The 125,234-nt window shown below is 38.6% G+C and overlaps 1 protein-coding gene across 1 annotated transcript; it reads left to right on the forward strand.

Annotated features, from left to right (window-relative positions):
* The first annotated feature begins 26,627 nt into the window (after positions 1-26,627).
* DARS (aspartyl-tRNA synthetase) lies at positions 26,628-93,820 on the forward strand. The gene is made up of 16 exons (XM_027561772.1): positions 26,628-26,934; positions 28,929-28,986; positions 31,825-31,917; positions 45,069-45,171; positions 67,683-67,785; positions 70,293-70,373; positions 71,359-71,418; positions 72,531-72,642; positions 73,520-73,654; positions 75,767-75,914; positions 85,201-85,347; positions 86,461-86,503; positions 87,633-87,713; positions 89,387-89,498; positions 89,678-89,749; positions 91,086-93,820. The coding sequence occupies exons 1-16, from the start codon at positions 26,869-26,871 to the stop codon at positions 91,175-91,177; spliced, it is 1,506 nt and encodes a 501-aa protein (XP_027417573.1). The 5' UTR covers positions 26,628-26,868; the 3' UTR covers positions 91,178-93,820.
* Positions 93,821-125,234: the final 31,414 nt, after the last annotated feature.

The raw sequence follows: 125,234 nt of genomic DNA on the forward strand, positions 1-125,234 counted from the left end.
CTCTCCATCTGACTCCTGTTTGGGAACCGCCACAATAGAGAAATATGTTGAACTAAAAATGACAATGTTATGGATGTCTTAGGGAAATTGATTTCAAGACTATTCAACTCAAAGCTTCAGATTATGCTTTATGAAACAACTCTCTGGTCGATAGTTTTTCTTAGTATTAGCCTTCTGGCACCTGAAAGAAAGTAAATTTTGGCATATATGGAAAACATTCTGTAAGGTTTGACAGTGGCAATGACTGCAGTTGACATCCCATACACAGTAACACTTGACCAAGAGGAGGGAAGCAATTACATCTCAATCACCTCCCGTCCCGTTGTTCTATGCTGTGTGGTGGCCCTCAGCGCTTGGGCAAGAGATGTGTTACTCAACTTTAGGTTCTACTCAGTTGTAAAATCAAGACAGCAGGAAATTCAAACCACAGGCACAACTTGCCTACCAGGTTACAGAGGTCCTTAAGCAGCCAGGGTCAGAAGCAAGTGTTCTTTTGCTCCCAGACATGGGATTGTGAATGCAGATTGAGAACGACCTCAGCCTGCCTTCCACAGCATGCTTCCCTGTATGCTTCCTCAAGTGCTCCACAATGGATCTGACTCAGCCTCAGAGGAGGAGGGGCCTGAGGGGTGGTGACGGTTGGTGGTGCCTGGGGGAAGTGACAAAGGGAAATTTGACAGTGAGCGGCAACAGCAAAAGTTGTGACTGGCAGCACATGATGTGGTGGGGTCTGATGCCTTGACTGTCACACCCTACCTTGACAGACACCTCCTCTGCCATACCTTTATCTGGGACCCATCAGAGAGACAAGGCAGACTTGGGTTACTGGTTTTAAAAAATGATTAAAGGCCCAACATCAGGTAAGGTTGGTGATCTAGACTTGTGAGCAGATTTCTCCAAGTGCAATTCCACATTGAAATCATTCAGGGGACACTTGTTAAAGTTGTAGCTTCCTGGATCCCAGAACCTACTGAATTGGCATTTCTGAAGGTGGGAGGTTCAGAAATCTTCACATTAAACAAGCCCCTCAGGTGGCTCAAGATCTGACTTTCACAACGCTGCCTGAATATAATTTTGTTGATTCGAAATTTGAAGTCACTTAACATTCATTGATGACTCTGTGCAAGAAAATGCAGGAGATATAAAGATAAGTCTTAAGATACAGTCCCTTACAAAGGAGAGTTAACCACAAAAAGTAGTAGTGGTGATAGTGGTTGCAGTAGCAGTGGCAACAGCAGTGATAAACAAATATGTGCTAAACTGTAACCAGGTAGAATGAGGTAGGAAAAAAGTGAAAAGGAAGACCTGTGAACATTCAAAGTAGATTAAAACTCAGGGTTCAGGAAAGGCATTGGTAAGGAGGTGGCATTTCAGATTTTAATAACTTTTTTCCTAAAACAGGAATATATATCTAATAGTAGTGTTACTTATAGACATCTCAGATCATTCTTGGGGGAATGGGGAAGATTTCAACAGGAAGGGGAAGGACAGGGATTCCAGGTGAAGGGAACAGTGTAAGTGCTGTGTACTGACCAGTATTTCTGCCTTCTCTGAATTTCCTCTTAGTAAGAGTCCTCAAGGTCCTTGGAGTTAGTTAGGAAACTGAATTTCCTTTCTGGCTTACTGATGCTAATCTACATTTATTGCATCCAATGATATTTTTCGGTAATTATTTCTGGTTCCATAATGTATACATTTGGGGTATCAAATAATTAGACAAATAATGATAAATAATAATTAGATAAATAATGGCAAAGCATAATGCTGATTTAAGGGAAGAGTGTAGATGTCTGCAGTTCACTTTAAAATGCATCCAAAGGACTTCCCTGGTAGTGCAGTGGATAAGAATCTGCCCACCAATGTAGGGGACATAGAATTGTTCCCTAGTCCCAGAAGATTCCACGTGCTGTGGGGCAGCTAAGCCAGTGCGCCACAACTACTGAATCCTGTGTGTCTCGAGCCTGTGCTCCGTAATAAGAAAAGCCACCACAATGAGAAGCCCTTGCACAACAATGCAGAGTAACCCCCACTCACCTCAATGAAGACTGAGCACAACCAAAAATAAATAATAAAATAATTTTTTTTTTTAAGTAAAATACATCCAAGAAACTTCCCTGATGGTCCAGTGGTTAAAACTCCTCACTCCCAATGCAAAGAGTACAGGTTCAATCCCTGATGGGGGAACTAAGATCTCACATGCTGCAGGGCTCAGCCGAAAAAATAAAATCCATCCAAATAATAAGGTAGGATGATAGGGAGATGGATAGATGAAAAGATACATGATGAAAGAGATTAATAAAATGGTAACAGTAGAATCTAGGTAATGGGTATATGGATATTCCCTGTAAAAATCATTCTAACTTTACTATGTGTTTGAAATTTTTCACATCAAAACTGGGGGCAGGGAGGATGGGCTGCTTCCATAGGTCACGTGACCTTGAGCAAGTTTCTACTTAACTGTCTTGGCTTTACTTTGTTCAGTTATCCAGGGGGTTAACTAGTAAATCTCTAAGTTCCCTTCTGGTTCCCAAATTCTCTCGTTCCTTTTGCCTTTCTGACAGGGAACGAAGGGTTACTACCACAGACAGGCGGTCATCTAACCTACCATGACTTAGCTCAACTAATAAAGGTAGATAACCTTCCTCCTAGCATGGCAGAGATGACTTAACTCAGACCCAGACAGAGTTACGCTGTTGTCTGTGGTCCCAGAGCAGGTGCTGTAAGAGTCAGACCTTGAAATTTGTTTTGAAACCTACCACCTGTTACTGTGATTGTGTGGCTGTTTTCCTGGCTTATGGGATTTTACTTCAGCTGTTGTTCTCAGGCGAGAGTTTATTTCCTCTAGGAATCACCTTGTTCACTGGCCCTAAACTTAGCATTTGTGTGCAGGGATCTTCCGGAGACTGATTCAACTTTGCAGCACTGAATATTTTGCCAAAAGTCCTGAAGTCACTCACAGACTTGAGTAACAGATTTTCAAGCTGGGGAAGTGGGGGGGTCGGTGGAAGGGTGTTAGGAATTCTCTTTCAAGTCTTTTGTTATAGACAATCATCTTTTTGAATTTTGATTTGGGGAGAAGGATTGAAAGAATCAGATTAATAGCTCCTTTTTTTTTCCCTGCTAACAATCAGCATTGTGCTGAGTCAGCACTTCCCTGGCCTTCATTGCTTCTCTTAAAATTCTTGTGCCTGTAAAATTTTACTGCAAGTTAAAAACTTGGCAGATGAAAATTCAATTGTTCCCTGACAGTTTGAAGGGAATGATACAGTTTTGGAACTAGAATGGATTTTAGTGATTAACTAGTTTCAATCCTTCATTTTGACACTGAGGTACATGAAGCTCAGTGACATTATTATAAAGAGACTCGCTCAAGGTCATAAACCTCATTAAGAAATGAGCTAGAAATCTACTTATATTACAGTGTGTGCTCTGTAAAGCAACAATAAAAAGCTTAAAAAGATACACTTACAAATATTGTTATTTTCTTATAAAAAAAACGCCATGGTGTTCTAGTTTCCTATTGCTGCCTAACAAACCACTGCAAAACTGAGTGACTTCAAAGAACAACATATCTGTCATGGTTCCATGAGAGAGAACAACGCTTGGCTCCGCTAGGCAGTTCTCAATTGGAGTGTTTGGTGCTGTTGCCATCAGATGGTAGCTGAGGCCCGACATCTAAGAAGGCTCCTTGATTACCATGTCTGGTACCTCAACTGGGATAGCAGGGAAAGCTGGGGGCTGGTCAGACATCTCTCCCTCCATGAGGATAAGCTGGGCTTCTCACAACCTGGTGGTTCCAGGAAGGCAGATCTCTTACATGGCAGCTGGCTCCCTCCAGCACAAGTATTTCAGAAGGACATTGTGAGGCTTCTTATGACCCAACTTCTGCTACATTTAATTGGTAATACAGGACCAACCTAGATACATGGAATGTGGATTATAAAAAGGCATAAGGGACTTTCCTGGCAGTCCTGTGATTAAAATGCCACACTTCCACTGCAAGGGCACAGGTTTGATCCCTAGTGGGGGAATCAAGATCCCACATGCCACGTGGTGGGAGTCAAAGAAAGCAGGGGGCGGGGAAGGCATAAATACCAGGAGGCAGAGTTCATTAGGGACCATCTTTAGAGACTGCCTAATATACATGATTTCACCACTACTCTTTAGAAATAAATATTTTAATATTCTAAAAACAAAGAGAAGTAATTCTAAAATCTATGGCTGTGCTCAGGTAATATCAAGGACTGCATGAGATGGTAAGAATTTGGAGTTAGAAAAGCCTGAATTCAATTCCAACTGTTATCATTTACGGAGACCTCAAGCAAGCAATTAATTGCTTAGAGTCTTGAGTTTCAACATTACATAATTAGAATGACATTTACTTCAAAGGATTATCTTTAAAAACTAGATAAATGATGGGTGTTAAGCTCTTTACACATAATAGTTGCTCAATACATTTCAGTTCCTCTTACCCTAAGCCATCTTGGAATCCAGAAATCTAGCCAGGTATTCACTGAACTTATGTTTGTCTGATTGACCAGGTTCTGTCATTGAATTGTTATTGGATCATTGAATGCCTTATTCAAACATTACTAAGACACATTCCCTTCCTTCAAGGAGCTCATACTTTGATGAAGGAGAAGAAAATATAAACACAGCTGTAACCTCGTGAGAGGGGTACTATAATGAAGACTCCAATGGGATTACAAAGGAGGGAAGAGTCCACACCCAAGAGGAGTCCTCAGGGAAAGCTTCACAGAGAAGGGAATACAGAGCAGTATCATAAAAATCGGGTAGGAATTTGCCATACACAGGGGGTTGGAAGGGAAAATCCATAGAGCATAAGTTGCATGTGCAAAGGCACAGATGGGCAAGACAGCATGAAGAGTGAAAGCAGCTGGGTTACACTGAAGCAAAGAACAGTGGGAAATGAAGTCAGGTAGAAGTCTAGGTAAGGGGGCCACCTTGAAAGCCATCATGGTGGCCTAAGGAAGAGACAATGGAGGCCGGAGGTGGAGCTACAGTGGAGATGAAGAGGAGAGGGATCAGAGAGAGGGAAGACTGGCTATCCACTGGGAGGGAGAAAAGAATCCAGAGGCAATGTCTATATTTCTGGCTGGGATGATGCAAAGAATGGTATAGTCATCAGCTTATAGAGTGTATCCAGGAAGAACAATGGGCAGAGTGGTAATGAATTTGGATTGGGACTCTCCAAGTCTGAGAAGTCTGTAGGACATTCAGAACAGAATTGTTCCACACACAGTTGAATTTAGGATTCTAGAGCTTATGGAGTGGGTTGGGAAGGAGAGAGAGATTTGGGAGTTACCTGACAACTTGGAGAAGTCTTCTTAAAAGTTAATCTTTTCTTACTAGCCAGGTAAATAAATGATGTCTGAGGTTTAAAGATTGCTTAAACAGCTGTAGCTTTGGGCTTTTTTTCTTATTCTATGGTTTTCTTCTTAGTTAGAAGATGTATGCAAAGGGAAGGAAGCATAGCGGTTGGTAAAGGACTGCAGGTCTACACTATCTTACAACTCCCATAGCAGGAAAAAAAATGTTTAATTCCTGTATCACAAACTAACAAGATACATCAAACTTAAATTGATGGTCCTTTTAGCTAATTCCATAATGCTGCTGCTGCTGCTGCTAAGTCGCTTCAGTCGTGTCTGACTGTGTGCGACCTCATGGACTGCAGCCCACCAGGCTCCTCCATCCATGGGATTTTCCAGGCAACAGTACTGGAGTGGGGTGCCATTGCCTTCATAGTGATGATTATGATGATCATGAATTCCATAATAATCACAACTAAATCATATACCAAAAATAGCCCATTTTCATTGGACTTGATTCTCCCTAGCTTTCAAGGGTAGCAAACAGAGTTAGGGTCTAATGAAACTGACAGAATTATTGAGACATTGGCTTAACTATTTTCACTAAAGGCTAACCATTTGTACCTATTCTTCTCAAGACCCTATAGCAGCAGCACATTAAACATGAGAGGCTACATATTCTAATTCCCATTCTTCTGTGTTCCAGCATAATCTGTTACCAAACTTTTTGGAGCTTCAGATTCTCCCAGGAAGTTTTTTTTCTTTTTTAAATCCATGTTTCAGAGCCTCAGCCACAGTGATTCTCATTCAGTAGATCTGGGGGTAGAGCCAAGGTATCTGCAATTTTAACAAGTTTCCCAGATGATTCTGATAAAAATGTATGACCAGAGGCAAACTGAATCATTTCTTAGGGCCCAGTTTCCTAATCTATAAAAGGACAATGACACCTGCCTTAGTGGTATGGATCATGAATTGGGTGAGCCCTGGTGGCTTGGATGGTAAAGAATCTGCCAGCAATGTGGAAAACCTGGGCTCGAACCATGGGTTGGAAAGATCCCCTGGAGAAAAGAAGGGCAGCCCATTCCAGTATTCTTGCCTGGAGAATTCCATGGACAGAGGAGGCTGGGGAGCTACAGTTCATGGAGTCGCAAAGAACTGGACAATATAGTCTAGCCCTTCCCAAATTTTAATTTGCATGCAAATCACTGGAGATCCCCTTAAATGTAGAGTCTGATTCAATCATCATAGAATAGGGCCTGAGGCATTTCTACCAACCAAGCTGTTGCTGCTACTGCAACTGATATCCAGACCACACTTTACATCGCAAAAGTATAGAAAATATTAGAAAGTAAAGAGAGAATGTTTTGTCATCCTTCACTGAGAGAGAAGTGATATTTTTCTTGAAAATACAGATGAAAGTTAAAGGGAATGGTAGAAGATGGGGGACTTAGGATAAATAATGATATTGAGGAATTCCAGATGTTAAATATTATTCAGAAGAATCTATTATGTTCCTTTTAGCATACAGATTTAAAAGTTAAAATATTGTCATCAAAATAATCTAGATAAAATAAGAATTCCTTTTGTAGTTTATTTAGAAGCAACTTTAACAGATTTTACAGAACAAGTTTTTCTGCTCACAGCTAAGTGCTACTGCTCTGCCCTAGGCCCCCACCAGCCCTGCTTTCCCCCGCTTGCAAACATGAAGCTGTTTCCACTACCTCTGGCTCCCTGGAATTACTGCCCACAGCCAGAGCTCAGAGCTGCCTACCATGGCCTCTCTCGAGCTTTCTCTTCATCCTTGCTAACCGATGTTGCCAGCGTTCTCCATTCCCTTGAAAAGGACCCAGGACTTGGCTAGATTGAGAGGGGAAGCAGATGACTAAGGACAGCAGGGAGAAGGGGTATGGAAGATGCCTGTTGCCTCTATGGTGCTGCCTGCTTTGTAGCCTTGGAAGTAACAGACAAAATCTGCTTCCCCTCCTCCCCACCACTCCCGGCTCTAGAGGCAGGGATGGGAACTGAGTCGTTTTATGTTATAAACCATATGGCTTTTTGTTTTAAGGAATAATCTTCCTAGAATGCATCCAGAGTACAGCAGAGTTAAAAAAAAATAAAATCTGAAAATCGGATGCCTCTTTGCGTAAACTGCTATACCACACGATAGATCCCTTGTTTGTTATCATAAGCACGTGTTTCCCCCAAATTTCCTGTTTTTTAGATGATTTGTGAATTGAAAATTTTGTGCATGGAAGGAAAGCCACATTATTGAAGCTGTAAACAATAGAATGACTATGGCTTTAATCCTTTGAATACGACTTTGTTTCCCATTGACCAAAAACTTCCTAAAGGAAGGAAAGCTAGAAACATTCAGGAAGGATTTGTATTTTATTTCATAACAGCTTTGTGAAGAGGGAAAATCGTTTGGAAACCTTAGATTCCCTTTCCTGGTTGATGGGCATCAGAACACACAGCCGTGCTGGGCTCTGTTTGCAGACGGTAGCTTCCCGCCCACCAAAGACTTCCTGACCTCAGTGCCAGCTTTGTTTTATTATTGTCACACTGACACCAACAGACATTCATCCTGTGCCAGAGTTTCACATATTCCCTGGACACACTAGGAACAGGTGCACCCACCATTCATCTCAGTTTATTTACACAGATCAAAAAATGTTTCCCTAACATAGTCTATTGCATATTCCATAATTCATGGATTATCTGTTAATTAAAGGGATGTAATAACAACAATTGCAAAATAAGTCATCATCCACTGAAATCTTAATAAATCACTTTAAATCCTCTCCCCTGAGGACTGTATTTTCATTTACTTTATGCACCAAGAAACATGCTATTTAAAAATAAGGTACAAACAGAGAACTGTACTCAGTATCTTATAATAACCTATAATGGAAAGAATCTGAATATATATATATTTAGTTTTAATATGTATGCATATGTATATACATATATATATAACTGAATCACTTTCTGTACACCCAAAACTAACATTGTAAATCAATTATACTCCAATAAAATTTTTGAAAATGAGTATATATTACAAGAAACTAGAAAACATTAAACTTGGTAGTGAAATGTTGAAACTTTCCATATTTTAAAAAAAGTTATTAATTAGCTGGATTATCCTTATAATTTTGGAGACAGGGGTCTGTGGATAAGAGAAACTAGCCTTAAATCCCTAAATGCTGATGTGACCATCCCTGCTTTGTGTATATTCTGTGCCGGAGGCATAAATTACAGACTCTAGTGCTCGGGCTGTCAGTCCCCACTGCAGAAGCCAAAAGGGCCCCTTGGACACCTGCCCCTTCCAAGATTCTAAGTGATATCAGCCTCATTTAATAAGCTCCACTGAATGAAGAACACCACACACACTTCTTGTGGCCATCAGCCTTTAGGGCTTTGGCTCAGGTATGCGTCTAGAGATGTAATTTAGATATTTGTCATCCTGAGAATTATGTTTCAGGTAGCAAATCCTCATTATCGACCTGCTCCATCAATGACTTCCCAGAGACAGAAGGTGCAGCTGAGGTTAGGCTTTGGTCTTGTCAGTGGTAATTAGGGAAGGCAACACCTCTTCATCCACAAGGTCCTGTCTTTACAGCATTACCTGTGCCAGCAGGAACAGCCAGCCTCCCACTCTGTTAGGGACACACTGGGGGAAAAAGACTGGCTGAAAGACAGGATTCATTTCCACTGCTTTCCAGAGCAGTGTTTGCTTTGTCTTAAGTCAGGGAAGGCCTCCAAGTTACTTTCAGTAGCAGATTTAAGCGACTGTTTCTGTATTAGAGTTTTTAGTCTTTTGTCTAAGCACGGACCCTTCTGAGTGTCTGTTGCTAATTATGAACCATTTCCCCACACCAAAAGTGCACGTACATGTAAACATACGAAGTGTCGCATACCATTTCAAAAAGGTCAGGGACGCTTGGAGACCAGGAACCTCAGATTAAGGACATGTGACTGAGACTGAGATACTTTTTAAACTTATAGAAGTCAGTTTCATAACACATATCTCCAAAACCTTTAGGGGATGAAATTAAAATGAAAGCGTCAAAAAAGATCGTACTTTTCTAAAGTAGTTGTGACAGTTGTCTTTTTTCCTGAGCAAACATTGTATCAGATCAGATCAGTCACTCAGTCGTGTCCGACTCTTTGCGACCCCATGAATCGCAGCACGCCAGGCCTCCCTGTCCATCACCAGCTCCCGGAGTTCACTCAGACTCATGTCCATCGAGTCAGTGATGCCATCCAGCCATCTCATCCTCTGTCATCCCCTTCTCCTCCAGCCCCCAATCCCTCCCAGCATCAGAGTGTTTTCCAATGAGTCAACTCTTCACATGAGGTGGCCAAAGTACTGGAGTTTCAGCTTTAGCATCATTCCTTCCAAAGAAATCCCAGGGCTGATCTCCTTCAGAATGCACTGGTTGGATCTCCTTGCAGTCCAAGGGACTCTCAAGAGTCTTCTCCAACACCACAGTTCAAAAGCATCAATTCTTCAGCGCTCAGCTTTCTTCACAGTCCAACTCTCACATCCATACATGACCACTGGAAAAACCATAGCCTTGACTAGATGGACCTTTGTTGGCAAAGTAATGTCTCTGCTTTTCAATATGCTATCTAGGTTGGTCATAACTTTCTTTCCAAGGAGTAAGCGTCTTTTAATTTCATGGCTGCAGTCACCATCTGTAGTGATTTTCGAGCCCAGAAAAATAAAGTCTGACACTGTTTCCACTGTTTCCCCATCTATTTCCCATGAAGTGGTAGGACCGGATGCCATGATCTTCGTTTTCTGAACGTTGAACTTTAAGCCAACTTTTTCACTCTCCACTTTCACTTTCACCAAGAGGCTTTTGAGTTCCTCTTCACTTTCTGCCATAAGGGTGGTGTCATCTGCATATCTGAGGTTATTGATATTTCTCCCGGCAATCTTGATTCCAGTTTGTGTTTCTTCCAGTCCAGCGTTTCTCATGATGTACTCTGCATATAAGTTAAATAAACTGTTAAATAAACATTGTATAGTTGAGCATGAAACACCAGCTCCAACCTTTGCATCTTACACTCTAAGGCAGCATGGTAATTCATGGTTATCTAGATGTCCATATATACTGTGGACAGAAGTAATAGGTACCCTGACTGTAGCTTAGTTTACATGAAACCAAGAAGTTTGCCTATAGGATTTATTTAGTCCTCACAACAACCACACAAGGTAAATACCACTAACCTTTTCTACACCTAATGACATTGATGCTCAGAGAAGAAAGCAATTTTTCCAAAGCCACATAATAAGCAGCAGAGACAGGACTCTCCCCAGAACTGTTTATCTCCAAAGACCTTGCTCTAAATACACATGAGAATGCAGATCTATCCAATTTTATAACTAGCTTTTTTTATATCCCCCAGAATTCTTGAGGCAGTTATCAGGCAGATAGGGAGGAGAAGGACTTTTAAGCTACTTGAAGCAAAATCACACCCTGTCTTCACAGTAATATCTCTAGAATGTCTGCCTAAGAGGGACCTGAAGGCAGTCGTCCAGTTTGGAAAGTGGCACTGGGAGCTCATGTTAAGGCTGCAATTGAGTAAGAAACACAGAGGCTACTCCCCACTTTAAGTATGGCTGGCATCACTTTGGCTGCCCCTGGCTTCTGTTATGAGAAGCAGCAGCTGTCCCCTCCACTCTGATGAATGATGAGGGAATCTGTGCTGCACTCTCGCCTGGGTCTCCCTATCTAGCCCACAACGGCGCTGCCTTGGTCCTCCCGCCAGCTCTGTTTCTCTACCCGCTTCTCCAGGTGGCTGCCTGCCTGTCACTCTGCTGCCCTCTCTGGTGGCCACATGGGGATGAGAAACCTGTGAAAACTGAGCAAACACTCCATACTACCCACTGTGAATGTAGAAATAGTCAAGCATTTAGACTCCTCTAACATTATGTTTTTCTAAATGTGAGTGGCAGCATGAGACACAGTCCAGAGCCTAGTATTAATAAAAATGAATGACGCAGTCAAAGCCTGAAAGAACTTTCTTAAAGTGTGAGGATCAAGTAACACAAGTGAAAGAAATTTCACTCGCCTAAGTCACTTTAGGGATAACCTGATGAGCATGAGGCATTTTTTGTGGGAAGCAGTTCGTGGCTGGTGATTCCTTCACTTGCTATTGGACTTCACACAAGTTACTTCATTTCTCTGTGCCTTGGTTTTCCCATCTGTAAAATGGAGATAATAATAGCATCTAGTTCAAAGTTGCTCTGGGGGTTAAATATATTAATAAATATATTACATTTAAAACAGTGTCTGACACATGATAAGTATTCAAAAATTGTTATGACTACTTTGGTTTATCATTTGGCCATTTTCATAAACAAGGAAGGGTGAACTATTTAGTCCATAGAGCCAAAAGAATATTGTGAAGTCTCAGAAAGTATGTTACACTTGTCCAGAAGTCTGGGGGTGGTGAGGTAAGCAGGTGAACTTGATGCAAGGCCTCAAAACAAGGTGAGTAGAGCCCCAGCAGGCCAGTTAGGTATTGGACTGTAGCCCGCCAGGTTCCTCTGTCCATGGGATTCTCCAGGCAAGAATACTAGAGTGGGTTGCCATGCCCTTCTCCAGGGGATCTTCCTGACCCAGGGATGGAACCCATGTCTCTTATGTTTCTTGCATTGGCAGGCGGGTTCTTTACCACCAGCACCACCTGGGAAGCCCTTTACTGCATTACAAACCATCTGAAAACATAGTGGTTTTAACAGCAGCAACTTATTATTTATCATTTTTCTATGAGTTGATCAGGCAGTTCTAGTTCAGAGTGTTGGTTAGGGTCCTGAGATGGCCGGAATGTCCAAAATGACCTCATTCACATCCCAACTGGGAGCTCAGCAACGGTTGCTGATCAATGTCTTTCATTTTCCTCCATGAGGACTCTTCACACGGCTTCTTGGGCTTCCTCACAGCTCACAGCATGGCAAGTGGATCCAAGAAAGATCACTCTAAGACATGAAAGTAGAAGCTGCAGATTTCTTAAGACTCAGCCTTGAAAGTTGCAAGGCATCATTTTTTTGCTGTATCCTATTGATTAGAATAAATCATTGGCCAGCTTAGATTCACAAGTAAAGAAAATAACCTCTTCTTATGTATAAGGGAATAGCACAGTCACACTGCAAAAGAACATATGGGACGGGAGATCTTTTTTCTTGCCATCCTCAAAAACATTCCTAGCTCACAGAATAGGAACTAGATTTTCTTAACTTTTGGATTGAGTGACTCAATTAGGAAGACCTGTCTGAGTTTGGATCATTGAAAAGAGAAATAGATGGAATTAAGTGTTTTAATTTAGCATGACTTGTTTATAAGTGACTTAAAGTTATTCTTCAGAATACAGAAAATAGTTCCTTTGGATCTAAAAGTCATATTTAGAATTATTAATAAGAATAGATAAAGGACATTAGGCTGATGGAGAGAATGGACTTGTGGACACAGAGGAAGGAGAGGGTGGGATGATTGAGAGAGTAGCACTGAAACATGTACATTACCATATGTAAAGTAATTAATAGATAGCTAGTGGGGAAGTTACTGTATGGTACAGGGAGCTCAGCCTGGTGCTCTCTGATGACCTAGAGGAGTTGGATGGGGTGGGATGGTGGGAGGAAGGTTCAAGAGGGAGAGGATATATGTATGTAGTGTTAGCTGCTCAGTCATGTCCCACTGTTTGTGACCCCATGGACTGCCGCCCACCAGGCTCCTCTGTCCAGGGGATTCTCCAGGTAAGAATACTGGAGTGGGTTGCCATGCCCATCTTCCTGATCCACATTGTTGAACTGCAGAAACCAACACAACATTATAAAGTAATTATCTTTCAATTAAAAATATTTTTTTAAAAAAAAGGACACTAGAGAACATAATTATCAGTGAAGAACATTTCTAAAAGTAAAACACTTTTCCTTAAAGAAGAGATAGATGATAAAACTTCACGTGCTCCCTGAATGGTGGCAACAGTGAACTTATAGTGAAAAACTGTATTATGTTAAAGCGAACAAAGCAGAAAACAACAAAAGGGCACCTGAATAATGAATAAGAACAGTCAAACAGCAAGAGGCACATGAGATCCCCATAGCTGCTATTACTATTTGATTGTTTCCCCACTTCCAACCTCATGTACAGTTCTTTTAAAAGTGCGATATACTTTGCATTTGCTTCTTATTTTATATTTCAATTTATTGCAGGGAGGGAGTTTGAGTCCTATTGCAGTATTTCTGGATATGGCTACAGTCAAACATGGAATCACAAAATAAGATTGGACATAATCCAACCAAATGAATTACTACTTACCCTGAACTCTCTAGGTCCCCATGATTGTACAAAGCCTGGTCTTTGAGATAAGTTATAGATGGATAATGTGAAAAAGTCAACAGCAGATAGATTTGGGTAGATTTTTCGATGTTGGGGAGAAGAGAAGGCAATAAGAAATGATACCAAGATTTGGGGCCTGGATGTTATATGAATGGCTATGTTTGCTAGAGTGATTAACAAGGTAAGTAGGAAGGAAAGTGAATTGTGTATTGCAAGGGAAGATTACAAAAACAAGTTTGAGACTGAAAGAATATTTTAAGACAAAGTAGCAGCTTGCCAGCATTTTCATAACATACTGATATCCTCGGCTTACTTCTATTTGGGAAAGGATCCCCACTCATTCTCCTTTTATGAGACTATAACTTTTTATTATTCATTTTACTGTTTGTCATTTATTGAGTTGTTTCTACCCAGTGTGTTTACAACTCACATAAAATACAGAAAACAATCAAATATACAGAAACAAGCCTGGGAAATGCAACTCACCCAGAGAAAATATCATTAGTATCTAGCGGCAGCTGCACACTGTAAAACAATTGGAATCGTCTCAGCTAGAAAGCAAATGAAAAACAAGGGAAATGAGTATCTAGATGCCTCAATGGAAAACTTTTTTTTTTTTTTAATAGAAGGTAGTTTTAAATGGGCCGTCAGGGAAAGAGGATAAGTTGTGTAAGTGAGAAACAAGACAATCCATCAAGGACAGAATGCAAAGAAGAGAAAAAGGTAAAAGTTCTCATGGGAACAGGATATAAAGTTGATGACAATGGGCCTTCATAGAGGATGAACAGCAACATAACAATGTGTGCTATGTGTTATTTGCATAAACTCCAAAGAACTTGGCACCATCTACATCACAAACATAAACCAGGAAGTGGGGGGGGGGGGGGGGGGGGGAGCGTTTCAAGCAGCCAGACTAGGAGTGGGAGTTTTCAACTTTACTCAAGTCCCTAGGCCCTCCCTCTGCAATAATTCCAATAAGCTTCACTACTTTTTTCAAACTCAACCATTTTAAACAAGATTCAAACTCAACATCTACATAGTTTCCACTATAATAATAGTTCACACTTGTTGAGCACTAACTATGCACCAGGCATTGTTCTAAATTCTATCTGGATGGACTCGTTTATCACTTATTGCAACCTTAGAGATAAGGACTAGGATTATCTTCATTTTATAGATGAGGTGATTGAAACACAGAGAAGTTTTTTAAAGTACCCCAAATCACACAACTAATAAGTGGTAGATTTGGGATCTGAACCTAGATTAGTCAGGTTCCTACATCCTAAATAACTGGACTGGCCCCACCCAAACTTGAGTGCTCATCAGAATCATCCAAAAGGCTTTTAAAAACAGAGTGCTGAGTTCCACCCTCAGAATTTCTGACATTAGTAGTTCTGAAATGAAGCCAGAGCCTTTACATTTCTAACAAGTTTCCAAGTATATTAGTTAGCTAAGGCTGCCGTAACAAAGCGCTGAAACCATGCAACTCAGATTTGCAATTTGAACCCTTGTGAGGGGACTCCAACCGGGCCTAAACCCAGACTGGGACTTGAACCCATGGTTTTTTAAATTGAGATCTCACAGCTGGTCTCAGGACTTAATGAAGCTCACGTTCTTAATGCCTCCTCACTGAAAGAATGCAGTGCGAGACAAAGTGATAGGAAAGAAACAGATTTACTTAGAGAGAAACACAGATGGTGAATGCAGCCATGAAATTAAAAGATGCTTGCCCCTTGGAAGAAAAGCTATGACCAACCTAGACAGCATATTAAAAAACAGAGACATTACTTTGTCGACAAAGGTCCATATAGTCAAAGCTATGATTTTTTCCAATAGTCATGTATGGTTGCGAGAGCTGGACCATAAAGAAAACTGAGCACCGAAGAATCGATGCTTTTGAACTGTGGTGTGGGAGAAGACTCTTGAGAGTCCCTTACCCTTCAAAGAGATCAAATCAGTCAATCTTAAAGGAAATTGGTCCTGAATATTCATTGAAAGGACTGATGCTGAAGCTCCAATACTCTGGCCACCTGATGCAAAGAACTGACTCATTGGAAAAGAAGCTGATGCTGGGAAAGATTGAAGGCAGAAGGGGACAACAGAGGATGAGATGGTTGAATGGCATCACTGACTCAATGGACATGAGTTTGAGCAAGCTCCGGGAGTTGATGATGGACAGGAAAGCCTGGCATGCTGCAGTCCACAGGGTCGCAAAGAGTCAGACACCACTAAGCAACTGAACTGAACTGAAGAACTCAAAAATCTTGGCAATTCACAAAAGGACAAATATTTTATTATTCCATTTATATGAAATACCTAAAGCAGTTAAACCATGAAAACAGAAACTAACATGATAGTTTCCAGGGAACTGGGGAGGGGGGAAATGGTGAGTTGTTCTTTGATGAGTATACAGTTTCAGTTTTACAAGATGAAAAAGTTCTACAGATCTATTATATAACAATGTGAATACAGTTAGCACAGCTAAACAGTACCTTTGAAAAAGTTAAGAGCGTAAATTTTATATTATGTGATTTCTTAATCACAATTTGAAAAAAAATTTGTGAAAAAAATTGCATAGCAAATCAGAGTCATTTAGGCCCACACTTCAGAGGCCCTGAAGACATTACTTTGTTGTATAGAATATTTGCATTGTTCCTCTCACCTTAAATCCCATTAGCTGTTCCCTTGCCTGGAATGCTTCTTCCCCAGATATGTTCCTGGCCTTGTCTCTCACTATCTTTAAATTGTGAAATGTCACCTTCTCAATGAAGCGTACCCTGATCATATTTAATATTGCAACTCACCCCATGCTCCTGCCACTCAGCACTCCCCATTTCCCTTATCTTGCTCTACTTTTTTTTCTTTCTTATTATCACTGTCTAACATGTTGTAGAATTTACTCATTATAATTTTTTTTGTCTACCTCCACACCTCTAAAAGGTAAGATCTACAAGAGCTGGTATTTTTATCTTGCTTTGTTCCCTGATGTATCTCAAATGCCCAGACTAATGCCTTTCACATAGTTGGTACTTATTTGTTGAACAAATGGATGAGCATTAGCCATGAGCTAAGTGTCTTATATGCACTACATGTGTGTGTGTGCTAAATTGTTTCAGTCGTGTCCAACTCTTTTTGACCCTATAGACCATAGACTGCCAGGCTCCTCTGTCCATGGGATTTTTCAGGCAAGAACACTGTAGCAGATTGCCATATCTATCTCCAGAGGATCTTCCCAAACCAGGGATCCAACCTGAATCTCTTACATCTCCTGCGTTGGCAGGCAGGTTCTTTACCACTAGCACCATTTGGGAAGCCCCTTACCTGCACTAACATTATAAAATAAAATATGAAAAATGACTTTTGTGTTAGGATGGCAGATCCAGTCTTGCTTCTGGCCCTAGTCCTACAGAAACTAAAATCACACAGATGGGAGAACAGAAAGGGGGAGAATATCCCCAAAATTCAAGGAGCTGGAAAGCAGACAGACCAGTGCTAACCAATTTTGCAGATATGAAAAGCTGAATCCTAAGGCAGTAGTCAGGAAAGCTGAGAATCAACCTAATTTATACCATAGAAACCTCAGAATACTCAGGATAAGCAGCACCAACTACCTCTGCAAATAGAAGTGGGGAGGAGAACTTACAGGGAAAACTGTGGGAAACTACATGAAAAGTCTGATCCTTACATCCCTCCCTACTTCACTGTTTTGTCAAGAGTCCTCTTCTACCCTGACATGATGTATTCTCTGGAGAGGGTAAAAAAGTGGGTCCTTGAACTTTAGAACCTAGGTACTATACCAAGACTAGAATTCAGTGACCACATGCATGTAGAATGCTGAACATTCCTAGAACACTAGAAGACCTTTTATCTTCAGGTAGGAAATTAGAAGCACTTTACACTGAACAGTCTGACTAGCCAAAGGGAAAGTACTAAAGATAAAGACACCTACGGTTGCCCACCAAATGGCCCAACCCGTTTTATCACTGGGTAAAACCTGAAACTGGCAAACTCCAGTCCCACTCCAATAATTTTGCCTAGAAAATCCCATGGACGGAAGGGCCTGGTAGGCTGCAGTCCATGGGGTCGCTAGAGTCGGACACGACTGAGCGACTTCACTTTCACTTTCATGCATTGGAGAAGGAAATGGCAACCCACTCCAGTGTTCTTGCCTGGAGAATCCCAGGGACGGTGGAGCTTGGTGGGCTGCCGTCTATGGGGTTGCACCGAGTCGGACACAACTAACGTGATGCAGCAGCAGCAGCAGCTGCAGCAGCAGTCAAATGCTCAGAGCTTCTAATTAGCTTTTAGTGCCCACTTTTAACATGAGCTGACAATCAAAGAATCACCCATAAACAAATAAGTGAATGAATGAATGTTGAAACATCACAATATACAGGAATTATAAATATAAATTTATTTATGCCAACTTCAGTTCAGTTCAGTTCAGTCTCTGCTTTTCAATATGCTATCTAGGTTGGTCATAACCTTCCTTCCAAGGAGTAAGCATCTTTTAATTTCATGGCTACAGTCACCATCTGCAGTGATTTTGGAGCCCAAAAAAATAAAGTCTGACACTGTTTCCACTGTTTCCCCATCTGTTTCCCATGAAGTGATGGGACCAGATGCCATGATCTTCGTTTTCTGAATGTTGAGCTTTAAGCCAACTTTTTCACTCTCCACTTTCACTTTCACCAAGAGGCTTTTGAGTTCCTCTTCACTTTCTGCCATAAGGGTGGTGTCATCTGCATATCTGAGGTTATTGATATTTCTCCCAGCAATCTTGATTCCAGCTTGTGTTTCTTCCAGTCCAGTGTTTCTCATGATGTACTCAGCATATAAGTTAAATAAACAGGGTGACAATATACAGCCTTGACGTACTCCTTTTCCTATTTGGAACCAGTCTGTTGTTCCATGTCCAGTTCTAACTGTTGCTTCCTGACTTGCATACAAATTTCTCAAGAGGCAGATCAGGTGGTCTGGTATTCCCATCTCTTTCAGAATTTTCCACAGTTTACTGTGATCCACACAGTCAAAGGCTTTGGCATAGTCAATAAAGCAGAAATAGATGTTTTTCTGGAACTCTCTTGCTTTTTCGATGATCCAGCGGATGTTGGCAATTTGATCTCTGGTTCCTCTGCCTCTTCTAAAACCAGCTTGAACATCAGGAAGTTCACGGTTCACATATTGCTGAAGCCTGGCTTGGAGAATTTTGAGCATTACTTTACTAGCATGTGAGATGAGTGCAATTGTGCGGTAGTTTGAGCATTCTTTGGCATTGCCTTTCTTTGGGATTGGAATGAAAACTGACCTTTTGCAGTCCTGTGGCCACTGTTGAGTTTTCCAAATTTGCTGGCATATTGAGTGTAGCACTTTCACAGCATCATCTGCACAGCATAAATAAATAAGGATTCACCAGACAACTGACGTGGGTCTCTAACATGAAAGAGACCAAAAGCTAACAAAAAGCAACTTGTAAGACATGGGCTATTAGAGAGACTACTTTAAAACTCGCCCCCAAAATCACCTTATTAATATGCTCAGAAAGATATTGCATTCATGAAAAAAGATCAGTATTCTATTCTTTTAAACACAATTCAGAGAACAAAATGGTGTATGGGAAATGATAACATATGACAGCAGAAATGAGAAAATCTCACTTGAAAGATTAGAAGATAAAGCTGAAGAAATCTCCCCAAAGGCAGTTTAAAGAGGCAAGGAGATAGAGAACGGAGAGAAATGATAAGGAAATAAGATGACCAGTTTGGAAAGGCCAGTATTTGAATAATAAACATTGAAGCAAGAAAGCAGAGAGGAATTAAAGGGAGAGAATCATTGAAAAAATTTTTAAGAAAATGCCCCAGAATTAAGTGAGTTTCCAGGCTGAAATGCCTGCTGAGTGTCCAGCACAATGTTGAATTTAGACCCATAGGTTGGTACACATTGTGAAATTTCAGAGGGTTAGGAACAAAGAAAAGGACTAGTGGTAACTTACTTACCAGATATCCTGCAAACCTTTTTTACATGGGAAAAAAAAAATCACATACAAAGGATTAGGAATCACAATGATGCTTCAAACCTCTTAACAGCAATACCTATACTGGATCCACGGGCCTCATAGTCATTTTCCCGGTCTCTAAATGCATAGTTTGGAATGAACACATTTGGTAGTTGGCAAACCCCACATTGGTTCCTGGCAAGACAGGAACACACAAAGCAAGGCCAAGGTCAAACCCTGACAGATTTGATCAGTCAAGATATAACAACCACTTTTAGATTTAAACAGTTTGCTACTCACTTACACAGTAAAAAGAATAGCCAAAGGTGTCAGCCCACCTTGATCCTTGCCCTTCATACGAAAAAAGGACAACACAAACAAAAGGGACCAGATGACTGAAGTGTGACTTATGGGACACCCTGTTGCTGAGGAGGCTAGACACTGGCTATGTAATTTTACACTGTTTAGCTTCACTAGTGGGGAGTAGGGGTAGGGAGGATGGCAGAAAGCCTTCATCAGACAGCCTCCCAGAGGAGACAGGGAAGCCAGTGCGAGACGGTTTTCATCCCCTCTGTTACAGGAGGATCACAAGGTGTATCTCCAAGACTCAGATTAGCTGCACTTCAAGCCAGCCGTTGCCAACATGGCTTATATGGATGCCTACAAGGAGGTCAAGAGACAAGGCAGAACTGTTCCCTTACAGTTCTTCGGCCTGTGGGTTAAAGCCATCATATTGCAGAAAGCTAAAAGGAAAACTTTTAAATTTGCTTCCCCAGCCTCCAACTAGGATGATGAATCATAAACAGTATCACATGCTCAGGGGAGAATGGCAGAGATGAGTGCATCTCTTGAAGACCTGAGAGCTGACAGTCCCCATCATATTCCTGTTTTGGCTCCTGCAAAAACCAGAACAATTTGGGAGGTTGGCAGTTGACTACTGCAAATTCAACCAAGTCGAAGCTTTAGTTGCAGCTGTATCTTCATTAAAGCAGATTAACAAGACCTCAGGCACATGGTATCAGTGGCCACTGATCTGGCAAATTCTTCTCTTCCATCACCATCAGGACAGAGAGCCAGAAGCAAAAGTATTCCCCTAGGGCTATGTCCTAAATAAGAATAATCTATCAAGTTAAGGCATCAAAGTAAGGAAGAAGTGCATGTAGAGGCCTCACAGGCAATGGAAAGTTAAGATCCATACCCTAGTTAAGGGACAATATATGGGATTTTTGTTCAGATTTCTGAAGAGAAGTTCATATATTAGGACTATACCTAATTGAGGGAATAAAAGCTTTAAAAAAAAAATCCCAAAATGGAACAGTTTCATAGACTCACTTCTATGCTGAAATTCTCATGAGTATGATAGAATGTTTCATTGATCACAAAAATCCAGTGATGTTCCCTCACAAAAGAGTAAATTATCCTGCCCTGTTGAACTCATGAATAGCCATGTGACTTGTGTGGCCAATGAAATAAGAGTACAACATGAAATGTGTCACCTCCAGGCAGCCATTTTAAGAGCTAGGTTCTCTTTTCCCTGCCTCTGTGATCACGGAAGTGAGGTAATGTTACTGACACACAAGTCTGTATGTCTGACATACAGTGAGGCCAAACAATACCAAAATATTGGAGAAGGAGCAGAGAAACGTTTATTGCAATGCCATGCAATGAGATGGGTGGTTCATGCCGTAAAAACCCCAAATTCCCCAAAAGCTTTCAGTAAAGCCCTTTTCTAGGAAAGGTGAGGGAGGGGCGTGGGTAGTTGTTGCAAACGTCTTGGTGTCAGAACCTCTGTTCTTGAGGTGAGGTCATGGTCAGGTAATGATGTTCCTGTAAACCTCCACCAAGTAAATATTATTCCCTCTTCTGACAAGAACAGGCAAGGTCCCAAGGCATAACTTTCACCCTCCAAGATATAAGTCCCGGCTGAGAGGAGGCAGATTTCAGCTGACAGCTCCCTAAGGCCATGTTCCCAGACTTTGCCCAGCTGTTGTGGCTGAGGGAGCCGGGTGCCCGGGACCCAACTAACCCTCAGGGCTTCTAAGCCACCAAAATGGCAGGGGCCAGTTCCAGAAGACTGCGACCCAGGCAGACTGCCGCTGCCATTAAATCGCAGAGGTGGCAATGGGAGACAGATTCATCAACTCAAGGGCTGTGGGGCCTTGGCGAGTAATCTGGAGCCATGAAGGACACAACCCCCAGCCTGTTCCCTGTGCCTTGCCACCCCCCACCACCACCCAGCTCACCCATCAGCCTGAGGCCAGGTAAGCTGGAGGGCCCACAGAGAAGGCCAGGATTCACCTCTTACCTCACTCTGCCTGAGGACCACCACTCTGAGGACCATGGACTGAATGGTCCCAGTAACAGTTGCTCGTTGACAGTTAGTTGCTCGTTGACAGTTGCTTGAGGGAGGGGCACGCTACAGATTGACCAATGGCTAAGCAGGACCACTAACGGTCACTCATTGACAGTTGGTCGCCAACGGTCCTGTGGCAACCGCTGCCTAGTAAGCAGGGTTCGGGTTAACGGGCGGGTGCCCCAAGAGCCACGCTAAGGGCTGCCCATGGCCAGGCTCTCGTAGGAGATAGTCCCTGGGCTGCACAGCTGGGGTTTGTCAAGTGGAATAAAATCGAAGATTTGCTCTTACCCAGACACTCCAAAGTTAAAACTAGTGGCAGAAACTGAGCTCTCCTGAAGTAAAGAGATAAGGTGACCACTCCTGAAGTCAAGGAAAACTTCCCTGTCTGCACCTGCATAGGGAGGCTCCTTGGGGGTCAACAAGTCAGGGGGTACCACCCCATAATAAGTATGGCCATGCACCCACTTGCAAGACCTCTGCTATGGAATCCATCTTAGCAAAAAGATGTGCACACAGGTTGGGAAGTGTCCTAGAACAGATCAGGTGTAAAGAATAAACAAGGTAATTGGCCAAATGTAAACCAAGTCCCAGAAGGACTATCCTGTATGATTTAAATCACCTCTTTACTATACTCCTCCTCGTTATGGGGGATGCCCATACCCTTTGTCTCTGAGTGTGTATTTCTGCCTTGTTTCAGTCTTAAATAAAATGGTTTCTCTGTGTGCTGTCCCATTTAATGTGTTGTGTCTCTAATAATAAACTTTGTACCTGTTTTTACAAGTTTTGCCTCCCTGAAACATTCTTGTTTTCAATGAGGGTAAGAGCCAGGGAAACTTTGCTTTTGGCTTCTAGCCCCTGGTGGTCTAGCAGCTAGGATTCCTGGTTTTCATTCAGGTTGTGCATGCATGTGTGCTAAGTCGTGTTTCAGTCGTGTCCGACTCTTTGTGACCCTATGGACTACAGCCCGCCAGACTCCTCTGTCCATGCGATCCTCCAGGTGAGAATACTGGAGGGGGTTGCCATGCCCTCCTCCAGGGGATCTTCCTGAAGTAGAAATCAAACCCACGTCTCTTACTCTTTGCTGCATTGGCAGGCGGGTTATCACTGGCACCACCTGGGAAGCCCTTCATCCAAGCTACCCAGATGCAATTCCTAGGCTGGAAATGATCTTTCTTCAGGACTGCTCACTGCCGTCTCTCCGAGATCAGAAGCATGTGTCAAGATGGAACATCTATCATCCTAGATGCCTGAGTAACTATATGAGCACAGCCCCTTTGCTAACCTGCTGCTGCTGCTGCTAAGTCACTTCAGTCGTGTCCGACTCTGTGCGACCCCATAGACGGCAGCCCACTAGGCTCCTCTGTCCCTGGGATTCTCCAGGCAAGAATACAGACCTAATATGAATAAGAAATAGGTGGTGGTGGTGGTGGTGGTGGTGGTGGTTGAAGTTGCTGAGATTTGGGCATTAGTTTGTTACTAACTAACACAGCATATCCAAATAGTCCAGACCAGATAGGAGGAGGCACTCCCCTGGAGTCTGCTTATCTGTGCAAAGCCCAAATCTTCTTGACCTCTACAATGGTTATTTGGAGTTGCCTTTCCAGGGTCCATTTCCCTGTCCCTTAGTTTCTGACAGTGGTTTCCACATGGTTCCAGTAAGCTAACTCTGTTCCCAACTCCAGGGGAAATGCAACCTAGGCTAAACCAATCAGAATATTCTATTTGCCTGACTGTATGGATTGGTCAGTAGTGGACTTGTGTCCTTAACTGGCCCAGTCAAAGTGAATCTTAGGGTTCTCGCTGGAAATGCACGTACTTACCACTACTACGACAAGTTTCACATTTCTTTACCATTAGTTATATGCTATCTTACTAAGTGGATTATGTATTATTGAAAACCAGGATCGTAATTTATCTCTTTATTGCCAGAACCTGGCAATTGTTGGCACAAATTAGTGCCTATAAATAATCATTGATCAATTAAAAGGGGAATAAAATTTATTCCTTTTCTTCAAATTTCACTTCTCAAATTTCAGGGCCATCTATCCATCTATAGAGCCACATTCAGCTATTTGCGTCTCTGTCCTTTCCTTCCCTCCATCCTGATCTAAGAATAAATGATATGCCCAATGTTGGTCTTTCAAAAAAATTACAGGTAAAATTTTCTTTCTTATTTCCCTGGGATGTGTATGGCATTTGCATGAATACTGGGCTCCCTTCCACTGTACAGCATCGGCACCAAAATCTCCACAGTGACTGAAGTAACTGCCTCTTTATGACGGTACCACATCAGCCATGTGCTACTGGAGAAGTCTCAGTTCCAGGACCAAATCATGGGTCCTTATTAAATGGGTCCTAACAATGCCCAGAAATAATACCAAATACCAAATAACCTGAAGAATTATAAATATTTTAACCTTTTCTATTCTCCTCAAATCACCAATCTCCCTTTTCTACCTCCCCTGGAACCTCCAAACTCATCATTCATAACTTAGCCTCCTCTTCTAGAGAAAACAGAAGTCATCACATGGGAGATCTCTCATTGCCCTAAAATCAAACATCTACCACTATCCTAGCATCCTCACCTCCAGCTGAGAGAGAGGAATTGTTCCTCTTCCCCTTGTCCCACCTCCTATCTCTCCCTTATTTAAAAAAAAAACAAAAAAAAAAACCTTATACCATCACTCAATCCTTTTCTGTCTTGTATATCAATCTAGTTTTTCGTGAATCTTTCCCATTAGTTTTTAAATGCACTGAGATATTCTCTTTAAAAAAAGCTTCACTTATTCCTTATTAACTACCACCTGTATTTTTTCCTTCCGCTCCCATCTTATCTTCTCATTGTCTCCAAAAGACAGGAAAGGCAGTGAGGTACAGTGGTTAAGAACATGGATCCTGGCACCACACTACCTGCTTTGAAATACATCATTTAATGACCCTGAGACCATGGGCAGATTACTTCACTTCTCTCTGCCTGAATTTCCCCATAGACAAAAAGATTATAACACTGACACTAGTGCTTAGCACAGAGTAAGCACTATATAAAGGTTGGCTGTAATCACTTTTATTTTTATTTCTTTACTTTCACTCACTTCTCAGCCCATCCTTACCCCATCACTTCACGTGTTTACTAAGAACACCAATGATTTCTATGTTGCTAAATCCAACAACTATTTTTCAGTTATCATCTTACTTGAAGCACAGGCAGCAATTGACAATGTTAACACTGTCTTCTTGGAACATCCTCTTCACTAGTCCAGGGGCATCAATTACCACCTACTCGGCAGTGTCTTCTTCATCTTTATCTGCCCATCTTTATCTAGACCCCACAAAGCTAGAGGTTTCCTGGACATTCTCCCCTTAAATGTCTCAAAGGCATTTTATATGCACTTCGTCCAAAACTGATCCAAGATCTTTCTCTCCCTAACCCCCTACCTTGAATATTCTTTTGTCTCTTCACCTGGCTAACTCCTACTCCTTCCTTAGACTTCAGCTGAAGTATGAGTTTCTCAGAGAAGCCTGAGGTGAATGCCTTCAAAGAAAATTTTAGCACTTGGTACCTCTATTTCACACCTGCAATGAGATGGTAAGTTACACGAGGGTTGGGACCATGTGTCCACTCACTATCCTATCCCAGGACATGAATGCAGTAACCTCCACAACCCGTTCAGTCGTGCTAGGGCCTAACGGCACTCTTGAAAAGTATAAACTGTGCCACTTTGCTCCAGGTTAAGATTACTAGAATAATTAAAACATGGCAGGGTGCAAAGAAGTCTAGCAGAGGAAATAGTATTTTACCAAGCTTCTATATTAGTTTCAATTGCAATAAGAGGTTCGTGGATGAGAAAAAAAAAAAAAAGCTGAAATTGGGAAGATTCATTCATTAGACAACCAACACATACATTGCCTTTAACAATGCAACCAGACCAATTGTGTGGCAATCAGTGCAATTGTGTGGAAGGTTTTGCCATTGGGTTTACACTTCACAGGTCTTACCTTTCCCTGCTGGCTCGGAGGGTAAAGCGTCTGCCTACAGTGGGGGAGACCAAGGTTCGATCCCTGGGTCAGGAAGATCCTCTGGAGAAGGAAATGGCAACCCACTCCAGTACTCTTGCCTGGAAAATCCCATGGACGGTGGAGCATGGTAGGCTACAGTCCACAGGGTCGCAAAGAGTTGGACACGACTGAGCGACTTCACTTCACTTACACCTCACATATGACTTGGACACCAGTATTCATTCCTACCTCAACAAGCCATCTACCTATAACCCAGCACTCCTGTGTCCCACTAGGAAGTGGGAAGTCTGCCGTAAGTCCAGGCAGCTACACTGCCGCTGGGGAGTACTGACGGAGAAGTTCAAGGGAGGAAAAGTCCTGAGCGTGTGTGGATGTTTTACCAAACAGTTTGCTCTCAAAGCGAGGAGGAGTAAATACGGCTGAAAAGAGAACACAGTAGACTTCGCAGGTGGGATATAGTTGAAAAACGAATGCGTGGGAGATCGTGCCAACTGGCATGCCCGGGACCCGTCCCCTCCGAGTCGATCTCGCGAAACTGTAACTAATTCCCGGGGATTCCCTCTAACTCCAGGCAAAGTCCCGTAAGGGCGGGGCAAGAAAAGGAGACGCCGGCGCGCGGCCTTCAGCCTCCGGGATCTCGAGAGAACTGAGGTTATCGCGATCTTTCCGGAGCCTACACTCCACGCGGAGTCCGAGCTCGTGTGCTGTGACCGGAGTGCAGGGAGGGCGGAGACTGTGCGGGAGGGAGAAGCCCCTTTGGCCTGCCCTACGGAAGCCTGCGAGGGAGGGTGGTGATCGCTGCCCAGTCTAGTTGTCCAGATGCCCAGCGCCAACGCCAGCCGCAGGAGTCAGGAGAAGCCGCGGGAGATCATGGACGCGGCGGAAGTGGGTTTCCTCCTTCTCCGGGCCTGAACAGACCCTTGGGCCGGATCGCGCTGGGGGGAGGGGGAGAGCGGGGGGTAGGGTGAGCGGGGGCCCTGGCCTCTGGATCCCTGGCGGCACTTTGCCTGTAGGCCACGGGCCTGGGGTCCGGGCGCCCGGAGCCTTCAACCGGGCCTCCAGGGCCCTTGCCCGAGCACCTTAGCCCGACCCACCCCGGATCGCATTTCTTCCTGGGGCGCCTGGAGGCATGGCTTACAAGAAGCGCGTCTCTGAGCTGGAAGGCGGGGGAGGGGGGCGCGGAGGGCGTGAAGTACCCACTGCCCCGGAAGTAGGAGCGGCCGGGTCAACCTTAAACCTCGCTGGGTTAGGCACGTATTTCACGTACTCCATCTCTTTCCCCGGAAATCTTTAATGTCCACTGATAATCGATTTTTGCTCAGCACTCGTGTACCTAATGTTTTTCAAGTAATGACAGTACTTCGTAAAGCGATCTGCCACTATAATGACCGTTTTCCATGTGACAGCTTTAGAGAAAGCTGTCATTTTTATTTCCTTTCTTTTAAGTAATCCAAGTGAGGTAGGTGGGGAAGTTTGTAGGGAATGCGTTTGAGATGAAGTGACCGCAAATCATCTATGTAATTCATAATACCCTGTAGTCCATCAGTGCTTTTCAGAAATGAATGTTTGAAACCGTTCTACAAGTGATGTGTGCTCTTAGTGAAATTGAGATTTCTACCTAGCTGCTAATTTTTCTATTGAGGAGACATGAATTTGTGATAATCTGCATAAGGAATAGATAATTTTAAAAGGGTTGCTGAAATATGAACAGTAGTAATAAGTGATCCCCTTTTTTCTTTTCACATGCTGTAACCTTTTTATGCTGCCCTACTACATTTTGTGACTGTATAGTAGGACTGGGGTTGTCTTTGTCTTTACGGTGTATTTTTTTTTGTTTCGGAAAAAAATTGTTCAGTAAGCACCTTAACATGTTGTCTGGTTTGTTTTGGTATAAATACAGAATTTAATATCTTCCAAATCTAAAGGAGAGGATTCCAACAGATAACTGTAGTGACAGAAATGAATTGTTTTATTCACATCCTAAATTACCTTGAGGGAAACCATTTTTATGTATTCTTGATCTGATTAAGTATGTAATCTAGCAGTGTGCCTTTGCAAATAGTGTAGGTCTATAGATTATCTAAGGTAGACATTGTGGCAGAGTTATGTCACTTTATAGCTGGAAGGATCTTAAGAGATCATTTTCTCGGTAAAGTGAGATTAAAATAAAAGGCCGCTTAATTTAATAAGTATAGTTTCTTAATAAGTCTGGACTCGAGGCCTCGTTTTTCCTGTTCCTGGCTTAAAATCTGTAATAAGAATTTTGGTGTCATATTGTCAGTGTTGAAGCACTTGCAACCTGATATCCTGAAGACGGTTTTAGAACAGGAAGCTGGGAAATTTTTTGATGATACTTTACAAAAGGAAAGTTGTAGTTAGCTTTTATCCAACATCTCTGATTTCTAAAAACTGGACATCTGGTGCTCAGAAAGCTTATCCCTAACTGTTGGTTCTCTTTGAACATCTCTTCCTGTAATAGGAAGTTAATAAAACTGTGGTATCTCATCCTTCTCCCTTCAAAAAGAGGAAATTTATAACCCTGCTTTGAAGTAGTTTAATCTCCTTTTTGAAGAAAGTAGTTAAGATGTGTTGTACATGTGTGTAAATTTTATTTGAGAATGCTGTTCTGTATGGTATATCAATCCAGGAGTGGTGATCTTCAAAATAAATTATCCAGAAGCTGGGTGCTTATCCTTTTCTATGGAGTGCATATTAAATGATATGACATATTTCCACAGGTTAAAACTACTAGTTTGAATTAATAAAATAGTCCTGAAAGTTAAAATGAATTCATCTTTTTCTGTTGTGTTTCTGTGTTTATTAATACTATGCTATTAGTGTTTAAATAAAAAGTCATAATGTAAAAACTTTTTTTGTAGGATTATGCAAAAGAAAGATACGGAGTATCTTCAATGATACAATCACAAGAAAAACCAGGTTAGTAGTTATGTGATAATTTAAAAAGGCTTTTTTTACTTTCTAATTCCAGGAAAGCTCTTCATAAAGTTTTAAGTAAGGCTGACATAACTGAAAACATAACTCTGAAAAACTTAAATGGCAAACTTATGCCATTGTTGTTGTTTAGTTGCTAAGTCACCTCTGACTCTTTGAGACCCCATCCACTGTAGCCGGCCAGGCTCCTCTGTCCATGTCATTTCCCAGGCAAGAATGGAGTGGGTTGCCATTTCCTTCTCCAGGGCATCTTCCCAACCCAGGGATGGAACACACATCTCCTGCTTGGCAGGCAGATTCTTCACTACTGAGCCACCTTGAAAGTCCAAGCATATGCCATAACCCTGTGCAAATATTATCAATATAGGGTCCCTAATCTAGAAAAGGAAGAAAATACATTAAATTAGTATATTTTAAGGGGTAAATTATATTAGAAAGATATTCCTAAGTGATCATGTAAAAAGATTTGACTCTGGCCTAGGAGATAAAAGATAGTTAATAGTAGCTGCTTTCTTCATATGCAGCCTTTTTTGCATGCCTCATGAAGCTACCTCTTTTAGCACCCTCCTTATATAAATATTTCTTTGAAAATGATTTAATTGTTTCTCTCAGACCTGTAAGTTTGCTGTTTGTAAACATTTGTTTTCCTTTTATTGGTTTCTTTTTTGTTTGTGTCTATTTTTGTTCTCTTTTTTTCCCCCCTATTTTATATATGCAATTTCAACAAGTTTATCCTACTCAGCAATTTAACAATCATTTTTCTTCTGGTAGACACCCCAAAGCTTTCAAGCTTTGGTACACCTGCAGACCTTTAGGCTCTGGCCCATTGGAAGCACCAAGTACTGCTAATATATATGCCTGCCTATGAATTTTATGCTTTGAAAATAATATACCCCAGGTCAGTTTTAATTGTTATTTTAGATTTAACTCATTGCATGGTCGCAACATCACTTTTCCTCCCCAACTTTGTTGGGAAAATGTGCAATGAAAGACCAAAATAGGTTGCTGAGAATAAACCATTTCCAAAAGATAAAGCTAGTAAAGTAAAATAATTGAGTATAAAATGGGATAGAAGCAATATGCTATAGGAGAGGACTACTACCCCTGCCAGGACAAGCAGAAGAGGTCATGTGAGACTTTTTCTCAGCTTATCTGTCTTCCTGAACTGCACTTCGTTGAGCTCTAACATCAAAAATCTTACTGGAGTTTGACTCCTACATAAGCCTCAGTCACCCTTTGCCACAATTATTGTTCCCATTTAGCTATCAAATCCAGACTACTGTTATAACAGTAACTGTAACAGTTATAAGCTTTCCCTACCAAAAGAAAGGTTAAACTACCTATGTAATCTGATTACACTAAATAACAGCAAAATTCTACCCTTGGTTTTACCTCTGTTAAAATCAGAAAATTTTGTTCAATATAAAGTTATCTGTCTGCTTCCATTTCTGAGGTAGTAGGTTTTCAAATTGAAACCCTACTGCCACTAATCTTTGCCTTAGCCACTCATATTGGTGGGACTGTGACATGCACCTCAGCTATGTGTGGATACTTTAAAGGTTGAGAACGCCTATGCTACTTCATTGGAATGCCACATGAAAGAAGGGCCATTATTCTTTCTTTTCCAAAGTACTATTAAAATTACTGTAATCATGATGCTTACTAATAAGTCTATTCTTTTAGACTTATTGTTTTGTTTTGAATTTTGATTGTCTAGTAAGTTGTTTGGAGAAGGCAATGGCACCCCCACTCCAGTACTCTTGCCTGGAAAATCCCACAGACGGAGGAGCCTGCTGAGCTGCAGTCCATGGGGTCGCTAGGAGTTGGACACGACTGAGCAACTTTCCTTTCTGTTTTCACTTTCATGCATTGGAGAAGGAAATGGCAACCCAGTCCAGTGTTCTTGCCTGGAGAATCCCAGGGACGGGGGAGCCTGGTGGGCTGCCATCTCTGGGGTCGCACAGTCAGACATGACTGAAGCAACTTAGTAGCAGCAGCAGCAGGCAAGATATAGTATGTTGGTTTAGAATGGTGGCAGTGAAGATGAAAGAGAATTGGATAGGTTTTAGAGATATATTTAGTATAGTCAATTCATAAAACTTGAGGCAAATTGCATACAGAAGGTGATAGAGAAGGTGTTAACCCTTGTACAACGTGAGTAGGAATGTAAATTGGTTATAGCCACTATGGAAAACAGTACAGGGGTTCCTCAAAAAATTAAAAATAGAACTACCATATAATACAGCAGTTCCACTTCTGGGTATTTATCTGAAGAATATGAAAGTACTAATCAAAATATATGTGCACCCTTATGTTACTGCAGCATTTTTTCCAGTAGCCAAAATATGAAAATACGCTAAGTGCCTGTCGATAGAGAAATAGATAAGAAAGAAGACGTGGTATATTTGTGTGCCATTAAAAAAGGTGAAATCTTGCCTTTTGCAACAACATGGATGGAATACAAAAATTAATAAATAAGCAAACCAAACAACAAAACAGAGAGCAGAGTAGTGGTTACTAGAAGGAGCATGAGGGGAGGGTAAAAAGGGTAACAGGGTCAAATCGGTGGAAATGTTTGGAAACTAAACTTTTGGTGTTGAGCATACTGTTAAGTATATAGAAGCTGAAATACAATGTTAAACATATGAAGCATATGATGTTGTAAACCAATAAAAAGAAAAGCAAAAGAAAAGAGTGTTGCTAGAGATAAGAATCATTTAAGATAATATCAAGTACTTAATGTTAGCTGTCAAACAAAGTAATTTTGATCTTGATCTCTTTGTAAATTCTGAAGTACAAAATTGTTTCACTTTTCTACTACAGATCGAGTTTTGGTTCGAATTAGTGATTTGACAGTGCAAAAAGCTGGTGAAGTTGTTTGGGTGCGTGCAAGGGTTCATACAAGCAGAGCTAAAGGTAAGATCGATTAGATGGTTACAGGTCTTTCGGTAATCACTGAATTTTTCTTTTGCAATTTCTCACAAGGCAAGGCAGATCTTTAAAAACAAAATAGAAACACCTGTTTTCCTTCTTAAATCAATGTAAAATATTCAGTTCAGTACAGTCACTCAGTCATGTCCGACTCTTTGCACGCCAGGCCTCCCTGTCCGTCACCAACTCCCGGACTTCACCCAAACTCATGTGCATTGAGTTGATGATGCCATCCAGCCATCTCATCCTCTGTCTTCCCCTTCTCCTCCTGTCCCCAATCCCTCCCAGCATCAGGGTCTTTTTCAGTGAGTCAGCTCTTCGCATGAGGTTGCCAAAGTATTGGAGTTTTGGCCTCAACATCAGTCATTCCAATGAACACCCAGGACTGGTCTCCTTTAGGATGGACTGGTTGGATCTCCTTGCAGTCCAAGGGACTCTCAAGAGTCTTCTCCAGCACCACAGTTCAAAAGCATCAATTCTTTGGTGCTCAGCTTTCTTCACAGTCCAACTCTCACATCTATACATGACCACTGGAAAGACCAAAGCCTTGACCAGATGGACCTTTGTTGGCAAAGTAATGTCTCTGCTTTGTAATATGCTGTCTAGGTTGGTAATAACTTTCCTTCCAAAGAGTAAGCGTCTTTTAATTTCATGGCTGCAGTCACCATCTGCAGTGATTTTGGAGCCCCCAAAAATAAAGTCTGACACTGTTTCCCCATCTATTTCCCATGAAGTAATGAGACCAGATGCCATGATCTTAGTTTTCTGAATGTTGAGCTTTAAGCCAACTTTTTCACTCCTCTTTCACTTTCACGGCTAATTTTAGGTTCTTATCAGATATTCTTAATTTGGACTTTCCATCATCAAAAAGTCTACAAACAATAAATGCTGGAGAAGGTGTGGAGAAAAGGGAACCCTTTTGCACTGTTGGTGGGAATATAAATTGATACAGCCACTAAGAAAGACAGTATGGAGATTTCCTTAAAAAACTAGGATTAAAGCCACCATATGACCCAGCAGTCCCACTCCTAGGTATATACCCTGAGGAAACCAAAATTGAAAAAGATAGATACACCCCAATGTTCATTGCAGCACTATTTATAATACCTAGAACATGGAAGCAACCTAGATGTCCATCAACAAATGAATGGATAAAGAAGTTGTGGTTCATCTACAAACGAATATTACTCAGCCATAAAAAGACACATTTGAGTCCGTTCTAATGAGGTGGATGAATCTAGAGACTATTACACAGAGTGAAGTAAATCAGAAAGAAAAATAAATATCATATACTAACTCATATATATGGAATCTAGAAATATGGTACTGATGAATTTATTTACAAGGCAGCAGTGGAGAAACAGAATAGACTTCTGGACACAGGGAGAGGGGAGGAGAGGGTGAGATATAAGGAGAGAGTAAAATGAAAACTTACATTACCATATGTAAAATACATAGCCAATGGGAATTTGCTATATGTCTCAGGGAACTCAAACAGGGTCTCTGTATCAACCTAGAGGGGTGGGATGTGGAGGGAGATGGGAGGGGAAGGTCAAGAGGGAGGGGACATATATACACCTACCGCTGATTGATGTTGATGTTTGACAGAAAACAAAACTCTTTGAAGCAATTATCCTTCAATTAAAAAAAAATAATAATAATAATTTGGCCTTAAAACTCAGGTGAAATCTAAAACTTTAAGGTACTTTTCTAGAACCTCTCAGAAGTTTGATTTTTTTGAAGTAAAGAGTGTTTTTGAGAAGTTTTTCATTTGTTAATATGAAAATATTCTAACATTTGTAATATTTACATAAGGAGAGAGGTAGAAGAGAGATACAGGTAGCCTGAGTTGTCAGGTAGCCGCTGGCTACATTTAGCTGTTAAAATTGAAATTCTGTAGCTCAGACATCAGCTGTATTTTGAGTGCTTAGTAGCCAGAGTGGTTAGTGGCTTCATATTGAACAGACAGGACAAATATAAAATATTTTTATCATTGTAAAAACTTCTGTTAGACAGTGCTAAGAATTTAGCATTAACAACAGAAAAGAAATACTAGGGGAGTTTGAACAAACGTCAATTTCTTATGGAAACTAGTGTTCCAAATTGCCTGAAAGTATTAGTGATTCTTATTAGTTTATAACTTTATGCTTTTAGACACTTTTTCACCCTTGATCATCCCCACAAACTTGTGAAATAGGTAGAATAGGCATTGCTATTCCTTATAAGTGAGGAGAGTAAGGCTCAGAATGATAAAGCTACTTGCCCTAATTCTCATAGTAACTGGTGGAATATGAACAGAATTCAGAAGCTTTTTAGGACACCTTCTGTTGCCCTAGCACTTAATTACTTCTATACTATGTAATACATTCTGTGTTACAACACTTCTTTTTATTTTTAAATATTTATTATCGAATTAATATAGGCCTATTATTTTAAAAATTCCAACATTTTATACATATATATCTTATAGTCTTAGAATCACTTCTATTAAGAATTTGTCTATTCTTTCAGTATCCTCCCCCACATAGATGACTACTACTGGACTTTGAGAAAAATCCTGGTAGAATTTTAACTTTTTAAAGAAATGTTGATTTGCCTTCATGAAAGGTTGGGCCATTTATTCTACCAGCAATAATCACACTGTATTGTAATCCTTCATTTATTTTCTCCCATTAGACGAGGAACCTTTGTTCTGTCCAAATTGGCACCTTGTTTCCTAAACAGTTATTTAGCAAATTAAAAGATGGAGTGCATGCTACATGTAATCCTGAACCAACAGTACTTCCCTCCACACTCAACCAAAAAATAGAACAGTTTGAATATGAAAAAAGACAACTACAGTGAATTCAAACACATCAGATATGTTTAAATCCATGTTTATAATGATGCTAAGGCAAACAAACGGAAAATCTAGTTGGTCATGACTGGAAGTGTCATTTCTGTATGAATTGTATATCACTGACTAATCAAATACTAGGTATGGGGAGGTGTCCCTTTAGAGAAGTATCTAGCCAATAAAATGAAGAATATTAGAACATTGTTATTTTGCCCCCAGTGAATTATCTGGGTATTGATCATCAGTGATTGCTAACAACATACAATAGAGAGACAACCAGAATATTTTATGTCTATGAGAGAATACACCACCACCCAATGAAATAGTCTTACCCAAAAAGTTATACCCACATCTCGTTAAGCCTGTAGATCTAACTACCAAATTACAGGAAAGTTGTAGGACAAAGGAACATGTTAAACGACAATGGGGATACAGGCAGCAAAATCTAGACTGTAGTAAACTACGAGGCAAAAAAGGCCTGATCTCTTCAAGAAATAAATTGAACCAGGAGGAGGAGCCTATGGATTAAAACAGATCTATCTCTCAACTAATCACTTATTTAGATCCTAATTTAAATATATAGTTGAAAAGGGACTGAGACTGTTGAATATTTGAACATTGACTAGGTATTTGGTGTTAAAAAATTGTTCATTTTTTGAAGTTGAGATAATACTGTTGTAATGTTTCTTTTAAAAAGACATCTCTTACGGATCCATACCAAATTATATATGGATGAAATAATAGAGAGTTTGCAGGAGTTTGCTTCAAAATAGTACAGAAATTGAGGGATAAGGCTGAAACAAATGGCCATGAATTGATAATTATTGAGGTACATGAGGATTATAGGTAGGCATTGCTAACATTTACAAATAATCATTTTGTTCTTTTCTTTCAAATGTTTATCTCATTTGTTGTTTCTTTCTGCAATAATTAGTAGATTCCCCAGTTTTGCAAGGATTCTCACAATGAATAATTTTTCAAACAGTAGAGGTATAAACTCCTGCTGATTTATCATGTCTTTAGGTGTTCTGCATACAGTGTTACTAGGAAACAGTACCAAAGTTTAAAAAGTAGGTTAGAAGAAGTTTTCATCTAGTCCAAGTTTTCTGTCTCAGGAATAGGTGTTAAATTTTATCATTCCTTTTCCAGAAAAAATTTCCCCTCAAAATATCATTGTGTTGAGCATATTTTTATAGAGATTCAGTATACTCTCCTGTTTGTTTTTTTGTTTGTTGGAAATAATCAGTTGATCTTCATTATTCACAGATTGTATATTTGCAAATTCACCTACTATAACATGTATTTGTAACCCCAAAATCAACACTTGGAGAGCTTTCACTGTCATTCACAGATGTACCAGATATTCACATGAGCAGTGGTGAGAAATTTGAGTCTCCTAATACAACATTATCAGCTGAGGTTAAACACAGTGAAGCTCTGCCTTGTATCAGCTCTCGCAAACAGGTGTCCTCTTTGCAGTCTATTCAGTGCTACATTCTTGACAGTTTTCTGCTTTATTTTGGTAATCTAACTGTTTAAAATTGCCTCTGAAGCACAGTGCTGAAGTGTTCTCTGGTATTCCTAAATAAAGGAGAGCCCATAATATATATTATGGAGAAAATATGAATTATTAATAGCTAAGTTTTGTCTCAGCATGAGTTATAGTGTTGTTGGACATGAGTTCTATGTTAATGAATCAACAATATATACTAAATAAGGTGTCTTTAAACAGAAATACACACAACTGATTTATGTATTGTTGGACTAATAAAAATACCATGACCAGACGTGCACAGAAACCTCACTCTATATTTCCCCTAGGAGCAGTGGTTCAGTACTTGCTAATTCATTGTTCCTGGTGACTTTATAAAATGTGTGCGTATGGTCAGTTATTCAGTCATGTCTGACTCTTTGCAACCCCATGAAAAACATATAAAACCACAAGTAGCTAGAACCAACTGTATGTAATTGTATTGGTTTACAATAATGGATTTCTTAATGTTGAGCCATTTTTGGATTCTTGTAATAAACTGAATTTGGTAAAGGAGTGGATAGTATTTTTTTAGAATAGTACTAAGCTAAATTTCAGTAATTTTGTTTTTGAATTTTCATTAATCTGGTTTTTATAATTTTTACTTAGAAGATCCTACTTTGTTTTTAAGTTCGGATACGTGTGTGTGTGTAAGTTGTAAGTTAACCAGGTAATACGTTAATGTTTTCACATGGATTTTTCAAAGAGTACAAATAATATCTTCCTTTTTCTTCTCTACTGCGTATCCTTTGCCCCAGCCTTTGCCATTAATTCTTAATAGTTTGTCAGTGTCTTCCCCGCCAAATCTTTATTTTTAATGCACATATGCATACACATACATACATATATGATTTTGTTTTGTATGTGTTTTAATTTGTCTTATGTAGATGATACTATATTTATACATGGTTTCTATACCTTTTTTTTTTTTTTCAGTTAACAATGTTTCTTGGAGATACTTCCATGATATCGGTTACAGATCTACATTAGGCAGTATTTCTCCAAAGTATTAAATTGCTGGGTTGAAGGGTTGGCATATGCATATTAAAATTTTCCAGTACCAGATTACACTCCTGAAATGCTATACTCAGTTATATTCCCCCAAGTGTGTGACAGTACCACTTGCTTCACACTCTTGGCAGTAATGATTGTCAGTGCTTTTTATTTCTGATAAGATTATTTGAAAAAGATAAATCTTTGAATTTCAGAATCCTGGTTGCTGCTACTCCCTTCTTCCTTACATGGAAAATTTATAATGACAATAAATATGACTGATTAGGAATCATTCATGTGTTTTAACTCCAGAAGTAGTAGCACATTAAAATTGGACTTAGAAAAACTACAAATGCTGTCAGTTTCAAGTAAAGTGCTGAAAAACCATGAATAAGGAAATTAAAGTGTCAAAAATATGACAGCTAGAATTCTGTTGGGGGGGGAGCCTTTAGTCTGTTTATATAACAAATATTTGTATATTTTTCTCCTCAAATTAAGAGCAGTATTTTACGTATTTTTAAAGATTACAAATCAGATTTCTCACAATAGGTTTATGTATCAAATCCCTAAAATCAAGAGTTTTATATAGAAGTAAGGGGAAGTTTTTAATTCTTAATGAAACATTTAGCATTAGTTTCTTTGATTGTGAAAGCTTAAGTGCTTATTGAAAGTAATTGAAATGGCTGATTCATGTGAATGTATGGCAGAAACCACCACAATATTGTAAAGTAATTAGCCTCCAATTAAAATAAATTAATCAATATAAATCCTTGAAATGAAAGTAATTGAAATATGTATGATTCCTTTCAAATTTTATACATACTGCATGAAGTCATTGGCCCAAGATTATTCTTCCTAAAACCTTAACTTATACTTTCAAAAGAGCTGATTTATTTAGGTGGTCAGAGAGAATTTTTATTTGTTGTTGTATTTAGTCAGTAAGTCTTGTCCGACCCTTCGCCACCTTCTGTGGACTATAGCCCACAAGGCTTCTCTGTCCATGGGATTTTCCAGGCAAAAATACTGGAGTGGGTTGCCATTTCCTTCTCCAGGAGATCTTCCTGACCAAGGGATCAAACCCACATCTCCTGCATTGACAGGTGTATTTTTACCACTGAGTCACCAGAGAAACCCTTAGAATTTTTAATACCAAGAATCAAAACCTCAACTTATATCCATATAAGAATATTTCAGGGAAAATAATAAATGGAAAGTATTTTAAAACATATAGGTCTTTGTGGTTTATTCCATAATTGATTAACATAAGCAGTGAAGGAAGATGTTAATGTTGGGTGTTAGGAAGTGAACATACATCATCTAATAAATTCAGGAGCTTGGCAAGCTAAAGGACAGTAGGAATAGATGAAAACTAAGATTGCCTCACATCTTTGATAACTGGTTCTTCCACCAAGGCTTACTTCTTTATTGAGCCATCACTGAAGTGGAGATAAGAGTAAACCTTTTGTCTTGACTATGTACCATGTTTGTTCTTCAGCTTAGAAATAAAGATTGCACTTGATGCTATAAAGGAAGGTTTCCAACTTTACACTTTTCTAAAACGGGCTTCTTCTGTAAATTTAAGAAACTGCTTCTTCTAAAAACTTAAGAATAAAAGTACAACACAAATTTTTAACTGCTGAGGACTGAAAATATTTAAAAATAGTGAATTCATTTTGTTGTTTTGAACACTGACTTTTCCTTTCTATAAACTCACTTCTGCTGGGGCATTCCATGAAGAAAGATAAATTGTTCAGTCACTCAGTCATCTCTAGACTCTGCAACCCCATGGACTACAGCATTCCAGGCTTCCCTCTCCCTTCACTATCTCCCAGTTTGCTCAAACTCATCCATTGAGTCATGACGCCATCCAACATCTCATTCTCCCTTGTTCCCTTCTCCTCCTGCCTTCAGTCTTTCCCAGCATTAGGGTCATATAGCAATTGATTAATCTGTCATATAAAGTTCTTGTATTAACTTAAGTAATGAGAACTCTTTGCTAAACTGAGAAATTATGTAATTGCTTCTTAGAATAAAAAATAATGTATTGCTATAGTAAAAATTAACATCCTATAGTTCAGAAAGATGTAAGATGAACATTAGAGCTACACTATGATCCAGCAATCCCACACCTGGGCATGTATCCAGAAAAGACAAAAACTAGTTCATAAAGATAGATACACGAACCCCATTGTTCATAAGCGGCACTGTTTACAATAAGTAAGACACGGAAGCAGCCTAAGTGGCCATCACCAGATGAATGGATAAAGAAGATGTGCCATTTATCTACCTATCTGTTTTATGTATCTACCTGTCTCTACTTTGCTGTACACCTGAAATTAACACAGTGTTGTAAATCAACTATTCTTCAGTTTTTAAAAAGGAAGAAAAATAAAAATATCACAAATCTAGCTCCAGTCTATTCCTCTCCCCACCCCTCAAAAAACCGGTTTTGTTTCTTGTGTATTCTCTCAGGAAGAAAAGTGCATTTACAAGTATGAGCATATCCTTTGTTTTTAAATTTGTGTAAAAGGAGTCACACACACTCACACACCAGTGTATAGGAAAATGCCTTTTAGGACATTGAACTGAGCAGATCACGCTGTGCAGTGTATCACTGACCAGAGTCAAAGAAAGAACAATTTAGTTTACTAACACCTTTCAAGAACTTGGTGTCAAAAGCACTTGATAGAGGGGGTCTGAGTGGACAGCTCTGTTTACCAGGAAACCAGTACTGATTTTTTAAGTCTTTTAAAAATCTTTTTGAATGTACCATCAAGGTTCTAGTATTTGAAAGTGCTTTGAACACAGAAAACTTGGGACCATAGCATTAGAGTCATATGTAGATCTGTTCTACTAGTGAAAATTACATAGATATGGGGTGATGTTAAACCTTATTTCTTTTATTTAAATAATGCTATAATGAACAGCTTTGTCAGTAAGACGTTCCCTATTTAATTTTCTTAACATACATTCTAAGAAACATATTTTTTGAATCAGAATGTTTTAAGCCCATTGCCAAATTGATCTCTGAAAGCATTGTACAAGCCTATCTTGCTATGGACAAGTTATGAAGGAACGGTTTTCACTTAATTCTTCTGAACATTGAATAATAGTGTATATTTTTAAATTTATTCTAGTATGAGAGGTATGTGTCGTAATCCGTATTTGTTTCAACTTACAATAGTTTCATTTCCAGTAACATTTTTCTCCTTATGTTTACTTCAGTTCAATTCAGTTGCTCAGTCGTGTCTGACTCTTTGCAACCCCATGAACCGCAGCACACCAGGCCTCCCTGTCTGTCACCAACTCCCGGAGTCCACCCAAACCCATGTCCATTGAGTCGATGATGCCATCCAATCATCTCATCCTCTTTCATCCCCTTCTCCTCCTGCCCTCAATCTTTCCCAGCATCAGGGTCTTTTCCAATGAATCAGCTCTTCACATCAGGTGGCCAAAGTATTGGAGTTTCAGCCTCAACATCAGTCCTTCCAATGAACACCCAGGACTGGTCTCCTTTAGGGTGGACTGGTTGGATCTCCTTGCAGTCCAAGGGACTCTCAAGAGTCTTCTCCAACACCACAGTTCAAAAGCATCAATTCTTCGGCGCTCAGCTTTCTTCACAGTCCAACTCTCACATCCATACATGACCATTGGAAAAACCATAGCCTTGACTAGACGGACCTTTGTTGAGAAAGTAATGTCTCTGCTTTTTAATACGCTGTCTAGGTTGGTCATAACTTTCCTTCCAAGGAGTAAGCGTCTTTTAATTTCATGGCTGCAGTCACCATCTGCAGTGATTTTGGAGCCCAGAAAAATAAAGTCAGCCACTGTTTCCACTGTTTCCCCGTCTATCTGCCATGAATACTTACTAGGGTGTTTTTCTTTTAGATTATTTGTTCTAGTCCATTACCCATTGGGATCTCAGTGTTCTTTACTTATACATCTTTAAGATCTTTATGTATTAAAGATATTAACTCATATAAGTTATATGTCATTCGTAGATATTTTTCCCAGAGTGGTTTTTTAATTTTTATGCATAGGCATTTCTATAATTTTCAAACTTAGAAAGTCCTCCCCTTTTCTATTGTATTGCTCGGTTTTTTAGTTATCTCCTGAATTCCACTAGAATTAAAATCTCTTTGCTCTAATAGGGCATCTTCTCAGTTCTTTTTTATGCTGCATTGATCTGCCTGTTTCTGTACGTTTTTACTTACTGTGGCTTTATAGTATGCTGGTGGTATTGGTCTCGGACATCCCAGGTGGGGCTAGTTGTAAAGAACCTGCCTGCCAGTGCAGGAGACCTAAGAGACAAGGGTTCGATCCCTGGGTTGGGAATATCCCCTGGAGAAGGGCATGGCAACCCACTCCAGTATTCTCACCTGGAGAATCCCATGGACAAAGGAGCCTGGTGGACTACAGTTCATGGAGTTGCAAAGAGTCAGACACAACTGAAGCAACTCATCATACATTGGTCTCACCTCCCCTTTCCTTTCATCTATTGGTTTTTTTTTTTAAAGATTAAAAATTTAAAATTACGTAGACTAAATACATTAAACATTAAAAGAGAACAGTGAACATTGTTCGCTTCACTCATAATCATTGATTTCATGATTTCTGTTTCGTAGAAGGCATGTTAGCTCTTAGGAGTATGCTTGCTTCTATGTACTCCTGAGTACATAGTTCTGCTTATCTCCTGTGTTGAATCTGGAACATGGCCACAATTTTCTTTTAACCCGGACTTTATTGGTCTCTTAAAAATTATTTTTTCTGAAAAAAAATATATATATATTTTTTCTGATTAAAAAAAATAGTACATGCTTATTGTAGAAAGTTCAGAAAATATGAAGAACAGTATAATTCTCCATGATTTCACCATCCATTAGTAGCCACATTTTTTGGTGTTTTTCTTCCTATACAATTTCATATTTTGGTGGGTTTTTTTATGCAGTCAATTTTAATATCTCTTAAAATTATGATTGGCTTTATCACTTTGTTCACATAACAGTCTGTCATGGGTGTCTAACAAATACATACTTTGTGTTCCCAACACCCACCATAGCTTTTGGACATAGTGATCCAGCTGTGAAATAGAAATGGTCGTGCAGTGCATGCATGCTGTCATGTCCGACTCTGCGATCCACGAACTAGAGCCTGCCAGGCTCTTCTGTCCATGGAAGTTTCCAGGCAAGAATACTGGAGTGGGTTGCCATTTCCTGCTTCATGGGATCTTTCCGACCCAGGGATCAAACCTGCGTCTTTTGCATCTCCTGCATTGGCAGACAGGTTCTTTACCACTGGTGCCACCTGGGCAGCCAGTTTTCATAGTCCTCAAATAAGTAGGCAGTGGCAGTAGTGCTATTAGTAATGATAATAGTTAAAAGGTAGTAATACTAGTTTACAGTTAACATTAATTGGGTGTTTGTCACAATTATAAACTTATTATATAATCCTCAAGAGTATAGATGAAAATTCAAGAAAACCCCATGAGTAATATGCTGTTATTTTCTTCATTTTGCAGATGAATAACTGAGACATAATTCATATTCTGGTAGGCCCAGTCCAGTACTTTGCCTGGAAAATCCCATGGACAGAGGAGCCTGGTAGGCTGCAGTCCATTGGGTCGCAAAGAGTCGGACACGACTGAGCAACTTCACTTTCACTTTTCACTTTCATGCATTGGAGAAGGAAATGGCAACCCACTCCAGTGTTCTTGCCTGGAGAATCCCAGGGATGGTGGAGCCTGGTGGGCTGCCGTCTATGGGGTCACACAGAGTCGGACACGACTGAAGTGACTTAGCAGCAGCAGCAGGCCCCTTATAGGAAGTAACGGGATATGATCCCATATCTTTTGATGTAAAAGCTTTTACTCTTTGCCAAACCTTTCCACTACATGTCACCCCTTAGTGCTAACCTAAAGACATGGTCACCCTTTGTAAGTACTATGGAGCTCTCTGTTCTCTCCCAGGGTTTTTGTCTAGCATTGCAGTTCATCACAAGATTGCTTTGTAGTGCAGCCCAGTCAGTGCTCCTCTGTCTGCACTATTAGAGCAGCTAAAATGCTTACTAAGTCATGCACATTACCTTTTATTTCCTGTTAACATTCTGTTCTGAGTGAGCTAATATCTAACTATAATTTCAGTAGTTCTTGGGATAATGTCATTTGATTCATCTGCAGATTTCTCTAGAGTAACAATCTTTATCAATTCAGCATCTTGAAAATCCCTTTGAATTTGTACAGCTCACGTAGTTTTCTTTTTTAAGATTTTGCTTAGAGCTTCCCTTGAAATCCACTGGCTAAGAATCCACCTGCCAATGCAGAGAACACAGGTTTGATGCCTAGCCCAGGAAGATCCCACATGCAGCCAGGCAACTAAGTCTGTGTGCCACAGCTACTGAAGCTGCACTCTGGAGCTCACACACTGCAACTGCTGAGCCCACACACCTGGAATCCACGCTCTGCAACGAGAGAAGCCACCACGAGAAGCCTGCACACTGCAACGAAGAGCAGCCTCCTCTCACCACAACTTGAGAAAGAAAACCTGCAGCAACAAAGACCCAGTGCAGCCAAAAATAATTAAATAATTTTTAAAAAGAGAGAGATTTTACTTAGTAACTGGATCATACGCCAAAGGAAAGGGGAAATGGTATCTATGTAGTATAAAAATATGTCAATCGTACATGATTTGAAGTCCATAAATTGTGTCTGTGTTGGCACTCTGTAGCCTTTTTTTTTAACATGATTGCTGTCAGATTTGCATTTTAAAACTGTATGTTGAATGTATTAACTGCAAGTCGGCTTGCATCTTTTGCTTTTTTAGGGGAGGGAGTAAGGGGCAAAGCTAATTCTCCGTGTAAAAGATAATTCTCATTTTAAACCGCCCCCCCCAAAATCTTGATGTTTTGAAAGAAAATCTGTTAAGAAAAGTGGTCTAGAAAAGATTTAACTTGTTTTATGAGGAAGTAGTGTCCCAAAATGTGATCAGAGACTTGTAAAAATAATCTTTTTAGAAAAAAAGAGTTGCCACAAGGATAGTGACTGGATCTATTATGACTGTCTTTCAAAAGGTTAATAATAAGGAATGATAGTTCCTTATGAAAGAAGAGAGAATCACGAGGCTCAGAATTAACACAGAAATAATACTGGTTTTAGGGCATAAAGAGAATGATCTTTTATAGACAAAGTGAATTATTGGGGTTTAAAAAAAAGTAACATATAGGATGAAAGATTAGGAAGATCATAAAGAAATGAGTAAAATAGAATATGAGATAAGCTAGTCTGTTATTCTAAATGCTTTTTAAAATGTACTTTGGAAAGAAAGGAACCACCTGCAAAGAACATTTAAGTTCCTGTGACTAAGCTCTCATAGTTGCATCATTTGAGGCTCCTTTGATGGTTAGCATAGTACCTTTGCCTATAAAATATACTAGCTTTTGAATGAATGGTGAAAGTGATCTGAAGTTATTTGAAATTTGTTTAGTAAGTACGTACAATCACAAAATAATTCTCTTGATAAATAATGTTTTTTGAAATTGATGATTTGCTTACGTTCTCAATAACATTTTAAAAGCATAGGAGGAACTTGGGTTTTAGCCTGTCAATTGCGTATGAGTATTTTGGCTGTCAAAGCCAAATTCCCATGTGTATGGCCCTATTGAGTATAGTAAATTTGGACCCAGTTTTTAAATAGGAAAACATTTTTCTTTGTAAAACCTGAACTAGCATGGTATAAAACTAGCATGTCCTTAATACACTTGTATACTTTTTGTCTTTTTCAGGAAAGCAGTGTTTCTTAGTCCTACGACAGCAGCAGTTTAATGTCCAGGCTCTTGTGGCGGTAGGAGACCATGCAAGCAAGCAGATGGTTAAATTTGCTGCCAAGTAAGTAAGCAATTATATCCTGTTGTCAGAATAAACAATGGTGGGAACCAAGACTCCCAGGGCTTTGGACCATTTTCATACATTAACATCAATGCTTCGTTTGTTTAAAAATGTAGTTATTTAAATTGTCAGTTCAGTGTTGCTGAATACATTAAACTTACAAAAGAGAAAATATGGAGCACAAGCTTGAAATTCATTTGGAACTGCTGAAGCAGCACTCTCTACAGACAAGTCACATTTACTTTCAAGTAGAGTAACAAAAAGCCTGGCAGCCTCAACACTGCAAAGCAACTTTATTTTGTTGTGTTTGTTGAGCTTCATTTCCTCCCTCCCTTTCCTAGTTTAAGATTTGCATATTAAGCAACAAGTTTTCTAACTGAATAACAGAAGTGTTTAAAATAATGAGAGTGGAATTTTGCAAATGATTCCATCCTGAAGGAAGTAACACAATTGTTTTAACATGTCACAGCTTTTAACTTGGACACCAAAAGGGTTTTTGTTTTTTAAATAAAGCTTGCCTTTTTCCCCCCACAGAAGTATTACTTCCTGGCCCAGGGTTCCTGCAGAAGCTTATTGTTTTGTTCCTTTGTAAGAGGCAGGATATAGGATTAGGATATCTCTGCTCTTTATGTGTATACACTTTAAAGATGAGTTAACACAGATAGAATTGTCGATTTTAGAACTAGAAAGAAACAAAAAACTGATCTAATTTAATATTTTAATTTTATGTTTGACCCTCCCTGACTCCCTCAGCACAATCGTCTACATACAGTCACTGCTTAGCAACTGGTTTTGGTTTACAGATTTATTTATCAAATTTAGTCTGATAGTATCATGACAATACCTGCCCTCTGGTTTAAAGACTCCAGCCCATTATTTACATCCATTATTTACATTGTTCATCTCTGATGAGCTCAGATGTATCAGTACTACTAGAACCACTGGCCCCACCCCTCCCTATCTCACAGCCCTGCTACTGAGAGACTGTCACTTTCATCTTTTCTGTATCTTTTGGTGATTCATTTTGCTGTTTTCATCCCTAGTCTTTAAGGGTATATGCTTGTGGGGGTGCCTTTGTCACCTAGCCTTTTCAGGTCAATCTGTATCCTATGAAATAGGACATAAATAAACTTGGTTCCTAGAAATAAACTATCTTACAGTGAGGCTTCTGTAAGAGCCCCTGAAAACCACAGATGTATATGCTTAATTATATTTAATATACTGGAAAATACTGGAGAAAAGTTGGCTTCAAGTCAACAAACAACCTTTAGGACTTTGTTACAGGAAGGGGGACCCTTTTTAGGGCCTGAGAGTGGGCGCTTGTGTAACACATGGAAATGAATTGTCCAAGGAAATGCACGTGCTGACAAAGCAAGAGACTGTATTGGTAAGGGGTACCTGGGTGGAGAGCAGGAAGGTAAGGGGACCCAGGAGGAGTGCTCTGCCATGTGCTTTCCACCTCAGGTTTCATGGTGCTGGGGTTAGTCTCCGGACTCAGGGTGCACTGCTCAGCCAAGAGGGCTTCCAGCAAGGAGGATTCTGGGAGGTTGGTAGGATTTGTGGCGCCTCCTTTTGACTTTTCCCGAGTTCTTCTGATTGGTGGTGGCTTGTTCCTTACCAGGACCTCCTGTCATAAAATAACTCACGCAAATGATTACAGTGGTGCCTGGTCGGGGTGGGTGGTTTCAGTCAGTGTTTCCCCTAACAGCTTCTGTCTCTTATATGTTAAATTGGTTCTGAAAACTAATATATGAAGCTGACAGTTTGGGGTTTTGGTTGTTTTTTTTTTTTTTAATTTTTTGTTTTGTCCTGCGGTATAACCAGTTAACAGTGTTTCAGGTGAACAGCAGAGGGGCTCAGCCAAACATAAAGCTGACAGTTTTATATCAAATGTATTTTTTATTTAAACTGCATTATAACCTCAGTATTACATTCTTAAAAGATTAGCAGTCTGAAAGTCTTTTGGAAATCCCATTTGCTATTAATCACTTAAGAGTCATTCTAATATCAAGAGAACAGTAACTTCATTTGATATCTTTAGAGGCAGACACATTAAAGTAGTCTACAAATAGTTATTTCTTATTTCTTATTTTGGATCTTCTCAGAAACTCCTGGAACTTGATTAACTGACAGCAGTTGACCATATCAGATGTCAACCACAGCTTACCAGCTAGAAAACATACTTGCACACAGAACTTAGTTCACTGATGCCCTTATTTGTCATTTAGTTGCTAAGTCATATCCAACTCTTTTGCGACCCCATGAACTGTAGCTCACCAGGCTCCTCTCTTCGTGGGTTTTCCCAGGCAAGAATACTGGAGGGGGTTGCCATTTCCTTTTCCAGGGGATCTTCCCAACCCAGGGATTGAATCTTCCTGCATTGGCAAGCAGATTCTTTACCACTGAGCCACCTGGGAAGCAATGCCTTTATAATGAATGTTAAAGAAAGGCTTTCGTCTAAATGGTATAGTGTATGGGTGACCTTTGTTTTCTTTTTAGAATAAGGGAAGAATTCAGATAATTTAATCTGGATTTCATAATCCTGAAGTAGATTAAACTCAGTCATGATCTATCTATAGACCTGATTTTAACCTTTTTCTTTTGTTTTTGTTTTGGCTGCTTGTGATCCAGGGGTACTGGTTCTCTGACCAGGGATTGAACCGGGGCCCATTAGGCCTACAGCAGTGAAAGCACTGAGTCCCAACCACTGAATCACCAAGGAATTTCAAGATCTGATTTTACAATTCAAGTTTGACTATTAACCAAGACTTCCCTGGTGGCTCAATCAGTAAAGAATCTGCCTGCATTGCAGGAGACCTGGGTTCAATCCCTCAGTTGGGAAGATCCCCTGGACAAGGGAATGGCTACCCACTCCAGTACTCTTTCTTGTAGAAAAGTACAGGAGCCTGGTGGGCTGTAGTCCACGGGGTCGCAAAGAATCGGACATGACTGAGTGACTTTCACTATTTCACTGTCATGATGTGACTTTGATTTCTTTTCCTTTTTTTAAATTAACTAGTTCATTTATTTGGCTGTACCAGATCTTAGCTGCAGTGTGCAGATCTTTAGTTGCAGCATGTGGAATCTAGTTCCTTGACCAGGAATCAGACCCAAGCCCCCTGCATTGGGAACATAGAGTTAGCCACTGGACCACTAGGGAAGACTTGAATCCTTTTTTCAACCAGAAAAGTACATGTAACTATTTTTAGTCCATTTTAAAAACTGCATTTTATATAATTAGTAATGTGTGGTAAAAGATGGTTTCATAATAGAGCTGTTGGAAATTATAAAGCCTTTAACTGGTTATATACAAGTGAATGGAGTCAATTTTATACAATAGGTTTAACATGTAGTACTTAAGTTACAATTATTTAACTTTTGGCACTACTTACATGTTAAGGTATCTTGCCTGAGTAAGAATATATGTGTTAATAGCTTTTGCTACTTTATGAAAAAGGAAAATTCTCATGACTCTTTATGGTGAAAGATGATAAGCTTTTAATTTTTGTGGCTGGTTGATAAGATAATTTTCTTAGGAATGTGATTTCTTGATATATCAGTCAGCTTATCTGTTTTTATGTGATTTTCTATACTTCTAAGGTAGTTCAGAAATCCTGATGTTTCTTGGTAACAAGTCTAAAGCACATGTCCTTTCTAATAGAAAGCCAGCAGTACAATCTTATATTCAAAGTACCAGTTTTAAAAGAAGAAAATCAAGAACAGAAAAATTTTGCTTTGAAAATTACCTGCTCTATTCATGAATAATAATAGATCAGGTAAAGTTGTAAATTCTAAAGAACTTTCAGAACTTTTTTTGGAAAAAGGTTGATTTTTTTCATCATCCTTCAAAATCCTTTTCTTAAAAAGTCCACACATGCCAGAGGTTTCTAAGTGCTATTTTTATCTAAAATTTTCAGTGGCTTCCTATTTCCAACTATGTCCAATATTAATTCTGCCTCCCAGTTTCTCCTGTTATTTCCTACCACTTCTCAATATATATGCTTCAAATGGGATAGTCTCTCCATATCTACAGTGACCTCTTTTTTTTATTTTAAAATAAAAATTTAAAAATTATTATCTTAAAGATACATAAAAAATACTATGCCATATCATTTTATAGGCTGACTTACAGAAGAGAGCTGCTGTGTAAATTGTGTTCATGTCAACTGAAGCCAACAATATCCATGTTCTGTACAAATGAAGATTTCATTGTAGTTTGAAAAGTGACCTGCTAAGCGAGTTATTTGGTGGTACTTGGCAGTTACTTACTCCTTAGGTTTCTTAAGTCTGTGCTGCTCAAGCAGACTTATTGAATCGTGTTTTCATCTGTATAGAGGCAGCAGATAACTAATAGTACAATAGTTTCCATACTAGGGAAAATGTTTCTGTTTACAGTTCTCGTATTTTATCAGATTAGACACCTGTTTGATTCAGATATCAGTGAACATACTACATTATTAACTCTGACTGGAACACTATGATTTTATAAAGTCATCTACTGATAAATTGTCATTCTTGGATTGCTCTTTGCAGTACTTTGGTTAATTATGAGGCCTAATTATCCTGAACCAACCTCAAAGTTAATGTTTTATGTAATTGTGAACAATCATTGTTTATATTACTAGTATTAAGGATACAGAAAATTAAATCCAGAAGTGTACATGAGTCTACAGCTTTATACAGTAAAACAAATGTCAGGAATTTACTTCTAACAAACTTTAATGTGATATTATTAATTTGAATTTTATGGGTTTTAATATTTGCTTTTATTTTCTTTAAAAATTCACCTTGAGGGGGAGTTCCCTAGCAGTCCAAAGGTAGAACTGCTCGCTTTCACTGACGAGGGATCAGGTTCAATCTCTGGTCTGAAAATTAGGATAATCCCACAGGCCGTGCAGCACAGCCAAAAAAAAAAACCAGACTGTAAAAATTCACTTCGATTTAAAGTTAAGGGCTGTGACAATAAGGCATTTACTTCTACTAATTTTATATTTGTATGTATTTAAGTAACCTGATAAAATTAAGTGTTCACTGAGGGTCCCTGATATTGTAAAGAGACCACATTGAGTAGTGCTTAATTCTTACCAAGCTTATTTTGAATTTAAAATTCCTGGGATTTTGGTGAAGAAAATTGAGTTCACAAAATAAGTTATCCTGGAACTACTAAGATGATGTAGAAACCAAACTGAAGTGCCAGTGAACAATGGCGTGTAATAGAGCCCAGAGACTTGGCTCCTTACTAGTTAGGCACATGACTTTATAACTTGTTTACTTGTATGTTAGTCTTATTCATTCTTCACAACTAAGACCCTTCTTTAAACATCTTTATTTCAGCTTGCCTGAGAAATACTAGAGTCTGAGGTTGGATGTAGTGCTAATTCACTGTAATTGAAGGAAGTTACTTGACATATAAACCAAGCTTGTGCCTGCCTTAGAATTGGAGTGCAGATTTTTATTAAGGTGGTGTATTATTTTTAAAAATCTATGCACAGTTGATGTTTTGGGGATGCTATTTTGATGTAATTGGCAAATATATGGTGTCTCATGTTTGGGCATTTTGAGTTCTTTGCTTCAATGAATTGTTTATTGAATTTGTATCACTGAAGTATTTTGTGTTGGTACATTACTAGAAAAACTAGCATGCAGCAACTTCATAGCAACTTTATAGCTTTTTGTCCTCTTTTCAACCGAATCTTTTATTATACCTTGCGCAGGTTTAAAAATTATTCATTTGAATGTGAGTAGCTGTGTAAGTCTATGGACCACATTTCTCACTGAGTACAGTAAGATTCAACAAATAATTTCTCACAACCAGAAAGCTAACAAGTTTATTGGCAGTTTTGCTGAAAACCTTTGATATTCAAGTTTCTATAAGTGTCTAAATTTTAATAGTTTTTGGGTTTTTTTAGAATATATAAAGATGCAGAAAGAAAAACTTAGAATAGTATCATTTTCACAATCACTGATTTTGAGGGGGAGGGGTAAAGGGGGTAAATAGGAGTAATGTGGAAATTGTTCTGAAAAACATGAAATAATGACTGCCTAAAATGATAATTTAGTCATCACCTAGCTTTCAGCTCTCAACTTTATCCTTACTGTTAACAAGTAACAGTCAGCATATATCAATATAGTGTAGGATTTCTTACACATTTTAGACCTTTGTTGTGACAATCTAGTATAATAAAGCTTAAGGGCTTTTGAAGGGCTTAAATCTGTAGTGTTTCAGTTCAGTTCAGTTCAGTTGCTCAGTTGTGTCCGACTCTTTGCGACCCCATGAATCGCAGCACGCCAGGCCTCCCTGTCCGTCACCAACTCCCGGAGTTCACCCAAATTCATGTGCATCAGGTCAGTGATGCCATCCAGCCATCTCATCCTCTGTTGTCCCCTTCCCCTCCTGCCCCCAATCCCTCCCAGCATCAGAGTCTTTTCCAATGAGTCAACTCTTCGCATGAGGTGGCCAAAGTATTGGAGTTTCAGCCTCAGCATCAGCCCTTCCAATGAACACCCAGGACTGGTCTCCTTTAGGATGGACTGGTTGGATCTCCTTGCAGTCCAAGGGACACTCAAGAGTCTTCTCCAACACCACAGTTCAAAAGCATCAATTCTTCGGCACTCAGCTTTCTTCACAGTCCAACTCTCACATCCATACATGACCACTGGAAAAACAAAAGGTAAAAATCACTATTCCTACAAAGCTTATTTTGCTAACCTTCCATCATTATCTTGTGTATATTAAGCAGATTATATGAATAATGATGCTGCTGCTGCTAATTCGCTTCAGTCGTGTCTGACTCTGTGCGACCCCATAGACGGCAGCCCACCAGGCTCCGCCGTCCCTGGGATTCTCCAGGCAAGAACAGTGGAGTGGGCTGCCATTTCCTTCCCCAGTGCATGAAAGTGAAAAGTGAAAGTGAAGTCGCTCAGTCGTGTCTGACTTCACAGCCCCTTGGACTACAGCCTACCAGGCTGTTCCGCCCATGGGATTTTCCAGGCTAGTACTGGAGTGGGTTGCCGTTGCCTTCTCCGAATAATGATGGGTGACCTCTATAACAGGTGCCTTAGATTTTTTAGCGGGGGGAGGGGGGCATCCCTGAATGGGCATGCCATAGATTTTTTTTAAAGAAGGACCATGGAAAAAAGCTCCCTCCCCCACACACATATACTTGGACTTTTATTGCATATGAAATAATATTTTTAATATTTAAGAAACTTAATCTACAATTAAAATTTAGTATGGTGATTGCTCTTGCTCTATCTTGCCAAGCTTTCCAGTGGCTACCATGAACTTTTATGTTTATGGGGTGCACCCCAGTAAAGGTTCAGTGTAGTACCACCAGTAGCTTCCCTATCTCATGTACAGGGGAAACAACAGATTTGCTTGTAACAGTAGCAGCAATAACAGCTGACTATTACTGTATATTCAGTATGGAGCAGCAAAGTACAGTACTTGGATTTTTCCCCCTGAGCCTCATAACAGCACTGTGAGGTATAGATACCCTTTTGTCTTTTTTTTTTTTCCTCTTGTCTATTCATTTTACAGATAAGAGCCTCAATACTAGGCTCATGCTTCTTCTATTTCTCCTATGTCATCCTGCCTCTCTAAGATTGTATAAAGATACTCGTTCAAAGCCTTCCACAATATAGATAGCTCACTTAGAATACAGCTTTAATGTTATTGAAATGTGTTGGTGACTGGGAAAAGGAAGCCCTATTGCTTTTTTGCCTCAAAAGTACGTTTTCTGGAGTGTGCAGTTTATTCTGGTATACATCCTCAAAAGTAGATAGCTGTTTTATTTCTTGAGGGTGATAGTGACTTTTATTTATTGTCCCCAAGTTATTGAGAACCAAAACTGATGAAAAATAATAATTTTGGTTTTAAGAAGTACAGCTGATACTAAAGTAATAAAAAAGACTTTTGTGTTGAGTCATAAATTGATGCTAGAGACAGTTCCAAAGGAGGAATTAAATGTTTTTCTAGCCATCAGTAATATTAATGAGCGTATCTCCTCTAGCATAAAGCAGTAGTTGCCGTTCATAAAGCAGAAATTGCCCAGTAGTTTAAAAGCATGCAATAAAAACAGTAGGGAAGAGGGGGTCGAGAGTTTCATGTTTGCAAAAAACAGTTATTTTTTTGAATAATTTCAATATAAAAATATTTGATAGCTATAAGTATAAATATGAAGCCTAAAGCTCAGTAGGCAAATTTACATCTGTTTTTGCTTAATCTTTTGGCTTTTGCTTATCATCATTGGGCTTCCCTGGTGGCTCAGATGGTGAAGAATCCGCCTGCAATGCAAGAGACCAGCGTTCGATTCCTGAGTTGGGAAGAATACCCTGGAGAAGGAAACGGCTACCCATTCCAGTATTCTTGCCTGGAGAATCCCATAGACAGAGGAGCCTGGCAGTCTACAGTCCATGGGGTCACAAAGAGTCGGACACAACTGAGTGACTTTCACTTCACTTCACTTAGCAGCAGCAGCACTGCCACACAGGGCATTTTACATGTTCTTTTCACTCTTGTAAGAAATAAAAATGCAGTCACTCAACAAAGCAGCTATGTGATACACAGAACTGATGTGGAAATTAAACCACCCTCAGAATCTAAAATAAGAATTTATCCTTTACCAAGATTCTGGACTTGGGAAGGAAATGAAAAAGTTTAGCTGGGTAACTAATGCTGTTCCTTAACATATTAGGCCCTTTGTAACATACTTGTACTGATAGAATTGCTCTGTTGTCAGCAAGGGAAGAGATCTTGGACATTGTGGTATGGGTGTCCTTTTGGGTTAACTTTTTGTAGAGTGGTGCTAATATTCAGTCAGTTCTGTTGTTGTAATAAATACTTTCCTAAAAATCACCGTGCTATGCAAAATTATGCAATAAAAACCTCAAGATTTGTGCAGAAAATAGGTATACAGCACAATAGTCAAAAACATCAGTGATACAGTTTTATAAAAAGAACCTAATTTTTTTAAAACCATAAAATAGTTTTATACATATTGAATGTTGAGAATTACATGAATATTTCACTTTATCTTTAAAAAGACTCACTGTTTCTGAGTGGAAGTGGATATCAGAAGAGTTGTAGCTTGTAAATTGTTGTGTAATGGTACAAGAAAGGCTGTCTGAAGCCAGAAGGAAAGTTAGACTAGCTGATGTGAATGAGTGTGGCTTATAACACAGGTAGATGATCGAGGTGTGTATGTTTTGTGTATTCCTATTTGGCTCAGTTCACCTGAGTACAGTTTCTGCATTTACCTAGTGTTTCTCGCTGATGAAATCTGGTGTAGGCAAGCACAAATTCTCATTATTCTCAGATTGACATTTAATACATCAGTTGTGCATTGCATGTGTGCTCAGACGCATCTGACTCTTTGCGATCCTAGGGACTATAGCCTGCCAGGCCCCTTTGTCCATGATATTCTCCAGACAAGAATACAGAGTGGGCTGCCATTTCCTCCTCCTCCAGGATCTTCCCAACCCAGGAATGGAACTCTCAAATCCTGTGTCTCTTGCATTGCAGGAGGATTCTTTACCACTGAGCCACTGGGGAAATCCCAGTACATCAGTTGGTTAGAATTAATTCACGTTTTCAAAACAAGTGTTAAAGCAAAACTATACTCTTAAAAAGAGATAATGATGCTTGCACAGTGACTGGGTCCAAATGTAAGAATCTTATCTGTTTGCTGGCTGCTGATGTGTGTAGGTAAGGAAAAGAACGAAGTGGAGAATGGCTTCAAAGTTTCTAGTTTGAGAAACTATATGGAAAAAACACCATTGGTCTGGAATCAATTCCCAGGGTGGGCTGGGACTAAACACAATTCACTCTCCAGAGCTAGGATAGGTTCACCTTCCCTTAGAACACCTGGCCAGGTAAAGGTGAAAACTGAGCTGGGTGGGGCTCAGTTAGCAGTGAACAAGGGGAGAGGGATTTGGACAGTGTCTCCTAAACTTGCTTAGATGATGTTGAGTAAATTGGAGAGAAGTTCCACCCTTTTGAGTTCATGAAAGCCAAAGACTGAAATAGATTGTTTTACTGAAACCATTTTCTTTTTCTGGCTTGATAGAATTCTGTTCCTCCTATTCCAAGTCATTGTCTCATGTTAAATGTTTTCAAGTGACTACCATATGGAAAAAGTTGGCCTTGAAATTTCTTACTTTTCCCCCACCATCTTCGCCATTGCTTCACTTTTGTAACTCACTGCTGTGGCCACAGGCTTGATTTTGCTTGTTAGAATTTCATTTTAAACTCCAGTATCTGTTCTCTGTCTGGGCTTCCCAGGTGACTCAGTGGTAAAGAATTCACCTGCCAATGCAGGGAGACACAGGTTCAGTCCCTGGGTCAGGAAGATACTCTGGAGGAGGGAAATCTCCCCACTTTCTTCCAGTTTTTTCTGTCCCCTTTTGACCTCACACAACCCCAGTTCCATTCCTAGAACTACTTCCACTACATCCTTATCCACTGTTCTCTTTGTTTCTTTTGCCCTGCACGCTTCTTACTAACTCCTTGTCCCATATACTACTATTGCCATAATCTAACACCAGGTTTAAAGAGTGTATTGTGTTTTTATGGCTGAAAATTGATTTTTATTCCCCAGCTGGGCCTAGGAGACTGTATTCTACTTTATAATGAAAGTAGAGGTTTATAGGTTGCTTCTGTCTTCATTGTTTCACTGAACTCTTCAGGATTTCATTCCTCTTTATCCCTTGTTTCTGAGTATAACTATAATAAGAAAATAAAAATTTGGAAAATTCTGTGGGTTCCATTGCTGAATATATTATTCTGTATGTTAGGCGCTTAGTCTTGTCTGACTCTTTCCGATTCTGTGGACTATAGCCTGCCAGCCTCCTCTGTCCATGGGATTCTCCAGGCAAGAATACTGGAGTAGGTTGCCATGCCCTTCTCCAGAGGATCTTCCCAACCCAGGGATTGAACTTGGGTCTCCCACATTGCAGGCAGATTCTTTACCTTTTGAGCTACCAGGGAAGCCCCAATATATTATTAGCCTTCTGTTATGATTGAAAACACATATTAGCAGCAACATATAAATTTTAATGGATTCTGATACTTACTTAAATAAAGAAAAAATCCTTATAGATTTTTTTGCTTTAGAAATTTGAAGATCAATGAAGCATGAGGTAATTCAAATGAATATTTAGTAACATTCACTTTGGCAGACTAGCAGTTTAGTTAGCCAACTAAAGATTCTGCTAGAATCTGTGGTTTGGAAAATAGCATAGCAGAAAATATGTTCATGAGAAAAAGGCCATTTCTAATCCTTATTTGATTTTCATTCTTAGATTTTTATATTAAATGCTTGTAATTATCTTTAGTACGAGGGGAGTGCCTAAGGACTGTTTTTTTATTCTCCAGGTGTTTCCATCTTGAATACTGCAAAGATATTGGACATTTAAAACATGTCCCACACAAAAAGTGGGAGAAAAATGGTATTTATATGTTAATTCCATGAGGCCCTACATTGCACTCTATTCCCTCTGGCCATATACCAGGTGGAAAGAAGCAAGGACTCCACTATTAAAAATATCAAATCAGATTGTTCCAGCTGGGGTTTCGTAATCATTTCAAAGGCAAACTATGAGGTCACTTTTAATATCTTAAGTAGATAACTATCTTAGCATTTACTTAAGATATTAAATCTTAGGTGCTTATTTTTGCCTTACTGAGTAGATTGTACCACTAACAGTTTCTAGCGTTTTAGTATTTTCCTTAAGAGCAACATTAACAATATGGGGTCAGTTGTTTTCCCCATATTATCTTTCCTGGGAATATCCAATTCATCAATATACTAATCCGAAAAGTTGACTCATTAATTGGATTTAAGTGTCACAGGACTCTTCAACACATTATTTTAATCACTTTGTTGGAAGGATCAATTTTCTCATGGTTGAATGCATATAGAAATGAAACAACTAAATGAGTTACATAGGAAGGTTGGCACATCTAATTCCCTAAAGGTCTTTAAGAACAGGTTCTTAATTGTGTATCCGAAATGGTTTGAGATCTTTAAATGAAATTTATCTGGAAGCAGGAAGATGGGATACCCATCTAAACCAATGTTTCTGGATCCCCATCTTATGTTGACATTAATGTCCCAATATTTAGTAGCTGGAGTTAGAACTGAGGCAAGTCATCCCTTTTTTTCTTTTTAAAACTGTTTATTTAGTGACATTTAAAAATAATGAAAGAGTAATCTGTATTAGTTATGATTGAGTCTTGTAAAGGCAAGTTTTTTTAAAGGCACCCCTGTAGGCCTTTGTGTATTGACTGCTTTTAACAACTGGAGTAAATGTAAACACAGGTTTTTGAAGTTTAAAATTAAAATCATAGTGACTCAGTGCAGAAGCCTACAGTTCATTTAAAGAACTGATGTTAAAGTTAAAAATTCTATTTTGCTATTTATGTTTGTGTAACCCACAGCAGCATAGAGATGTTTGGATTCTGAAAAAAAAAAAAGTCTTTTCAGGCTGTAATATTTGCAGAAAAATATGTGTATGTTTTATTTTCTTTTTCTTCGTATTAGTCATTGTGGTTAGGTTATTTATTGGTAGCTGGTGAGTCACAAGTGTGTGTCTCATTCTCTGGTGAGTCACCTACCTACTTACAAGTTTGATTATTTTCTTTCCTTTCTAGATCTTTCACCTGAAAATAACTTTTACTTAGTTAATAAGCTAAATCTTCAGTTTGCGCATTAATTTTTAGAACTATAAATAGCAAAATAATACTCAGAAGAAGGTTCAGTGATTTAGAAAATTTACCTCTGCTGTGGTCCAGGCACTCTTCTGGGCTTAGTTATTTAGTGACACTAAATAGCACATAATAATCAAATAAGGAGCTTAATTTGGGGAGAGGACAAAAAATAAACAACTTCCATGAAGAGACATGTTACAGGTCCTGTGATGGAAGTATTTTTATACACCATCTAAGTTGAGGCCCAGACACTGGTGGGCATTTGGGTACCTCTTGAGCATCATGTGGATTAATTGATGAACATAGGCTGGTTGTACACTGTTCTGGGAGAAGGCAATGGCAACCCACTCCAGTTCTTTTGCCTGGAAAAACCCATGGGAGGAGCTTGGTAGGCTGCAGTCCATGGTGTCACTGAGAGTTGGACACGACTGAGCAGCTTCACTTTCACTTTTCACTTTCATGCATTGGAGAAGGAAATGGCAACCCACTCCAGTGTTCTTGCCTGGAGAATCCCAGAGATGGGGGAGCCTGGTGGGCTGCCGTCTGTGGGGTCGCACAGAGTCGGACACGACTGAAGTGACTTAGCAGCAGTACACTGTTCTAGATTGCAGCCCTTTGAACAACTGTACTTAGATGGTTTATACCTCTTTGTTGGAATGAGGTACTTATCTATTGGATCAGAAACAGAACTTCTATATCTGGTCCTGCCCAGTTCAAAATTTGCATTGAAAACCTTGATAAATAAGTGCTTTAAAAGTAGGTTGAAAATCTGGTGTCACTAGATGCCAGTTTATGGGATTAATTCTTCTACGTTATTAAGTAATAACTTAATGTTGTCTTATGCAGAGATTCTGATGAATATATGTTGAGTCTGGCAACAGCAGGACCTCAGGATACATCAGCATTACCAGAAAAGGCAGCATGACTCTTAGGCATTTTGAAAGCTATTTGTGAAGGGCCTGTTATTTCTACTTTATTTCACATAAGCTCTAAAGGAATCTGGCAGCTCATGAACTTCTAAGAATGAGAATGAATTATTTCAAAGTAAGCTGACGATGCATTCTGGAGTATTTAAATTTGGAGGCTGATTTGTGAGTCTGTAACAGAACTGTTAAGTGCAGTAATCTGTACCTGACCTTACTAGCTGTGTGATCTTGGGCTAGTTACTTGACCTTTCAGTCTCAGTTTTTTCAACTGTAAAATGGTAGTATACCTACCTTGTAGGCCTTTGTGAGGTTTAAGCAAGATGATATATGTGTAAAGCACTTCACATGGGAACTAGAACATAAACGGAAATTGCGAAAGTGACATGGAAATAATACTATGTTAGGTATTTATATATATTAAGATCAATTTCATTTAAGCTGTAGAAATAAAACTGCTTCTTCAAACTTAAAAAATACGGAGAAAATGAACAAAACTACTGTAGGTACATTACATATTTTTTGTAAATGAGAAAAAATGTAGAGAAGTATAGAAAGCAGTGATTAGAGGAAGAGGGAGTTCAGTATATGATAGGGAACCTAGAATTTTAAATTTATACATTATTGAACATTGCAATTTTAACAGTAAGGATATTCTTTTATAATAAAAGATAAGTTTTTGAAATAATGTTTAAAAAATAACTTAAAACTGTAAGAGCAAACCCTGCCATTTCCCCATCCCTTGTTGGTGAGAGGCATGGTGAATTGGGGATGATTCTTTTTTTGTTCTCCAAAAGGATTTGCCAGAACCAGTACCTCACACTGAGACCCAGCAACAAAAAATGGGTGAAGTACTTCTTTACCAGATCTATTTCTCCACTATTTATATGCAGGATTGGGATCTCTCTGACTCAGTTACATGCTATTAAATACATTTTCACCTGCAAATCATCTACCTGCTCCAGCAGCCTTTTCTCAGTTGTGATTCTTGTGTCCTATCCCACTGACCTCCAAAGTGTGATTTGCTCAAAATTACTCTCTAAAGGAAAGAAAATAATCCTTTCCTTCATTTCTTTTTTTATCTAAGAGTGATAGGAAAAATTTAAGTTTTTCTAATAGTTAATTTATAGATAAACACTGGACCTATCACTTGGATTGCACCTCATAAGGTCACACACATGTCACCTCCAGCATGTGAGGGCTCTAAAGTAAGACTGCAGGATTCCAGGAACACAGAGGAGCAAACAGTGGTACCCCAACTCTCTGGTTCACTTTCAGCATATTACAGTTTACTATGTCTGGTTAAATGGTTTGGGGGATTATATTTATTTATATTTAAGATAATAAACTGACCATCACACAGTAGACAAGTGGCTTAAAATGATTTCTTCCAAGAAACACTGTTCAGTTCACTTCAGTTGCTCAGTCGTGTCTGACTCTTTGTGACCCCATGGACTGCAGCATGCCAGGCTTCCCTGTCTGCCACCAACTCCAGGAGCTTACTCAAACTCACCTTCACTGAGTCGGTGATGCCATCCGTCTCATCCTCTGTCGTCCCTACTCCTCCTGCCTTCAATCTTTCCCAGCATCAGGATCTTTTCCAATGAGTCATTTCTTCACATCAATTGGCCAAAGTATTGGAGTTTCAGCTTCAGCATCAGTCCTTCCAATGAATATTCAGGGCTGATTTCCTTTAGGATTGACTGGTTTGATCTCCTTGCAGTCCAAGGGACTCTCAAGAATCTTCTCCCCAATACCACAGTTCAAAAGCATCAGTTCTTCAGCACAAGTGTTAATGCTGACACTTCTGATAATGGGAAATCTTTGTAACAGCTGCATGATGAAGCGTGTTTTTTGTTTTGTTTTTAATGATAATCCAATCATATCTGACAAGATTTTCATACTCCCCTAGCTAGATAGAAATTATCAGGAAACTATATGAAGTATGGATTTGCTATTACTAATTATGGATCACTGTTGCTAATTATGCATCTCACCCTAAATTTATATTTGCCTAAAGGTAATAACTTACATTTAGTATTACATGTATATAGTTTTTAAAATAAATAGAATATCCACATATTAGGGGACATAATTACCACTTTTTTACTGATAGAGTAAGTCAAATTATCAAGTGTTTGGAGAGAGCTACTCAACCCTATAGTAGTTATATTAACTACTGTAGCTATCTGTATTAAGCTTATAATGAGGTTAATGTCTAGCTGTTAACCCTATAGTTCATGTATTTAAATATTCTCTCCTTTTTGAAACATGTTACGTCCTTGCACCTCTAATGCCATTCAGTTGTTTTGTTTTTTTTTAAAGTCTCTTCTCTACCCCCCAGAGTTCTATTATGATCTTTAGCATTTCTGAAACAAGAGGGATAAGTGAGACTTTCCCCCAAAAAACTGATTGGTGTGACAGAACCAAGAAATAATTCCCGATAAGTTGTTTTAAGATTGTTTTAGGCTGTGCTGATTTTGAAATGTGTTTATAACACCTCCCTCCTTCCCCTGAGCAGTCAATTTGAAGAGGCCACTATGCACTTGAATGGATAAATTCTGCTTTACACAATCCTAATGCTTCATAGTCAAATTTTGTGTATCTGCTTTTTAAAAAAATCTCTTTACAGTGCATAATACCCATTATAGGTTTGCAAAGTGTATGTGATGATACACAACATTAAAGAATTAGGCATTACTCAGTAGTGCATTATTTTAGACTATGAAGTTTACTTCTTCCTTCAAATACTAAAACTATTTTGACAACCTTAACAGGATCATTGAAGCCTATTATATACATTCTTCATGTTTAACTTTTTCTTAATGACACAGGGCCGTTATTCTGAACTTCAGTTACTGTGCAAGGTTATAATATGTTGTTTGGTGCTTTCATGTCTTTGTTTGTTTTTTAATATATTTTCTTCAGTAGTCAGTTGTTACTTAACACAACAGTTGTGCCTACTTCTAATCATTCCAACAGACTTTTTTTAGTTTGTTGCTTCTTATGTAATGTGGTTTTAGTCCCTGAATCGAGTCCGACTCTTGCAACCCACCAGGCTCCTCTGTCCATGGGATTTCCCAGGCAAGAATGCTGGAGTGGGTAGCCACCATTCCCTTCTCCAGGGAATCATCCCAACCCAGGAATCAAACCCAGGTCTCCTGCATTGCAGGCAGATTCTTTAGCAACAGAGTGAAGCCCCAGTATCATATAATGTAGACATGACAACTTATAATCACAATTGACAGAACTGTGGATAATGAGGGTATTTCTATGGCTGATGAGGAGGCCCTAAATAACAAACTATATGACAGTCAGGTTGGAAAGATGGGATTTTATTCCTTCAGATAACTGAGTACTGTTTGTTTTTTCCCACAAGCCATGTTCTATAATTGTTTGGGTTACTCATACATTATATCATTTGTTTAAAAAAAAAAAAAAAACTTGAAAAAACCCGCAAAACTTGATGCACTTGTTTTAGTCACTCAGTTGTGTCTGACTCTTTGCGACCCCATGGACTATACTGACCAAGCTCTCTCCATGGAATTCTTTTTTTAAAATTTTATTTGATTTTTAAACTTTACATAATTGTATTAGTTTTGCCAAATATCAAAATGAATCTGCCACAGCATGGAATTCTTTAGGCAAGAATACTGAAGTGAATTGCCATTCCCTTCTCCAGGGAAGCTACCAACCCAGGGATGGAACCCAGGTCTCCTGCATTGCAGGCAGATTCTTTACCATCTCAGCCACCCATAGTCCACCTAAAATATTTTAATAAAACACTTTATATGAAGAATGGCGATTTTTACAGTTTTTTTTTTTTTTCTGTAGAGAGTTTAAATTAGAAGTAAGGTCCTGGTTAAAAGGAGTTAGAAGTAAATTAATTAAATTGAATGGTTGACAGTTCCTAATGCATAACATAAAGTCTGTTCTGCCTATTAAGGTATTTCTAATATCAAGGCTCTATTAATTTTATTTGTAGAGTGATTCCCTATATTCCGGGGCAGAAGGGTAGTTGGAAAGTGAAGTATAAAAAAAAATGCTGTGATAGTGTGTTTTGGGAGGTGTTGGTAATAATAAAAAATAGCTGACTTAGCTCTTGAAAAGATATATTTAATTTACTTCATCTATTTCTACTGTAATAATGTAGTTCCCAGGAGTTCCTATGCTTCCACGCCTGCCATATCCTTTATAAAAACCAAAGGCTTTTAGTTAGTTGCTTGTTAGACATAACGCTCTTTCAGAGTACAAAACACAGTGACATATTAGTTTCAAAATGTAAAGCAAACTTTAATAGGATCTCTTTATGGCAGCAGTCAAGCTGTAGTTTATATACAAGATAGTATTAAGCCATCTTAACACACAGTGTCAGATGAAATCATGTTAAATAGACTTTTTCTACAAAGTGGAATATTGCAATTAACTTATTCAAGTATTCCAGTCCCTCTTGTATTGACTCTCTACATACAAATACACGTCAGTTCAGTCCAGTTCAGTTCACTCACTCAGTCGTGTCCAACTCTTTGTGACCCCATGGAGTGCAGCACGCCAGGCCTCCCTGTCCGTCACCAACTCCCAGAGTCCACCCAAACCCATGTCCATAGAGTCAGTGAAACCATCCAACCATCTCCTCCTCTGTTGTCCCCTTTTCCTCCTGCCTTCAATCTTTCCCAGCATCAGGGTCTTTTCAAATGAGTCAGCTCTTTGCATCAGGTGGCCAAAGTACTGGGACTTTTCAGCTTCAACATCAGTCCTTCCAAGGAACACCCAGGACTAATTTCCTTTAGGATGGACTGGTTGGATCTCCTTGCAGTCCAAGGGACTCTCAAGAGTCTTCTCCAACACCAGCTCAAAAGCATCAATTCTTCAGCGCTCAGCTTTCTTTATCATCCAACTCTCACATTGATATGTGCCTACTGGAAAAACTGTAGCCTTGACTAGATGGACCTTTGTTGGCAAAGATGTCTCTGTTTTTTAATATGCTGTCTAGGTTGGTCATAACTTTTCTACCAAGGAGTAAGCGTCTTCTTATTTCATGGCTACAGTCACCATCTGCAGTGATTTTAGAGCCCCCAAAAATAAAGTCTGCCACTACTTCCACTGTTTCTCCATCTATTTGCCATGAAGTGATAGGACCCGATGCCATGATCTTAGTTTTCTGAATGTTGAGCTTTAAGCCAACTTTTTCACTCTCTTCTTTGACTTTCATCAAGAGGCTCTTTAGTTCTTCTTTGCTTTCTGCTGTACGGGTAATGTCATCTGCTTATCTGAGGTTATTGGTATTTCTCCCAGCATTCTTGATTCCAGCTTGTTCTTCATCGAGCCCAGCATTTCTCACAATGTACTCTGCATATAAGTTAAATAAACAGGGTGATAATATACAGCCTTGACATACTCCTTTTCCTATTTGGAACCAGTCTGTTCTTCCATGTCCAGTTCTAACTGTTGCTTCCTGACCTGCATACAGATTTCTCGAGAGGCTGGTCAGTTGGTCCGGTATTCCCATCTCTTTTAGAATTTTCCAGTTTATTGTGATCCACACAGTCAAAGGCTTTGTCCTAGTCAATAAAGCAGAAATAGATGTTTTTCTTGAACTCTCTTGCTTTGTCAGTGATCCAGCAGGTGTTGGCAATTTGATCTCTGGTTCCTTTGCCTTTTCTAAATCCAGCTTGAATATCTGGAAGTTCACGGTTCATGTATTGCTGAAGCCTGGCTTGGAGAATTTTGAGTATTACTTTACTAGCGTGTGAGATGAGTGCAATTGTGCGGTAGGTTGAGCATTCTTTGGCATTGGCTTTCTTTGGGATTGGAATGAAAACTGACCTTTTCCAGTCCTGTGGCCACTGCTGAGTTTTCCAAATTTGCTGGCATATTGAATGCAGCACTTTCACAGCATCATCTTTCAGGATTTGAAATAGTTCAACTGGAATTCTATCACCTCCACTAGCTTTGTTCGTAGTGATGCTTTCTAAGGCCCACTTGACTTCACAATCCAGGATGTCTGGCTCTAGGTGAGTGATCCCACCATCGTGATCATCTGGGTCATGAAGATCTTTTTTGTACCATTCTTCTGTGTATTCTTGCCACCTCTTCTTAATATCTTCTGCTTCTGTTAGCTCCATACCATTTCTGTCCTTTATTGAGCCCATCTTTGCATGAAATGTTCCCTTGGAATCTCTAATTTTCTTGAGGAGATATCTAGTCTTTCCCATTCTAAGCCCTCGTATAAGCTTTTACTAGTTTTAACTAGCAAGTTCTAGTCTGACCCTTTTTCACAAATTTGACTCTTCTTTTCGTTTTGTTTTAATGATTATTCTTCTGAATTTATTCATGTGCATGAGTAAATAGGGACAGATAGATATAGATAAGGCCATAGAGATATTAGAACGGAATTATTTTATCATGATCTAAGTCTGCTCTTCTAGCACATAACTACTAGAAATAAAGGCAAATATTGGGATTGGAAGGTCAAAAAAAGTTTATTATGAGAATCTTCTATATGTAGTTAATCCTACCTTCTTTCTGATTTATTCAGTAGACCAATTTGTGATACTGGAAGTTTAGCTTTGGCCCTAGTTTAGAAATAGGTTTGGTTTTCAAAGTTCTTTTGTCAGTTGTTTAGTACTAGAAACGATGTTTAAATGGTGGTAGTTTTCTAGTCTAGATGATCAGTATTTTAGCACATAACACTATTGAATCAATGAACTTAAAGGTAGTCCTAATTTCAGGTCCTGGATAAAAGGAATCATCTGGTTACTTTTCAGAGAGAGAAAGAAGAGAAAACTGTTTTCTTTGATCAGACCTTTAGCTAGCCTTGGGCAGAGTGTATTTGACCACATTCCAGCTTCTTTTTGGAAGGACACTCACTTAGTGCTCAATCCTTAAGAGTAGATGTGTTTAACTTGGCTTGAAGAAAACGTCCTGATAATGGAATGCCTCCTCCTAGGGAGTTGAAGGAGGTGAAATAAGAGAACCAAATGAGCCAGGGACATAGCTCACTGTCTCAGTTGGAGTGCTAGTTGGGGCAGGTCAGATTACTCCATGATGCAACTCACTGATGAAGAAGGAAGAGAGAACCTACCCCGTAGAAACATGTAAGATAAGCAACAGAATTCTTACAAGCTCTGAATTATGTACTCGGGTATCAAGTTAACCCATGTGAACAAATAAAGCAGTGGTAGGTGGCAGTCACATTGTAGGAAGATTTCAGTGATCCTGGATTGCCAGTATCATAAGCCCTTTTATTAATAAACTGAAGCCTCTCTATCCCTTCTTATCTCAGAGGAGTCTTATCTTAGTTCACCAACTACTTCTTTTACCATAATAAGTTTTTTTAGTTTCTTCAGTACACAAGATGTTTAGCTATAGATATTAGGTGATAGGTCTAGTGCAGAGATTTATGAGAGTGTAAAAGATATATATATATATATTTAACGTAGTTGATAACAGACATTATAGAATTCTAGCTAGTGCAGCAAAGTGAATTGGAAATTTATCTGTCTTACTTCACGGCACTTAATCTATTATATCATCCTTTTCCAACCCAAATGTTTGTTGAAATGGTTTGTAATATAAGTTGTTAGATTTCTGGAATCTTGTCAGATAGCTCCATAACTAATAAGGACCCAGTTCCTTATCCAAATGAATAGACTTTTTCTTACGAAGGTTAAATCTTTTTATTGTTGTTTTGCTTTGTTTAGATTCTGGTCATCCATCTTGCAGAATTTTGCGTAGGGGTACTTGAGCCATGAGACCATAATGCAGAAGTTAACTGGAGTTTATGATAGCAGATAAACAGGGAGTCCAGGACAGATTTTCCTAATCCATTTTTGCCCTTTCTATTATGCCGGCTGCCCCAGGAAATCTACTATCTGTCAGTTGTCACTTTGGCATTTTTCTTCTTTCCTTCTCTTTTCAACTCACTTCTGTAGCTTCAGTTACCACCTGAGAGTTTTAACTAATAGTTTTACATGGGAATTTGCATTTGGCCAGTTGAACTGCCATCATACTGATATCACTCGCCAAGATCTAAAAGTTAAATTTTATCCTTTTCCACAAATGTACAGTGACATGTTCTGTCAGTACAAGAACATACACAGGAGGAGAGCTGATACATTTTGTATGGGAACCACCATTTTAGATTCCACTTTTTTTCCCTTGGTTATATATAGGAGACCAAAAAATAACCAGTTATCTCCAATTTTGAGTGTGTGGTATTCAAAATTCAAGTTTGCTATAGAATTAAATTGCCCAGGAGATCCAGTTTTTTACTCACAGTTTATATTTAGCTAGCTTCAGGTAGGCATTCTTAAACGAAAGTACACAATCCAGTAGAGTATCTGCCACAAATCCAGTGACAGTGTGCACTCAGAAGCTTTAGGCAACGATTTCACTGGAGCACTCTAATGTCCTCTTAGTGCCCTGAAATCTTTTCAGTTGACCTTCTATTATTTAATGTATTTCTACATTAATGTACTTCTATTACATACCAGTAACTGTGTTTATTGAAGCCAGTGTTTCTCTTTATGGGAAATGCTGATCTTAGTAAATTTTAACTGTGGGTAGGGAGATATTCTTTAATAAATAACTGAAGGACTTTTTCACAGTTCAGTGCTGGTCCTGTTATCTGTTATGTCTAGAGTATTTTATAAATGGTAACTAAATTATGGGGTCTGGAAAATTATCTCTTCAAGAAATTTCACAAGGTGTGCTACATGGTAGCTTATTATAAGTAGGTTAAAGCGACTGGCTTTATCTCAAGTGACTTACTATGGTAAAGAAGAATTTAATATATTCAGCTTTACTGATGAAACACCAAACAAGTTCTGACACCTCTGACAAGATGATTAAAGTTGGCAATGTTTTTCTTTTGACAGCATCAACAAAGAGAGCATCGTTGATGTGGAAGGTGTTGTGAGAAAAGTGAATCAGAAAATTGGAAGCTGTACACAACAAGATGTAGAGTTACATGTTCAAAAGGTAATTTTTTTCAAAATATAAAATTGTGTCCAGAAATAGATTTGAATAGTTCTTACAACTGTTCACATCAACTCTGTAATTAGAGTTGATATAAAATATTGAGATTTATAAATTGATTATTGACTCAACTAGTTTTTGTCATATAACAAACCACCTCAATACTTAGCAACTTAAAACAACAAACATTTATTATTTGTTCATGATTCTGTGCGGTAAGGGAGTTAGGGTCAGCATCTGCGATGCTTGATCTGTACCATGTGATATATCACCTGGGCTCACTGATGTTCCTGGGACATCTCTCCCTGTGACTCTCCTCATCCTGCAATCTAGCCCAGGCATGTTGACATGGTACATCTACCATAGCCACGTACGGGAAAGTATAAAACACATCTGAAAAGCTTTATTCACTATCATGAACCTATTTGGCTGTCAGCTTCTTTGAATGAAGGTTGATTCATTATACTAACTCTTATTAATCATTGTATTGCCTTATAATCATTGTATTTCTGGTATTTTACAGTATAGAGAAGTCAAAAGAGAGAATACCGTATCGAGCTTAGATACCAGCAATAACTTTTTCGCATAAGATTTATCCCACATTTATTTTCTTAGACATACAAACTAAAAATGTTACACGTGAATTCAAATACATTTAGTATTTTTGAAATAACCCTGCAATCTTGAACCTACAACCTACAGTCTCAGATCCAGACCTAGTTTGTATCCACAATATTCTTCACTGAATTTCTCTTATGGAGTAGTCCTTTCCCACTCTAACCCATGTCTGTGTGTGTGTGTGTGTGTGTGTGTGTGTGTGTGTATACATGTCAGGTAGATGGACAAAAACAGATGGATGCAGAAAGACAGATTCATCCATACACACTACTTTGGGAGTAGAGGTTGTATTTAATTGAAATTTATTGTCATAAAACTCTTAAGACTTTGAAAATCTTATAATTTTTACTGACCTAACTTGCGAAATTACTTTGTTCTCTTTTTGTACGTCTTATTTCAAACTAACTGCACCAGGAAGTCTATAAGCTAATAAAGGCAAACTGATCTAAAGGTATGCTGACCAAGGGGGGAAAAAAAAAACCCTATCTTCCAAGTAACATCTTTTTCAACACTTGAATAAATAAGATATTAGTGACTAGAGCAAGTAAATGTATTTCTAAAATATTTTAATTACCTAAGATCCAGTTCAACCTTAATAAACATTAAATATAAAGCCTCCAAAGTGCTTGCAGACAAATTTTGCCTTAAGAAAAATAAAGTATCTCACAAAGCATAAAACACTGTATACTAAATAGAATTTTATAAGCTCTTTTATCATTTATTTATCTGGCCTGCAGTTACTGAGTAGTACCAAGCACTATGTGAAGTTCTGAGGATGAAAGTGGTCACAACCTAATGAAGGAGATTTTTCTACTAGTTAGAAAAATGAAAGAGGTAGCTGTCCAGATCTCCAGCTTTGCATTGGCGATCAAGTTTCTATTAACTAATCAAAGAGAAGCACAAAAACTTGGGTATAGGGGATAGCAACAAATGAGTTCTATTTTACTATGAATAGGACTGGAGTATCCTTCTGATACTTTTTCTTGAAGTGTCTGAGTTGAATGCTAAATGTGATTTACCAACTGGAAGAATATAATTTCCTTTCTGTAATTAAGTAAAGTCTGTTCTCCTCTTGTGCTTTAGCAGATTTTCCAGGAATAGTTGGGAAAAACTAATAGGGTAACATGCATTTAAGTGGCTGAAAAACCCAGTCTCCTTTATGATCTAACTGCTTTTTAGCACTAAAATGTGCATATACTTTGAATAAATATTGAGGGATCTTAACACCATAAAGAAACACCTTCTCCAGCAGCTCCCAACCAGGAGAGCAGCAGGAAGCGAGATATAATTGATACACTTGGTGAAAGAAGGCAGTGAAGGGATATTTAGAAAATGAACGAGGAAAGGAAAGGAAGGAGCAGTGCAGCAAAGTTGAGCTGACTTTGGTCCTGGTAGTGGAAACAGCCAGATACTGTTAACAGTTACGATAACTTATTTGTTAATGGCGCCTTCATACGATCAAAGTGTTTTCTTATTCTTTATTCCATTTGATTCTTAACACCAACCTCATTTTACAGAAGAATATTGAAGCTCTAGGTAAGGTGATTTGCCTGTGACAAGTTTCCTGTGACAAAAAGAGGCCTTAAGCCAGACTCCTCAACTACAGTTATTACTTGTTTATGATACTGGTGGGCACCTTAGAGTTTACAAAGTCTTCATACATATGTTATCTCATTTGACTATTCCAGCAACACAGGGATATAGACAAGAAATAACTATTAACCCCATCTTATAGGTGTAGAAACATGTGCCATCTTGTTTGATTTTAGCAAGTAGTTTCAGTTATGTATGCAAACAATGTTTCTCATGTTAAGTCAACTGTAGATTCTTTTAAGCAAAAGATAACAGGTTTTGTGTGCTTCTTGATATTTTTGGTAATCTCTCACTTTCAGATTTATGTGATCAGTTCAGCTGAACCCCGCCTGCCCCTGCAGCTGGACGATGCTGTTCGGCCTGAAGTGGAAGGAGAAGAGGTGAAAACTATACTTTTGAAATAATGTGCTTCCTGTGTATATTTAGTTTATAAAGCACTGAAAACTTGATGTCCTACTTTTGTAAGAAGGGTACCTATGAATTGATTTGAGCTTCATTTTCATTAAAAACTACTCTTACATTAAAAGTTCTCAAACTTTTTGCTCTTAGGATTCCTTTACATTTTTAAAAATAATTGACCCCCACAAGCTTTTATTTTTATAGGTATGTCTACCACAATTTACAGTATTAGAAGTTAAGACAAAATTTTTAATATTTATGACCTTATTAAAAATAATAATATAATTAGATTATGTGTCTGTGTATTCCTATATAAATAATAAAAACAGCAATAAGATATGAAATGTTTTTTTAATGTCAAGAGTAACATTGTGTTACATGTCTATATTCTTGGTAATATCTGGCTCAGTACACAACGATTAGCCTTTCATATCTGCCTCAGCATTCATTCTGTTGTGTCTGCACACATCATTAAGCCTTTGGGAAACTTCTAAATATAGTCAGGAAAAAATGAGTGTTTGAAGATATTATTGTGAAAAATAGGTTTGACTTCACAAACTCTCTGAAAGTGTCTCACTGGTCCCCAAAACATACTTTGAGAACCACTGTTCTTTGTCAGCTTTTATTTGTTCCTTCCATTTTCAACTAGCAGGTAAACTCCAGGGATCAGTGATTGTGACAGTTGTTAATTATTCTGATATCCCAGTAATGAGTCAAAGGTTTGGGTGTGGGGGGTGGATAAAAAGCATTTAGCTTAATTCCTTCTCATTTCTGTTCTTTCAAGCTCTCTTTCTCTTAATAACTTCTCTCTGGCCCCACTTGTTTCTAGGATCTTTGATTAGGGGGTATAATGTGAACACACATGAATATACCTATTCTCATTTAAAAATTAACATGACTCTACAAATGTTGTTTGTGTCCTTAAAAAAAGTTAATAAAATCTGTTTTTTTTAATCCTTTTTTTAGGACGGAAGAGCTACTGTTAACCAGGATACGAGATTAGACAACAGAGTCATTGATCTTAGGGTATGCCTCATTTGTTTATTTAGTGACATGATTGTGCTGAAATCAAGGTGGGCAAGAATAACATACCTGACTCAGGTTTATAGAACTGATTGTCATTTGCTTATATGTAATATGATAATACAAGAAGTAATTTACCTGCCTGACCCTTCCTCTGAAAAGAATTGCAGGCAACAAGGGCAGTCAAGTAATAGTTCACAGGATACTGACTTGCTTCATTTTAAAATGACAGAGGAGTGTGAAGCTAATAAATGGGCTTACTTTCCAGGTAGTACCTGTTTCAAACAAGATAGTCAGCAAGAAAAAACATAATTAGTTTTCACTACATAATTGTGAAAGAAGTTCTGTGCACATTTTAGAATGATCAGGTAGAGATTAGCAGTTAATACCTCAATCCTTTGAATTTGATCTGAGCACAGAGTTCATAATAAAGAAGTAGTTGGCTCTGGTGGTATATATAGTAATCCCATACTTGGTCTTCTGTTTCCCTTTCTGGTTTGGTTGCAAGTGAAAGAGTTCAGTGGTTTCATCATCGTAGTAAAACCAATGTCATCTCTCATTTCTTAATATTTTGACCACATCTTCCTCCTCTTACTTAAATAATCTACCTAAAGCTTAAATGCTTTGTCACCTTAAGAGTTCTTTCTAACTTGTCTGTCCTTATTGTACACTCATTTTTTCCCTGATTATTTGCTTTTTGCCTGCTTTTCACCTTTTCCATTTTCATTTACAGTATATGGAAAAGGTTAGCAGTAATCAAAAGTTCTGTTAATACTACTTAGAAACCTCAGGTTTTTCATAATTTTGGCCACAATAGTTAGACATCCTACTGTATTGGCTATTTGTTCACAGAGGTTATTGGTTGTGCCTCTAACATTTGGCCTGAAAAGTATTTTTCTTTGATTGGAAATAAAAGAGCAAAATTGTAATTCTCCTTCTAGAATATGAAAAATTCTAAAATATATTCCTATACTGATTGTCATGCAACTAACTTTTCTCTCATATAATGAATTATTTTCTCTATGAACTTTCTGGGCATGTGGCCTGATTAGAAAGTACTCTGTCTCAGTTAATGTGTCAAATTGATTTAATTAGATTTTATTATTGTCTTATAGACATCAACTAGTCAGGCAATCTTCCGTCTCCAGTCTGGCATCTGCCATCTTTTCCGAGAAACTTTAACTAACAAGGGTTTTGTGGAGATCCAAACTCCTAAAATTATCTCAGGTATGCTTTATTTCTCTTAATTTTTTAAAATAAATTGGTTTCCCCGAAGTTGCTTCATATTCGATTTTTTATGGGGGATTTTTTTTCATTTGTTTTGTTTTTTAAGAATCCCAAGTGTTGCTTAAGGTTTATTGCTATGAGACTGTTTTGAAGACTATACTATACAGTAGCAATCAGATATCACTAACACTAGTAATACTAAATTCCCTATTTCAGGAGTCATTACATGATAATGATTATAAAATAAGTCAGTAACACATAAAGCAAGATTTTTTTGTTAATATAAGGTGCATCAGAAACTACTTTCCTGATGTAGATTTCTTTCTAATTGCTATTACAATTTTGTTTTTTATAAACTGCAATGTCAAGTTACTAGATATAGATACTACAGATGGGAATACCTCATTAATTCTTATTCTTAATGAGAAACTTATCTTAATCATTTTTAATCATTTAACTTTTTTATTTACTTAAATAACAATAAAATGTTATGAATGGATTTTAATTATGTTTAAAATTTGAACATTGCATTATTGATAATTAGGAAAGTATTAAGAAAATATCTTTTTTCCCATTTAAAAAATTTTTTTTATAACTTGAGAGTAGCTTTAATAGATTTAAAATTGATGTAGAAAGAGAGCATACATAGCCAAAGAAGTAAAATGGAGGTGTAGCCAAAGAAGTAAGTCTGTCCTAAATGTAAACTGTTTAGAATCAGATATATGATATATTAAGACTATAGTTTCTCTGCAATTCTTGATTTTCTAGTTGTCTCTTTTAGTGAAATACTTGAACCAAAAGTATAAACTGTTTTTACTAGAAATTTGCATTGATAAGTTTACAATTACTTGTAATAACTTAAATGTTTACATTTCAGCTGCCAGTGAAGGAGGAGCCAATGTATTTACTGTGTCATATTTTAAAAATAATGCATACCTGGCTCAGTCTCCACAGCTGTACAAGCAAATGTGTATTTGTGCTGATTTTGAGAAGGTTTTCTGTATTGGGCCAGGTAAGGTTTTTGGCAGTTACGGTTTTCTCAAAATTCATTAATTGTATCATAGTAATGGTTTTAGATCAGCCCTGGGTGTTCTTTGGAAGGAAGGATGCCAAAGCTGAAACTCCAGTACTTTGGCCACCTCATGCGAAGAGTTGACTCATTGGAAAAGACTCTGATGCTGGGAGGGATTGGGGGCAGGAGGAGAAGGGGACGACAGAGGATGAGATGGCTGGATGGCATCACTGACTCGATGGACATGAGTCTAAGTGAACTCCGGGAGTTGGTGATGGACAGGGAGCCCTGGCATGCTGCGGTTCATGGGGTCGCAAAGAGTCGGACATGACTGAGCAACTGAACTGAACTGAATGGTTTTAGAAACACATTTTACATGCAGACATTTTGAAAGCTTACATCTTTTTATATGCTGACTACATAAACACTAGACTTTGAGGTAAAAAATGACAGTGTACTTAGGTAGACCTTCCAAATAATAAATTTTGTTGTCCTTGATAGCCCCTTTACTACTCTTGGAAGTTTACAAATGTGATACCAATTTTATTCCAAAGCTGTTCTATTTAACTGTTACTATTTGTACTGTTCTTAGTACTGTTAATATGCTAAAGCCCATTAGAAATTAGTACAAATGTATGATATTTAGTAGGTTATATTAACATAGTTTTTAAGATATAGTTGCTACAAGTCCAGTATGCACACATAATCATGTGACAGATTCTTTTACGAGACTAATTAATAAGCAAAAACTAGCTTTACTTCATTCTTTAAAACTCACCAAATATTTTATATATGTAAGTTTTTTGATGGCTTAATAAAAATTAAATACCTCCTAATAGAAAAACTGGCAAGATCATTAAGTTTTTTAGTTTTCTGAATCTGTTAAACAATTATATGTTGAACACCTACTGCATGTATACAGCCTTGCTCTGGGTTCCATGTACATAAAAGAAGAATCAACCAGCACCTCTCAAATGTTAATGTGCACATGAGCCACCTGGGGACCTTGTTAAAATGCGGGTTCTGACCAGTAGGTCGGGGGTGAGGCTTAAGATTCTGCGGTTCTCACATGTTCCCAGGTACTGCTGATGCTGCCGATTTGCAGACAGACCATGCTTTGTGAAAGGAAAATCATTCTCCCTGCTTTCAAGACAGAATAAGACATGTATACATACAGCAGTCACAGGGAGTAATCAACTGATTTTCACAGCAAATAATCAGATTGTGCTGTGCAATCAGCAGATTGGTGTTAATTATATAGTATAGCGAGTGTAAAAAGGGGAAAAGATGGAATTTGCTAAAGTCACAATGAGAGAGTTCATACTGAAGTGGGCTCTAAGGACAGAGTAGGAGATACAGACAATGGGGATTGGCATTCTAGTCAGAGGAACCAAGATGAGTAAAGAGCATGGGAGGAAATAAAAATAAGACTAGTTAGTGTTAAGAAATGGGAAATACAGGATAGGACTAAATTATGAAAGCATGAAGGTTTTAAACATTTTGTCATTTTGTCTTACTACGGTAGTCATCTGGGAACTATTGTAAGTTACTGAGCAAGGATGAGTTATAGAATATATCAATCTTGCAGTGATACGAAAAATGGAGCAGAGTAGAGTCAGGAAGACTGGAGAGGAGGAAAGGGCAGTGAGGATAATAGCAACTGGACTGAGGTAATGGCTGGAGTGTGTAATGTTACTTCATCTGCACAGATTTCATTTAGCTTGAGTCAAGTTTTAATAAAATTGAGAACTCACTATATTGAATCTGTTTTAATTATTGAGAAGGCACTTCAGAATCTTGCATTCCCTTGGGATTCTCATGAGTCTCATTTATTAATTGACATTTGTTAACAGCTTTTACTACTATAGGAATTTGTAATGAACTTGCCATCCATGAGAATGCTGAGACAGATGACTTATCAAAGATTTTTTTCCAACCCTATAATGATAATGAAATAGTGCCATTGGAGTACTAGTAAATAGAATTTTTGTATTTAAATCTCAGTTTATCCAAAATTTAAAACACCACTTACTATGCTGTGTAATGTATGCCAAGTATGTATTTACATACTATGTAAACACCATTTACCATTTTCTTTTATTAATGTTACAGTATTCAGAGCTGAAGACTCTAATACACACAGACATCTGACTGAATTTGTTGGCTTGGATATTGAAATGGCTTTTAATTACCATTACCATGAAGTTGTGGAAGAAATTGCCGACACTTTAGTGCAAATATTCAAAGGACTTCAGAAAAGGTAAAAATATATATATTTTATAACCTTAGATGAATATAATTTTTAAAGCAGTTTAAGTTCTTCAAAATGAAGCAGTTCTTAAAACATATAAACTAAGTTTTTATTGAAAAAAATATATATATGAAGATTTGCCAATTAGTTTATCAGTTAATTAGTGGGAAAATCCACACTCAAAAGAGTACTTCTGAATCCAAGTCAATTAGGGCTGCAGCCAGTTAACCTAGCTAATCTACCAGATTGTAAACAGCCTAACTATATTTGTTTTTTCCTCAATATTTTACATCCTGAATTTCTCAGTATAGAGCCTATGTTGCCTTTATAGCAGTTTATTATTTAAGAGGTAGTATGAGATAGTAGGACTTCCCAGGAGGCTCATTGGTAAAGAATCTGCCTGCCAGTGCAGAAGACTCTGGAGACACAGGTTCAATTCCTGGGTGAGGAAGATCCCCTGGAAGAGGAAATGGCAACCCACTCCAGTATTCTTGCCTGGAGAATCCCATGGACAGAGGAACCTGGCAGACTACAAGTCCTTGGGGTTTGCAAAGAGTTGGACATGACTGAGCAAGAAAGCACAGGGAGGAAACAGTATTTCAGAGTTTCAACTCAGCTAGGTCCAGGTAGCCTGAGATTGAATCCCAAGTTTGCTATGTATCTTGTGTGGGCATTTTGGAAGTTATATAACTCTGTGCCTCAGTTTCCTCTGCTGTTACAAGTGAAGATAATATTATTACTTACCTCAAAGTTAAAGAGTCCCTTTAGTCTTTCAGTTTCTAATCTTTACTGAATCTGTGTAAGTTAAGCCTATGTTGGGACTGTTTAATTTTTCAATCAGTTTATATTTACAGTGAGTGCTTAGTAGAAATTAGAAACTAGTGTACTGAAGGGACTTTCAGCTTATTTGGGCCTGGTGAATTGATACATTTATAGAAATTATTAGGCATGTTCTGGGTGTTCAGAAAATTGAATTATGTAAAATGTGCACTTTCTGTACAACCTTTAAACTGGCAAATAGTTTCTGCCTTAAAAGGGCATTAGAAATTGTTTTCTTATGATAATGTTTAAAATAGAGAAAAGAAGAAAAGATGGGAAGCATGTTAACTAGGATCAAGAGTGTCTTTTTTTCTCTTTTCTTTTCTCCATACTTTTGAGAGTACTCTAAGTATTAAGTTGCATATGACAGGTTTATCTAGTGCTTTGATAACTGATGAAGGATTGTATTTAAAATTTCTATTTGAAGACCACTGTTTTTTTCCCCTCATGACATTTATTGTTTTCTTTCTGATTTTACAAGCAATACATGTTTATTGCAGACAGCTAGAAATAAAAGCATAAAATAAAAATTAACAATCCACCTAATCCTACCCCCCAAAGAATAACCATTAATGTCTTGATGCCTTTTTTAATAGAGGTATAAGTGACCTATCCACTATTTGATTCCAGTGCACAACATAGTGATTCCATATTTCTGCAATATAATTGACTGGATTTCTCATGCTGTACCTTTCATCCCATGACTTTTGTTTTTTTTTCCCTTTGTAACTGGGAATGTCTTTTTCTTAATCCCCCTTACCTATTTCACTCATCACCCAAGCCCCCTCTACTCTGGTAACTACTAGTTTGTTCTCTGTAACTGTGTCTGTTTCTGTTTTGTTTGTTAATTTGTTTTGTTTTGTTAGATTCCACTTACAAGTAAAACCATACGGTATTTGTCTTTCTCTGTCAGACTTATTTCACTTCATATAATACCCTCTCAGTTCAGTTCAGTTCAGTCACTCAGTCGTGTCCAACTCTTTGTGACCCCATGAATTGCAGCACACCAGGCCTCCCTGTCCATCACCAACTCCCGGAGTTCACTCAGACTCACGTACATCAAGTCGGTGATGCCGTCCAGCCATTTCATCCTCTGTCGTCCCCTTCTCCTCCTGCCCCTAATTCCTCCCAGCATCAGAGTCTTTTCCAATGAGTCAACTCTTCGCATGAGGTGGCCAAAGTACTGGAGTTTCAGCTTTAGCATCATTCCTTCCAAAGAACACCCAGGACCGATCTCCTTTAGGATGGACTGGTTGGATCTCCTTGCAGTTCAAGGGACTCTCAAGAGTCTTCTCCAACACCACAGTTCAAAAGCATCAATTCTTCAGCACTCAGCTTTCTTCACAGTCCAACTCTCACATCCATACATGACTACTGGAAAAACCATATACTTGACTAAACAGACCTTAGTTGGCAAAGTAATGTCTCTGCTTTTGAATGTTATCTAGGTTGGTCATAACTTAATACCCTCTATATTCATCTGTATTGTCACAGATGACAAGATTTCATTCTTTTATGGTTAATATTCCAGTGTGTGTCCGTGTTGTTGTTTAGTTGCTCAGTTGTGTCCAACTCTTTGAGACCCCATGGACTATAGCCCTTCAGGCTCCTCTCTCCATAGGATTTTCCAGGCAAGAATATAGGAATGGGTTGCCATCTCCTTCTCCAGCGTGTTTGTATATATATGTGTGTGTGTCTGTGTGTGTGTATATACACACTACATCTTCTTTATTCATCTATCAGTGAACATTTAGGTTGCTTCCATATCTTGACTGTTGAAATCATAATGCTGAAATGAACTTGGGATAAATATATATATATTTTCAAATTAGTTTTTTTTAATTTCTTCAAAAAATATCCAGAAATGGAACTGCTAAATTGTATCTAATTTTTTGAGGATGTCTGTACTGTTTTCCATGGTGGTTAATTACTACCAACAGTACACAAGGTATATTCCCTCTATACCTTTGTTGAGAGTTTTTATCATAAATGGACATTGAATTTTGTCAAAAAGTTCTTTGTTGAGATGATAATATGATTTTTATTCCTGAGTTTGTTAATGTGGTGGATCACACTGATTAATTTGTGGGTGTTGAACCATCTTTGCATTCCTGGGATAGACCCCAGTTGATCATGGTGTATGATCCTTTAAATATATTATTGATTTCAGTTTGCTAATTTTTAAGGATTTTTGCGTATCATTTCCTTTTTGTCTGGTTTTGGTATCAGTGTGATGCTGGTTTTATAGAGTGAGTTCAGAAGCATTTCTTCCTCTGGAACTTTTTTGAAGAGGATGAGAAGTTAATTCTGTAAATGTTGGTAGAATTCACCTCTGAAGCCATCTGGTCTTGGACTTTTGTTTGTTGGGAGTATGTTTTTTTATTACTGATTCAACATCATTACTGTTAATTGTTCTATTCACATCTTCTATTTCTTCCTGATTCCGTCTTAGGAGATTTCACATTTCTAGGAGTTTGTCCATTTCTTCTGGGTTGTTCAGTTTATTGGCATATATGTATTCATAATAATCTCTTACGACCCTTTATATTTCTGTGGTGTCAGTTGTAACTTCTTTTTCATTTCTGATGCTACAGATTTGGATTCTCTTTTTTTCTAGTCTATTTTATTTCTTTTTACTCTGATCATTATTACTTTTTTCCTTTTAGTAACACTGGGCTTTGCTTGTTTCTTTCTCATTCCTTTAAGTCAGGTTAGGTTGTTTAAGACTTTTCTTACTTCCTGAGGTAGGCTTTTATCACTGTAAACTTCCCTTAGAACTGTGTTTGCTGCATCCTGCAGACTTTGGATTGATGTGTTTGTTTTCATTTGTCTCTCAGTATTTTTTTGTTTCTTCTTTAATATTTTCTGTAACCCATTGGTTGTTTAGAACCATATTGTTTAGCCTCTATGTGTTAGTGGTGATTGCTGGGGTTTTTTTGTTTGTTTGTTTTTCACCTTGTAGTTGATTTCTAGTCCCTTTGCGTGTTGTCAGAAAAGATCCAGGATAGGATTTTAATTTTAAGTTTACTGAGGCTTGTCTTGTGGCCCACTGTGTGATCTATCCTGGAGAATGTTCCTTGTGTACTTGAAAATAATGTGCATCCTGCTGCTTTTGGATGGAATGGTGTGTGTGTGTGTGTGTGTGTGTGTGTGTGTGTGTGTGTGTGTGTCTGTTAAGTTCATTTCACCTAATGTGTTTTTGAGGCCAGTGTTTCCTTATTGATTTTCTGTCTGGGTGATCTGACTATGGATGTAAGTGGGGAGTTAAAAGTCTTCTCTTTTGTGTTATTGTGTTATTTTTCCTTTATGTTTGTTAATATTTGCTTTATTATTTAGGTGCTCCTATGTAGGGTATATTTATAGTTGTTAGATCTTCTTGTAGAATTGATCCCTTTATCGTTATGTAATGTCCTTCTCATTTCCATTTGCATGGAACGTTTGTTTCCATCCTCTTACTTTTGGTTGGAGTGTGTCTTTAGATCTGAGATGAGTCTCTCGCAGACAACATATGTATGGACCTTGTTTGTTTTATCCATTCAGGCACTCTGTGTCATTTGGAGCATTTAGTCCATTTACATGTAGTATGTTCTTATTGCTATTTTGTAAATTGCCTTCAGGTTTTTAAATTTATTTTTTGTTTCTCCTTTTTTCTTCTTATGACTTGATGATTATCTTTAGTGTCAATATAAATTCCTTTCTGTCTTGTGTGTGTATCTATTATAGATTTTTGGCCTATGGTTACCATGAGGTTTATATATAGCAACCTATATATGTAGGTTCAGCTTGAGTGATTTCCACCAGTTGGTCTTCCAGTATACTAATCTGTTCCTCTGTATCATCTAATCTCCTTAGAGGAGTATCATCTAATCTACTTATGGGAGTTCCCTTGTATGTAACCAGTTACTTTTCCCTTGCTGCTTTTAATATTCTCTGTCTTTAATTTTTGCCTAATTACAGTGTGATAAGGAAGGTACAGGGCTTCCCCAGTAGCTCAGCTGGTAAAGAATCCGCCTGCAATGCAGGAGACCCCAGTTTGATTCCTGAGTTGGAAAAATCCCCTGGAGAAGGGATAGGCTACCCACTCCAGTATTCTTGGGCTTCCCTGGTAGCTCAGACAGTAAAGAATCTGCCTCTAATGCAGGATACCTGGATTGGGAAGATCCCCTGGAGGAGGGCATGGCAACCCACTCCAGTATTCTTGCCTGGAGAATTGCCATGGACAGGGAGCCTGGCAGGCTACAGTCCATGGAGTTGCAAAGAGTCAGACATGACTGACTAAGCACACACAGTGAACTTGTGGACTTCTTTGGGTTGATCTTATTTGGGACTCTTTGTATACTTCCTGGGCCTGGATATTTTTTTCCTTTCCAAGGTTAGGGAAGTTTTTGGCTATTATGTCTTTAACTGCATTCTCTGCCCCTTTCTTTTCCTTCTTTGATTTGTATAATGTGAATGTCAGTGTGCTTGATGTTGTCCCAGAGGTCACTTAAACTGTCCTCATTTTTTTTGTTTGTTTCAATTTTTATTGGAGCATATAGTTGATTTACAATGTTGTGTTAGTTTCTCCTGTACACTAAAGTGAATTGGCTATATGTATACATATATCCCCTCTTTTTTGGATCACCTTCCCATTTAGGTCACCATCGAGCACTGAGTAGGGTTCCCTGAACCTCTACAGTATGTTCTCAGTAGTTATCTATTTTATACATAGTATCAGTAGTGTATATATGTCAATCCCTATCTCCCAGTTCCTCCTACACCCCTCCTCCCGCCTTGGTTTCCACACCTTTGTGCTCAACATCTTTGTCTCCATTTCAGTTGAGCAAAATTAATATCTGAACCATTTTTCTAGATTCTACATATATGTATTAATATACAATATTTGTTTTTCTGACTTCACTTTTTTTTTAACTTTTTATTTTGTATTGGGGTATAGCCAATTAACAATGTTATGATAGTTTTAGGTGAACAGCGAAAGGACTCAGCCATACGTATACACGTATCCATTCTCCTTCAAACTCCCCTCCCATCTAGGCTGCCACATAACATTGAGCAAAGTTGCATGTGCTATACAGTGGGTCCTTATTGGTTATCCATTTTAAATATAGCAGTGTGTATATGTCCATCCCGAACTTCCTAATTATCCCTTCCCCCAACCTTCCCCCTGGCAACCATAAGCTCATTCTCAAAGTCTCTGAGTCTGTTTTTGTTTTGTAAACTCTCCTCATTTTTAATTTTTCTTTTTATATGTGTATTAGGTAGGTTAATTATGTTTCCTGATCTTGGAGAAATGGCCTTATGTTTGAGACATCCTGTAGGGCCCAGCGACACACTCGCCTCTGTTCAGCAGAGCAATATGTTCTAGGGATGCCTGCTATACACGAGCTATGTGGGCCCTCCTGACAGGGCTGACTTCTGTGGGCATACTGGTGGGCTTGGATGGCTCCCAGCCCAGTTGGTGGCCAAGTGCTGCCTAGTGCTGAAGCTTCTGGTTACTGGTGGACAGGACAGGTCTTCCAGAACTGATGCTGGCCCACTGTTTGGTGGGACCCAGTCCTGGGCCCTCTGTTGGACATGGCCAAATCCTGGGGTAGCTGAGGTGTTTTGAGCAGGGGGTCTACAGCTGCTACTGGCCTGATGGTGGGTGGCATTATATCCCCGTGTGGCTGACTGCTTGGCCTGGGGCTTCCCAGGACTAGTGCTAACTGGCTGGTAGGCTAGACCTGAAACTTGCTCCAATAGGCTAGAGGGAGAATTCCAAGATAGTGCTTGCCAGCATCAGTGTCTTCATGATAGAATGAACTCCCCAAAATGGATGCTGCTAATGTCTGTCCCCAGGGGTAAATCTCAGTTGCCTCCTGCCTCTTTAGGAGGCTCTACAAGATCAACAAGTGAATCTGACCCAGGCTCCTTTCAAACTACTGCTTCTGCCCCAGGTCTCGAGATTTTACATGTTCCCTTTAAGTGGATTCACTGTTTCCTACAGGCCTTCAATTCTCCCAAGCGCCTGCCCCACTGGCCTTCAAAGTCAGGCCTTCTAGAGGGTGCTTGTCTTCCTGGTGCAGGATCCCTAGCCTAGGGAGCCCAGTATGGGACTCAGACCTCTCATTCCTTGGAGGGGATCTCTCCTTTGTGGGTTGCCTGCCTGGGGATGTGAATATTGACTCTGCCACATCTCTGCTGCTCCTACCTGTCTTGTTGTGGTTACTTCTTTATATCTTTGGTTGTAGAATATATTTTATGCTTGCCTTCAGGTCATTCTTATTGATAGTTGCTCTGTAAATAGTTGTAATTTTGGTGTGCCCATGGGAGGAGGTAAATTCAAGGTCTTCCTATTCTATGATCTTGGCCACTCCTCCCTACTTTCTTTTTTTTTTTTTTTTAACTCTTTTTTCTCTGAAACATTTCTATACAGTTTATTTTAAGCAACTTCCATTCAGATAGTCTGTAGAACAACTAATGTCTCCCTGTAAAACAAAATATCTTTTGAAACTACAGTTAAGGAATAGAGCTTTTCTCATTATTTGTTTACTATATATTTTAAAAATTTATTTATTTGGCTGTACCAGGTCTTAGTTGTGGCACATGAGCTCTTCCTTTTGGCATGTGAGGTCTTTAGTTGTGGTGCTAGGGGGATCTAGTTCCCTGACCAGGGTTTCACCTGGGCCCCCTGCATTGGAAGCCCACGGTCTTAAGCCACTGGACCACCAAGGAACTCCCTCCCTCATTTTTTTTACATTTTTATTTCATTTACATTTATAATTGAAGAAAGTTTATGAAGCTCATTTATTTTAGGTATTGATATCTTCTCTACTTAATATTGGAAGTGGAATTTCCGCTTTGGTTTTTGTAACAGAGCAAGCATGATTTGAGCACTTGGGATTAATCAAATCTCTGCTTACAAATTAGAGATTCAGACACCATTATCACTGGGCTTAATGGGTAGGCTTAAGATGGCAACTTGGAAATAAAAACCTTCTTCCTGTCTTCTATACATCATTTAGGAATTTTAAGTTTCTGTGTCAGTTGTAAATTGGGTTATTTGGTGGTTGTCTTATCCCTCTCGTGTTTATCATTAGTACTTATCTCTAACAGAAGAATAAACAAACGTATTTTAAAATATTGATATTCATATTTCTATTACCATTGATTAACATGAATGGGGGTTAATGTTCAAAGCAAAACACTTTAAAAATTAATTCTTGGGGTCATTTTAACCCATCATGTCAGGATTTGAATAAATCAATGATTTCTTCTGAATATAAACATACTTTTTTCAATTCTGTTGATTATGAAAAAATTTAAATATCATACATTAAAAGGGTAGACTAGCCTAATGAACCCCCACATACTTATCACCCAATTTCAACCATTGTCAATCCATGGCCAGTTTCATTTTACACATTTCCCTCCATGCTCTGTTATTCTGAAGCAAATCTCAGCTACCATTTCATCCATAAATACTTTAGTGAAACTACATTTTTAATCTTGCCATCCTCTACGGCAGCAGTTTACTGCAATGAACATTTGTTATATTTAGAAGATAGACAATGAACATACTATAGGGATTATTAAAATGGGAAAGAAATAGGCACTCTCCTAAACAAACTTATGGTATAGTGGGAATCGGGGAAGACAAGACAATATTCATTAATTTGGTCTTCCTTAATGATGACAAATGTTGTTAAAGTATTAAAAATCAGATTTTTTTAGTGCCTCAAAATGAGTATTTTATGTTTCTAACAGTGCTAGTTGATATGAATTATAAAGGAAGTTTTTTTATCCTGTGATGCCACTGCAGTGACAAATAATACAGGATTGAGAAATGATGTTAAATATTTTTTAAAGTATTTTGCATTTAATTATTTAACTTAATTTCTTGGTAACAGTTTTTTTTTCTGATGCATACACTAATTCAAAGAATGATTTTATGTGACATAAACAGGGACTCAATACCTACTAGATACTTTTTCCTTAGATGGTGTTTCTACTACTAATGAGCTTGAAAGTCCCTGAGGCAATTTCTACACTGAGGCTGAACTTACAGGAAAGAGCTTTGCTCTAAAAGTATTTCCTTTTGTTATCTCTGAATTCAAAATAGTTACCAGTGGAAACATGGAAGAGTAGTGCAATAGGCTCTTGGGTCCGTGCCAATTGGCCTCTTGAGTACAGGCTCCCTCAACCTCCCTAGGATATCTGGCGATGAGTGGGGTGAGCAGGAAAAGGCATGTTTCCACCCTGGAACCTGCTCAGGTTGCCCTTTTCTCATCACTGCACATGTAGTTAATTCCTCTAAAATGTTAAAAAATGTTTCTTTGTTTTAAAAAAAAAATGTGTATCAAGTGTATGGAAGAGCAAAGCTGTATGTTCCTTCTACATTATTGGTTACAATTTTTCTTTAATTTACGTGTTGCCACAGTGATCTCTTGTGTTCAAAACATTTATTTCACATTTTTATTAACTCTTGTACAAATAGGTTTCAAACTGAAATTCAGACGGTGAATAAACAGTTCCCATGTGAGCCATTCAAATTTTTGGAGCCAACTTTAAGACTAGAATACTGTGAAGCATTGGCTATGCTTAGGGAAGCTGGAATTGAAATGGGAGATGAAGAAGATCTAAGGTTTGTTTGTATTTGTGATTTTTAAAACTTTAGTAATTAGATTTAAGATATGAAAGAATGAATATATTTTCACCTACTTGGTAAACTTAAGTTTTATTAACTTTGGTTATATAGTATGATGCTATTTTGTTCAATGTGTGATCTGAAATAAACTGTTATGTTTAATGTGGTTTGCCTAAGCGTTAATATTTTTTCATGTTAAGGTGTGAAACTTTTAACAATCTCTAAAAGTTATGCAAGTCTCTGTTCTCTAGTTGATATACTATATTTTATTATCTAAATTCAGATCAAATAATTTATAATTTTGAAATGATAGTTTAATAAAGATTGGAGATTTCTACTTATATTTTATTCAGGGATTCTTAAGTTAAAATACTTTAAGCCAACACAATGATTCATAATTGATATCAGAAGGAAGAGAGGATTATTATTAATTTGGGGGGTGTTTTTTTTAACATATTTCACTCAAAACCCTCATTTACTTTTATTTGTTTAATAAATATATATATGTGCGTATATGTATATACGCACATACGTATATTGTTTTAATCATCCTCTACATTGCTAGATGACAATTTAAGGAAAACCATAAATTCTTTAATTTGGGTGATATTTTTGTATGTATTTTGGAAATTTTTCTTAAATAGAATAGAACTTAAATTGGTTTATATATACACTATTATATTTTACTTTGAAATACTGATTTTTCTTTTATAAACCTTTAATAAAGAATAACAAAAAAGAGAAAAACCATTTTGCCATAGAACCATTTTAATGGCAAGAGTAGTCTATGTTGGTGTAGTAGACTTTCATTATATGTAATTGTAGGAAACTACTTCATCCATGTTATTTCTGAATGGGTGGATTGCTAAATTCCTTTTATACTTTTATTTAAATATTGTTGAGTAGCACCGACTAACGTTCCCAGGTATGCCTGTGAATGGTTTCCAGTAGTCGTTGCGTTTTTTAAAAGGAGCAGAATAGACAGCTGTGTATTTTGGCTAAATTTTTTATCCTCTGAGAACTTTAAGTAGAAGAGGTTCCTTATAAACCTCAAACTCTTTTAAGTTGCTGTTTGATCTTCAGACACCTGATTTCATGTTTCTTTTGCAGTACACCAAATGAAAAACTGTTGGGTCGTTTGGTAAAGGAAAAGGTAGGACTCTTATGCATGCTGGATTTCTTTTTCTAAATCTGAAACATATCTAAATTGTCAGATTAGTTAGACAGGACCTCAAGATGATTGAAATTATTTGGAAATGGTCTTCCCTGACTACCCTTGCAGACTCGTGGGACTAGAGGGTGAATGAATTTTTTTTCTGCCTTTTACATGAAGGCTACTTTCCTATCTTATTTTTCTATAAAACTCCAAAGAAGAGAAAAGCTAAACTGAGTGCAGTCTTTAAAGAAATTAAAAGAATTGTGTAATTGAATAAAAACAGTCCTTGAGCTCCTCCTGCTGGTTGAACTCAAAATGGTTCAACAGACTGGGGAACAAGTCTGAAACTGCACAGTATTGAGTTCATACCTTTAAAACACTATTTCAGTGGAGCCAGTTTCAGCACTGTTGACATTCCCTCTAGACCCCAATTTTAGGAAAAATGTTTAACATCAAAACAGTTAAAACGTGACTGTTTCCTTTTAATTAAATGTAGGTCACATAGTAAATATTCTTTTTAACAAAGATATCATAATTTCATGTTAATATTATTCATGTCAATTGTTTTCATTTGAGAAAAATACTAAATTTATTGTAGACATCTTAGTGAAAATGTAAATCATTGGGGAAATAATCAAGGTTTTTTGAAGATAAAAGACATCAGTTTTATTTATAGATTTAATGTAGTTTTTGTAAAACCCAACGTGATTTAGGATAATTTAACAAGAACAGTTTTAAAATACATCTGGAAAATTAAATGAGCTAGAATTGCAATGGAAAAAGGTGAAAATAAGTTTATCACAGCATAGTTTTCAGCGGAGGAGAAATTGAGAAGAGAGTACATGTCCAAAAAAAGAAAAAGAAAAATGCTTATGTGAACTATGATTGAATAATCCACAGCTCCTAAAAATTAAGCATATTGGAAGAATTTATAACATCATGGCAAAATACTGTAGGATACAGCTGTAAGAAGCAGAACAGTTATTGTATATAGAGTGTAATTACAGTAATTTTGAAGAACAAAACTTATGTATAGAAAAAAAAATAATTACCAAATGGTAGCCTTCTTTTTACTTTCATTAAATGTCTTAAAAATCTGTTTTAATCATATTTATTCTTTTTATAGTATGATACCGATTTTTATATTCTTGATAAATATCCATTGACTGTAAGACCTTTCTATACCATGCCTGACCCACGAAATCCTGTAAGTAATTTGATTTTAAATAACCTGTTTCGGGGAAGAGGGAAAACTTTATTGTCACTGTGTCACATTATACAGTGGAAATAATGGTTTTCATTAATAACTTGCAGTTTTAAAAGACACATTTCTATATGTATTACTACTAGTTTCTGTCAATTCGGGTCAAAGTGATATTGTAAAATTTGAATATTCTAGCAAATTAGTCCCCAAAACCTGTATTAAAAATAATTTTCATGTATCATTTTTAAAGATATATGAAGAAGAAATACTATATAAATAACAAATAGTATTAATAGACTTGAAGACTTTATCAAATCATTTTATCATTGACCTTGAACTAAGAACTCACATTCTATCCAGGTGAAAGTGAAGTAGCTCAGTCGTTTCCGACTCTTTGCGACTTGGTGGATTGTAGCCTACCAGGCTCCTCCCTCCATGGGATTCTCCAGGCAAGAATACTGGAGTGGGTTGCCATTTCCTTCTCCAGGGGATCTTCCCAACCCAGGGATCGAACCTGGGTCTCCCGCATTGCAGGCAGACGCTATCCTGGTAGTTAATCTAAATCATGTGTTGTGGCCTTTCACCTGTTTTCCTTTGCATTTGTTCCCCAACTTTAGTGAGTATCAGAATCACTCGGAGGGCCTTTAAAACACAGATTGGGGCTTCCCTGATGGCTCAGTGGTAAAGAATCCACCTGCCAATGCAGGAGACACGGGTTTATTGAACCTGTGCTCTAGAGCCTGGGAGCCACAATTATTGAACCCATGTGCAACAACTTCTGAAGCCCATGTTTTCACAACAAGAAAAGCCGCTTCGATGAGAAGCCTGCACACCACAACTCAAGAGTAGCCCCTGCTCACCACAGCTAGAGAAAAGCCCTTGTAGCAACGAAAACCCAGCACAGCCAAAAATAAATAAATAAATTTTTTTTTAAACTTTTTTTTTAGGTGGGGCTTGATAATTGATATTTCTCATAAGGTAATAGTGAAACTATCAGTCCAGGAATCATACTTTGAGAACCATTGGTTTACTGAAAGATAGGGAAAATAAGTTAAAACCTGATAAAGAATGAATTGAGCTACAGTAAATTTGATGTTCAGTTCACTTTCCTTAAAATAATAACTTTTAAAAATTAAAAAGACTAACACCTGTTGATAATTTGAAGTTCCAAAAATGATCCCAAAATCATATCACACTTAAAAACATTTCAGATGATAAAGTGAAATAAGAATCAGCACTACGGGGACTTCCCTGGCAGTGTAGTGGCCAAGACTTTTTGCTTCCAATGCAGGGGGCTTGGGTTCAATCCCTGGTCAGGGAACAAGATCCCACATGCTGCAGCTGAGACCTGGCACAGCCACATAATTTTTTTAAAAAAAGAATCAACACTACGCTACTGCTTAAAAGAAGATGTATTGTTCTGATTTGTTATTGGAAGGTGTGGGAGAAGGGGAGCATAAAATCTGATAGAGGAAAAGAAGAAGTTATCATTCAACCCTCACTAGTTTAATCCCATTTTAGAAAAGCAAATCATGTTTATTGGAGCAGGTTGTATAATTAATTGTAGGGAATAAATGATATTGTTCTTCATGCAACAGAGAGTGTTTTTCCACATATATGTGATAGAAATAGGATGATAGCCTGTTGAGTGGTATTTTTGTTTGTTTTCCCTACAGAAACAATCTAACTCTTATGATATGTTCATGAGGGGAGAAGAAATACTGTCAGGAGCTCAAAGAATACATGACCCTCAGCTGCTAACAGAGAGAGCCTTACATCATGGAATTGGTAAACAGTTTCAGTATATTGAGGAGGGTCATGTATATTCTGAAAGCAATACGTTTTAAAACCCTGTAAAGACTTTTCGGAAACACAGTCATTTGTTTTAATTTTCATTGCACGGTAACTGCTTTGCAATTTTTTTTAAGCTAAATTACTTTTTTGTTTGTTTTATGTTTGTTTTGTAGATTTGGAGAAAATTAAGGCATACATTGATTCCTTCCGTTTTGGAGCCCCTCCTCATGCTGGTGGAGGCATTGGTAATATTCCTTTATATGATGACAGTATTTCCAACCCAAATTTCATTTGGCAGAGTGTTTCTTCAGTTCTAAATGTCCTCAGTATTAGACTCCAAAAAGTAAATTTTGTATTTTGTTATTACTTACAAATAAGTTTATAAGTGCTAAATGTAATAGAAGTTTGAATTAAAAGAATTTTTAAGTGAGTTATGACTAAATGAAATTTTTGAGTATCCTCTTTTCTCTCTGTATTCATAAGTTCATTCCGATTAGTCCAAATTAAAGCTGTCCCTCAAGTCAGTTCAGATGGCTGCTAAATGTTTTTGTTGAAGACATTTCATTGGCTTTTAGAACCATTTCTAGAGTATGTGTAAGATACTGCTCTGTGATTTAAAATGAGTAAATATTTAACTCAACTTTGGGATGTTTGTATCAAAAATTCTTAAAAAGAATTCTGGGGTTTCTCTTGTGTCTCAGCGGTAAAGAATCCACCTGCCAATGCAGGAAATGTCAGGTTCGATCCCTGATCCAGGAGGATCCCACATGCCCTGGAGCAACTAAGCTCTTGTGCCACAACTATTGAGCCTGTGCTAAAAAGAATTCTGAATTTATAGTTTTGTTAAAGGTTTGGTTGTTTGTTTCAGGTTTTTTGGTAAACAGGTAATATACAGATTTCAAATTCAAAGCAAATAGAATAGTGTACATTCACCTCCCTACAGAAAACTATTGTTTCTAGTTTTCTCTTTACCTCTACAAAGATAATCTTTGCGTATGCAAAAGTATATAAAATACATTTTTTACACAAATTATAGTGTGCTGTATAAACCACTCAGTACCTTGCATTTTCGCTTAGTGTATTTTCACTAAGTTGTTCCTTATCAACACTTATAAGAACTTTTTTAATTCTTTTTTTTTTAATCACTACATACAATCCATTGAAAGAATTCATGGTAATCTTGGTAACCAGGTTCTATCAATAGGAACCTGGTTAAATATAATAGTAGGCTTATATTTTTGAAAATATAATAGTAAGCTTATGAAAATATAATAGTAGGCTTATATTTTTGTTTGCTTAAATCATAAGTTTTGGATATTTACATCGATTTGTGGTTAACATTTCACAAAATCATACAGCTTAAGGATATCTCATTTATCCTTCCCACATACAGCATCACCTGTTTCTGAATCAGACCCAGAATACTCCATTTTAAACTCATTTAAAATAATAGAAGTCATTTCCTTTCTAACAAGGAAAAGCATTTTGTTGATCAGTGATGTTATTTTGGTAGTTTTCAATAAGTATGACCCTGAATGATTAATTCTGAAAATGAATTAATGATTATTTTGTTTTCTCCAGGGTTGGAACGAGTGACTATGCTGTTTTTGGGCTTGCACAATGTTCGTCAAACCTCAATGTTTCCCCGTGATCCCAAAAGACTTACTCCTTAAAGAAAATGTTTTTTTATTCTTTCCAGTAACCTGCTATTAATCAGACTGTACCTTAGGTACTTAAAATATGCAATAAAATAAATGTCTTATCCAAAGTGCCACAATTACTTTTGGACTAATTCAGTGTACGTTACTTTAAAAGAGAAGATTTTTATAACTTTGAACATGCTTCAGTAGGAAATGGTTAAACATTTTAATGAAAAATTCATATTATTATGTTAAAAGTTCATTTTGCATTACTACAATAAATGTTAAACAGCAATTTTAAACAGTTAATAATGTGTAAATTTTTTTTTCTATATTACAGTGGCTATAATATTAATGTCTTAAATTTTCAATATTTGGTCTTTTTTTAAAATCTGACATTGAGGTAAGAACAATTTTAGGAAAGTTTTGAGGTTTTAATGAATGTATGATTGGCATATCATGGAAAATTAGGCAGAAAATATCGATCCTTAATAATTGTGCCTGGAAATCATGTAAAGCAGGTTAGAATACTGGTTAGAAATTATACAACATAACATAATATTAAATTGTTAACTAATTAAACTTGAATTTCAATAAAATTTTAAAGCTAATTATGGATGTTTCTGTGTAACGTCATGGCAGTATGATTTTATAGCTGATTCTTGGCGTTTATAGTTTGGGGAGGGGGAGTAGACAACCAGTTTATGTAAATGCCTAAAAGCAAATGAAGACTGATATATTCATAACATGTATTAATCAAGAGATAAATTCAGATGAGTGTAAGGATACAGTTCTTAAAGCTGAAGGCTTAGGTTGCTTAATAGTTTATTTTATATAGATTAAAAACTTTGAATTTTCTGTTTTTATTTTTAACTGATAGGCATTTAGTGAATGTCACTAAAATGCATTCTCACTCCCTCCCAAAAAGAATTACAGTTAAATACACTTTTCCTCTAGATTATTAAATATATCCATGCTAATGTTATTTTTATGGTGAACCACACATAATACTTATAAACAAAACAATTTAATGCAGTTATTTTCCTACAGGAAAAAGAAAAATAATACAGAAAAGTAAGAAGGTCAGAAAGGTAGCATATTAACCTTGGTTCATAAGCATCTGCCCATTATTTTTTAAAGTTAATTTATTTCACCATGCTAGATTATGAGTTCTTTGAGAATAGAGACTCAATTTTAAATCTGTCTTTCATAACCCACCAAAGTATCTCAAGATAAAAGTTAGACACCCTAGAAGTGTTAAATATATTTAAGCCACACCAAGACCTATTTTTTTCTGTATTGTATAATCCCCAAACCCAAAAATAGTATAATAATAGCCTTAGAGCTATTCTTCTCAAGTTCATAGAATTACAGCTATTTCAAAATAAATTGTTTATAAAGTCTAAGAATGATGTAATTTTTGTTTGTTTTTTAATGAAGTATTTCAAACACGTCAACCAGATTGAGCATAATAAAAAAAGGACACCACTGCGCTTGCCACCAAGCTTTAGCAAATCTTAACACTGTCATATTTGCTTCAGATGTTTATTTTCTTTTTTTAGGGAAAAAGTAGTGGATACAGTTAAGGCTTCCCATTTAACCACCCTGATCCTATTCCTTCCTACCCTAGTGGTAACTACTATATAAATTCCATGTTTTTTTAATTCCTTTCCACGCTTTTATATTTTACCTAAATATTTGTTTCTATGAACATTGTCTAGTATTATTTTGCAGATTTATTTGATATATATATTCTGGTATTTTGATGGAATTATCTTGAATTTATGAAACAATTTGAAAAGACTTGAAATTTTCAATCTTTTCAGTCTACTAGTTAATAAACATGGTATATCCCTTCCTTTTTTTTTTGTTTTTTTTTTTCCTTAATTGTGATAAAATATATTGGTGTTCTTTAATATCTTTCAAAATTACTTTTTAAGGAATTCCCTGGCAGTTCAGTGGTTAGGACTCCATACTCTCACTGCCAAAGGCCTGGGTTTGATCCCTGATTAGGAACTAAAATAACACCAGCTGCACAGTGCAACCAAAAATAAATAAAGTAAATAAAATTACTTTTTAATTTTTCATTTATGCTAAAAAACCTTACCATTTTTTTTCTACTGGAAACAAGACTTTTAAGTATGGATTCTGTGGCTATTCCACCTGGATTAGAATTCTCATGTTGCTGTTTATCAGCTATGTAACCTTGGGTAACTTGCTTCAACTTTCCTCATTTTCATAATCTTGTTTCATGGGACTGTTGTGGGGATTAAAAAGCATGAACCCTAAGAACAACACAGAGAATAGTGTCAGGCAAATAAAAAGAATTTGATCTCTTCCTGTCTAATTTTCATGTCATATTTACTTACTAGTCAAGCTCTTCAGTGGAATGTTGAATAAAAGCAATAATGGGAGCATGCTTTTGTTTCTGAATTAATTTTAAACACTCCTAAAAGCTCAAGATTAAGTGATATTTTCTGTAGGTTTTTGATAGTTGCCCTTTAACAGGTTAATGAGGAGTCTATTTGTTAAGAGTTCCTGTTAAGAATGACTGTTGAATATGTCAAGTACTTTTTCTGTTATTTGCTGCAATTTTTTTTCCTTTAGTTTTGAATATGACAGATGATAGTAACAAATTCCTGATATTTTTCTGAAATAAATACTGCTTGAATATGATGTATTGTTAATATTTTATGTATGTACTACTGAATTCAACTTGCTAATATATACAACAAAATTTGTTCATCTTAAGTGTGTAGTTTGATGTATTTTGGTTATTTTATATGGTTAGGTAATCTTCACCTTAACTACAGAATATTTCCATTGCCCTAGAAAATTGCACAGTGCATTAATAGTTGCCATCTCCAGCAACGAAGATCTTTTCTAGAGTTTCATATAAATGGAACAATATATAGTCTTTTGTGTTTGACTTCTTTCTTTAAGCATGATGTTTTGAGATTCATCATGGTGTTGCATATATTAATAGCATATTTATTAGTATTGATCAGTAGTAGTCTACAGAATGGATGTACAATAATTTGCTTATCTCTTCACCAGTTGATATACATATAAGTAGCATTCAGTTTTTAGTCTGTAGTGGATAATGGTGCTAGGAACATTTGCTAGCACAAGTCTCTGCAGGCATGTTTTCATTTCTTTTAGGTAGACAGCTAGTAGTGAAATGCCTGGGAACTATGAGAAGTGTATATTTAACTTTAGGAGATACTGCCATTTGTTTTTTCCAGAGTTGCTATTATCACCTTGCATTTCTACCAACAATTAGAGTTTAAGATGCTCCACATCATCACCAACACTTAGAAATATCAGCCTTTTTAATTTAAGCTATTCTCATGGTTGTGGCTTTAATTTGTATTTCCCTAGTGATTAATTGGTTGATTGTCTTCTACTTGATAAGGGCTTTTTATGTATTCTGAATATGAATGTATGTCAGATACGTTTGGCAACTAGCTTCTCTCAGTCTGTGGCTTGCCTTTTCTTTTGTTTTCCTTAGTTGCCTTTCAAAGAGCAGAAGTTTTTGATTTTATGGTTGTGCCTCTATGATCTAGGAAATCGCTGCTTAATCCAATGTCACAAGTTTTTTTGTTCTCTTGTACAGTTTTAGTAATTTGATCTCTTACATTTAGATCCATGATCCATTTCAAGTTAATTTTTGTCTGTGGTATTTATGGTATTTGTAATGGTCAAGGTTTCCACACACACACACACACACACCCATGTAGTTGATCCAGACCATTTGTTGAAAATACTTTCCTTTCCCTGTTGTATTGACTTGGCACCTTTGTGGAAAAGAGTTAAGCATATAAATATGGGTCTGTTTCTAAACTCGGTTCTATTCGATCGATCTATATGTTTGTTCTTGCATCAATATCACAGTCTTGATTTTCACAGTTTTAAGTAAATCTTAAAATCAGAAAGTTTAAGTTCTCCAGTCTTGTTCCTCTTTTCAGGATTATTTTAACTATTCTAAGTCCTATGCTTTTCCATTTAAATTTTTGTATCATCAATTTTTTTTTTTAGTTTTCTGTGTACTAATTCATCATATCTTTCTGTAAATCTAACCATGTGCTTTTGGAAAGAATGTGTTAGGTATCTACCCTTTTAAAATTTTTATGTCTTCCTGATTGACTATTTTATAAAATGCCACTTTATTACTCCAGTAATGCTCTCTTTTGAAATTGGTATTATCTGATATTAATATAGCCATTCCCATCTTCCTGTGGTTATCGTTTGCATATATTTCTCCATAATTTATCTTCAGCCCACCTTTGTCTTTGTATTTAATGAGTTTCTTATAGATAGCATATAGTTGGATCTTGTTTATCAATTCTTAATCTCTACATTTTAATTGGAGAAATTGTCCCAAAAGATTTAATGTCGTTAATTATATGGCAAGATTCGTATCTTCCATTTTTTTTGTTTCCTCATTGCCTCTTCTGGTTTTTTTTAATCTGTTCTTTCCTTTCCTGTCTTTTTAATGACTATTTCAATAGTTTTTAAAATTCATTTTCGTTTTCCTGTTGGCATTTTAAGTAAACTATTTCTATTGTTTTTTTAGTGATAGCTGTAATGATTTTAATATACATTCTTAACATTCACACTCATAGTTGCTAACTTTATATAAAGATTTTGTATCTCTGTTTATAGCCACTATTTTCTTTTCATGTTCTCTTTCAGTTTAGATATCTATGGCATATCAGTTTCTGTTTTTTGAAACAGTTTAAGAGTGAGTTGTTTTTCTTTTGTTTTTTGGCCATGCCACGTGGCTTGTGGGATCTTAGTTCCCCCACTGGGAATCAAACCCTGACCCCCTATACCGGAAATGCAGAGTCCTAACCAGTGGACTGACAGGGAATTCCGGAGAGTTTTCTATTTAATGGGATAATGTTCCCAGTATTCTCATGTTTTTTTAAAAAATTAGTCTCATCTTTGTGTGCATTTTCTAACTTTTTAAAACTTCTTTTACTAGACAGTTATCTTTTAAATCTCTTAGCTAATATTTTTTAGCATTTGATTATATTAATCCTCTCTATGTTTTGTTTTTAGTTCATTAATTTCTGCTCTTGCATCATTTTCTTCCTTTAGCTTTCTTTCAGTTTTTTTTTTTTCCATACTATTAAATTCTCATGTTGCCTATGAGCAGTTTGCTGTTAGTACTGTATAATTATTTTTCCTTTGTAGATAATGTGCCCTCTTTCCTTGGTAGGTACAGTTGCTTCTTTATCTTTGATATACTACTAATTCCTTACGGGGTTTGTTACTCATCTTGTTCATTAGTCAGTTTGCCTATGTCTAAGAACCCATATCTTTTAAATTATGGAAAATTGTTAGCAAGTCCCTCTTCAAATATTGCTTCTTTACTATTTTGTCCACTTTTTGGTATTTTTTGAAACTTAATAGCTAAATGTGGGCCTCTAACCATTCTGTTATGTCTCATATTTGTCACCTTTGTCCCTGTTCTGTGTATGGATGAATTCCTTAGTCCTGTTTTCTAATGTATTTAATTATTCTTCAAATATGCCTAGTCTAAAGTTAACCTGATTTGTTGCATTTTGTATTTTGATTACTTTTTCACATCTGAAGTTTCTAATTAGTTTTTATCTCATTTATGTCTATTTTTGTTCATACATTCTTTCATGATTTCATGACAGTTATGCCAATGACATATGACAATTATACCAATGACATGACAATTATCATTTATGTCTTTCAATAAATTTTTTATTACACTGTCCAACAAAATATTTTTGCCTATGTCTAATTTTGTTTTTGTCTATTCTTGACATGTTCACATAGAAGCGGTTGTCACATGTAAATTCACTGGACCATCTTGAGGAAGATGACTATAATATGAAAGAAGAAAATAGCAATAAATGCTGGAGAGGGTATGGAGAAAAGGAAACCCTCTTACACTGTAGGTGGGAATGCTAACTAGTACAACCACTATGGAGAACAGTGTGGAGATTCCTTAAAAAACTGGAAATAGAACTTCCATATGACCCAGCAATCCCACTGCTGGGCATACACACTGAGGAAACCAGAATTGAAAGAGACACGTGTACCCCAATGTTCATCGCAGCGCTGTTTATAATAGCCAGGACATGGAAGCAACCTAGATGTCCATCAGCAGATGAATGGATAAGAAAGATATGGTACATATACACAATGGAACATTTCTCAACCATTAAAAAGAATACATTTGAATCAGTTCTAATGAGGTGGATGAAACTGGAGCCTATTATACAGAGTGAAGTAAGCCGGAAGAAAAACACCAATACAGTATACTAACACATATGTATGGAATTTAGAAAGATGGTAACAATAACCCTGTATGCGAGACAGCAAAAGAGACACAGATGTATAGAACAGTCTTACGGACTCTGGGAGAGGGTGAGGGTGGGATGATTTGGGAGAATGGCATTAAAACATGTATAATATGTGTGAAATGAATCGCCAGTCCAGGTTAGATGCATGATACAGGGTGCTCGGGGCTGGTGCACTGGGATGACCCAGAGAGATGGTATGGGGAGGGAGGCGGGAGGGGGGTTCAGGATAGGGAACACGTGTACACCCGTGGCAGATTCATGTTGATGTATGGCAAAACCACAATATTGTAAAGTAATTAGCCTCCAATTAAATAAATTTATATTTTAAAAAAAGAAAATAATGCTTAAACAATGAGTAGATGCTATCTCCTAGCACAGTAGTTTTGTGCTAAGTTGTTACCAGTTGACATTTGCAGAGGCTGAGTGTAGCAGGCTCCACAGGAAGTTCTGTCTAGGTATTGCATGGAGCACTAAGGGTTCTGCTAGAGTCAAATTTGTATTGAGGCTTTTATCATAGACCATCTCTTGCATAACTTCCTGCATTTCAGATTGTTTTCTTTTTAATTATTTATAGTAACAGTACTTTCTGAAGTATAACTTTGTTAACTCAAGCTGAAACATGTTTAAGGCTTAAAAAAATATTTTTCCTTTAAGTTACTGTTATATACCATACATTACTGTATAGATGGATGAGATAGGAATATATTTTTCAACATAGAACCTGCAGCATCCTCTGAAAGGTTTAGGATTTTTTGTTTGTCTTCATTTTTTACCAGCTTTATTGAGAGATAATTGACATATCTGGAAGGTTTTAGACCATTAAAAGGGTCTTTTTTAAGGGAAAAAAGCCAGCCTTTTTTATGAAAAAAGTAAGTTTTTAATGTTTTAATAATTGACTTACAATGCTAGTTTCAGATGTACAACATACTGACTTGATATTTTTATATTTCACAAAATGATCACCAAGATCAGTCTAGTTACCAGTTCCACTATAAAAAGTTATTATAATATTATTGACTATATTACTCATGCTGTACATTTTATCCCCATGACTTGATAAGTTTTTGCTTTTTATTTCCACATATAAGTGAAATCTTTCTCTGTTTCACCTAGCATAATATCTTCTAGGTACTCATGTTTTCACAAAGGGCAAAATTTCATTCCTTTTTCTGGCTGATTAATATTCCATTATATATACCAAATCTTCATTCATATATAATAGACACTTAAGTTGCTTCCATATCTTCCTTATAAACAATGCTACAGTGAACATAGAGGTGCATATATCTCTTCAAATTGGTGTTTTTTTTTTCTTTGAAAAAATACTCAGGAGTAGAATTGCTGGATCATGTAGTGTGTGCTTAGTAGCTTTAGTTGTGTCTGATTCTTTGTGACGCTATGGACTGTAGCCCATCAGGCTCCTCTATCCATTAGATTTTCTAGGCAAGAATACTGGAGTGGGTTACCATGCCCTCCTCCAGGGGATCTTCCCAACCCGGGGATAGAACTCGTGTGTCTTATGTCTCCTGCACTGGCAGGCAGGTTCTTTACCACTAGCACCACCTAGGAAACCCTATGGTAGTTCTGTTTTTAATTTTTTGAAGAACCTCCATACTTTCCATGCTAAGTCGCTTCAGTCGTGTCCAACTCTGTGTGACCCCATAGACGGCAGCCCACCAGGCTCCGCCGTCCCTGGGATTCTCCAGGCAAGAACACTGGAGTGGGTTGCCATTTCCTTCTCCAATGCATGAAAGAGAAAAGTGAAAGTGAAGTCGCTCAGTCGTGTCCGACTCTTAGCGACCCCATGGACTGCAGCCTACCAGGCTCCTCCGTCCATGGATTTTCCAGGCAAGAGTACTGAAGTGGGGTGCCATTGCCTTCTCCAATACTTTACATAGTGACTTGATTAGTTTATAGTCCTACCAACGGTACACAAGGGTTCCATGTCCCCCATATCTTCACCAACAGTTGTTATTTATTACCTTTTTGATAATAGCCATCTGATAGATATGAGATGTTATCTCATAATTTTGATTTGTATTTCCTTGGTGATTAGCAATGTTGAGCATCTTTCAGTGTGTGGTGGCCATCTGTATGTCTTCCTTAGAAAAATGTCTAGTCAGATCCTCTGCTAATTTTTTAATTGTGTTGGGTTTTTGTGGGGGTTGTTTTGTTTGATGTTGAGTAGTATGAGTTCTTTTAATATTTTGGATGTTAACCCCTTATCAGATATATTAAAGATCTTCTCCCATTCAGTAGGCAGCATTTCCATTTTGCTAATAGTTCCCTTTGCTGTAAAAGAGCTTTTTCATTTGATATAATTTCATTTGTTTATTTTCATTTCCCTTGCCTGAGGAGACCAATCCAAATATATATATATAGCTAAGGTCAGTGTCATTGAACATACTGCTTATGTTTTCATCTAGGAGTTATGGTTTTGGGGTCTCACATTTAAGTTTTTAACCCAGGTTGTGTTTATTTTTGTATATGGTGTGAGAAAGTTCAGTTTGATTATTTTGGATGTAGCTGTCTAGTTTTTCCACCACCATTTATTGAAGTGGTTGTCTATCCCCACTGTATGTTCATGGCTCCTTTGTTGTAAATTAATTGACCATGTAAGTGTAGGTTTATTTCTGGGCTTTCTGTTCTGTTGCGTGGATCTTTGTGTCTGTTTCTGTGCCAGGATCATACTATTCTGACAATAGTAGCTTTTTAGTATAGTTTAGTATAGTACGGAAGCATGATATCTCCACCTCTTAAGATTGTTTTGGGGACTCCCCTGGCAGTCCTGGTGGTCCAGTGGTTAAGACTCTATGCTTCCAATGCAAGGGGCACAGGTTCGATCCCTGGTTAGAGAACTAGGATTTCACATGCTGTTCAGGTCAGTCAAAAAGCAAATGCATCCAAAAATAAGGTAAGATGATAGGGGGATGGATAGATGAAGAGTTACATGATAAACAAGCTTAATAAAGATAGTTGTAGCTATTCAGGTTTTTTGTGTTGCCATACAAATCTTAGAATTATTTGTTCTCTGAAAAAGGTCATTGATGTTTTGCTAGGGATTGCATTGAATCTGTAAATTACCTTGAGTAGTGTGGTCATTTTAACAATATTAGTTCTTTCAGTCCAACTTTCCATTTGTTTATGTCATCTTCAGTTCTTTGGGACACTAGCCCACCACTTCAGTCTGCTGGGTTTCCAAATCAAGTCACTATTCCTTGCCCTACCCTGTCTCCAAAAATGTCATGTGTTTGATATTATAAGTTGATGGGTTTATTTTGGGAGTTCAGGGATGAAGCTGTCAATAATTAGCCCAAGGTAAAATGGAGTTTACATAGGAGTTTTATATTCACATCTGAAAATTTTCTGTTTTCATTTAAATGTAACAATGTATTATATGTATATATTTAGTTAAAACACCAAAATGTTCCCCCAAAGCCCTTCTTTAAAAATAAGTCATCCATAGGCTTCCCTGGGGCTTCCCTGATAGCTCAGCTGGTAAAGAATCCACTTGCAATGCAAGAGACCCCAGTTCAGTTCCTAAGTCAAGAAGATCCCCTGGAGAAGGGATAGGCTACCCACTCCACTATTCATGGGTTTCCCTGGTGACTCAAATGGTAAAGAATCCGCCTGCAATGCAGAAGACCTGTGTTCATTCCCTGGGTTGAGAAGATCCTGTGGAGAAGGGCATGGCAACCCACTCCAGTATTCTGGCCTGGAGAATCCCCGTGGACAGAGGAGCCTGTTGGGCTACAATCCATGGGGTTGCAGAGAGTCTGGCATAACTGAGCAGCTAAAGCACAGCACAGCATAGGCTTCCCTGGTGGCTCAGTGGGAAAGAAGCCACCTGCCAATGCAGGAAACACGTGTTCAATCTTTGGTCAGGGAAGATCTCACATGCCATAGAGAAACTAAGCCTGTGTGCCACAACTATTGAACCTGTTCTCAGAGCTTGGGAGCCGCAACTGTCGAACCTCAACTGCTGAAGCGCGGGCACCCTAGAGCCTGTGCTCCACTAGAGAAACCAATGCCCTGAGAAGCCAGTGTACATCAATGACGAGTAGCTCCTGCTTGCTGCAACTAGAAAAATGCCTGCACAGCAATGAAGACCCAGCACAGCCAAATATAAATAAGTAAAATTTTGAAAAATTAAAAAAAAAACTAGCCATCTATGACAAGGAGCCTAGATGAAGAAAATGGGACCTTAGTCCTACAACCCCAAGTAAATTATTTCTTCCAAAAACCTGGACAAGCTTCAATGTACATGCCTCTCCATGAGTTTTCAGAGTAGAGGCCAGCTTGGTTGATATCTTGGTTTCAGCCTTATGAGACTCTAAGCAGAGCACCTAGCCAAGCCCTCCTAGATTTTTGATCTATAGCAGGGGTCTCCAACCTTCTGGCTCTAATGCCTGATGATCTGAGATACACTGATGTAATAGAAATTAAATGCACAATAAGTGTAATGAGCTTGAATCATCCCAAAACCATCCCCTAACTCCAAGGAAAAATTGTCTTCCACAAAACCAATCCCTGGTGCCAAAAAGGTTGGGGACCACTGATCTACAGAATTGTGAGCTAACGAATGGATGTTGCTTTAAGTTCCTAAACTTGTCATAGGTTGTTACATAGCAGAAGAAAACCAGTACACTGACTGACTTGTATTCAAATCTTAGTTTTGTCCTTTCTTCAATCTGTGATCATGTACAAGTTACTTTATCTCTGTTTTCCCATGTGTAAATGGAGATACTAATGCGCAGCTCGGGACTTCCCTGGTGGTCTAGTGGTTAAGAATCCCCAGGCCAATGCATGGTACTGGGGTTCAGTCCCTGGTCCAGGAAGATCCCATGTATCATGGAGCAACTAAGCCTGTGCACCTCCACTACTGAGCCTGCAACCCTGTAGAGTCCAAGAGCTGCAACTACTGAAGCCCTTGGGCCTAGAGCCTATGCTCCACAGCAAGAGAAGCCACCTCAATGGGAAGCCCGCACACTGCAATGAAGACCCAGTGCAGCCAAAAAATAATAATGATACACAGCCCAGAAAGTTGTTGGGAGGACTGCAACTACCTGCACTCCCTCCTACTGGCACCTAGAAGCTGCTACTTGTGAGGAAGAATCAGAATAGCCAAAATAGTCCCCCACGCCAGCCACCAGGTGGTGCCACCAGACAGGGATTGTTTTTGTGTTGTTCAGTCGCTAAGTCGTGTCCAACTCTTTGTGACGTCATGGACTGCAGAACGCCAGGCTTCCCTGTCCTTAACTGTTTCCCAGAGTTTGTTCAAACTCATGTCCATTGAGTCAGTGATGCTATCTAACCATCTCATCCTCTGCTGCCCGCTTCTCCTTTTTTTAACTCCAAACAGGAATAGCTGAGTTTTTATCCTGAACCTCTGGCTGGACTAAGTAGAGGGAAGCAGTGAAGTGGACGATGGAAGTGAGGCTGGCTCTTTATACCTACAACTGTTTACAACTCACTTGTACAGAATCAAGAGATTAAAGAGGTAAACTTCAGAGAGATGCTATGCAGTATGTGCAGAAGTTGTAAAATATGACTTTATGTAATGATTTACTTGGGCTTCCCTGGTGGCTCAATGGTAAAGAATCCACCTGCCAATGCAGGAGGCATGGGTTTGATCCTTGGGTCAAGAAGATCCCTGGAGAAGGGAATGGCTACCCACTCCAGTATTCTTGCCTGGAGAATCCCAGGGACAGAAAAGCCTGGCAGGCTACAGTCCACGGGGTCACAAAAGAGTCAGACACGACTTAGCAACTAAAAAACAATGAATTACTTAAAACCTATGTCATTCCAAATGTATTTGAGGTAGTTTACAAAATAAAACTGGGCCTCCCAGGTGGCGCTGGAAGTAAAGAACCTGCCTGCCAATGCAGGTTAGATGTAAGAGACATGGGTTCAATCCCTGGGTCGGGAAGATCCTTTGGAAGAGGGCACAGCCACCCAATCCCATATTCTTAGCTGGAGAATCCCATGGACAGAGGAGCCTGGCAGGGTGCAGTCCGTGGGGTGGCACAGAGCTGGACACGGCTGAAATAGCTTAGCATGCACACATGCACAAAATAAAACCATACACCAAGATAATTGCTAGTGAGAAAACTGGGGAAAAGAAAGGAAAACTGGGGATATATAAATGGTATGGTATTAAGATCTTTCACCTATGCTAAGGATGGTTTTTAACCTTCCCAGTAATCACTGAAAACAAGGACACAACGATGGTATACAATTCACAGAGAAATGTGCTTAAAAAAAAAAGCAGAGACCTGGATCCTTACAAACCAGACACCACATAATACTGGGCAAGAGTTCTTGGAAGATACACCACAGACATTTATATTTCTTCTCGAACATTTATGTCTGTGTGTGTGTGTCTTTTGCACATATTTAATTCAATTTTAGTGTTTTTCTTCATGGGCTTCCCTGGTGGCTCAGATGGTAAAGAATATGCTTTATATGGGTTTGTTACACAATAAGAATAGCTTCTTGTCACATCTGTTGTCTATAATACTGCAACAAATACACCAAGAGTTAATATCATAAATGTACTTATTTATTTTAATTTTGTTGTATTTTCACATGAGTTTTAAATTTTGATGTATTCTAATATATAGGTATACATTTTTCCTTATATATGTGTACGTAAGGAACATGTGCACATATGTACCTATATATTATCCAATATCCTATTACTTTATTACTAGAATGCATTTTTTCCATCTAGAGACCAGCTAAATAATTACCTTTATTTTCTTCCTATTCACTATGGTTTAATTTTTTTAATTTTTATTGCTAAAGACTACTGAATTTCAAAATGTATCTGAGGTTCAGGCCAATGTTCATAAGAACTGGAATGGAATGACTTCACTGGTGGTCCAGACTGCGCTCTCAAAGCAAAGGGCCTGAGTTTGATCCCTGGTCAGGGAACTAGATCCCACATGCTGCAACTAAAACCCAGTGCATCCAAATAAATATCTTTTTTTAAAGAACTGGAATGGATAGTGTTCTTTATGCAAATAAAAAGGAAACTTTTTCTAAGAAAATAATTTTAAAATAATAGATTTTAAAAGATAAAAACGCCACCTGGCTAAGAGTAGTAGCTACCGGTTTGCAAGATCTTAACATTTTTTTATATACTCTGTCTTCAAATCATTGTTTGTTTGTTTGTACCTTGCTTAATTAAAATGAGCCAGACCATTAAGTGCTGCGCAGAAAGTTGGACTGGTGCTTGCTGCTGTTTCTCATAGATTAAGATGTCATCACGTCCCTGGAGCAAGTAAATGCTCTATTTTCAACGTCAGTAATCTTTAGGGAACTCTTTTTCCAGATAACTTTTTAAAACCTTATCTCTTAAAGATGTTCAACATCCCTGGCAATCAAACTGAGACACCAGTGAGATATCAAACTGGCAGTGATGATAAGACATGTTTATTGTTTGCAACAGAATGGAGTACTGGAAACTCTGAGACCCTGTGGGTGGAGCATAACCTGGCCCTCAGCCTGCATTTCTGGAAGGCAGTTTAGCAGTACATGTTCAGATGTGAATGTGCACAGCCTTTGACCCTGTAAACCCTCACTCTTAGAATTTATCCTAAGAATGCTGCTGCTGCTGCTGCTAAGTCGCTTCAGTCGTGTCTGACTCTGTGTGACCCCATGGACTGCAGCCCACCAGGCTCCCTCGTCCCTGGGATTCTCCAGGCAAGAACACTGGAGTGGGCTGCCATTTCCTTCTCCAATGCATGAAAGTGAAAAGTGATAGTGAAGTCATTCAGTCGTGTCTGACTCTTAGCAACCCCATGGACTGCAGCCTACCAGGCTCCTCCATCCATGGGATTTTCCAGGCAACAGTACTGGAGTGGGGTGCCATTGCCTTCTCCCATCCTAAGAATACAGGTACTCAAAAAAGATGTTACAGGGATGTTCCCTGGCCATCCAGTTGTTATAACGCTAGGCTTCCATTGTAGGGGCCATGAGTTCCATCCCTGGTCTGGGAATTACAATCCCATATGCCTCACTGTGTAGCCATTAAAAAAAAAATGAAGAAGAAAATGGATATTATAAGGATATTTATATAAGGATATTTATTGCAGCATTGTTTTATATCAGTGGGCAAAAAATTATCAAATTTCCACTAATAGGTCATTAAATAATTTATACACTTTATAGAATGTTAATCAGTCCTTGAAGAGCACAATACAGGCTGTCCTTGTTTTGCATAGTTCTGCAGGACCCTAAAAATGACCATACAAACCTAAACTGTGCAAAGCAATGTCAAGAATCAAAGGGGGGAAATATGATTGTTCTGTGACCTTTAAAATCTGTCAAATGCTAAAAATTCTCTTAGTGTTGATTATAAGTGTATAGCAAAGTAAAAAATAGCAAAATTAATAATTATATATTACAATTGAAAACATTAGAAATATTGAGAATTAAACAGTTTTCATCCTTTGTTTTAACATTTTATTAAGAGTGTTTCCGTTCTTCTTGTTTTAACTTTTAGTACGAACACCATCCATCTTATGCTTTGGTGAATTGTCATGCTACTTCTTAAATTCAGATAAACTTCTGACACTTAACCCTTTGTACTTTCAATGTCATGAAGTATCTCCAGGAGTTCTTTACCTGTGAAGGTTTTTACTCTTGTCTGAAATATCTTTTGCACTTTTTCTGAAATATCTTCATCCTTTCCATCACAGCCACTTTCCTTGTTTGTGTTAAGTATTTCATCTGGCTGCATATCTTTTTTTTAAATTTATTTATTTATTTTAATTGGAGGCTAATTACTTTACAATATTGTAGTCGGTTTTACCATACATTGACATGAATCAGCCATGGGTGTACATGTGTCCCCCATCCTGAACCCCCTTCCCCCACCTCTTCCCATCCCATCCCTCAGGGTCATCCCAGTGCACCAGCCCTGAGTGCCCTGTCTCATGCATCAAACCTGGACTGGCAATTTGTTTCACATATGGTAATATACAAGTTTCAATGCTATTCTCTCAAATCATCTCACCCTTGCCTTCTCCCAGAGTCCAAAAGTTTGTTCTTTACATCTGTGTCTCTTCTGCTGTCTCACATATACAGTCATTGTTATCGTCTTTCTAAATTCCATATATATATGCGTTAATATACTGTGTTGGTGTTCTTCTTTTTGACTTACTTCACTCTGTAATAATAGGCTCCAGTTTCATCCATCTCATTAGAACTGATTCAAATGCATTCTTTTTAATAGCTGAGTAATATTCCATTGTGCATATGTACCACAGCTTTCTTATTCATTAGTTTGCTGATGGACATCTAAGTTGCTTCCATGTCCTAGCTATTGTAAACAGTGCTGCAGTGAACACTGGGGTACATGTGTCTCTTTCAATTCTGGTTTCCTTGGTGTGTATGCCCAGCAGTGGGATTGCTGGGTCATATGGCAGTTTTGTTTTCAGTTTTTAAAGGAATCTCCACACTGTTCTCCATAGTGGCTGTACTAGTTTGCATTCCCACCTACAGTGTAAGAGGGTTCCCTTTTCTGGGCACCCTCTCCAGCATTTATTGTTTGCAGACTTTTTGATAGCAGTCATTCTGACTGGCGTGAGATAGTACCTCATTGTGGTTTTGATTTGCATTTCTATGAACCTAGATAGCATATTTAAAAGCAGAGACATTACTTTGCCAACAAAGGTCCGTCTAGTCAAGGCTACGGTTTTTCCAGTAGTCATGTATGGATGTGAGAGTTGGACTATAAAGAAAGCTGAGTGCTGAAGAATTGATGCTTTTGAACTGTGGTGTTGGAAAAGACTCTTAAGAGTCCCTTGGACTGCAAGAAGATCCAACCAGTCTATCCTAAAGGAGACCAGTCCTGGGTGTTAATTGGAAGGACTGATGTTGAAGCTGAAACTCCAATACTTTGGCCACCTCATGTGAAGAGTTGACTCATTGGAAAAGACCTTAATGTTGGGAAGGATTGGGGGCAGGAGGAGAAGGGGATAACAGAGGATGAGATGGCTGGATGGCATCACCGACTCAATGGGCATGGGTTTGGGTAGACTCCGGGAGTTGATGATGGACAGGGAGGCCTGGCGTGCTGCAGTCCATGGGGTCGCAAAGAGTTGGACACGACTGAGTGACTGGACTGAACTGAACTGATAATGAGTAATGTTGCTGGCTTCATACCTTGAGTTTCTTAAATGGTGGCAGTGTCAATACTCCCATATTCTTATTTCCTCTATGAATCCATTTATGTTAGATTCCAATTTTACTTTTTGGTTCTTTGCCACACTCTCATTTTTGTTGGACAATTCCCACTTTTTTTAAAAATTTTTATTTCTTTATTTTTGGCTGTGCTGGGGCTTTCTCTAGTTGCAGTGACCGGGGGCTACTCTTTGATGCAGTGCACAGCTTCTCATTGCTGGGGCTTCTCTTGTTGTGGAACATGAGCTCTAGGCACACGGACTTCAGGAGTTGCAGTACGTGGGCTCAGTAGTTGGGGCGCACAAGCTTAGTTGCTCCAAAGGATGTTTGGTTTTCCCAGACCAAGCGAATCCATGTCCCCTGCATTGGCAGGCAAATTCTTAACTGCTGGACCACCAAGAAAGTCCAATTCCACTTTCAACGATCTGTTTTTGTAAAATGTCATGAGTTCATCAGTAGATGATGTTATCTGTATGAACTAACATGTGCAGTCATCAGTTACTGACACACTTTGAAAAAAGTGATGTGATTGGTCACGAATCATGATGAATATCTGTTATTTATGGAGGGATCTGTAGACTGAAGAGCTAGCAATGACATTTGTATTTTCTGGTAACTGAAATCTGAACCATGTTGTTAGAGGACAGGTATAATTTAACAAGATGGTAGAAACTGAAAATTGTATTTATCAGAACCATGCAAAGCTAGGACTACATATATGTGTATGCATTGACATCGAAAACTCTTCATGTAAGCTGGATATTATTTGCTCCTTCACCTTTCTGCTGTTGGAAGATCAGCTTCTATGGACTACATCAACCAGGTAACCTTCATAATGTCTTCTAATTGGATTTAATCTTTGGAAGGCACCAAGAAGAAATCAGGAGGAGGGAGAAGAGAAAACTAATTATTTTCCTTCTTTGCTGGGCCACATTGTGGCCTTGGCTGCTCTCCTTTCCTGAAGGCCACAGCTTCCTCTCTACAACCACAGCTTCTTCTCAGGTCCAATTGCTGCTTCCTCTCTGCCCCTTCAGGCCTAACGAGGGTAACAGCTTCCTATGGTTGCTGGCTCTTGGATGTTTCACTGTCCCTTTATAGCTTCCTTTAAAGCTTCCCAAACCTTTGTTTGGGGCTTCCCTGGTGGCTCAGATGGCAAAGAGTCTGCCTGCAGCGCAGGAGACCCAGGTTTGATCCCTGGGTCGGGAAGAGCCCCTGGAGAAGGGAATGGCTACCCACTCCAGTATTCTTGCCTTGGAAATCCCATGGACACAGGAGCCTAGCCAACTACAGTCCATATATACAACAATATATATATGTGCTCAGAAAGAGGTCTGAAAGGATATAAACAGTAACCTTGTTTTTAGCCCCTTGCTTTTTTCCTGTCTGCTTTTAGAAATAATTGGATTACAAGTATTAATGGTTATATGAGCTTCAAATTAGTTATTTATTTCTCTGATTTAGTCAAATATACAAGTTTCCAGATTAACCACTCTACTTTTTAACATACTCAGTCAGACATATCTTTGAGTGTGCTTTAAAGCTGTTCTAACAAGAGTTGATCATGCAGCAGTATGCATTAAGAAACTGCTGAACAGAGACAAGTTTTAGGAATTAAATGAGATCACTTTTCTGCTTTCTTAAATGAGGAAACTTAGATCATGCTTTATTCCCTAACAGGCTCCTGCACCTGGGCTGTCACTAGATCTAATATGGGATAGCTGACGTTTTCCAATTTGCAGGAAAACTGTCGACAAGCACACATAGCTTTATTGTTGTTCTGGCTGATTATTAGCCATAGCCTCCATGGATCCAACTTAATATTTCCCTTCAGAACCAGACCTAATTGAATTTTCCACCTGTGAGAAGCATTAACATGCTAATTCCAAAATTCTTTTGTTTTCTTATTACTGGTCACCAGAATATTTAACAAAGCAAAGCAGACATGGTAGGGCTCAACATATACACAAAATGGAGTATGAAAATGTCAATGTGGCTTTATCACTTGAAATGCTGAAGATTGTTTGGGTTTTTTTTTAATTTTTAAGGTACTAAGAAAGTAAAACATTTCTTGAAATATTTTTAAGGAAACCTATCATAGAAGAGCATCCTCAAAGAAGATCTGTCACTGGAATTCCTTCCCTTTGCCCTAACAGTTTACACAGCATTATTCGCAGAATGCACCATGCTGCTTTTCTGATTCGAGATTAATGACATATTTCTTCCATAACATTTTTATGTTTGCCCACTTTTTATAAGACATTTAAAAACTGTAATAATAATAGTATCCTAGTTTATTTTTACTTTCCAAGTCTAGTAGACATGGAACGAATAACTGTTGAACAAAATACTTCCCACTTTGCTCTAATGCATCTACGTGGAATGCTATCAGGTTTGAGTAGTGTCTAGAAGAGGAGAGGGATCTTAAGCAGGCCCAGGCTATGGGTCAAGTAGCAGAACCTGTAGTTATTATGGTATCAGTGCGGTGGTAAGAAAAGGTACCCTGTGGAGTTTATAGGAAGCCCCAACAGGAGAATCACAACATAGACCTGTTAGCTTCTGGAGCAAGTCTATACCATCTGCAGCAGAGATATATATACCATTCAGTAAACAACCTGTTTGCTACAGGGCCCTGGTGAAGATAGAACATGTGACCATAGGACATCAAGTGACCATGCAACCAGACCTCTCCACTATGTGCAAGGTTCTGGCAGATCCACCAAATTACAAGGGTCAAAGCAATCCATCATAAGATAGTGGTAGGTACATCTGGGACCAGGCACGAATAGAAAAAGGCCCAAGTAGGCTGGATAAGCAGAACTCCCAGAGGCCCGTGTCATCACCACAGCTACTTCCTTGCTTCCCTCAAACTTATGGCCATGTATGGGGGAATCAGGAACAAGGAGATTTCCTTAAGGCCAGCTGGCAGAGGAAGAAAAGGCCATGATTGGTTCCTGGTTGAGCTGACCTGGCAAGTGGCTGCTGCTGTTTCACTACCACTCAAAAGTGGCCTTGAAAGGCTTGAAATCCTCCAAAACAGTGCCTCTGGCTGTCTTTGGCTTTTGTATGGAAAGAGAAGTGGCCCAAGGTAAGACCATATATAACACTTGTGGGCACAGGTGAATGGCTAGGCTGATTAGTCAGAGGCCAAGAAAGAGAAAGATTGGAAATTCGAGAATAAGGAGAGAAGGCATGGACTTCCTTTGTGGTCCACTGGTTAGGAATCCGCCTGCCAATGCAGGGTACATGGGTTCAATCCCTGGTCTGGGAAGTTCCCACATGCCACGGAGAAACTAAATCCAAGCGTCACAACTACTGAAGCCCACACACCTAGAGCCATCCTCTGCAACAAGAGAAGCCACCACAGTGAGCCCGTGCACTGCAATGAAGACCCAGAACAGACAAAAATAAATGAATAAATAAATTTTTAAAAAGAAAAGGCATATGGACAGATGTATGGGAGTACGAACAGAATGTAAAGATCTTAGTATTACATGTTGCTGTTGTTGAGTCACTAAGTCGTTTCCGACTCTTTGTGACCCCATGGACTGCAGCATGCCAGGCTTCTCTGTCCTTCACCATCTCCCAATGTTTGCTCAAACTTACGTCCATTGAGTCAGTGATGCCATCCAACCATCTCATCCTGTCTTCCATGTTAATGCCTACCAGAGACCATCCACCACAGAAGAGGCGCTAGTAGACAGTAGGGCAGCTGATGTCAGCTGGGGTCTCAGCAGTTGCAGTTCTCAGGCTCTAAAGAGCTGGCTCAGTAGTTGTGGCACATGGGCTTAGTTCCTTCAGGGTATGTGGAATCTTCCCAGAACAGGCGTTGAACCCGTGTCCCCTGCTTTGGCAGTGGATTCTTATTGACTGTACCACCAGAGAAGTCCTACCAGAGCCTTTTCTTCAAGGCTCCATCAACAATGAGATGACCCCCATATCTGTATGGATTCATCTAACTCTCCACCACTCATCATTGCATGGGAAAAAAAAGAATGGAGGAGTCTGCTTCTGGTTTTAGCCTCTTGCTTACACCATTGCTGCTGCTGCATCGCTTCAGTTGTGTCTGACTCTGTGCGACCCCATAGACGGCAGCCAACCAGGCTTCCCGTCCCTGGAATTCTCCAGGCAAGAACACTGGAGTGGGTTGCCATTTCCTTCTCCAATGCGTGAAAGTGAGAAGTGAAAGTGAAGTCGCTGAGTCGTGTCCAACTCTGTTGACCCCATGGACTGCAGCCTACCAGGCTCCTCCATCCACGGGATTTTCCAGGCAAAAGTACTGGAGTGGGGTGCCATTGCCTTCTCCGTACACCACTGCAGTAAGTGCTTAATGGTTTAGCTCTTTCATTTTGGGCTTATTTTATTGATCAGCTATTCAGACATTTGACAACTTAGCTCTTTCCCAACTCAGCTATGTTCCTGACACTGATCTATTATATACTGCACCCCCAGAAGCTTCAACCCTTATAGAAGGATAGGGGGCCTTTTGAATGCTTGACCAAGGCTCCTCTGTGGAGCCTAACGTGGTCAACCACTGCAAGATACACAGTGCCCGTTAGGTAGAATACAAGGGCCTGGGATACAGGAGGTATAAGGAGTGACCCAGATCACCATCTCTTCCAGCGGTCCACCTGGGAAATTAGTGTTCCCTTCCCTACAGAATGAAACTGTGTGAATCTAAAGGTCCTGGTTCCCTGAGAGTAAGTACTTCCACCAGGAGACACAATAGAGCCCCATAGAGACACAATAGAACTTGAAAGACACAGTAGAGCTTAAAACTACAGCTGCTGTCCTGCTGTTTCAGGCTCCTCATGCCAGAAAGCAGGAGGCATGGAAGAGTCAATACTGGCAAGTTTTGTTGATCTGATTGGCGGGAGGAAGGAGGGCAGCTATCGTACAGTGAGAAGAAAATGTTTGAACGTCAGACCCAATAGAGGGGCTTCTCCTCATACATCTGCTAAGCAGTTTTAGCCATGGCCTGAGGAAGGCACCATGACCAAAGGCTTAGGCCCTCAACTACAAAGTTCTGTGTCACCCCACTAACTAAGCCACCTACAGCAATGGTACTGGCTGAGAGTGAGGGGAATCTAGAATAAGTGGTAGAGGAGGAGTCATGATGAGTATCAGTTGTAGCCTCAAGAACAGCTTCAGCTGCAAGGGCTGTCTTTCATTCTACTAACCTTCCTCTTGTAAGTTTCTCCAAGAAAAGTGCCAGCCAGGATCCTGGAAATGCTGTTCCCAGACGCAGTTACTTGCTATATAAAAGCAAGTCGATCTGAGAGATGTAAGCGTGGGCTGTAGTGGATGCTGTGATGTGCCACCCACACATCCTCTTCAGGACCTCATTCACCACCAGCTGAGGGAGTGTGGCTGTTGAAGGCTCACAGCCACATACATCCCTTTCTAGGAACTGCCCTTGACTGAAGGAAGGTGCTTCATTTAAAGTTACACTTCTTCCCCAAAGGCAGCCTGTAGTCAATGACTGCTTGATACTGGGGCAAAGGCCCAGTCCCCTGCCTTGATCTGGGATGACTCTGAGGGCACATCTGACCTCCAGGGCTATCTGTGGGGTTGACTGAGGTCTCTTCATCACAGTTCAGCTTCTGCTTCTTCCTGGTTGTGCTTTCTTTAATTCTGCTAGGTACTGACCCCAAAATCACTCCGCCTTAAATCTCCTGCACAGAAATCTCTGTGTCAGAGTGCATTTCTGAGGACCAAGACAATGGGGAAGATGTAGTCTCAGAGCTTCCCCCTCTAGGCAGTATGACCAGAAGAGCATACCCTTGTATAAGCCACAATGAAATCAAAGAAATCCAGGTTCAGTACAACCCACTGAGCTATATTTACTGAAAGCTGGTAAGCTGCCCTAGGAAATAGGATATATGTAAAAACTAAATGTGGTCTCAGTTATTCTTTTTAAATTGGCAAGGGGGAAAAATTGCAATGGAACTACCATCATGCCAGAGAGAGGGCATCATTTTTCTGGAGGACAGTTTGGCAGCACCTGTCAAGAGTATTCAAATGCTTTTCCCTTTGACTCATTAATTCCTCAGAAAACTATCTAAAGACGTAAATAAAGTTTGTAAAAACATACTACATGGATGAACTTTATAGTAATCTAGATAGCCATTAAAACAATACTGAAATATATTTATCAACTGAAAATGTTCAAGACATATTGTTGTTAAAAAAAACAGCTGTACAATAATGTGTTTCACATGGAAGAATACACATCATCAAAATACTAACCAATAATATTTCTGTGTGATACAATTTGGGGTGGCTTTTATTTGTTCACTTACTTATTCCTCTGCCTTTGTCTTGTTTCCCTCTGAATATGTATTACTTGGAATTGTTAAAATTATAATTTACTGTAAAGAATGAATGATTTTTTTGCCTCGCAATAGGTTTTCTCAATAGATTATCCCAATTGGTTATACTTTGGCCACCTGATGTGAAGAGCCGACTCACTGGAAAAGACCCTGATGCTGGGAAAGATTGAGGGCAGGAGGAAAATGGGGCTGCAGAGGATGAAATGGTTGGATGGCATCACTGATTCAATGGACACGAGTTTGAGCAAACTCCGGGAGATAGTGAAGGACAGGGGAGCCTGGCATGCTGCAGTCCATGGGGTTGCAAAGAGTCAGATCAGACATGACTTGTGACTGAACGATGAACGATGATGAGGTTATCTAATTTTACAGAAAATATCCTAACTAGAATCTCGCATTTCACCTTTCTACTTTTATATCACTTTATACTTTGTATATTTTGTTATACTTGAATTTTTCTACAATGTATATTTATATTCATAATCTGCCTCCATCATTAGGTTGTAAGTTTCTAAGAGCCCTATCTACAAAAACGTCTGCCCACTGCAGGATATCCCAACACACTGATGACTGAAGGAGGATTCCTACACAGAGCTGTAGCACAGAAGGGACCAGTAGCAGCACAAAATACTATAGCCCTTTGCTTCTGTTAATTAAAATATGTAACAACAGCAACAAAACCCACACATGCCTCACACCCTCAGAAACTCTGGTGGAAGTCATGCTAGGAGTCAGTCTAGCTGTCCTTAACTGCGTCCCACATACTGTGCAGTGCAATAATTTCTGAAACATTGCTATCAGTCATAACCCCTGAAGGGAGCATGGGCTCTTTTTGGTTTTGTGCTTCCTTTTTGTTTTGTTTCATTTAATTATTCAGAATAACCTGGTGGACTTGCATTCAGATCAGAAGAATGTTTCTTGGTTCCGTGTGATCTGCTTGTAAGTGCCTCTTATTCTGAGCTGCCTGTCAACCCACCAGTCTGCCGTGCCCAGGATGAGTCTACAGAGGCTGATAAAAGATGGATGACTAGCCCATGATGCCTGCATAGCCTGCCACAACTGCACATGAAGAATACGAATCCCTTTTTGTCTTGAAGAAAGTGTTGTGAAATTTCCTTTCTCAATTAAAGCCAAGAAGATGTGTTTGATCTCTTTATGAAACACTAGGTAATTACTGGGCTAAACCACAACAGAAAAAGTTTACCTAGTTGAGGCTCAACAGCAAGAAGGAATGAATTCTATCCAAGTCTTCAGTATGCTCCACTTCAGTTTGGCCCTGTAGAACGTAAGCTCCACAACAGACAGCCACTGCTGTTGCTGCTAAGTCACTTCAGTCGTGTCCGACTCTGTGCGACCCCATAGACAACAACCCACCAGGCTCCTCTGTCCCTGGGATTCTCCAGACAAGAATACTGGAGTAGGTTGCTATTTCCTGCTCCAATGCATGAAAGTGAAAAATGAAGTGAAGTCGCTCATTCGTGTCCGACTCTTCGCGACCCCATGGACTGTAGCCTACCAGGCCCCTCTGTCCATGGGATTTTCCAGGCAAGAGTACTGGAGTGGGTTGCCATGTCCTTCTCCGACAGCCACTGCAGTATCGATAATACCTTACTACCGACACATAATAGGTATTCATTAAATATTTGTTGCATGGTTGAGTAAATGAATAGATGGAGCAAAGTTTGAGGACTGCTGAGATTTTTAGGGGTACCAGGTAGCTTCTGTTACACAAATAACTTCCCACTGGCAGACTGTATCCTGTAATTCTAAGGTCAGAACTTAATCCATTTGCCTTGAGGTTTTTATTTCACTTAAAATGAAAATGTCCTGTGCGTTGGTAAGAGAATAAAAAATTTCAAGTCTTTATTGAATTTGTTAAAACACTGCTTCTGTTTTATGTTTTGTTTTTGTGGGTCACGAGGCATGTGGGATCTTAGCTCCCCAACCAGGGATCCCCAACCAGGGATCAAACCCTCATGGCAAGGCAAAGTCTTAACCACTGGACCTCCAGAAAAGTCCCCAGTAAAAGAATAAATTGGTACAACCTTACTGAAAAGCAACTTGGCAGTTTATGAAAATGGAAAACATTCATTCACTTTCACCTAGGACCAACCCTTTCAGAAATTTATCCTCCAGAAATACACACATACAAAGAGGTTGATTGCATTATTGTTTCTAATGGGGGGGGTGGGGGCGGCAAGGGGAAGCAAGATGGGGAAAAAAATCCCTAACCTAACCTACATACCCATATGTAGAGGGTTGGTTAGGAGGAAGCAATTTAACCACTGACTCTCCTCTTCCACCAAAGACTCTCTGTGATCTTGACTCCCTCTCTCCTCCAGGGTGCTTCTAAGAGGCATGAGCCAGTGGTGACAACTGAGACACCTGAGAGGCACAGAGGCAGGAGATACCAAGTGGCTCAGAGCCTTCATGGGACTGGAACAAGAGACTACGTGAGGATCTGAAGGGGTGCATAAGAGGATCTGATATCATAGCTGTATTTTTTACAAGAATGCTTGTCTTTTAGAGGAGATACATACTGGAATACTTACAAAAGAAATTGTATAATGTCAGAAATTTATTCCCAAATAATTTGGTGTCAGGAGAAGATGGGTTATAGATCCAACAATACTGAACTAGGTGACAGATACATGGGAGTACATATTTCTATTTCATATATTTGGAATTTTCTATAACAAAAAATTTTCTTAAGAAAATATGCTCTTTGGTTTCTTAGGAGATGTTAAGACTTCCCAAGTTCCCAGTTTTAATCAGCCAATAAAAATATTTGATATCAAGCCAAAAGATAACCAACCTAATCAAGGCAGAAAACTACATATGCCAACTGGGAGATGGAATGTTTCCAGCATTCAGAGAAAGGAGACAGAACCATAGGCTGGGAGGCCAGAAAGCCTCCTAGAGAAGGTGGGACAGTATGGAGACAGGTCTAATCATAATGGACACATATCCCCTGTTGGCAAGGGGTCTCTGGGTCCCTGGAAATGGGTATGCCAACAACCTCAGCCCTACCTGGATCCTCATATCAGGAAGTGGATTCCTGGAACACTGGTGTTTGCTCTTGGATTGCCTCAAAAATTCTGACGTTAAGACATGCTTTGGGCCAAAGTTTCTCCCAGGCACATGTCATACCGTTCTTGGTCTTTCCTCCCAAGTGGCAGTGATGTTTATGAAGCCCTTCATAACATCCATCTTCCACCAGTCTCCAATGGGTGGTCCTAAATACAGCTAAATTGCAGAACTCATTCACTTTGGCAGATGGTGGTGTGCAATTCTACGGTGTTGTGGGCTAACCAACCTTAACTGGTACAGAGCAGGCAGTACAGTGGGCTACAGTGGTTCTCTTTGGCTAAGCACTAATAAGAGTACTTACAACAAGGTTAGACACACACACACACACACACACGTTACACCATAGTATGTTTATGTTATACAAGTATATTTTTATGGAAAATACTTCAGAGACAAACAGCATTATAGTGAATCAGTACTGAGGAGGGTTAAATAGAATATGAGTATGATATCTATTAATATATGCCAGGCATATTTGCACATATTATGAAGCACTTTGCACATATTATCTCTTTTTAAATTTTATTTTTTGATTTTGCTGGGTCTTCATTGCTGTGCATGGGCTTTGTCTATTTGCAACAAGCAGGGGCTACTCTCCAGTTGCAGTCTGAGGGCTTCTCATTGTGGTGGCTTCATTTGCTGTGAAGCACAGGCTCAAGGGTGCGTGGGCACAGTAGCTGTGGCTTGTGGGCTCCAGAGCACAGGCTCAGCAGTTGTGCTAAGCACACGGGCTTAGTTGCCTCACGGCATGTGGAATTCTTCCAGACCAGGGATTGGACCCATGTACCCTGCATTGACAGGCCGATTCTTAACCATTGGACCACCAGGGAAGTCCTATTATCTCTTTAAATCCTTACAATGACAGCCCTATTGGCAGGTTTTATTATCATCCCTCAGATAAAAAACTCATTATAAATTATCTTATTTACTCTTTATAACAATAGTGCAATTAACAGGTTAACAGTTTCCATTATTGTCCCACAGAGAGGTTAAGTACTCTGCACAGAGAGTTTAAGTATACTGCACAGAGAGGTTAAGTAACTTACGTAGTGGAGCCAGGACTCAAATCCAGAGCCCAAGTGCTTAACTGCTGAGGCTATGCCAACAACTCAAAAACGTTGCTTCAGGTACAACTGGATTCTGGTGCAAGGTTCCAAGTGACTGCCTCTTTATCGTACACACTTTTGTAGAGAAAAAGACTTCCCCATATTTGCCTTTGGAGGAGGACGAGTAGCTAATGCCAATTTTCTTGGGGAAGGACAGTATGCAGGGAAGTTGCTAGCCCGTCTAGTAACTGTGCAATCCAGAATAAAGTTCTCTTAGTCCAGGGTGATTGGCTGAGCTGGTAGAGTCTGACTAGATTTCAGCAGCCCTGGACCTTGGCTACCATAGATGGTAATCCCAGCCATAGGAGTACAAGAGGGAGTCACAGGAAACCTTCATGGAGTGAGAAGCACTCATTCCATCACAGGTGTTGGGGGCCATGTAGTCTCCCCTCTATCCCTGAGTTGCCAGAGGGAGTAACTGCTGACTGGCTCTCTCCCCCTGCACCTTTGCTCCAACAGCCAATGGTTTCCAAAGCACTGAAGCCTATGTCAAGGGCCTCTCAACCCAGAGAGAGCAGAGCAGGTCTCTGTAGCCCAACTTAGTGGCCACCACTCACTCTGCTTCTTGGGCTCCCATCACACTCCCCTGCAATCTAACTCCCACCCCCTCCACAACCTTGAAATCCCTTTGGCCGTGTTCAGTCTCTGTCCTCCTTGACACTCTGCAGCCTTCACTAACGACAATGACTGGTGCTAGAGTCTTCTCTTTTGATTTTTCAGTTTCTCTTCCTATTTTTTTGGCTGTTCTTTCCCAGCCTCTCTCATGGCATTTTCCTCCTCAACCTCCTTTTAAATGTTGGTATTCCCCAGGGCCTCACACGTGGACCCACCTTCTCTTTCTTCAGATGCTCTCTGGGTGATCACATCTATTACTGAGGCTTCCCTAGTGTCTCTTCTGAGGAGTCCTCAATCTGTTTCTGTTGCCTAAATCTTTCTTAAATTTGAGAAGAAAAAAAAGTGAATTTCAACAAACCTCTGCTTACACAATTCTTTAAATTAAAAAATTTTTTATTCTTTTTTAATTTTTTTAATTGTCTCTTTTTTTTCTTTGCAAAGTCTTAACCACTGGGTTACCAGGGAAGTCTGAGTACTTTCATTTTACAATGCTCTTTAGATACACATTAGCCAAAACCTTAGAGCTCAAGATTTAGGTCACTCAATATCCAGAAATATCCACTGCAAAACACTTAGCAAAGCCTATTCTTGTTGTAAAAGAGTTAGCTAAATCACACTGTTTTGTTAGGGAAAAAAATTCAACTTTGTTTTTTAGTTCAAACAAAAATGTTAATATTGTTTCAAGAAATAGTCTTAAAAAACACTGAGAGACAAAATATGGAACATACTTAGTAAAATTAATGATTAAAAACAGTCAAATTGATATTAAAATAATACTGATATAATTCAGTTCAGTTCGGTTGCACAGTCATATCCACTCTTTGCAACCCATCGGCTGCAGCATGCCAGGCTTTCCTGTCCATCACCAACTCCCAGAGTTTGCTCAAACTCATGTTCATCGAGTCGGTGATGCCATCCAACCATCTCTTCCTCTGCTATCCCTTTCTCCTCCTGCCTTCAATCTTACCCAGCATCAGGGTCTTTTCCAATGAGTCAGTTCTTCGCATCAAGTGGCCAAAGGGAGTTTCAGCTTTAGCTTCAGTCCTTCCAATGAATATTCAGGACTGATTTCCTTTAGGATTGACTGGTTTGATCTCCTTGCAGTCCAAGGGACTCTCAAGAGTCTTCTCCAACACTGCATTTCAAAAGCATCAATTCTTTGGTGCTCAGCTTTCTTTAGAGTCCAAGTTTCACATCCATACATGACTACTGGAAAAACCATAGCTTTGACTAGATGGACCTTTGACAGCAAAGTAATGTCTCTGCTTTTTAATATGCTGTCTAGGTTGGCCATAGCTTTTCTTCCAAGGAGCAAGCATCTTTTAATTTTGTGGCTGCAGTCACCATCTGTAGTGATTTTGGAGCCCCCCAAAAATAAAGTCTGTCACTGTTCCCCATCTATTTTCTATGAAGTGATGGGACCAGATGCTATGAGCTTAGTTTTTTGAATGTTAAGTTTTAAGCCAACTTTTTCACTCTCCTCTTTCACTTTCATCAAGAGGCTCTTTAGTTCTTCTTTGCTTTCTCCCATAAGGGTGGTGTCATCTGCATATCTGAGGTTATTGATATTTCTCCCAGCAATCTTTATTCCAGCTTATGCTTCATCCAGCTTAGCATTTCGCATGATGTACTCAGCATATAAGTTAAATAAGCAAGGGTGACAATATACAGGCTTGACATACTCCTTTCCCAATTTGGAACCAGTCTGTTGTTCCATGTCTGGTTCTACTCCTCCTGCCTCTCAGGAGGCAGGTAAGGTGGTCTGGTATTCCCATCTCTTGAAGAATTTTCCACAGTTTGTTGTGATTCACACAGTCAAAGAGGTGGTAAGAATACACAGAAGAACCATACAAAAAATATCTTAAAGACCCAACCTCAATGGTGTGATCACTCGCCTAGAGCCAGACATCCTGGAATGCAAAGTCAAGTGGGCCTTAGGAAGCATCACCAATATAATTAAATTTCCGATTTTTATAACAGCTATAAAAACAGGAATACATTTATATGATGTTTCTCTTTTCTTAATTTACAACAATGTACAGTAAGTACAGTCAAAAATAATGTTTTTATATAAATTGAGAAGTCTAATGAAAGTTTTAAATATTTTTGCAGTAATTGTGTTTGTGTATAATTCTTTGGAAAAAATTACATAGGAATTATATAAAAACAGGTAAGGGAATTTCCCAGCAGTCCAGAGGTTAAGCCTCCACATTTCCAATGCAGCAGGTACGGGTTTAGTCCCTGGTGGGGGAACTGAGGATCCTGTGTGCCATGCAGCATAGCCAAGAAATTATTTGTAAAAATAAATTAATTAAATTTTTTAAAACAGATAAAAACTGCCATCATTGCCTCTTCCCTCACCAGTCTTTTTGCCGTACATCATGACTAAATTTCTCATACATAAATAACAAAAGAGGAAGGCAAATGACTAAAAATGCATTTAATCATGTACTGCTAAAAATGAATTGGTCAGCAGCTAACATATAATTCTCTTATTTTGCTAATAAGAAGTAATATATATTAAATATTTTAAGAGGATTGACTTTCTTTGGAGGAAAATATTTCATACCATGATTTGATAAATATATTATTGAATATTGTATACCACCTAAAATCAACCATGTAAAAATTTAATCTGCTGATTTTATTCAAAATATATTGAAGTGTTAATAAGCCAGGAAAAAAATATTACAATTAACTTTAAAAGATTCAGTATCATCAACCTGTATTGCTACAGCCCAGCATAAGATATGTTTCAGGAAAGAAGAACACTTATCTTTTAGAGAGTCTTTCTGAAATATCTACAAATGAAATAATATGAAATCCTTTTGAAGGATTTCCTTCAAAGTCATAAGGGAGTGGTGAGAATTGTACTTTATGGTCTTCTTCCTAAACCCCCTAACTACAGTCTAAACATGAGAAAAATATCAGACAAATCCCAATTGTGGGATATTTTGCAAAATACCTAAGCAGTAATCTTGAAAACTATCAATGTCATCAAAACCAAGAAAATTCTGAGAAAGTGTCAGACCAGCGGAAACTAGAGATACAAGTGAATGTGATATGGTATTCTGGGTGGGATCCTGGAAGAGAAGAAGAACATTAGGTGAAAACCAGTGAAATTCTGGAGAAGGAAATGGCAACCCACTCCGGTATTCTTGCCTGAAGAATCCCAGGGACAGGGGAGCCGGGTGGGCTGCCATCTATGGGGTCGCACAGAGTTGGACACAACTGAAGCGACTTAGCCACAGCAGCAGCAGTGAAATCCAAATGAAGTATGGAGTTTAGTTAATAATACTGTACTGAAATTGGTTCTTTAGTTGTGACAAATATACTGTGATAACATAAGATGTTAACAATAGGGGGAAATGGGCATAGAGTATATGAGAACTCTGTACTATCTTTTGCAAGACTATTTTAAAAGACAAATCCAGGACTTTTCCGGTGGTCCAGTGGCTAAGAATCTGCCTGCCAATGCAGGGGACATGGGTTAGATCCCTGATCTGGGAAGATCCCACATGCTGGAGGGCAACTAAGCCAGTGAGCCAAAACTGTTGAGCCCGAGCCCCGCAATTAAGAGAAAGCCCTCAAGCAGCAACAAAGACCCAATGCAGCCAAAAATAAATAAATAAAAGACAATTCTAAAATAAAAAATTTAAGGGACTTCCCTAGCAATACAGTGGTGAAGACTCTGCTCTCAACATGGGGGACGCTGGTTTGATCCTTGACTAGGGAACTAACATCCCGCATGCTGTCCAGCCAAAAACAAATAAGTAAAATAAAAATTTTAAGATAATCATTATGGAGAGGGAAAGCAGATGGGGTGTATGGTTGGGACAGAATTGGCCACGTGTTAGTGGTTACTGGGGCTATGTAATGGAAGTTCATTATACTTCTCTGTCTATATTCATTTATGATTGAAATTATTATAAGGTTAAAAAATACATATATTGTGTTGGGGGGGTCCTCAAAGCCATCCACAGGTTCTGTGATTTGCTAGGAGGACTCTTGTTATTCAGCGGCTCAGTCATGACCAACTCTGCAACCCCATGGACAGCAGTATGCCAGCCTTCCCTGTCTTTCATTGTCTCCCAGAGTTTGCTTAAACTCATGTTCATTGAGTCAATGATGCCATCCAACCATCTAGGACGCAGCATATAATCATACTCACAGCTATGAATTTCTTTTATTATAAGCTTTATTTGAGTTAAATATAGAAAACAATATACTTTTATTTGCAATTTAATGATGCAAGTTGTTATGGCAATATAAAATTGTTTACAGTAATTCCTTTTATTATATATTATCCTTTTGAACATTATATGTATGTAAGGAATAAAGCTAATCATTTATGAATTTTAACAATAATCAGAAAATTTTCTTCCAAAAAAATTTCCTTAAGTATGATACTAGGTATAAAGCTCATAATTGCCAAAATATTAAGTGTGTGAACCTGTCATTAAATAAAGATAAATATCCTTACAGTGAAAGGACAGAAAATAAAGCACAGGGGGCAAAGTTCAGACAAAACCAAGCACAAGCTCCCTCTGAAGTCACACAGAATGCACTTAATTCCTTCCCAGGATCACACGTGACTACCAGGGAAGCTCAACTGGAGAAGCCTAGTGCTGTTACTGAAGATTGGTTACATAAGCACCCTCTGCCTAGCACATGTTAAGATTCCAGACTCTCAGAAAATATTCAGTATCAACCACACTGTAAAACATTTTAGACACAGTGAGCCATCCATACCATTTAGGTCAAGTGTAATATCGACGTAGGGAAATATTTAGCAGTCAAGTTCCCAAATGTGAGCCAAAGGCCAACCCTGCCAACAAGCCTTTATAAGGATAGTCTCAGGCCTAAATGCACACACACACGCATACACATGCACACACAGAGGCATAACACTCTCTGATACAGCACAAGGATGTTTTGTAACTCACATTCTCCTCTTCTCACACGCACACACAAAGGCATACCACTCTCTGAAACAGCACAAGGATGTTTTATAACTCACATGCTCCTCTTCTATGGAAGGTACCTCCACAATACACACTTGGAGACCCCATCTCCTATTTTGGTCCATTGATGAATGTCTGAAGGCAGGAGGAAGGGCCTGTGAGGTGTGGAGGGCTGAGAAGAACACGTTCCAAGTTTCTCTGTGGGGATAGCCATAAATAAGCCTGGAACTGCACTTTTGTTCTTTGCTTTTTTCCTTCTGTAGGTGGTACTTTAGTTCTGAGACGTCTACCTGGAGAAAGAGAAGGAAAAGAAAAATGGAAGAGAAAAGAAGAAGGCTTTCTGAGAGACTGAGACAGAATCCCGTCAGCAAAATGTTCCTAGATATCTCCTGGATCCATTCTTATGCCAGTGCAGGAGGGTTGGGAATATCATGAAACAGGTGAGTTTAAGGTTCCTAAAGTATATACAAGTGGTGATGTTCTATGGGCAGGCAGATCTGGAGCTGGTGAAGAGCTGAGGGATACAGATCTGCAAGGGTTCCCATCCCCTTCAAATGAGGTAATACACACCATCTGATACACTACAGTACACAAGCAATGAACTCTTTTGTTAAATCTTGTAAATGTCTTGTGAATAGGGCCTTCAACTTATGTGTGTGTGTTAAAAGAATGACTGTAGCTTCTAGCCTCCTGTTTGGCATTAAAAAAAAAAAACAAACTTTCCTTTTAATATACTTAGAAGCCTCAAAAAATAGAACTAAGCCAAGTTTCTCATAATTTTTGGAGGCCCAAGAAAGATAACTGGTCGGTAATACACCTTCAGAATTCATCAGCACCCAGATCTTGGTGAATTGAAACCAAGGGAGTGAAGGGGCTCGCCCAAGAGAGCTCCTTTAGGAGATAAGAGGGTTCTGGAACCAGAACATCAGAAATGGCCAAAGATACAGGAGAAAACAAGTGAAATAAAGTCGGGGGAATATGGCCACCAAGGGGTGGAAAGGAAAGTCAGGAAGACCCAAGTCAAGAGTGCATTTGACAGTGGAATTAATCAACAGCGTCAAATAATCGCTGATTTTCCCCGGTCAGCACCAATCAGAATAATTCTGCCAACATCCTTTCCCCCTGGTATTGTTTATACATCACTTTTGACTCTTTTTACAGGATTTTAACTGGTGGTTTACAGTTTATGTCTTCCAATTGGATGGCTCCGGGAGTTGATGATGGACAGGGAGGCCTGGCGTGCTGCGGTTCATGGGGTCGCAGAGTCGGACCGATTGAGCGACTGAACTGAACTGAATTGGATGGCTCAAGCAGGTCTGAATCTTACTCATTTTCCTCTCTAAAGCCTTATGCCTCCTGCTCAATTAATATCAGGGAAACGATTTGAAGAAAATTTGAAAAACCACCCCCCCATCCCACCCCCGAACAAAGATCTTATCTTTTAACCTCCC

The sequence above is a fragment of the Bos indicus x Bos taurus genome, chromosome 2 (genome assembly GCF_003369695.1).
Source record: "Bos indicus x Bos taurus breed Angus x Brahman F1 hybrid chromosome 2, Bos_hybrid_MaternalHap_v2.0, whole genome shotgun sequence".
Taxonomy (NCBI): Eukaryota; Metazoa; Chordata; class Mammalia; order Artiodactyla; family Bovidae; genus Bos; species Bos indicus x Bos taurus.

Bases quoted from the DNA above. Each gene is read 5' to 3' on its own strand.
- DARS (XM_027561772.1), top strand. From the start codon at position 26,869: ATGCCCAGCGCCAACGCCAGCCGCAGGAGTCAGGAGAAGCCGCGGGAG. The intron at 75,915-85,200 runs GTAAAAATATAT...TTGTACAAATAG, and splicing joins TTCAAAGGACTTCAGAAAAG to GTTTCAAACTGAAATTCAGA. The intron at 86,504-87,632 runs GTAGGACTCTTA...TTCTTTTTATAG, and splicing joins GTCGTTTGGTAAAGGAAAAG to TATGATACCGATTTTTATAT.